This window comes from Saccostrea echinata, unplaced genomic scaffold, assembly GCF_033153115.1.
Source record: "Saccostrea echinata isolate AGI-Se365-2 ecotype Australia unplaced genomic scaffold, CSIRO_AGI_Sech_v1 ptg000016l, whole genome shotgun sequence".
Classification (NCBI taxonomy): domain Eukaryota; kingdom Metazoa; phylum Mollusca; class Bivalvia; order Ostreida; family Ostreidae; genus Saccostrea; species Saccostrea echinata.
The window spans coordinates 16,298,367-16,442,545 of NW_026889765.1; the positions used below are offsets into that span (position 1 = coordinate 16,298,367).

The 144,179-nt window shown below is 32.7% G+C and overlaps 4 protein-coding genes and 1 long non-coding RNA gene across 5 annotated transcripts; 1 reads left to right on the plus strand and 4 right to left on the minus strand.

Annotated features, from left to right (window-relative positions):
* Positions 1-36,317: 36,317 nt before the first annotated feature.
* On the minus strand, positions 36,318-94,105 carry LOC133188513 (PAN2-PAN3 deadenylation complex catalytic subunit PAN2-like). Its single transcript, XM_061323980.1, has 29 exons — positions 94,029-94,105; positions 91,878-92,129; positions 91,348-91,485; positions 87,192-87,361; positions 82,728-82,848; positions 82,488-82,565; positions 82,137-82,255; positions 81,428-81,572; positions 80,913-81,054; positions 80,199-80,275; positions 77,947-78,074; positions 77,339-77,508; positions 76,793-76,953; positions 76,428-76,556; positions 76,071-76,220; positions 72,604-72,986; positions 71,216-71,355; positions 68,383-68,495; positions 68,114-68,212; positions 67,778-67,923; positions 65,491-65,605; positions 58,662-58,862; positions 57,499-57,589; positions 55,210-55,364; positions 53,734-53,819; positions 42,184-42,241; positions 40,659-40,838; positions 40,298-40,391; positions 36,318-36,850 (listed from the first exon to the last, which is right to left on the minus strand). Exons 2-29 carry the CDS (start codon positions 92,106-92,108, stop codon positions 36,624-36,626), a joined length of 4,047 nt encoding a protein of 1,348 aa, XP_061179964.1. The 5' UTR covers positions 92,109-92,129; positions 94,029-94,105; the 3' UTR covers positions 36,318-36,623.
* Positions 94,106-104,094: 9,989 nt separating this feature from the next.
* Positions 104,095-107,620, minus strand: LOC133188185 (uncharacterized). The gene is made up of 3 exons (XM_061323564.1): positions 107,578-107,620; positions 105,271-105,441; positions 104,095-104,377 (listed from the first exon to the last, which is right to left on the minus strand). Exons 1-3 carry the CDS (start codon positions 107,618-107,620, stop codon positions 104,115-104,117), a joined length of 477 nt encoding a protein of 158 aa, XP_061179548.1. The 3' UTR covers positions 104,095-104,114.
* Positions 107,621-110,606: 2,986 nt separating this feature from the next.
* Positions 110,607-114,972, plus strand: LOC133188515 (uncharacterized). Its single transcript, XR_009721299.1, has 4 exons — positions 110,607-110,665; positions 114,077-114,145; positions 114,358-114,463; positions 114,646-114,972. It is a non-coding gene; the product is annotated as an uncharacterized LOC133188515 (long non-coding RNA).
* An 11,415-nt stretch (positions 114,973-126,387) lies between these two features.
* Positions 126,388-129,317, minus strand: LOC133188514 (uncharacterized). Its single transcript, XM_061323982.1, has 3 exons — positions 129,275-129,317; positions 127,649-127,819; positions 126,388-126,729 (listed from the first exon to the last, which is right to left on the minus strand). The coding sequence occupies exons 1-3, from the start codon at positions 129,315-129,317 to the stop codon at positions 126,422-126,424; spliced, it is 522 nt and encodes a 173-aa protein (XP_061179966.1). The 3' UTR covers positions 126,388-126,421.
* A 5,489-nt stretch (positions 129,318-134,806) lies between these two features.
* LOC133188525 (dromaiocalcin-2-like) lies at positions 134,807-135,999 on the minus strand (the record flags this gene model as incomplete). The annotated part of the gene is made up of 2 exons (XM_061323994.1): positions 134,807-135,089; positions 135,825-135,999. Coding segments are annotated over 2 exons (420 nt in total), but the record flags the coding sequence as incomplete, so codon positions are not given.
* Between the last annotated feature and the right edge of the window lie 8,180 nt (positions 136,000-144,179).

The window sequence follows — 144,179 nt, forward strand, 5'->3', positions numbered from 1 at the left end:
CGCCTTCGCAACTTCGCATTTTCGACATCGCAACTTCGCACTTTACTACTTTGGAGCTCTTTATCGTTATGAGTTAATTTTAGTGGGCTCTTGGATGTTATTGGTACGCATGCGCTAGATTAGTGTGACGGCGCCAAAATGGATGATAAGCAATGGTTGAAATTCATTGTACAATGACGTTTTTACTAATGAATATACACTTGCTATTTTATGAAACGAGAAATAGTGTAATTGATCACCGGGCACTCTAATTTTATATACAATGGTAGATTATATAATGTAATGATGGTAAATGATTGTTGTAACTGGTGCAAAATTATAGAGACATATGTACTCGTAGTGGTGGTGTGCATTACAGTCTCAACTAAAGGACAAGGAACATAATTAAGATTTTATTATGATCCATAAACTGTAAAAAGTTTGATTTTGATATATCCTGGTGTAAAATAAATTTGCATATATGCAGTAGATATACTTCGATCTACATTGTAAGCATACGATAGAGAACTCCACATAAAAGGCAAAGGCGAAAATGCGAAGGTGCAAGGGCGAAAATGCAAAGGTGCTAGGGCGAAAATGCAAAGGTGCTAGGGCGAAAATGCAAAGTTGCAAAGGAGCGATACTACTGTAGTACTCCTTCGCCTTCGTACTTTCGCCCTCGCAACTTCGCGCTTCGCCGTCGCATCTTCGACTTTCGCTCCTTCGCCTTCGCAACTTCGCACTCTCGCATCATCTTCGCCCTAAAGGCGAGAGTGCGAAGGTGCGAGTGGCCCCAACGGAACACCATATGGATGGCCATATGTAGATTAGACTTGTCAATGTAAATACAATACAAAACAAGATATAAGAACAACAGGTGTTAATTATGTTTTGAGTAAGAAACAATCTGCTTCCTTTTTGACGTTAAACTCTATTTCGCCTATTACAAATAAATTAAAAGATGGAAATGAAATATAATTATAATTGATATTTCTAGATAGAAATAAAAATGAAATTTGCAAAAAATCATCAAAATATCTGGTCTGTAAAAAAATAAATTATGTTTTTAATCTCATGATGCTTTGTACATGTACTTTATGTTTATCATAATTTTATTATGGTTATAAAAGTACACAATTAATGCAAAGATCGTCCGGTAAAATCGTAGACAACACTTATATTTTGATCAATGATGCGCTGAAAAAATTTAGCAAATGCTCATCATATCTGAGTATATCTTATTATTTTTTTTAAATAGATATTTATTTTTTAAATCTTGGTTAAATAAGAATTAGATTTGAATGGGCGTATAGTATGGTCCTACGGCATACGACAGAAAAAAGGCTGAATGATCGAGTATACTTTCGAAATATAAGTATTTAATTGATAAAGTTGATATAAAAATAACCATTTATTAAGCCACTAAATATTACATTTTAATCGTAAAAAAATCACTCAAATGTACATAATTTTTTTAGTAGTTTTCCGAGCATTTGGGGAAAAAAGTGGTAAGTACAAGGCACAAAACACGGCGCTGACGAACTATAAAATTCTTTATTTTCAAAAGTGTCTGGTCAACCTAGCTGTCAAAATTCGGTGTCTCGTTCGTTTAAATAATTAACATACAAACAAAGTAATTTTGTTGAGGTCACATCGACAATAACAATTTTGAAGAATTAAAACTGAAAAACTATGGTACATCTTAACATTAAAAAATGCGTGTTTTTCAAATTAAAGTTTTCTTGAAAAAACCTATCATTTAATTTTCAGAAAAAAAACTTTCTTTGTGTAACTGGTTGTCAAAATAATCTTGAAAAATTTTTGTAATTTTTCTTTAAACGGCACGTTTTGAATTTAAAGCGGAAAATCTGCATCCCCTCTCTCCGTAAGTTACATTTCTCACAGCGTCTTTCAGACTTGGGACAAAAACAATACAATAAATATACAAATACACACATAAATGCTAAGCTTCAAAATATTTTTTACTTTAAAAATGTAATTTACATTATATTTATCACAATCTTAAAACTTTACATTTGCTTTAAATGAAGATGAATAAGGAATTTTTGAAATATTAAGCCCCTCCCCCTTCTTTCTTCTTTGCAACCCAGGTCATTTAATTCGAGCTTGAAAAAAAAACAAACATCGGTTATGTCTGCATATATGATTGATACATGTATATTGAATCCCTGAAGTACTAAGTCGTTCATTAATTTATGCAGAATAAATATTGACTACTAATTTGTTTTGTTTTTATATTATATTATTGTATTTTTATATTAAGTAAAACTATTTTTCTAAGGATTTTATGTCCACGTGTGCGGATTGTACGAGAATTCAGTTTTAACACCTCAGTCCTCTATATGAATTCTACTTACACTGAATTTAATTTTTTGAAGTGAATCAAAAGTGGTGTGTATATACCCCCCCCCCCCCCGTGATGTAAATAGAGGATATCTATATTGTGTGATTTGATATTTGCTTTATCCAACGAGCTGAATGGTGTATATTCGCGAGGCTTGCCGAGCGAATAAACACCATTTCAACGAGTTGGATAAAGCAAATATCAAATCACACAATGATAGATGTTCTATTTATCTCATATGATTTTCGTTTTTGAGATAATCCCTGTGAAACTATGAATTATTTCAACCCAAATTGATGACGCGAAATTTGATGATGTCGCACTGTTGACGTTGACATGCCGAAAGAAAGTTATTTGTAGATCATGACTGTATACAGATTATTATACCTTATTATAATTATTCTATAAAACGCGTTATCTGATTGGTTCTAGATTTTCACGTGACAGGGCCATAAAACATCATATTTCCCTGTCGTTGTCATGCTTTTCATCATATTCAACCTCTTCGGAGACCTAGTGAATTTTCCCGCAATAGTTATCGTTCGTTGATAGGAAAAAAAATGAGGGTAGTTGACGTCACAAATCTGTAAACTGAAAAGTGAAATTAAGAGCGGTGCCGAATTTAAAGTTTATGTTTATTTTTAAAGCTTTTGCTTGTTTTGGTATTACAAACAATTATTGCATGAATGTTCGGGAAACATGAAGATTTATTCAGCCAAGAAATATCATATTCCCCTCGGGCGAAGCCCTCGGGGAATATGATTTTTCTTGGCTGAATAAATCTTCATATTTCCCTCACGATCATGCAATAAATGTATAATATGAAATCTTGGAATCTTTCAAAAACATGAGTGAAAATCTGTTGGAGATTTATTTCACACAAACTTTTTACTGGACAGTGTTGTACATAAGGACCAAAGAATCATGATTCGTCCTATGAAATCATTCTGTGCACGGCAGTGCTAGGCTATTTGCAGATCCATGGTAAGTTATATAGCTAGTATATTGTTGAAAGCATGGCCGTAGGAACCGGGGGGGGGGGGGGGGCACGGGGGGCCGTGCCCCCCCCCCCCAATAATTTTGCCGATATATAGATTACTATAGAAAACATAGATAATATATGCTTGTTCCCCCTCAATAAAAACGTCTGATGAGCTTCTTTTTTTCTGGTCAAGAAATTTTGGTAGTTGATAGTGCCCCCTCAACTGAAAATGTATGGCTGTACCCCCCCCCCCCCCCCCCCAACTGAAATTGCTTCCTACGGGCCTGGAAAGTAGCTAGACTTTCCTGCATGGTCAAAGGAATATTCCAACTACAACTTAACTGCTAGGTCTAACGTGTGTGTGAAGGGAGTTTGGGGGGGGGGGGTAGGTTAGCATCCTTCATTTCATACCCAGTGCATTGATAAATTTTGACATTTTACCGAAGTGTATTTTTTTCTTGTTTTTAACGAACATTTTTGCCCATTAACATTTTTTTGATAACACAGAACTTTCACAATAAGAAGTTTCGATAAATTTACATCTTGAAGCAAGGCCGGGGGATTGTGTCGAAACCGGAAGTCCTATTGATAAAGCACCAATTCGTGGATAAAAGCATAGGTTTATCTAATGGGTAGTATCCACCACCCGTTTGAGATAAATAGAGGATATCTATATTGTGTGTTTTGATATTTGCTTTATCCAACGAGTTGAATGGTGTGTATTCGTGAGGTTTGCCAAATCGATGACGTGTAAATTGATGACGTCGCGATCGTACTGTTGACGTTGACATACCGAAAAAAAGTTATTCGTAGATCATGACTGTACAGAGTATGAAATCTTGGGATCTTTTAAAAACATATGTGACAATCTGTTGGAGATTTATTTCATACAAACTTTTGACTTGAAGATACCGTGTTGTACATACAGACCAAGGAATCATCATGATTCGTCCTCTGAAATCTGTGTACGGCAGTGCTAGGCTACTTGGTAAGTTATATAGTTAGTATAATGTAAAAAAGCATTGTTGAAAGTAGCTAAACTTTCCTGTATGGTCAAAAGAATATTCCAACTGCAACTTAGCTGCTAGGTCTAACGTCATCTCTCTCTCTCTCTATCTCTGTGTGTGTGTGTGTTATATCATAAGAATTCTTGTATAATTTTCTTTATCAATAGATATTTAAATTGCATTTTTCACAAAAATTAATTATCATAGATGAAGGGCAAAGGTAAATAACTTATCTTAGTAGACTATAAATTAATAGAGGACCAACCAATAGCAGAACACTTGACCAAGTGGTCAAGAAATGCAAAAATCTGGTAAAAATATCCTTGCTTTTTATAACTATGTACTCTGATGCGCAGAAGTTTAAAGAAAGCATGCATTTTCAGATTTCAATACAGCCAAACCCTAACACCAGAACACAGACTAAAATGCCATAAAATTCAAAATTTTGGAAGAGCACATCTGCTAATCAAAACTATGTACCAAGTTTATCTTCCCAATATACAGGGGGAGAGATGCAGATTTTTAAAGAACTTATCCTTTTTATTTATATGATCATAGGAGTCCCGCACTAACTCCAGAACTCCTTTAGAGTACGTTGAATTGTGAAATTCCTGGGGCCAGGAATTTCACAATTTAAAAAAAAAAGACGGCTCAATGCTTTTTGCAAGGATGCTAACAGTTTGAATTCTTGATATTGAGGAGTCGAGAAAAGATTTTTAAAAATAGTCCTAATCATTTATTTTGATGGTTTAAGTGCCTCCCCTAAAGCCTCGAGGAGGGACACAATTCACAATTTTTGTACTTTTGCACGTTTTGATGCTAAAATTGGTTCAGTGGACCAAGATATGAAGCAAATAATGTTCAAAAGTTTACAAATGACACACGACGCACGAGGATAGAAAAAAACAAAAACAAACAGATAACAATAGGTCTCCTTAGTGACTCAGGTGACCTAATATATTAAAGAACTCGAGGATGTTGAAGTAACTTTCTCGTGCTGGCTTTTTACTTTTAATCACAGGCGCTTGAGTTTTTAACCTTTCTTTCCATAAATAAAAAAAAACACCCCATACTATAATAATAACAAGGTTCGTCACGGTCGACATCTTGAATTTTTCAGTTCAGCTACTTCGCCTCGATTTTTAGTCTACAATGTGTTTAAAATTAACGGATACAACCGTTTCCCTCAAGTACTTACTTTAACTATGCCTCCACTTTTGGGCAATTCAACTCAAATCACATTAAATCCTCTCTAATTCTTAAAATGTCGCTTCAAACTCAGTCTACTGCTACCGATTCCGTGAAACTTAGAAAAGGGAGGCCGGAAGTTGATGTTAGAACGTCACATTCCGGGAAAGCCCTTTTCTGATTGGTGGATATCTTGAGAGTTATATTAATATTAAGAGCTGTTTAAAAATGAAGCTTGAGCAGTTCTAGACTACTTGTACGTATTTTATAAATAACTTAGTAATATATATTGATACATCTATAGTGCCCAACTGTTTGCAAATAAATATATATTTAGCCTAAACTGTGTACTTTTTCAAATGCTATTTAAGAAACACTGAAATATCTAGGCTGAATAGTATACACTGTATTTTACTTACAGAGGCGTAGTTACACACCTGAAAGTAAAGGGGGGCTTAAATCCAAATACAAATTCAATTATATTGTCAAAACATAAAAGCGTTTACAATTTAATTCTGAAATTTGGGGGGGGGGGGGGGTCTGACAGATTTTGAAAATAAATTTAATTGTCCTTCACTGACATGGAAATAAAGCTGGGAAAAAATTGCCAGCCCAGTCCCCCCCCCCTCCGGAATCAATTGGTCCTCCCTTAAAAATAAATGAATGGCAATATAATCTGTGACGCCACCCGTAGGTCTTAGGTGAAGCCTTGATTGGGGCGGGGGGGGGGGGGGGGAGGGGGAGCTCCTGGCTTGTTCAAATATTTCAATCACATTCTTGCAGGGAATAGCATGGTATTTGGCTTTCCTTATGAAAGACAAGACAGTAATACTGTTTTTAACACGAAGTTTAACTTTCTCGGAAACTTATTGTAAATGTACTTGAGGCATGCATGCAGAATCTTTTACCGCTACATTTGTATCGTCTGCTCTCTGTTATAATATGTATTAATAATGTTCAGCAACAAGTATTTTTAATGTTGGTAGCAAAAATAATTTTAAAATCATATACTACAGTGGCGGATCCAGGAATCTTGAAAAGGGGGGGGGGGGGAGGACCAGTTTGGGGTCAGGGTAGGGGCTCACAGTCACACACAAAAAAATTGCTTTATTAAATCTTATGTATATTTTGGACACAAAGTGAGGGGGCGGGTCCCCTGCCCCCCCCCCCCCTCTAAATCCGCCAGTATACTATTTGATCAAGCCATTTGACGGTAATTAAACTTAATTTCTCAAAGGTCTTATAGAATTATTAATGTGTTATAGAACACTTACTATAGATTAATGATTTATTTGGATTTGGCAATGATTCAATAAAAGATTTCAAATAGACGTAATAATATAAAATTTGATTCGAAATAAAGACAATTAATAATTTGAAACAAAATTATTTGCCGGATGATGCTAATATTTTTTTTTTCTCAACAATCCCCCCCCCCTCTCTCTCTCTCAGACCTAGATTTTTTTTAAAACGATGTGTAGTAACGCACTTGCGTACTTGCAAAGACAGCTTCGCGCCTGTAGAAAGAGGGGGCATAGAGGTTCAGTGATCTGGGCCAGCTCACCACTGTGATGAAAAATAAAACATACACATATCTATCCTTCTTTTTTTATAATTTTCATCGCTTCCAAACACTGAAAATAGTACCATTATAGGGAAAAAATATTTATGCCAGAATGCAAGGGGTCTGGTTTACACGAGAAATTAGTAACCAGGGGCCCGTTTTACAAAAGAACTTACGACTTAGACAAAAAACTTCAGATGATTGTAAAATTTTGCAAACTTAATGATTCTGTTTAAAATTGCTAGCGTAAAAATATCTTTCTAGATAACTTTTAAAAAGATTAAAACCATTTTCTTTTTAACATAATTTAGAAAGTTATAAGCAGACTGAGTTAAATTTTTTTCTTAGTCGTAAGTTCTTTTGTAAAACGGACCCCAGAATTCCAGGACCAAGCATAATTTTTATTTCTTCATGATTTTTTCTTCAACAAAATAAAAGAAAAAAATATTTCACATATTATTTCTGATGATTATGGAAAGCATCGGCCTGCTCAGCATTCAACATGTCGAAAAAGTTTGTTACTGTCTTTGCATGATTTTTCCCGCGAAACGTCATATTTCTTTTAACCAATGAAATTTAAGTAGAGGGAATTCTCATTTACATAACAACATCAACTTCCGGCCTCCCTTTTCTAAGTTTTACGGAATCGGTAGCAGTAGACTGAGTTTGAAGCGACATTTTAAGAATTAGGTAGGATTTAATGTGATTTGAGTTGAATTGCCCAAAAGTGGAGGCATAGTTAAAGTAAGTACTTGAGGGAAACGGTTGTATCCGTTAATTTTAAACACATTGTAGACTAAAAATCGAGGCGAAGTAGCTGAACTGAAAAATTCAAGATGGCGACCGTGACGAACCTTGTTATTATTATAGTATGGGGGATTTTTTATTTATGGAAAGAAAGGTTAAAAACGTCAAGCGCCTGTGCTTTTAATGACCTTTTTAAAACTAAAGTAAGCTAAATGCTTTACTTGTGCACTTATCCAAATGTTACTTGATGTTGGTATAACACGATTAGTTGCAGCATTTGTATGTTTAATTGTATCGCGTTAATGGCATGACATACTTGTGTAGGCGAAAACAGATTACAATAGAACTCCAAACGGAAGTTTATACTAAGAGACCTTGAAATGAAAACACATCAAGTTATCTTTCCTGGATTTCATAAACAACTTCCTATTGGCTATTTATTTTCCCCCAAAAGATGTATATATAAACATCAAAAAGTGAAAGTGAAAGTAGACGAACTGCATGACCACACAAGTGTTATAGTGTAATAGGGTGATATTTTCAATATATTTATGATTAATAGATGATACTAAAGGTATATTGTGTGTCTTGTTGTTTTATGATTATTTCACTTGATCATCATCTACATCATCATCATTTTGTATATATTTAGTAGAAACACAATTGGATACACATTTCCTGTATTGCCCTATTCTCCCTTGGTTCTTTTATTGTGCTATTCATTGATCATTAGTTGACTTCTTCAATTAATGACTTTTTGGTATTTAATATGGAACGCCGGGACTGTCTTATATGAGGATTAAACATTATATGTGGTACTATTTTAATTATATGAAGTAGTTTTTACAGTATATCGTGTGCAACTTCCATTATATACAGTACTTCTTTCATTATATGATGTAGATGTGTCATTATATTATGTACATCTATCATTATATGAGGTGTTTTTATCATTATATGAAGTACTTTTAACATTATATGCGGTAGATCTAACATTATATGCAGTGAACACAACGCTATATTATGTACTTCTCACATTATATACAGTATATTCATCATTATATGTAGTATTTCTGTTATTATGATGATGCTGATCGTTAAATATTATGTCCGGTCCTGTTAGCATTCCGTGCGGTAGATTTTGCATTTCGTTATGATGTAGACACAGTATTATATGCGGTGCTTTCTTCTTTATGTGTATGATCTTTCGGAAGCTACCATTCGGAACCCCCCTTGTTAGATTTAGAAAGTTCTACCTGTTTTTGTTCTTGGATATGAAAATTCTGAATGATTTTGGGTTATCTATAATTATTGGTAATCAACCACACGTCAACCAAAGCATCGCGGAATAATCACATACCACACAATATTTATCCCTATATTAAAGGAATTTCGAAGTCATATCAATACTTCAGTAGTTTACAACGAGAGAGAGAGAGAGAGAGAGAGAGAGAGAGAGAGAGAGAGAGATGCACTTATTACAATGTATTACTGAAATAATTTTATTGTTCCATAGTATTAATTGTTAAACTATGGCGTATAAAAAAATTGCTGAAATTGTCTTTAGTTAAATACTATGTGTATGTTATGCAACGTATCAGGAAAAGATAAACGATTTTCAGAAAATGTATTGAGTCGTGGGTTGTATTTCAAGATTTTACTTCTAAAAAGATATGTGGTAAAATTACCCAGTAATACAACGTATATATATATATATATATATATATATATATATATATATATATATATATATATATATATATATATATATATATATATATATATATATATATATATATATAGCCCCCTCTACCAAATAAAATGAGAGATAAAAGGGTAATTTACATTGTGAAAAATTAGCACATCCCACCCCTAAAAAACAAACAAATAAGTAAATACATGTAGTGTTTTCTATAAGCCGTTGTTAAAGCCCTGCGTACTCGAAGGCGTAGGAATGCAGTTAGTTTATTCAGGGGCGTCGGCAAAGGGGCAGCGATCGCCGCCCCGATAATTTTGAAAAAAAAACCACACACACACACCAAAAAAGAAAAAAAGAAAGAAATGAAAAATGAAAGAAAAATAAATGAGAAAAACAAAATTACAACACTTGTATTGGCAATATCTGTGGTCAATGGAGCGGCGAAGTGTGAAAACTATTGTTTACACAGACGCAAATTGGGATGTACGTGTATAATTATATACCTTTACCTGGCGTTTGTAAACAATAAGCATGGTATCCATCGCTCTACGTGCAAGTTTGCTACAAATTCTTCATCAGGCCCACAGCTAGAAACGTTTTTGGAAATTCTATTTTTTTTTTCGGGAGAGGGGGGGGGGGGGAGGGGACTCTCTAAGTTGCCGGATTTTTTTTTTCTTTTCAATTCTTTTGGAATTTACCCGATTTCGACCTGACAGGAAAGTGTGTATGAAAGGAGGGGGGGGGGGGGGGACAGCAGCGTCTAAGTTAATGAATTTCTACATATCGAAACTTTATTTAAAAAAAAACCATTCTCAGAAAAAGTGGAGAAATTGGCAAAAAAAAAATTAGAGCACCCCTTCCTGAAACCCCCAACCCCCCCCCCTCCCCCCGCGTATAACAGGCCTGTTCATTGTTTAATGAATTGGTCTATCGATGTTTGGAAATCTTTGATGAATCGAAGTTGTTTTAAATAGTATTTGTTACCCAGTATTTTAGTAAATTGCTTTAATTTTAATAGCTTACAACTTCAGATGTTTTTTTTTTTTGTCACACACATTTCTGCATTTCAAAAATGGGGGGACTACGAAGGATTACTCACCCTGTTCATTTTAAATTTCATAACTATGCATTCTTTCGGCGAGTAACAATAAATATTATACAACAATAGCAAATTATATGTATTTTAATCTTTACCTCATAAACCCTTCAAAGTTCTTTCTATGCCGTTTCGGAAAAAAAAAACACTAGCTCCTAGCTAATTAAAAATATTCCGGTTTTTTTTATCTATAGTGCATATAACTTAATTCACATAAAACATTTTTTTTGTTGCATGTTTAACTGTTCTTTATTAATCAGAAAATGAAAATATCAAGATTTTGGCTGAAGTCTTATTTAAGTTGGTTAGGACCCCTCCCCCTTTTTGATCCAGTTCGCCTCCCCAATGTCAAATTCTTGCCGACACCCCTGTTTTTTTATTATCTTTTTTGACATTGATTGTCCTATAAATATGAATCTTATTGAAAGTCATATTGTTCACAAAAAAGATAGAAAATGCCTCAATTTTTTTTCCACTCCCAAAATATTTTTATCACCACCCCCCCCCCTCTCTCTCTCTACTTCATACCATGAAATAGAATGGATTTTATTTTACTCTATTACCCTATACTTCATATCTTTAAAAAAAACATTTTAACCTGTTCACGGAGCATTAATTGTTATATACGCATGCTTTTATTGTACTGAATTCAACAGGAAAAGTCGGAGTTCTCAAGGTACCGATTTTTAACAGAGAGTTCCGAAAGGTAGCTTCCGAAAGATCATACACATAAAGAAGAAAGCAGCGCATATAATACTGTGTCTACATCATAACGAAATGCAAAATCTACCGCACGGAATGCTAACAGGACCGGACATAATATTTAACGATCAGCATCATCATAATAACAGAAATACTACATATAATGATGAATATACTGTATATAATGTGAGAAGTACATAATATAGCGTTGTGTTCACTGCATATAATGTTAGATCTACCGCATATAATGTTAAAAGTACTTCATATAATGATAAAAACACCTCATATAATGATAGATGTACATAATATAATGACACATCCACATCATATAATGAAAGAAGTACTGTATATAATGGAAGTTGCACACGATATACTGTAAAAACTACTTCATATAATTAAAATAGTACCACATATAATGAAGAGAACACTGCATATAATGTTTAATTCTCATATAAGACAGTCCCGGCGTTCCATAATTTAATGCCTATGGCTATTTTACCTATGTGGTCATTTTCAGACATGTGATACATGTCATGTGGTTTGAAGAACAACAAGACACACAATATACCTTTAGTATCATCTATTAATCATAAATATATTGAAAATATCACCCTATTACAATAGCATATAAAACATTCTAATGATATTCATCTTAGATACTGTGAAATCACTTATTTTGTGAGGTTTTAATTTTCCTTGTTTTGGACGTTTGATTGATTGTTTCTTGTTTTACGTCCCATTCGAGAAGTTTTCACTCATAGAGAGACGTCACCATATACCAGGTGAAGGGCTTCAAATTTTGACCTTTACTCGGCACTCAGGGCCATTGAGCAGTGAGGGATCTTTATAGTGCCAACGTCTGCCATGACACGGGGCCTCGGCTTTTAAGGTCTCATCCGAAGGACCCGCAACTCTCACTTCAAAGTGCCGAGCTCATAGCGAAGGAACAGTTGCTACCCATTTTTTTATCGACTTATATCAGTCGGGGCCAAGATTCGAACTCAGGACCTCCCGATCACGGAGCGAGCGCTTTACCGACTGAGCTACCGTGAACGGTTTGGACGTTTGATTGATTGATTAATTGTATGTTGTTTAACGTCCCTCTCGAGAATTTTTCACTCATATGGAGACGCCACCACTTGCCGGTGGAGAGCTGCAAATTTTGTCCTATACTCGGCACTTACGGCCATTGAGCAGTGAGGGATCTTTTTCGTGCCAGCACCTACTGCGACACGGGACCTCGGTTTATACGGTCTCATCCGAAAGACCTGTCTCCACGTCCCACAGTGGGATTCGAACCCGCGACGTAATGATCAACTCCTTACTTCGCGACTCTAGAGCAGACGCTCTAACCATGCGCCATGCGGGCGATGTTTGGGCGTTTGAAAAGACCCATGAAATGTAAATAATTCTGAATTACATAAGAAGTCAGCACTTTTTCAACCACGAAATCTGATAGCCACAAAACAGTGTTTTTCTCTAAAACCAAGAATTGACCTAACGAAAATGTATGATTTTACAGTACTATATTTGCAGTGCTATTTCATAATCGTAATGGAAAAATATCTCTTTTAGGCAAGTCTTGGGCTTATATACTTAGATTCCTAGAATTGCTATAGTTAATTCTAAATAAAGAAACTTAACTTTTTGTGCACATTTTTTTCAACTTCCAATTCTAACATTGTGAGAAATTCAACACGTTAGCCCTTTACCAAATATATGATTTTATCTTTGTCATAATCCTGTTCTTTCTAAAGGTTGTAATCAAATGAAAATTTGCACAAGGAAACGTGTGCAATTATTTATTTAAAAATGACACATTCTGAGTAATCGTCCATTACCTTTTCATGTTGTTTGCGCAGCGTACATTTACCGCACTCACCATTCATTTCTTAGTTCTTGTCCTCTGTATTTCAATGGTTGCTCTCTGCTTGTTTTGCACCTACTATTCCCCCTCATCATCCGCTCATTTTTTAATCTCCAGTTTCTCATCATCCATTCACCAATGATAATTATAAGACATGTTATTTAATAAAGTGATGAAGAAAAATTAAATAGAAGCAAGGAAGTATTCATTTATGTGACATTTATGGACTAATTAAAATCTCCACATTTTAAATGAATTTACTTTAAGGAGGAATTTTTAAAAAAAAAAAACACTAAATTTTTTATGAATTTTTGTGTGGTCCTTCTGTTGACAACAATAATCACTGAGAAAGATCTCAATTATGTAACATATACTTCTTAATTTAATAGTTAAAAAATATTTCTCTTCATGGATGAAATTGGAAAGCATTACTCATCAACAATTAATAAGGTTTCTGCAAGGATTTCTGAATATCGAGTATTCTACTATTATCACCTAGTATGTCTAACCGTGTGTCTGTCCATCGATCTGTCTTTCTCTCCGTCCAAAAATTTCCTTTTTCCTCATACTGGTAAATAAATTTCACTAGACAGAAAGACTTGATTTGAATCATAAGTTGATTCTGTATAGCATCTTTTTGTGAGCTAGGGTGACGAGGGTTGATTGCAAACTATATACATATAAGAATGAATTGGGGTAGACAGATAACATCTGAGAATGTTCCTATTGTGAACCTTAAAGAAAAGGATAGTCACATAAATGGGTTCCTTCGGGATTTATTACATTGCCTGCATAAAATCCAGAACATACTCTTAATTTGTCGTATTCAGATTTATTGACACAAGCTATGTTTCGTTTATTGGAAGGCTGGAGGCACCTGGTGGCATTTTATGAAAGATATACTTCATTTTAGTTCAAATATTTACGTTATTTGTTGTTTAAAATATATATTTCCAACAACCATGACAAGTTTAAACTGCTATCTCCTGCATATTGCATTAAGATTCAATGGAGTGGAATTTATGGAGTAAAAAGGGGACGAAAAGGTGAAAAAATAAGGCTGGTCAAAATGGGGACCCCAAATAACACGATGACAACCCACATTCTTCGACAATTGTTGTGCGTCAAAATGTGAAAATTCCATAAGTTAAATGACAAATAAAACTAGGACAAATAAAACTAGGATTAATTAAACGCCGATTTTATTTATTGATAATAGAGATTTTAAAGCACGCTTGGTTGTTGGGGACTTTAGTTTATTCGATGAAGAATCTCGTCCTCTTTTAAGGGAAGAAAAAAATTGTTTATATAAATTACGTCAAAGTTACATGTATTAAAGCAGTTATTGAATAGAAAAAGGACAACTGATTTGTATTCGCATGGTTTATGCATACCCAAGAGAAACAATTAGTTACCAGCTAGAAAAGACAGTTCTATTCGAAGTCTTGCGAAAACAGCATCCCAGTCCAACATACTTCTGAAATAGACGTAGAATTGCGTAATTAACACTTAGAAAAGTTTTTTTCATTCCTCTTTCTGTAAACCGGTATATAACATTTAATTTTCTCTATCTACTTATCATTATCACATTTGCATCCCCTTAACCCACGCTTAGATGCATTTCCCTTTAGTGATTGGTAAATGACTGGTCAGCTTTCTAATTGTTTCTTCATATACTTATCACATCCTCACTGCATGCTTTAATTGAATCGATTAATAGCAGGTCAGTTTTCTAGTTCAGAAAGTGTAACAAGGTAAACTGTCATTACCTTCTTTTCTTATAACATTTTTTTAAGTGACAGCTGTATCATAGATGATATTTTTATTATGTTTTCCGAGGAAACAATCCTGTTATTGAAATGACGAAGATGGTGGACAGGCGGATATCAAGTGGGTGCATCTTTTGGTCGGATAATCCCTTTAACAGTTCTCAAGGGAGTCTTAAGGTCATTATAAATCAGTATGAAGGATGAAAACAAATCTTCATATACACATGTATTTCATAAGAATTAATTTATATAATATCATTTTAGATGCAAATTCTTTAAAAATAAATGACTGATTAAAACATTATTGACATAATCTACAGCTTTCATACAAGTGAAAATGACAATGGTTTTGTATTTCATTACTTTTTATTGTTTGGTTGTTAATTTTTATTTAAAAAAAATAATTGCAATTTCCCGAATTCGATGCATGCGTATCTTTGCTAAACATTAATCAGTAGAAAAAGCATGTGTGTGAAAGAGAACAAAAAATTGTGAATTTTATGATTTCTGTCTTTCTGGGGCCTGAGGGGTGGGGCTGAAAACCATCAAAACCTATGCAATCTTCATCCTTACTCCTGTCATTAAGCAGTCAAACTGTTGGCATGATTGTAATAAGCATTGACCTCTCTACCAAAATTCAAAATTCATGGCGCCAGGGTCAAATTTTCAGGAGTAAGAGTGGGGCTATATTGATCATATATATATAGTTCAAATACATAAATGTTCAAAATTCTTCTATACTCACGTATATTCATCTTAAATGCATGGTTAAAGTGCGAAAATGATTCTTTTCCAAACTATTGATGTTTTTTGTTCCCCAGGTGAAGGATTCTTCTGTTAGGGCGGGCTCCAATCATTATAAAGTGAAAATTCATGAATTCTTTGAAAATCTTCTCTTCCCATATACATGTAGCAGACAAATTAATTGCAACTTTATGACATGCAAGGGCAGCACTTCCAAGACTTGTGAAATTCATGACGCTTGGATCAACCGTTCCGTTGTTAGGGGCTCTTTTGGTCATAAAACACACTCAACTCAAAATGTAATAACAACGCAAAATGTATTTAACGGAGATTTTTACCTTTTGCGTTATTTCATTTCGCTTCGAGATCAAAGCAACATGTAGAAACACACTTTTTTGGATTAATACATTTTGCGTCGAACTTAACGCAGAATGTAATATGGCATAGTGATGATCGCCTATTATCTCTACATATAAATGCCTTTATCATAGAAAGTGGAATTGCAGTTTTTTACAATCAATGACAAAAATGTGGCAAGTCATAAGAAAAATAATGTAAATATAAGAGATGAATTTTATTTTTGAAAATTCATGAGGTACATGAACTACAGTGCTTCACGCCTGCATATTTATCATGAAGAGCTAACGCGATTCGATTCTATTCGATTAATTACTATTCCTTATGGAAGAAAGACAATTCCTGTTCCAAAACCATGTCATTCATATTCGAAAACATGATTCCTATTCGATAATTTTGTCATAATTATTCGATAATTATGTGATTCATACTCAACAAACCTGTTTTTACTATATGAAAACAAATCATTCCCATTCGAAAATATACGATTCCTGTTCGAAAGTATTGTTATTCTTATTCGAGAATTTTATCATTCCTATGCGATGTTTTCTTATTCAATAATTGCATTCTGGGTTATTATTTTTCAATAGGAATAGCATGTTTATCGAATATAAATCATTTTTAAAAAAAATGATTAAAAAGGACAAAATTATGGAATAGGAATGACAAAATTATCGAATTGGAATCACATGTATTCTAATATGAATAACAAGTTATCGAATAGGAATTATAAAATATCGATTAGAAAAGACATTTTTTCGCATAAGAATAATATCTTATCGCATAGGATTCCAATTTTATCGAATAGGAATGATACGTTTTAGAATAAGAATAGCTAAGTTTTTGAATAGGAATAACAAAAAAATGTATTTAAGAAATAATGTATCAATTTTAAACATCTATCGGGATATAAATACGGGTTGGTCACGAGATCAAATTCCATAAAGCCCGAAGGGCTTTATGGTAAATTTGATCTCGTACCAACCCGTATTTATATCCCGATAGATGTTTAAAAATGATACATTATTACTTATATTTACATTTATGACTTATTCATATTTTATATTTTCCTGATTACAAGTTGTAACGTGTGAAATGTTTTATTTTTCAAACTCAACGGCACGTATTTGATCCATTGATTGCGCGTCAACCCTTTATGACGTCACTGAGAAATTACGTCGAACATTTATGACGCGAGGAACCCGTGTTTATACGGATATAGATACGCGTTGCTTTTAATAGTGTTATATAAAAGAAAACATTTGCAAATGTAAATATAATATTGTAACGTTTCACACGCCATACAAAGAAATCGATTGGTACCTTGTTAGCAAAAACAACTATATTTACAAAAACAGCTCCGTATTCCTATATTCATTGGACATATATGCAAAATTACGCACTTTAGAAAAAAAAATCAATTCAACAATTATGGTAGTTGTTTCACATTCCTCTTCCTACATTTTTTCATTTCATATTTTTATTTTTTATCAACTTATCACAACTTCATTCCTTTAACCCACGCTAAGATTCAAATCCCGTTGGAGGTTTAATTAACGACTGGCCAGATTTCTAGATGTTCAGTTACTTATAAGCATATGTAAAGCATTATAAAATGTAAAAATAATAAGATCGAATAAAGGAAACACAGTCATTTCAACCATTTAACACCAAGGTAGGGATTAAATAGAGGTAATTAGACCTGATTTACAAAAATATAGATTTACGTCATTCACAGCTGAGTATTTATCGAAATATAAAGTGTAAAATAGAGAATGGATTTTACATATAAGGACTTGAAAAGACCTTAATCATATCAAAGGTTTTGAGAAATTGGAGATTTCAGGAATAAGCTTTTTAAATGTTTTAAGGGGGAATTAGAACTGAGCATTGAAAACTTTATTCTTGATCAAGATACATTCATTAAGTACAAAGGATAATAAAATTATACACGGCTAACATCTAGTAAAACTGCATATTTGTTTATTTTTCTGTCCTGTAATGCAAGACTCGGGACATACAGTTTTTGGTCTGTCCGTGTGCCCATCAGTCAGTCTGTCTGTTTGTCTGTCCGCAAGAACATCAACCTTGGCAGTTGCCCATAACTTTTGAATGGTTGGTGCTAAGCTTTCATATTTTACAGGTGTATTCCTTGTGACTAGACCTTTATTTGGCTACCAACATGTTTGACATGCATTTGCTTTTTGTCGAACTTTTAACCTTTGCCATAACTTCTGAACGGTTGATGCTAGGGTTTTATATCTCTCATGTGTATTCCATGTAGCAAGAGCTTTCTTTGAGTACCAATATATTTGACTTAACTTCCTTCACCGTAGAGTAAGATCTACGTTTGAAAACTTTAAAATTGTCCATATTTTCTGAATGGTTGGTACTAGCAAATGAAAAGGCATTTCATAAAATCTTCAATTTGAAAAATAAATGACAATTTATTAATGACGATTATGATGTCAAAATGAACACTCAAACTGGAAGGCAATGTCATGTAGTAAAAGTGCGCTAAAACATTTGAAAATATTGCGGATTTGGAGAGGCTAAATATTCAAAATCTAAATATTCTTTTAAGACATGAGAAATGTTTACATGTAACCCAAGTTGATGTCTTTCGAAGGTGTTTGGACCGTCAGACCTCATGAAAAGTGCACGAAAATCGGTGTATCAATAGTTTATCAGATTAAGCAGATTTTGATTGGATTCTTGGTAATTTTCTTGGAGACAGTTTGCACAATTCTGATATTCATCTCGAGCTCATACTCGAGGTCGCAACTGCACAGAATTTCTTGGTAAAGGAAGGTGTCTATGTGGAAAATGTAAATATCTTTCAAAAGGTCAAGAAATTTACCAATTCCACTGAAGGCATTGGTGACGATGGTGGACCAAAACAAAGGTATTCACTAATAGAACAAGGAGAAAAGGCGTGTTGGCGCTAAAATACTGTATATATAGTCAGCAAATGCCTTTTGATAAAAGAAAAAATCGTCTTGAAAATTATTTGATGAAAGCATATTTCAATGTTTTAGTGGGTTAGAGAAAAGTTTTGACGCCTTCGAAGACAAAAAGAAATACTGTTTTGAACATAGCTAAAGTAACTGTTGAAGCTGTTTTAGAGCGCTGTATTGTTGTGATAGGTGAAGATCTAGATTTGCTTTATTGTTGATAAACCTGTCAGCTTATACCGTTTTGTTCGCGCCAATGTCGTTGTTTTGACCTCAGAAAATATATCTTTAAGAATTTTTGGAGTGTTTCAGAGAAAAACAAAGCATTTGTAACACCTTAAAATACCTCTTGTGTAAGATATGTCCTTCTAACTCTTTGGAGTTGGTAAGAGTGATAAGTTGAAAAAATAGAGATTTTTCAACCCCTGCATGCTCACAGCTTGACTCATATATAGACTAGAAAAGAAGCAAAGTGTTTTTCTTTATGGCGAATTAAAAACCCTGGATATTATATCATTATTGTTAAATTACCAGCAAGGCGAACTAGAAGTATATTATTTGAGTATATCAAAACTCTGATATCGACATGGGTTGCAGCTGGAATCCGTTGTTTCCTTGTCTTTCTTTGAGAAATTTAATAGGTAGAAAATGTAACCATTTAAAAACCCAACTGCCAGCTGCTTCATAGAAAATTGACACGGTGACGCAAAAAACGGGAAAATTGACAAAAATAGAATTTTTGCATGGCCAATGCAGATTTGGTCAATTTTAAAATTGTAATTTTTCAGAGAATTACAGGTTTCAGAACCTTGAAATTCTACTTTTAAGTAAAAAATAAACTTTGTTTGGCCCACGACAAAAATTGTTCCAGTCAACCTCCTTATTGACATGGACTGTCGGGAGACCACGGATTTTGATACAATTATGGAGAAAGCTAAAGAGAACTTATAGTTCTTTTGGTTCATTTCAATGTTTTTAGCGTATGCTATAAATATAAGTCGCGTGACCTTGACATGTTGCCCAGATACAACCTTTATTTTTCCAGCACTCTTTGTATGCTTCATAGTCCAATTAAATTTATAAAAGATTCCTTATTCTTATATGTTTGACAAAACTTTCGATTTTTTGATACAGATATTATAAAGATAAAAATTATTTTGACTTATGATGTCTCTTCAAGGAAATTGCATCTCTAGGAAATACATTTGCCACAGACACGTAGTTCACTTTTATTTTTGTCATATCGCTCTTTATCTTGACAATTTTAGAGAATATATAATTATTAGCTAGTTAAAGCCAATTGTCTTATCAGATGGGTCAAGACCCTTAATTAGTTTTACTGGACAATTACAACAGAAATTACGTTTTGTTGTAATCATTTTTTTTTTATTTTATTTTTATTAATTATTTATATTTTCACCTTTTTACAACAAACATGAGTTGATAAAAAAATTCACATTTATCCTAAGACTAAACTCAAATTAAATAAATATATACTGTATATAAGGGATGTGAACGAGTACCCGGTTAACCGGGTACTCGATCGAACGTTCGAGTATCGAAAACTAAAATCGGTATTCGGTTACTCGGATGTATATTTTTTCATATTTCAAAGTGCATATATTATAAAAAACTTATCAAAAATGTCATTTTAAACAGTATTGTCCCTGTCTACACAGTAATTAGCAGCGTAATTAACCTACACCAGTACCCGTAATAGCCTTTGGCTGTGTACATTGTATATACAGTAATTATCGTGACCAATCACTGGACACCGTACAGAACTTTTCTCACCTCTTTTCATTCACTCATTCATTCATCTTTTATTTCCTCTATGAAGAGATACAGAATTAAGCTAATTAACACATTAATTTATGTACAACTCAAATAATATTTTCAAGTAACTTATAAGCAGAAAGTAAAAGATTGTTTACAATAATGTCACATTTGTTCTGCACGAGTTATATGTGCGAGAGCTCTGCTCATAGCCATTGGTATTGTGCACATGCACGAACTAACAGTTTTGAGTTCAGAATCTTGAAGTCTCTTTCCTGAGATAAAGGGGTAAAGGGTTTGAGGTTCGCGCCCCAGGACAACCAGAAAAAGATCCGTCTCATAGAGACCACAGAGTTCAGCTCCAAGGCCGATATCAAAGGAATTTACAATAGTGTTCCACCATTCATTGTGACAGTCAGAGAGAGAGAGAGCACCGCAGGACAAAGTTACATGACAGAAAAAGTCGTCGTATGTAGAATTGCACAGAAGACACGTCGAGAGACATAGATATTTTGTTGAAACAATTAGTTTGCAAGTAGGATATCTTTTTCATATTCACGGTTGTGACGTCACAATGGCTTTTGCGTAAATTGGATCAAGTCAAATATTGTAAATTTAAATATATAAACAGTGTAAGACAGGAAATAGTGATGTGTAAAATATCTGATAAAAAGAATTTCCTATGGTTTGTGGATAGATTTTTTTTTTCAATGAGTTGTGTGTTTTAATCCCCGAGCCTTGGCGAGGGGATAAAAACACACAAGGAAAAATCATATCCAACTATAAACCATTTGAGATTCTACATATTTACAGACAATACAAATGTCAATAGCGTGCATCAGTCTGTGTCTGGCTATTTACCTATTGTTTTGTAACATTGAACAGAATTGCTGCGTTCTTTTAATCAAGATACAGACTTAGGATAAGGTAACACGTGTTTTAGGTCCATCATCCCTCTGATCCTTCATGTTAGATATTTCCTTTAAGGGCAAGATATCAAAGGAAGTTTAAATTTTACTTAAATAGATGCGTACAATGTCCATTCTAACGGTTCTGAGTCATCGATGTTCACAAAGATGTATGTTAACGGTGGGTCATTTGCAATTCATTTAACCAAAGTTACTACAGTTTGTTTTCAAGTCGAAGTATAAAAGGTCGATTATTTTCTTCAGTGTGGATTAAGCAATTACTCTAAGTTGCTCCTAGAACCTGCATACCATAGAGATGCCTTTGGAATGAATTTCCAGTTAACTCCCATTTTATGAGCTTTTCTTTTATGGCTTTAGATACAAACCGTTCACGTTGTTGAAGTTGATTCGCTGTTAAATAGAAAATTAAAGCATTATCCACATAGATTTGTGAGCCAAAAATCCATGCCTAAATTAATTTAGGCACGGATTTTCGGCTCACAAATCAACAACAACAAAAAAATAAATTAAAAAAATTAAAAATAATAATAATAATAATAAAACAACTGCAATAAAAATCACTTAATATCTCTAGATGAATTGTTCTTGTACTAGCGCATGTAAATAGATAAATATAGGCTTTGGATACTTTCCCGCTCCGTTTCTTGACGAAGAAAGCCCTGTGAAGTCTACTCCAGTAGAGGAAAATGGAGTTGATTCCTCCGCACTAACACTGCATGGGCAAAGGCAAAGGCAATGACTATAACGATAATGTGTTTTTTTTTTCATCTACTCTTCTGCAAATCATGAATTTCATCGTAACAGAACTTTCAGCAGCCTGACTGATTGTTGGTCTATACAAAATTCTGTCGGATGAATAATGCTATGGCATTCGTACCAGAATGGTCATCGTGTTCGATGAAGCGGGTAACAGCATCGTTTATTGACAGTAAGGGTTTTTCATCTTGTTGTCTATTTCGGCATAGCAAACCATACCTCTACAGTAAATACATAAAAATATACGAAATTTCTTGATGAGAGGGTTTGGCTCTGACGTTTTTATACATCCCTATTGTGTCGTCATGTGTGGGAAAGTATATTCCTTGTGAATACAGTACATAATTCGCGAATTTCGAATATTCAATTTGACAGGAAGTTTATCATCCCAGTTTCCTGCTAGACAACTAATGTAATATGATGTTATACGATACACAATAACAAAAAATGAAATAATTTGCGATTCCAAACTGCATAAGAGCAATGAACTACATCAAAACTTACCACTTCATTCTTTTTTGTCGCTAGTTAAACCCTACACAGCAAGATATGAACGAGTCGCTGATCGCAATGCACTTGTCGACATGACGTCATCATGGTAAAATTTGACGCATTTTATGTGCAGTGAGAAGCGGATCAAGTAATTTTTTCACAGTGAAAGATGCATTTTATTATTAAACAGAATATTATTTGCAAATCTTACGTAGTCCACTAATACAAATCTGAAACCTTTGTTTAGTGCCATTATTTAAAAACTATCGAGAGAAATCCATGTATTAAATTAATTCTACCTTGTTTTTGTCTACAGGGTATGCATGTTTCGAGCCAAGATGCCACATTAAATCGCCTTTTTGCAAGGGTATACACGTAATAGATCTTGACCATTTTTTGAATATACATAACGGACACATTCCTTAACTTGAAAAGTGCTGCTGCTTTCCTGAAATCGAGAGCATAACTTAATAAATACATAAAATACTTGGTATAGAAAAATAACATATTTCGACTAAAGCCAAATAACTTGGAATTTAAACTAATAAAATGCAAATTCTATTTAAAGCAGCAATACTTTCAATAAACTACAAAGTATGTAGAAACAGTTTATTACTTAAATTTTTAATTTTAACTAGGGTATGATCTTGCGATATTGAAATTTGTTTGTGACCTATTACAGTACACAATACATGCATTTATCACGTGACTGTCAAATAATGTGACCAAACCTAATTCAGTACAGAGCGGGGTATGCAATGTTACTTCAAATAATTTTAAAAACGTGATAATATAGTACCTTTACAAAAATAAATTCAGTTTAAAAAGTTATGTATTTATGCACGTGAATATTCCGTTGATTTCTTAGTCAAGTACGCCTTAACAATGCTGCGTACTTATTTCATCTTGTAGAGTTGCCCCATTCATATTTTTGTTTCCAAAGTAACTGTTATAATTTCTTGGATTTTAACGGTAATGGACTCAAAATAGTAAATGGATCGAATATTGGTGATGGGTATTTTTATATCGATATCTTTGTGAGGGTATCGAGCGTTGCCAATTCGCAAAAGAAAGTTTGTCGTCCATCCCTTGCGTTTGATCTAGACACCTCGAGTTTTGAGATGAAATTCCCCATAATTTCTTAAACTAATAACGTCATTTTTTGGGCAATATAACTACCATGAGTGTTAATCTCATATTTTTCTTGGGCTATTCAAATCGTCTGAAAATCGTCGACCCAAATTGTTTGTCACTGTTGCTCTTTTGCTTTCAGTTTTTCTTCGAATTTATGCAAAATTCCGTGGATCCCGGTACCAGTTGTTATAGAAGTGGGCTATTAAGTGACCTGTCATAAGCTATTGTATTGTAACGTTCTATAAAGCATTATGATGTCACAGTAACGTTAATGAGACAGGCTTCTGACAAATAAGTAAATGTTACGGGGATCTCAACAATATCGGTTAAAGTACGCAGTTTGTAAATTCTATGTTTGTTATGACCTTGTTAGGAAATGCAAGCTTCATTGGGTCGTATTTTGACTTTTTTCATACCAGTTGTATATTTTTTTTTTGTTTTTTATACTTAACTTGACTACAGATTATGCTATAGATTTACCCGATGAATAATGAGCACTTGGTGACACACTTTTTTCTTAAATAAAATAATAGACATAATTTCGCCGTTAGATGATACTTAATTCAAATAGATAGACTGTAAATCAGCCTCCCTCTAAAATCAGATTGATGGTAATTGTGTAGACTGTAATACAGTAAATAGAAAAGTCAAAACTTTAAAAAGAAAGTAGACAAAAAGGCTGAAATTAATTTAAAAATTACAAATCTCAAAATTCCTATATTTATATGGTCTTAACTTCTTATAAGTAAAACAAATTTATATGGTCTTAACTCCTTATAAGTGAAACAAATGAACTATGATTGTATTAGTTATTTACATAATTAAAAAAATCGCAAAAATGTCAGAAAGTCTGACACAATCACACATACGTTTGTGTATTTTCTTTGTAAAAAGAATATTAATCTTTAAGTCGATGAAATTATACAACGCTCCTGTAATCAAGTGAGCAAACGGAAAAAAAATTTAGATAATATGGTCATATTTGTGTAAAAACACGTTCATTTCTACGCCACTTTCATTTACAAGTCACTAAAATGTTATTTAATCGATCTTTTATTCGTACATATTAACAGAAATTTTTACATAATATTAAATAATTGTTCAATAAAAAAAGGTTTTCTTGTACAAAACAGCGTAAAACCCTATATTAGTTTCAGATTAAGACATTTCAAACGTGATTTTTGTCTTTAAAAAAAAACTTTAATGTCACTAACCTGTAAATATCGAAGTCATTTTTAATTTGTTTTTGAGCAAGAAGAGACATTACCACGTACTTGAACTTTATTTGTTTATTAAGATTTTCGTTAATTTACATTGAAATTACTTGATGACTTCTTCAACAGAAAATCTAATGCAAATAACAGGAATTCCCTCATAATTGTCAGGCCCGTAGGAAGCAATTTCAGTTTGGGGGGACACAGTCATACATTTTCTGTTGAGGGGGCACAAGCATATAGTATCTATGTTTTCTATAGTAATGTATATTTCGGCATTTTTTTTTTTTGGGGGGGAGGGAGGCACGGCCCCCCGTGCCCCCCCCCCGGTTCCTACGGCCATGATTTTCATCCTTGTGGTTGATTTTCATTTAATTCTGCTTTTAAAAAACTGATTTTTTTTAAATCTGTGCATGTTGAAAATAGAAAAATGCTAAAAAGTAAAGCATCTGCATAAGTACTTCCCGTGGATGTCATTTTCTATGGTGTCACTCCCATTTCTTCATAATAGTCTTGACCTTCACGGTAGCTCTGTCGGTAGAGCTCTCGCTCCGTGATCGGAAGGTCGTGTGTTCGAATCACGGATGCGACTGACCTAAATCGATTTAAAGAATAGGTACCAACTGTTCCTTTGCCAAGCGCTCGGCATTTGGAAGTGAAAGTTGCGGGTCCTTCGGATGAGACCTTAAAAACCGAGGTCCCAGGTCACGGTAGGCGTTGACACGATAAAGAACCCTCACTGCTCAATGGTCCTGAGTGTCGAGTATAGGTCTTAATTTGAAGCCCTTCACATGTAAATGGTGACGTCTCTATATGAGTGAAAATTTCTCGAATGGGACGTAAAACAACATACGATCAATGAGTCGTAATAATCTTATGCTTAAATGAAGACAGAAATACTAGTAATTTGAACCTGATCAGTTTTTTTCTTACATCTTTATGTCATACAGACATACAGACCTTTCATTATACGATTAAGTAAGCATTGATCGCAATTGAAAGCGTCTCCAAAATAACAATAACTGATATCATATGATAGTTTGAATTTCTTCTGCTTCTTTTTTTTTTAAAATCTGTGGATCATCATGGAAATCATGATTTAAAATTATGCAGAGCTAGAATAATGGCAGATATTGTCTTAGGAGGGCAGAAGAAGTTGACTTGTCATATATTATGTACGTAGAAAGGAAGCGGCGTTTTAGTTTTCTTTATAGCTATTATTTGATGGCTACATATGGTTAAAATCCAAGAATGTTTACATTGCCTTTGCTTTAAATGGTTACAAAAATGAATAGGAAAAAAGGGGAAATGACGATGCAAAGGAGTTTTAAAAAGATTGTTAATTATAAAGTCAGTAGATTGATTTAAGTGACCTCTTGCAATCTGTGCATGACCGTCTTCGACTGATATGCGCGATGCGTTAACATTTTCAACTTTTTATGCCCCCGTATCGAAGATTTGGGGGTATATAGTTTTTGCCCTGTCCGTCTGTCTGTCTGTCTGTTTATCTGATTGTCTGCAAAAACTTTAACATTGCTCATAACTTTTGATTGGTTACAGCCATGGCTTTCATATTTCACATGTGTATTCCTTGTGACAAGACCTTTCTTTGGGTACCATCAAAATTGACATTTTGACCTTGATCTTGGAGTTTGACTAGATTTGCAAAATTTTACCCAACTTTAATCTTGGCCATAACTTTTGAACAGTTGGTGCTAGGGCTTCCATACTTCACATGTGTAATCCTTGTGACAAGACCTTCCTCTGGAGACCAACAACTCTTGACCTTGACCTAGGAGTCTGATCTACTTTTGAAAAACTTTAACCCTTGCCAAAACTTTTGAACGGTTGATGTTAGGGCTTTCATACTTCACATATGTAATCCTTGTGACAAGACTTTTCTTTGGATACCAACAACTTTGATCCTTTGACCCTGACCTTAGATTTTGACCTACTTTTGAAAAACTTTAAGCTTGGCCGTAACTTTTAAACAGTTGGTGCCAAGGCTTTCATTTTTCACATGTGTAATCCTTGTGACAAGACCTTCCTTTAGATACAAACAATTATAGCCCATTGACCTTGACCTTGAAGTTTGACCTACTTTTGGAAAACTTTAACCTTGGCCATTATTTTGAACAGTTGATGGTAGGGCTTTCATTCTTCACATGTGTAATCCTTGTGACAAGACCTTCCTTTAGATACCAACAATTATAGCCCTTTTAACTTGACTTTGGAGTTTAACCTACTTTTGGAAAACTTTAACCTTGGACATATCTTTTGAACAGTTTGTGTTAGGGCTTTCATATTTCACATGTGTATTTCTTGTGAGAAGGCTTTTCCTTGGGCTCCATTAATTTTGACCTTGACCTTGATGTTTGACTTACGTTTGAAAAACCTTTAACATTTTTCATATCTTTTCAATGGTTGCTGCTATGGCTTTCATATTTCACACGTATATTCTTTGGGGCAAGACCTTACTTTTGGTACCAACATATTTGATTTGCATTTGAGGAAGTGTAACTTTCGCTATGAGTTGCCATTCGGGGGCATCAGTGTTTCACAAACACATCTTGTTATTACTTGTTTCCTAGAGTGGCTAAGCCATTTGTGATATATATTGTGACTATATAGACTAGGAAAAAAGCATTTATGAACCACTTCGTTCTTATTCCTCCTACTCTAAAGGGGTAGTCTAAAACTTTCAGATTCATTATCCAAAGACATTAGAGGTCAAACAGTTGACATGATTATATTAAACTTTTAACCTCAAAATTGTAAAATTTATAGTCCTCAGGTCCATGGCTCAGGCCAAAGAGAGAGAGAGAGAGACAGACAGACAGACAAATCTTCATATATTGAAAATGAGGATTAAAACTTTTAGAATCTTCTCATGTATCAATCGACATCAGATAGGTACTACACCCTTTTTCAAAATTGTAAAATTCTTAACCTTTGGGTCTATAGTTCAGGCTATACAGTGGATCTTAATTTATGAAATGTTGAAAAAGTTCATTTAAAAAATCTTAAATTTTTCTTATCGACATTTAATAGGAAACTTGTGTGCAAGATAAAATGAGTGCCTAACCCCTATTACAATTTTAATTTTATGACTTTTGGGTCCATGGTTAAATTGTGAAAATCTTACAACAGATTAAATGTTTTTGTTTTGCGTTCTTTTCGAAAATATTGAACTCAAAAATGTACTACAAGAAATGCCCATCCACTATCCCCCTGTCATTATAAACATGTGTGTGCTTATCAATTGGGAGGGAGGGAGGGGGTCTTTCTATGCTTGCAAATAAATTTTAATTTTAACGGATTAAATCAGTATCCATTTGTTTTAGCTTTAAAACCAACATCCCATTTTTTTTTACCAACAGTCATTTTTCAAATGCTTATGCAGGACATATGTTCGTCTTTAATTCATACACATGATAAATACTTAAAGATTCTTCGGAATCCCTGCATATATCCTAAAAATTGTTACATAAAAAGTTTAAATCTAAAATCCATAAACTTATCTATAACTGAGACAAAGATAAATTTAAACTTTAGATTTAAACTCTTAATGTAACAAAGAGATGAATAATTATCAAAATCTTTAATTCACACCGATATGTAGTTTTAATCCAGCCAAAAAAAAAAACAAAACAAAAAAACAAAAAAACAAAAAAAAAACAAACAAACAAACAAACAAACAAACAACAAAAAACAATCACCCAGAATGCAAAGATTTTTAGTTTATAGTTTCACACTATGTCAGATATTTAAGAAAAAACTCCTATCCTCTCTAATCGGATGGAAAATTTGGTTAGATATACCCTGTGACTTCATTGGTGGTATTAGTTCATGCTTTTTGTTCAGTTTTACTAAAAATTTTGACCAATTTCTTTCATCCTAAAGTAAATACAAATTCAAGTACTTATATATATGAAATTCATTCCGCAAATATGTATTTCAATGACATACATTTATTTTTTGAATTTTAAACATTGAAGTAGAAATAATTAAAAACAAAAGATCAGGCTAATAAGCCAAAAGAAGGATTTCACTTCGTAGAAAGTATCAGGACGAACATCCCCAAAAGCCCTACTTTTATAAACCACAACTTAAGACTGTGTTCTTACGCAACTTATTTGCGAGAGCTAGTTCCAAATTCGTTCCAAAACAGAAGGCAATACAATTTAAACTAAAAAGAAAAATAAACAAACAAAAACTAAACTTCACTAAAAAACAAAAAGATAAATCTAATTAAAAAAAAAAAGTCGACTGCGGGTTTTCCTACAAAATTTCCCAACATTCATCTTCAAGCTTATCACGTATGTAATCAAACAGTGTGAAAATTAGTTGCTATCAGTCGCTCAATTTAATCATGATAAAATAACAATTCATTATTTGGATAAAAGTATGCAGTATTATATAAATGTTCATTGTCAATCTAATCAAAACATGATAGACGTCTTTTAATGAATTAATTTACAAAGAAGTTATGACTTTTGTAATTGAATTCAATAAATAATCTGTTTTTCGCAGAAACATTTTTTCTCCTCACCACCGAAAACACATGTTTTTTGTGATCTTTGTGAAAAGAGAATGGCATCAAACTGGACTTCTAGTAAACCAAAACAATGTTACGTTTTTCTTCATTTGATCCTTGTTCCCTGAAATTCTCTTGTAATTTAGGATAAGTTTGGGTTCGATCTCGTTCCCAGTGCCTCCTTAATCCTGATACATTCTTCTTCCTGAATAATACAGGGCCTTGTGGGCACGATCGCACTTGGTAATTTTAAAAAAGGACGCAGGCGCAGTGGAGAGTCCTCTATTTACAATTAAAAAAAACTGGATAAAACAGTACTGTGTCCTAATGTTTACAAATTTTTCCCAGCCCTGACTTGAATAAGTCTAGGGATTGGGCTTATGTGATACTAATGGTAAAGTATTCCACAGACGGATCCCACATTGAATATAGGTACATGTAGTTACTGACTATTCCTTCGCCCAGCGGCCGGTGTAAAGACGAATTATGACTTTTGTAGAATAATGACTGGAGTTCAATTTCCGAAATCGAAAAATGACTCCTGGTCATTATTCAACGTCGAAAAATGACCTTTTCGCTAGAAGAAGTGGCACCACCCGTAAAATCTACATACCCTACTTTAAGAGAAATGACACATGTAGAATATTATGACCCCTTTAAAAGCTTGCAGATTTTGTAAGATATAAACTTATATTTTTCATTTTGGTTAAAAAGATTAAGAATTATAAATCAAAAGGCCCGTAGACCAAAATGCTCACCTGAGGTATACGTAAAATGAGGATACAGGGATATGTTGGTTTCATTAAATCTTTCGAATAAAATGATCTGTCTTTTGTGCATGATATTGTGAAAAATGTGTTCCCTTAGAGAGAGAGAGAGAGAGAGAGAGAGAGAGGATTGTGTGATGTTTTAGATTCCACTAAAAAGAAAGAACAATCATTCATTAATTATCCATTGTATATGGCAAACAAAACTGGACATGCAAGAAATTTTAACCTTAACTGAACGTAAATCTTCCATGAAACCCCAGAAACCGCAAAGAAACGGATTCAATAAAAAAAAAAATCTTAATCGTGCAGATATCCATATTTCGTCCCCAACGTGCAATCAATCCATGTGCTTTATACGTACATGTAACATTTTTGATTTTCTGGATGCTCTCTTTTATCAGGGGAATGATAAATCTTGTATAAAGAAGAAAAATCAGATCTGTTATTACAAACATGCAATTTGCTCAGCTGTCCAAGCAAATATCCTGTTCATTCCGATTAAAAACAATATATAATCTTCTAATTCTTCTAATTGTATATAATTTGTTCAAAGGAAGAACTTATTTGTGTACACGATATCTTGTTCGTCCGAACGAAGAACAAACTTGTCAGAACTAAAACCTTATTTGTCGGAAGATATTTCAAATTCGTTAGAACAATTATATATTTTTTCTGGGCTTCAACGGCACCATACTACTGAATTATATTCCATATTTATATAAAAAAAAAATTATGGTCTTCATAGTTTTTTTGCAAAGTTGAAAAAGCTATTAAGATTCTAAAATTTAAAAAAATGTATAATTTTACAAAATAAGAAAAATTAAATGCTTATAAGTTCATTATAATAACTCAAGAACTTTCAAATTGCTGACTTTGATTAATTGAGACTGTTGAAAGCAGCAACTTGTATGAAAACGTCAGTCAATATTCAACTTAACGATACATTATATTTGCTTAGAAGGTCATTGTATCGATCGGCTACAGAATTTACGAAGTTGACTTCAGACGAAATTGTTTCCTTGTATCATCTTCTTATTTGTCAATAGCTTGCCTCATTTTAGAAACTGTTTCCATGCTTGTTGAATTGAATTTCCTGCCCGTTTCAAGCCTTTTTCTAGGTAAACTGATGTTTGTTTCTCTGGTGTTTTGTGTGTTAAGTACTTCTTCAAAGTGTTTGTTCCATCAATGTAGTTGTTCCTCTAGCCTTATCAATATTTTTTTTCTATTCTTTGATGGGTTAAGCTTTAATAGATCTTCTTTTGCTCAGGGTTTACCGAAATTTAACCTTTGCCATACCTTTTGAACGGGTGATGCAAGAGCTTTCGTACTTCAAATGTGTAATCCTTGTGACAAGACCTTCCTTTGGATACCAACAACTTTGACCCTTTGACCTTGACCCAGGAGTTTGACCTAGTTTTGAAAAACTTTAACATTGGCCATAAGTTTTGAACGGTTGGTGCTAGGGCTTTCATCCTTTACAAATATAATCCTTGTGACAAGACCTTCCTTTGGATACCAACATCTTTGACTTTGAAGTTTGACCTACTTTTGGAAAACTTTAACCTTGGACATAACTTTTGAAAAGTTGGTGCTAGGGCCTTCATATTTAACATGTCTAGTCCTTTTGACAAGATCTTGCTTTGGATACCAACAATTGTAGTCCATTGACCTTGACTTTTGAGTTTGACCTTCTTTGAAAAACTTTAACCTTGACAATAACTTTTGAACGATTGGTGCTACGGTTTTCATATTTCACAAGTGTATTCCTTGTGAGAAGGCCCTTCCTTGGGCACCATTAATTTTGATCATTTGACCTTGATCTTGATGTTTGACTTACTTTTGAAAAACTTTAACCTTTTCCATATCTATTCAATGGTTGCTGCTAGGGCTTTCATTTTTCAAAGGTATATTCCTCGAGACACGACATTACTTTGGGTACCAACATATTTGATTTGCATTTGAGAAGGTTTAATCTTTGCTATAAGTTGCCATACGGGAGCATTGGTGTTTCACAAACATATCTTGTTTTTTTTATTGTACTTTATGTGTTCTGATTTCACAATTCAGTTTCGCTGGTTTGATTTTCAATTTTTCCAAAAAAGGAGACGGTGGTTTAAGTTTGCTTTCTTTTCAATTTACTCTTTTATAGCTGAGGTCCGTGCTTTTTTCATCTCTGCTGTATACATGTATATATTCATATGTGGGAAAATGAAGCTTCCTATTGTAAATGCATGCATTTATTTCTCAAAATTCAGCCAGATCTCCATCTGAATTCATGTTCCATGATTTAAAATCACAAAAGTTTTCAAAGGTGAGTAATATCAAAATGTATGACTTTTCCATCACTTAATTCAACCATTTTTCGCGATTGATTAAAAACTAGGCTTTTTGATTTCATAAAACTGCTTCTTCAATAAAAATGGAACTCGAAAATTTTCATATCTCGTGATTAGTCATTTACAAAATTACTTTGTAAAAAGAAAAATAACTGATTCTACACACAAGTTCTCTGAGTTTGATATTAAAAAGTTGGTGGAGTTCCTCATTGAACAAGACTATGTAGTCTTAGAAGACCAAGTCTTCCGATCTGTTGAAATTTCGATGGACACTAACTGCGCTCCTTTATTAGCGGATCTGTTTTATATCCCGATGAAGCAGAATTTATACTAAATCATCTATGTAGTCTTTGGAGACGAGGTCTTCCACCAAACTTTGGAATTAGGAAGGGCACTAGTTCTGCTACTTTAATAGCTAGCATGTTTTCCTATGAAGAATATATTCAAAACCTATCACATGAGAAAAAAAATAATTGCAGTGACCTTCAACTCGGCATTCAGATATATTGACCACGTTCTTTCAATAAACAACAGCTTCTTCCAATCATCACATGTTGACTCAGTATATCCCAGTGAACTCGAAATAAAAGGCACCCAAAGTCTGCTACATCTGTTTCATATCTGGGTGAACAATTTTGAACCGAGGTAGGTACCGATAAATACGTTGATGTTACAGGGATATTAAAAATGTATATATATATATATATATATATATATATATATATATATATATATATATATATATATATATATATATCCTAGTGCTGATTTCGGTGATAGGACAATATGGCATATGACTATTTACGAGTCGTGTTCAGCTTTAGATCAACATTATTCAACCATTTTTTAAAATAATTTGTGGTAAAACGACAATCAACTAACTATGACTGTTCATATAGAAACGTTCCAGAAACAATAATGTTTCAACTTTCATATGCAACTAAAATTCAGCATCGATTCAACATTGAAGAACCACGTGGATTTAACTTTGCAATGCCTCCTGGGTGCATAGTATAATACGGAATACTATGTGAATAAAAATTTACACGGGCAATGTACACAACAGTTTCACGATTTTCATGATCACAACTCAAAGATTGAAATAACACATTTGGCAATTAAAACACTTAATCTTCTTTTTAAGAATAAAATGTCAATGTACACAGTAACAATTCAGTATACATAACAATCGAGTATTGTCCTTACTTCATAATACGTATGCACTCAATACCATATTAACATTACGAGTATGCTAGTATAAAAGTTCAGTCAAATATAGAAATTTCAGCTTCCCATCATCTTCTTCTCTAATCTAAGTAGTAATATTACAAAATCACCTATATAGGGTCTTTGTCTCCCAATTGATTCGAAAAGCAAAAGCATGCTCCAAGCATAATTCACTGTATTTTGTTTTTTACATCCGATTTTCACTCATACATTTAGACACGTCCCCATAAACTGGTGAAAAGGGCCTTCAAATTTAGATGTATACTCAGCACTCTGGGCCATTGCACATTGAGGTTTTTTTTTTTTTTTTATCATGCCAACACCTACTCTACCCTCAGTTTTTAAGGTTTTATCTGAAAGACCATGACTTTTACTTCTGATGCCTGGTACTTGGCAAAGAAAAAGTTATTTCCTGTGTTTATGTCTTATATTTAATGTGATGCGGCAAATGAAAATTCTTCGAGTATAATCAATTTTCAAACCGAAGCATTGCCTGCGAGGTGCAGTGGTTAGAGCGTTCGCTCTAGCATCGCGGAGCAAGGAGTTGATCCATACTTCGAGTGTTCAAATCCCACTGTGGGATGTGGAGACCGGTCCTTCGGATGAGACCATATAAACTTGAGGTCCCGTGTCGCAGTTGGTGCTGGCACGAAACATATCCCTCACTGCTCAATGGCCCTGAAGGCCGAGTACAGGTCAAAATTTACAGCTCTCCACCGGCAAATGGTGGCATCTCCATATGATAGAAAAATTCTCGAGAGGGATGTTAAACAACAATCCAACAGACCAATGCAAGCTACTAACAAATAAGTTTATAAAACAAGGATTTCAACAACTGTTTAATTCAGCTTTTACAAATTCTATGGTCGTTATTATGACCTTGTTTGCAAAATTTAAAAAAAACTTATCACTGGGGCATACGTGTATTTTGTCTCGCACGTTCATACTTTTTAGTTAGATCATTGCTTTTATACTAAATTTGACTATGGAGTACTCCGTAAACGTAATCAAACCATGCACAGGCACTTGTTTCTGTAATAAATTTTTGACCCAAAGTATAATAATAACACAAGGTATCCAACTCCGTATTACACAGAGTACCCCCTCCCTCAGAATTGCACTCATTTACAATTTCAGAGGATATGCACTGGCAAACTGTTTATACCTATGTCTTCTACGATAATTTATCTACGCAACCATATACGGCATGCCTGTCTTTATTTTCTTTTATCCCCGTAAACAGGGTCAAAACTCTGCTCGATGAGTGGAAAAGTTGAACTCAACCATGAAATGGTATGTGCTAATCCCGAGCAGAGATTCTGATTGGCTAAAAATCTGTTTTTAAAATTACATCAGAAAAATATCGTAGTGCTTTAATGGAAAATGAGAGGTAAACAAATTTTATTTATTCACTGCAATATTTAAACACTGGAATTGAATTTTTAAACTCACTCATTTTTTTTAAATTTTGCTCTCTGCCCGGGATTAGCACATACCATTTCATGGTCAAGTTCGACTTTTCCACTCGGCGCGCAGAGTTTTGACACTGTTTACGGGGATAAAAGAAAATAAAGACACGCATGCCATATATGGTTGTGTAGATAAATTATCTTAGAAGGCAAGGTATAAACAGTTTGCCAGTGCATGATCTCTGAATTGTAAATGAGTGCGATTCTGAGGGTGGGGGTACTCCATGTAATACGGAGTTGGATACCTTGTGTTATTATTATACTATGGGTCAAAAATTTATTACAGAAACAAGTGCCTGTGGATCATTCATAGGCTTCACAGCAGGTGTGACCAGTGGACAGGGAATTCTTATTCCTCCTATAAACCTGATTCCACCTTTGCTTTTCTGCAGGTCCGTTTTTTTTTTTTGGCCCCATTCATGATTTGTCTACTGCATTTCTGAGATTGATCACTGTTCAGTATCTTCACCTTTTACATTATTAAGGTTTGGAGTTTCTTCAAACATCTTTGTCTATTTCCTTAATTCAAATGAACAGGTTATGTTGTGCCCATAGAAAGAGTCTGTTAATGGCCTAAATTTTAATGTTATTCCCTCATTCTTCCATCATCTTTTCTGAAACAAGACCAATATTAAGTCTATTTATTTATATGTACCCCATCTTTATTTATTTTACAATTTATTACACATTAGACAATTCAAAATATATATATATCAAAACTAATTGGAGTAAAAGTATTATATTTTTCTAACAACATATTCCTAAACTTGGCACACAAGAACAACCAAGTTTTAAAATCTTTAAAAGAGAACCAAAATCTCAGGTTAATTCAGTAAAAACAGAAAATCAAATACACTCTACAAGGAAACATTCATGTACATGAGTAACACGTTATATTTAACTTAAAATCTTAATTGTGAGATTTACTCAGTGTGAACTCGACCATGACAGACAACTGATTATCTATTGGTTGTTGTTTCCTGGGAATTGGAGCATGTCTAGGGGATTTTCTGTGTCCTCCACATCTGGGATCTTCCATTGGTCTCTTCGGCCGATGTCGTACATTTCCTTGATAACTGCCCTTATTTTGTCGCTGCCCTCACTGGCTACTTCTTGGTATTTGTCATACAGCTGTAGGGCTGTGTTTGCATCTTCTACAGAGTCATGGGTAGATGATTGTATTGTCGTTTCTATAAAAAGCCAAAAAACACAAATACTTGTCATTTCAGTACGCAATTTTTTTTGGGGGGGGAGGGATAAAAAAACAAAAACTAATAACTGTAATTCGTTTAATTTAGGTAAGTACACAAGACAAACAAGAGGCTCAGGGGCCACATTGCTCACCTGAGCACTTTGGCTAGGAAAAAGGATACAGATAAGAACTGCTTGATCAGAGATCCTCTAACAGAAATGATTGAGACAGCTAGCCTCCCTACACTGAACTCATTAATTAATCTTTAACTGGATGCATGTCTACTCATTAGTCCCAATGGATGAATGGATCTATACATACTATCTGCTTTGTAGCGCAATAAAAATGCATATTTATGTCATTCTGAAATTAAATTTTAAAACAAAGATTTTTTTTTAAATTTGTTACAAAGATTTATAAAATGAAACAAAAAGATTTTTTTTAAAATTTGTTACAAAGATTTATAAAAAGAAACAAAAAACTTGTGCAATCTTGATGCAACATTTTTAATAAGGTTCCTGCATTACTCTTAGATTTGTAGGGACTATCTACCATAATTAGAACATTTTTTTTTAAATACTTGATTTTTTTTTAGATCTAGTATCAGACTGGTTTTAAGCTGCAATTCATACGGACAACGGGCATGCTGATTCCAATATCACCCCCCCCCTTTCTCCCGAGTATAATTAGTTTTAATTATATTTTATTATAATTATATTAGTTATATTATTTAAATTAAAATTTATTATACAATATCAAATAAATTTTAATTACTTTTCACCAAATTCATTTTAAAAGTTAGGCTAGCCAACTATTTTATCCAACACGGCTGATTCTTTTTGCCCAGTTTCCAAGAGATATAGATAACACCTGCTTGATCAGAGATGCTCTACCAGTTGGCTCCTCACACTAAACTCATTAATTTCTCTTTAATTTGACATGCAATTTTCTGTTATCAAATTCTTCTTGACCAGTGCTTGATAATTACACCCATGGGAGAGGTGGAATTTTTCCTTGTAACATTACATTTGTTATAGATTGCTGTAAAGTATAAAATGAAAAATATAAGTATTTTCTTGATTTAACATTTTTTTAAATAAGGATACTGCAACACTCTTGCATTTTTTGGGATTGTGTAATCTAATAGTAAAAAGACAGGTTTTTAAAAAAAAAATTTCACTTAATTAAAGGTAACAGTGACCTTGAAATAGGTCACGACACACCTTCTACCTAAGATGCATAAATTGGCCAAGTTTGATGATTCTAAGTCTAATAGTTTTCTAGTTATGAGCCGGACAGGATTTTTCCATATTTGGCCATAACATCTTAATTAAAGGTCAGAGCGACCTACTTTCAATGTGTGACACACCTTCTACCCAAGAAGTATCAGCTGACAAAATTTGATAATCCTAGGCCTAATAGTATTAAAGTTATGAGCCGGACACGAAAAAAGCTAACAGACGAACGGACATGAACGCCATAACATAATATGTCCCCTCTAAAGACGGGTGTATAAAAACAACATATGTATCCTATTTCTATTCAGAGTTTAATAAGTACTAAATAAAGTCAGTAATATATATAAATAAACAGAACAATTTTTTTCAGTAAATTTGTTTAATGACAAAGTATTCTAATTCTTTATTTTCTCTCAGTAAAATTGAAAATAAGAGTTAAATTTCTGCAAGATGCTTCATTAAAAAAAATTAATACATGTATGTAAGTAGGAACATTACTGATATTAATCACACCTTCTATTATTTATTTTCTTGGAATTACTTTGTCTAATTTCACTTGGACTTATAAAATTGTTAATAAATAAGTTTATAGAACTTCTGTACTGTTTGTGTATTTCTGATTATAGTAGAACCCCATCACTCTGGCCATTTCCTGTTATTAGCCTGACCTTAAATTCAATCATGGCTGAAAAAATTGTCAACAATAAACGTTGAAGTAAAGTGAAAAAGGTTTTTACATTTTAAACATTCAGGATAACTTTTAAAATGTCTGCAAATGTCTTTTTGGTAATAAAATTTGAAGTTTACACACAAATTAACCCTTTAAATTTTTGTCAGCGATGTCGGCGACTTTCATTTCATAATCAATTAGTAGCATCAAAGAGCTCCAAACAATCGACTGTCAGCGACAATCGTTTCATCACTACTGAAGATGCTTTCATATAAATATGACCAATTATGGGTTTGCTGTTCTTGAGAAGATTTTTAAAGATTTTCCCTATGTAAAACTTTGATCGCCTATTGTGGCCCCACCATACCCCCAGGGGTCATGATTTGAACAAATTTGAATCTACACTACCTGAGGATGCTTTCATATAAATATAACCAATCATGGCTTTGCTGTTCTTGAGAAGATTTTAAAAGATTTTTCCTATGTATTCCTATATAAAACTTTGATCGCCCATTGTGGCCCCACCCTACCCCTAGGGGTCAGGATTTGAACAGACTTGAATCTACACTACCTATTGATGTTTCCCTATAAATATGACCAATTATGGGTTTGCTGTTCTTGAGAAGATTTTTAAAGATTTTCCCTATGAATTCCTATGTAAAACTTTTATCGCCCACTGTGGCCCCACCCTAACCCACTGGGTCATGATTTGAACAAATTTAAATCTACACTACCTGAGGATGCTTTCATATAAATATGATCAATCATGGCTTTGCTGTTCTTAAGAAGAAGATTTTTAAAGATTTTTCTTATGTATTCCTATGTAAAATTTTTATCACCCAATGTGGCCCCACCCTACCCGTAGAGGTTATGATTTGAACAAATCTGAATTTACACAACCTCACAATGATTCCACATAAGTTTCATGTTTTCAAGCACAGTTTTTCTTGAGAAGAAGATTTTAAATGATGCCATTAATTTTTCACAAAATCATAATTATCTCCCCTTGGAAGAAGGTGTGGCCCTTCATTTGAACAAACTTGAATCCTCTTTACCCAAGGATACCTTGTGGCAATTAAGTTTGGTTGAAATTGGCTCAGTGGTTCTTGAGAAGAAGATGAAAATGTGAAAAGTTAACAACAACAACAACGCCGAACAGACAACGGACAAATTTTGATCAGAAAAGCTCACTTGAGCCTTCGGCACAGGTGAGCTAAAAATATGATTAATAAAGTAAAGTACAGTGAAGCCTCCGTGTTCCAGACACAATAATCAGGGGACAATTTTACAAATTAAAGAAATTAGTAATACGACTAAGACCAAAAACTTTCATTGATTGTAAAATTTTGCAAAAATAATGATTTTGCTAGAATAAAAATATCTTACTACATTCCATTTAAACAATAATAAAACCATTTTTATTTCATGTAAATTAGACAGTTATAAGCAGAATTAAATTTTGGTCTTAGTCGTAAGTTCTTTAGTAAAACGGGCCACAGGTTACTCCACGGTCTGGATATGTACTAAGATTACTTACTGAGAAAATACCATGCTAGATATTTCAATGAGATCATTCTTTGTCTTGGTATATAAAAAAGTTGCACAGTATCCACAATCTGGTCCTTAGGAACCTGTTAAAATCAGATATTACAGTCTACAATTAATTCAACTTAAGGTTCAAAGCTAATGACATAATGACAAGAACAATCTTTAGTTAGGAAAATTAGCACTTTGACATTCAAAGTAGATTAAAGGTTATAATCAAGATGAAAATTTGTGAGACTTCAATAAAAAATGAACTTTCCTTGGCAGTTGGAAAAAATAGCACTTTAAAATTTAGTTGCTAATAAGTTGACCTCCTTAAGATAAATAAAGTACAGCGCTCATGGAAAACTTACAGTGATGTTGATAACTCTGAAATCCTTCTTCAGACCATGTCCCACAAACACTACTTTCATGTCTACCAGATAGCGAAGTTTAACGTAGGTGGATTTAAGTGTGGTCAGATGTTTACTGGACAGCTCTGGATTCAGGTCACCTGGACTTATCCCAGACCACTGAGTCAAATAGTCTACCACCTGAAAAAGATGATTTCTTCCAATTACATTTTTAGCTTATGATAAATGTTGTGATAGTTCAGCAGAGTTTCTTTACAGGGAATCTGGATGTGTGTACCTAACAAACATAGGTAATGAAAGATTACAAAGCTCATCTTGACGAATGTTATCAGTATAAGTAATGCAAATCTCACATCATATTTTCTTTATAGTTACTGTGCATCCTGAAAACAACATTCATGCAAGTTCTGTGTAAGTAGGTCTTATAGTTCATTGAGAATTAACCTGTTCCAAAAATTATAACCTGTTCACTAATCAAGAAAATGCCTTTCATTTCCTACATCTGAAGCAAGTCTGGAATTGTCCATCCTTAGATGCATCATCCATGAAAGTCAAATCATAACAGGCCATATAATTATAGAGCTACTCCAAAAAACATTGCCATGGTCACTCATTTGGTAAATGTAGGTAGATCCAGCATCAGAAGCAAGTGTGGTAGTGTCCATCCCTAGATGCATCATCCATGCAGGTTTGGTCCAGGTAGGGTTTATAGTTACTTGGGAATGGACCTGCTCCAAACACTTTAACCTGGCCCCAAGACCATAAACTGAGAACAGACTTAAGTCAAAATTTCGAATCAATATAACTTTTGAAATAATCTTCAGAACAAAACAAAATTTTCATCATATGTTTAAATTAAAATATTATACAAACCTGCAAATTTTTAAGCACATATGTTAAATAAAATTCAAGATATTCAAAATCAAAATTTTCAAAATTTTGACTTAAGTCTGTTCTCAGTTTATGGTCTCAAGGGCAGGTCACTCATCTGGAAAATGTATGTCAGATCCAGCATCTGAAGCATGTCTGGTAGTGTCCATCCCTAGATGCATCATCCATGCAAGTTTGGTCCAGATATGTCTTACAGTTACTTGGGAATGGACCTGCTCCAAAAACTTTAACCTGGTCACTCATCTGGAAAATGCATGTCAGATCCAGCATCCAAAGCAAGTTTGGTAGTATCAATTCCTAGTACTATCACATAGCTCAATCAGTTGGTAGAGTTTTCACTCTGTGATCTCAGGTTCATGCCCTGGCTGCAAACCTTAGTCAATAAAAATAATTGGTACATATGTAGCATACGTTCCTTCACCAAACGTTTGGTACTTGTAAATTTAAGTTGCAGGTCTCTCAGATGAGACCTTGAACTGAGGCACCGTGACTGAGTTGTTTGCATGTCAAAGACCCCTCTGTTACCACACATTTTGTAAAATTACGCACATTGAAATTTTTTTTTTAATTGTGTTAAATTTGGGCCGAAGTTAATTCACTTTGGAAATTTTTTTTTTTTCAAAGTTCTCAATACCTGTTCTTGGGTTGATATGTAGTCATCAATGAATGGTATTCCCTTTTTCTCCCCTTTACTAAAGAATTAAAAAGAAAAAAATCATTACAAATCATCATCACCAAGTGTAATTTAGATACATGAGTTGAATTACAGACAGCAATACTTCTTATTAAAATGCTAAAAGAGATTAAATTGAATGTCTGACAATAAACTAAATTCATAGTTTTCAAGAAGATCCCCCCCCCCCCCTTTCAATTTTCATCCCGTAATGAACATAAACATGACTGTATAATTAATTGAAATTTCATCATCACTGATGCATACTAAATATTTATTAACCTGTTCCATGTAAATGTATATAATATATAACATATTTCTTTTGCTTATGCATGGAAAGTACCAATAACATTAATTCTCACGTACAATATGCACGTTTTGTGTAATTACCAAATTGAAAAAAAAAAATTGGCCTCATTATCCCCCTCTCCTTATTTGAATTTTTTATAAAATTATTTATCAGACAATCTTTTGATCTCACCCTTTAGCATTGAAAGTATATATTCATCTATAAACTAGCAATGTTAGCATTTTCTAAGAGACAAACATATAGTTTTTTTGGTTAACCAAAAATGTGACAAGGACCTATAGTTTATATCGAAAGTAAATTTAAAAAAAAAAAAGAACAGCTATGTTAAGTGTACAAATATTAAATTAAAAGTCTGGTTAATTAAAGGTCATATTTATCACAACAAATATAAGGTGCAAACGTGTTTTAAGCTGGGTTTGTTTTCTTTTGTTTTTGTTTTTAAAACTTTGAAGATTTGCTCATGGTTTTCATGTATTCTGAAAAAAATGTTGTTGAGCAGTAGTTCTGACTATAAAGAGATAAAGTGAGGGGAAGAGGATTAATCCTAATCAATGATTGGTTTCCTTTAATTAATCATCAATTATATGGGGAAAAATAAATTCAAAGAGAAACAACTGAGAGTAGAATAAAATGAGATTAAACATTTTCTGCGTAGAAATATTTTTTTCAGCTCTTTTACTTTGTCTTTGAAGAGTATATATTAGATCTCCCATGTTTTGTGGTTGGATATGATTTTTTATCCAAGGAGTTGTGTGTTTTATCCCCGAGCCTTGGAGTGGGGCACACAACAAGTTGGATAAAAACAAGAGGCCCAGGGGCCACATCGCTCACCTGAGCACTGTGGCTAGGAAAAGAGGAAAAATCTGCTTAGTATTGAAAAGCTAAAATGCATAAGTGGCCCCAACCTACCCCTAAAAGGGAGTGGGGGGGGGGGGGGTATGATATGAACAAAATTAAATCTACACTAACTAAGGATGCTTACATGATTTTTTGACAAACTGTGACTTTTTTCTCTACAAGTTTGAACTTTCATTGTGGCCCCACCCTACCCATGGAGGTCATGATTTGAACAAACTTGAATCTACACCACCTGAGGATGCTTCCATATAAATATGACCAATCATAGCTTTGCTGTTCTTGAGAAGAAGATTTTTCCTATAAATTATTACGTAAAACTTTGATCGTCCATTGTGGCCCCACCCTACCCCCGGGGGTCATGATTTGAACAAATTTGAGTCTACACTACCTGACAATAATTCCACATGAGTTTCGTCTTTCCTGGCCCATTGGTTCTTGAGAAGAAGATTTTTCAATAATGCCATTAATTTTTTGCTATTTCGTAATTATCTCCCCTTGGAGGGGGGCGTGGCCCTTCATTTGAACAAACTTGAATTCCCTTCACCCATGGATATTTTGTGCCAAGTTTGATTGAATTTGGCCTAGTAGTTCTGGAGAAGAAGATGAAAATGTGAAAAGTTTACGACAACGCCAACGACGACAGACAACGGACAAATTTCGATCAGAAAAGCTCACTTGAGCCTTCGGCTCAGGTGAGCTAAAAAATCATATCCAACCATAAACCTTGGTAGATTTTTCTTATCACATGTTTTACACATAATTAATTCCTGTTTTACACTGTTTTAGGTATGTAAATCTATAATATTTGACTTATCAAATTCACGCAAAAACCACCGTGACATCACAATATGAAAATGATATCCTAAGAGCTATATCCACTGTATAAAGGATAATGTGATAAAAATAAGTAACTTATAGTAACCAAGACAAGAGGCCCAAGGGCGTTAATGGTCACCTGAATATAATACAACCTTGTTAACAATTCACGATACGATAGGATACACGCAATATACGACAGGATACACGCATGATAGGATAAACGCAAAACAAGATAAATGCAAAACACAATAGACCTGATAAATGATCTTCATGATAGGATAAAAACAAAACCTGATAGGATTGTTTAAAAATGCGAAACGTTTTTTGGACAAGACGAAAAGATTCCTTTTTGATATACATATTTAAGGAATGTTTTTAAGTTTTGTGTGTGTTATTGGTTTGTAAATCACACACACTTGTCACGTAGGCATATTTCATGAAGCACGCTAGCTTCACCGTGTAAATCTCTACGCGTGAGTATACACAAAAATGACTTTCAAATCAATTTCATAGTTGGCTTAGTAGAAAAACACAGCAAATGTAAATATTGCAGTATGATAATTTTAATTACAGACCCTGAAACGTGCTACTACCCCAAAAAAGCGTGTGACTTTCGTGCGCTTTTCGTTTCGTGCAAACCGTGTAGCGTTACGTGTAAACCGTGTAGCTTTTCGTGTAAACCATGCAGCGTTTCGTGTAAGCTCCAAAGCGTTTCGTGCAAACCGTGTAGCGAGCGTGCGAGAAGCGTGTGAGAAACGTGCGACTTTCGTGTAAGAACCGTGTGAGAAACGTGCGACTTTCGTGCAAGAATCGTGTGAGAAACGTGTAGGATTCATTCGGAACTCATTTTATTTTAAATATGGCTATTGATGGATCAACATGTCATTCTGTGTTGTTTGTAACTAATATTATTCGAATATATTATACCGGTGGTATTTTAAGAGAGAAAAAATTAGGAAACAACAAAATAAAATTACTCGGTAATGTACATGTATTACATATTTGTTTGATTTTTATTCTTTTTTTATTTAAATAAAGAAGGAAAGAGAATATGTTCAAAGTAATTAATTATACGCACATCAATTTTAAGGTATTCAATACATTTTTTTTTTTAAAGGGAGCAATACTGAACATCGTTTTAAAAAAATCATCAATAATCCGGTCTCGTCCTTTTCATTCATTTATTTGAATCTCTTCACCATTTTACAGTTGTGGTATATAGATATTACAAAAACATATGGGTGATTAATGCAAAATAGTAGATAGATAAGGCAGGCGTGAAATATAAAATACTAAGTTTATTGCGTTGCTATAAATGTTAAGTACGGGAATTCTAGGCTGGGGAGCACAATTATTTTTTTTTCTTTATAAACGAAAATAATTTTCTTCTATTAAAGATTGTGATACAAATAATTTTTAAACGATGAGTCACTTATAGTCCTTTTATGCATAAAATTGGTTGATTAATAATTGTCTTATAAATGAATCATAATTCACATGCATCGGCAAATTTCCGGGGAAGGGGGGGGGGTGTTCAAATGTAAACACAAACTTTGAGTTTTTGTTATTAAACATGTTTTTATAGATGATTTTCTTTTTAAAGAAAATACTGTTTTTTTTTTCGGGGTGCGCTTGATGCACCCCTTAAAAATGTATAGGAATCTTCTTTACACTTCCGACACTCTTCTTACGACTGTGATCAAGGTCATTTACAACAGCGACCACGGGCTCCGCGTGCCGGGAACTGAAAACTTGTTCTGCTACATGTACATGTATTATCTTTTGTCAATCATGGCTAAGATGACACCCGACAATTACGATTGATTTTTAATTCGTGAAATTTAATAGTTGTATTAGTATTTAAAGGGTAAAAATAAATACTCGTGGATTTTATTTCTTAAATTTATCGATTCTCTGTAAACAGTGAATTGATTTGCCAGTGTATTCGTGAATAATAAAATATAAAGAAAAAAATCCGGAGTAATTATATATTAGTTATTTTATTAATCACGCAGTTCTAGAGCATATTTTTTAGTTTTTAGGACACTGGACATGTATTCATGTATATTCAATGTATTGTTAAGAGCCGCGACTATTGATTACATTTTTTTTTTTGGCTAGACGGGATTTGAAATCAAGGATTTTACAAGGTGGTGGGTATATTGTTTTTATTTGATAAACACAATGCCTCAAAATGGAGAACTAAAGCATTACAATACCTATTCCCCCGGCTTCTCTACCATATTAAATTTTAATGATAAGTCAAAGTTTGATTCTGTAATGAAGCGATATATTTACCACTCTAATTGAATTGCAGTTAATGAATTACATGTATCTGGTCCCGCTGGAGATATGGATATCCTTTTTTTCTTAGAACGGGCATTTGTTTCTGTAATAATTTTTTCCCAGTGGTATACTTACTGAAACAAGTGCCAGTTATATAGTTATATTTAGCCATGAACAGAAGTAAGATCTCGGTAATCTAACCCCCCCCCCCCCCCTGCACAATGTTCTTATTTGATTTAGTATACATATTACCTTTGCAAATTATAAACAGGATCTAATTCAATCACATGAAAGTATTTATTTACTAAATCAAAAAAATGAATAAATCAATCAATAATTAAAAAAAAAAAAAAGGAAAGGAAAGAAAATCAATCCGATTACAGAAATCATACACAATTTAATCATTTTTTTTCTTCAAATCAATAACTGGATTTATTTGTCAGTAATAAAACGATTTGTTATCAAACTATAATTGTAAAAACATTGAATGCTGTAAATATTATGAATTACAAATATAATTATTTTTTTCAGTGCGTACATGTAATTTAGAGTCTAGTGAAAAAGTTTTGTACAAAGACGATGATACATGTAGGCATTTCACCGTACCTGTCACATTCTCAGTGAAAACTATATTATTAATTAAAAACAACTTAACATTGTGTATATTTATCTGTTAATATCGACTGGTGTAGCGAGGTCTAATCCTAACTTAATCTGAATGATTGCAATTCTTAAATAATCTTTGATTAATCCGTAATTTACTTAATTTAAATAAAGTCCGAGAGATCCCGAATAGAAAATCCAGATCGAGGCCAAAACGTGCGAGAATCGTGTACAAAGCGTGTGAGAAACGTGTACAAAGCATTTCGTGCAGGCTTTCGTGTAAACCGTGCAGCCTTTTGTGCAAAGCGTTTCGTGTAAACCGTGTAGCGTTTCGTGCAAACCGTGTAGCGTTTCGTGTAAACCGTGCAGCGTTTCGTGCAAACCGTGTAGCGAGCGTGTACCGTTCGTGCAGCGAGCGTGTAGGGTAGTAGCACGTTTCAGGGTCTGTACTTACAAAGCCACAAATCTAAATGATAAAATATATAAATATATATATAATTATGATCAAATATTTGAGGTAATTCTGCTTTGTAAAAATTGTAAAAGAAAGTTTTTTCTTTTTTGGTCAATAAAATGTCAAAATTCCCTCAAAGCGTTAAATTTGAATTTTGAGTAGTTTAATTATGGAGATTTTATCATCTAATGGTGGCTCAAATATTCCGTATACAAGCGAAGTTTTACATCTATGTGCAATAAATTCATGACATGCTATAAATATATTCATTACTAGTATTTTAACAAATAAAACCTTATAAAATCCATAACAAACATTGATTATTTATATGGAAGAACTCCATGTAATTAAAACATAGATAATCAGAGATTACAGAGCTCACCTCAACGAATGTTGTCTTTAAGTAATGCAAAGTCCAACACTAAACTAATAATCTAGTAGTGTGCATCTCTAGATGCAACATTTATGCAATTTTGGTCTGATATGGCTTGCTGCTTGGGAATGGACTTATCTAAAAACTTAAAAATTAGTCACTGATCCAGAAAATGTAAGTCAAATCCAGCATCTGAAGCAAGTTTGAGAGTGTTCATCCCTTGAAACATCATCCATGCAAGTTTGGATCAGATAGGCTTTATAGTTACTTGGAAATGAGATCTGCTCCAAAAACTTTAACCTGGTCACTCATCTGGAAAATGTAGGTCAGATCCAGCATCTGATGCAAGTCCAGTAGTGTGCATCCTTAGATGTATCATCCATGCAAGTTTGGTCAATATAGGGCCTATAGTTACTTGGAAATGAGACCTGCTCCAAAAACTTTAACCTGCACCAAAAACTTTAACCTGCTCCAAAAACATTAATCTGGTCATTCTTCAGCTGAAATTGCAGCGTCTGAAACCTTGACTGATACAATGAAACACACTAGAAGCATCCTCCATGCAACTCTTATTGATATAGGGCATAGAAGTACTTGAAAAGAAAACTGCTCCAAAAACTTCAACCTGGGACGCCGACGCCAACACCGACGCCGAGGGTATTACATAAGCTCTCCTAACTTGGTTGGGGTGAGCTAAAAATGAAATATTTGGATTCAATATCTTGTGTTAGAAGTCTGCAATGTATCCAGAATCGTTTTTTAATAATTCAAATCTCACAACAACAAAAAAAGATAATAATCATGGATTAGGGGAAAAATTTTTTAAAAAATTATTGTTTTAAGGTAGTCCAATTCTCAGGTTCTGAAAATCAGCTTTTAAGTAATTGAAAATGCTCACAAAAATGTCTTTGATTTCACATAGTAACGTGAATTTACCCATGGAATTTCTTCAAAGTTCATCATTATAGTTAATCATATTATATAGGGAAAATTATCAAATCTCAAATATATTTTCAGGAAATGCGAATAAAAACACCATCTATGCATTTTCTAATTGAAAATTGATCAACAAACATAATTTAGGATAGAAAAATATAGGTATCCAGGCATTTAGAGAAAATAGCATCTTTTATATGCTTATACAGTATTTTGTTTCTTCTTTTTACTTCAATTTTCATATAAAACATAGTGTAAAAACTTGTGCTATCATTGCTAGACATCACATATCACATCTAATTTCATATCATGCTAATAAGCAGTGGTATCTAATGCTAGACTAAAGGAAATTCTATTTCTTTAAAAATGAATTAATTTTTTTTCTTTTATGGGGTACAAATGTCAACTTTTTACAAGACCGTTTCTAAGACTTCAAAGAACCTTGAATCATATTAATATGCATAAAATGAAAATTGTTGCATGAAAAGATCTCAATTTCAATCTTCATTTTGAGACTTTTTAAATAAATCAATAAATTTAAGAGTTATCCTTCCTGGCTGAGGATCAGATATCCTTAAGGTTACATGTAACGCTGTCTCCTGAGTTTTTACAAATTTGCTTCAATTTATATTTAAAATAAATTAATTTAATTTCTATTGCGTTTTAAACACGTGACCTGCTGAAATTGCTGGTTGCGTTGAGATTGTGAACTGGACTGTGATTAAATAATTAAATAATTTCTCCTATATATAAATATGTATGTTACATATGTCCTGTACACATAGACACATTCCAAGTACATACATTTTATATGTATATATGAAGAAGGAGACCAGCTGAAAGAAATTGAATTTAATAAAATTAATAAACATCACTAGATATTTCATCATCTAATATCCAAAAATGGAATTGCATTTGCATCCTTTTGTATTTATTCTCTCATACTTCAGATGTTATAGGCCTGTAAGATTAAGAAGGGAGCACGAAGTCGTATACTTGAAATGTTACAGTGTACCAACATGTGTATTATACAGTAGAAATAAATTGCTTATATAATATTGCCTATCAACAATAATAATGTCTTAATTAGCCTCTTTTATTTTCTTTTCAAAACACTTCTTTTTAGACCCCCCCCCCCCCCCCCCAAGAAATGAAATTGTTTTCTAAGCTTGCCTGTTTTATAAACATTTTCAATGACTGAATTTGTATCTACTAATTAATAATAGCTACGTGTATGCCTATAGCTAACAATGTATGTGAATATATTTATCCAGTACTGAAACTTTGTATTAAATAAATAACATTGAATAATTACATACACATGTTTACAAAAAATTAGAACACACAAAAAAATAAATAAATAAATTTCCACAATATGACAAGTGGATTATTGGACTGAATAATCGTAAATTATTGTTATAAACTTTGTATTAATTGTTACAAAACTTATCTTAAATACTAGGACTCCATTGGCAAAATTAGACAAAACTTTGCAAATTATGAAAGTCTTAATCCCACTTGAGGCACAGTGAGCGGGGGGGGGGGGGGGGGGGGGGGGGGGGGGGGGGTTGATAACAACTCAAGAAAAAAAAGATCCGATTCAAAAAGCAAATATAAATAAATAAAATACAAATATGTAAATAATTCTTAAATAAAGTCAAGTATTAAATGCAATCGATAAGCACTAATAAAAGTAATGAATTTCAAGGTATTTTACTTGTCTTGTGCATCACGGTAGAACCGGGCAATTTCTTTTAAATTTTAAGTACAATGCATCTTTTAGGCGCCTTTAATAAAGAAAAAAAATCGTGCAAGGCAAAGTTCATATTTTTCTCTGCTAAGAATTATTTACCACATTCTTCAATTAATAGAACTATCGAACAATTGTTTTTTTTGTACTTCACAGAAAACCCGAAGATCCGGAAGTACAGTACCACAAGCGCATTTTTTTTTAACAAGAGGCCCATGGGCCACAACACTCACCTGAGTCAATATGGCCCTGCTGTTCTTCGTCAGCAGATTTCTTCTCCTATATATTCATATGTAAAGCTTTGATCACCTGTTTTAGACATACCCTACCCCCAGGTGCCATGTTTTGAATGAAAATGAATCTAATCCTTCTGAGGATGCTTCTACATTCATATAACTAATCATGGTTTTGCTGTTCTTAAAAAAAGAACTTTAAAGATGTCTGCCACCCTACCCTGTATGTATATGTATCAATATATTTACATGTATTAAATCATATTAAACTGATATTAACTCTTTCCCCCTCACAAGCGCCTCTCGACGCCTAGCCAGGATTTCCGCACAAGCGTCTCTCGACGCCCATCCATGATTTCCGCACTAGCGTCTCTCGACGCCTATACAGAATTTCCGCACAAGCGCCTTTCGACATCTTGTTATTTTAAGACTATGTGAAAACGAGACTATGACGTCGGCAACTTTGGGGCAGGTATCAAATTGAAGCGTTATTATTGGCCTACAAAAATAAAGTATGTGCACTGTCATCAATTCACGTGTACCTATAAATAAAGATGGTTTTTACCTTGTATGGTAGGAAAAACAAAAGTTGTTAATTCAAAATGGCGGATTACGAACAATGTACGGTGAGATTGTTTCTATTCACGTGACGATTTAGATAAACTTTATGGGCTTTAGGATGCTGAATCGAATACATATATTCATAAAGAATTCATTTGTGCAGAAAAAATTAATTTGGAACATTATAATTGGCCAGAAAACCTTCGACATTTCATGGCGTGCGAGTTGAAAGTCACATGGCCAGTATTCAAGAGCCGATTTTTGTGTAAAAACAACTGCAACAAAAGATTTCTTGGGTGATATGTTTTCTCCAAACATTATTATAGACTATGTGCATCACAAAAATAAAAGTGCACGGCGAATAAATGCACAGAAGAGAAAGGAAGACCGTGTCTGGTACAAAATCACTGAAGCAGAAAAGAAGGCTTACTTGGCCAAAAAAAGAAATTAAAAAGATTATCCGTTTGTGTAAACTTCGCAGTGTGCATCTATGCAAAATGTGGATCTTTTCACATAACAAAATAGACATTGAAACCTTTTTATTGACTGTAAAATGATTAAATTCTAAATATTTTGTCATGAAAAATGTGTGTATATACGCTGACTCTTGACATTTACCAAACTTTTTCTTAGTTTAAAAATAAAGGATTGGCTTTAAATTATCATCATTGTAAAGATGAGATTGTGCTGAAAATAAAAATACTTGGTTTTATATACTTTTACCCAATAATTTGAGAGTAATAAGAATAAATATAAAGCACTGTGATTTTTTTCTTTATTTCTGAAAATGCCTGAGTAAATGGGGTTATCACTGATGCCAGACTGCTGTGGAGATAAGGCTGCAGCAGTGGCTTGCTACGGGAGTATACAGTAACGCCTTATCTTCAAAGCTCTGAGGGGGAAAGAGTTAAAAAGGCGAAAAATGATTTTTAAAAAGAAACTGTTTTTTCTTCAAAGATTATCTAAATGATAAAAATGTGCTTCAAAGAAAAAAAATCTCATAAATTGTCCATTCTATAACTTACAATCCCTGTCTTTCCTGTTACAAACTTATATTTAGAAATCCTTTATTTATATAAAGATTTTTTTCTTTTTATTATTGAAAAAAGAACAAATGAATATTAATATGAAAATAATAATAAATCTGACAAATTAATAAAAGACCACATTTTTTCTGATTTTAAGAAAATTTGTCCATACTGTTACAATATGTTATGTCTTTCCTGTTACAAAACAACATTTTATGTTTTAACATACATATCTGAACCAACAAATTCTCACTCAGGGTGTATTCCTTTTACATACTACTTTATTAAAAACTGTATGAAAATTAATTGCTAGATTAATGATAAGATAGGTCTCAAATCTTCATTTTATGTAATGTTAGTCTTTCCTGTTACAAAAATTGTCTTTACTGTTACAAATTTACATGTAACAGGATGGACAATAACAGGATAGACAATTACACTATATTTGGTTCTTTATTTTCCTTATTGATTACCATACAAGCTGATGATGCAGTAGTTTTGAAACAAAATTTTAAAGTTATTTTGTAAGAAAAGTTACAATTTCTTACTTCCAATGTTAATGCTTATTTTCAATGTAACAGTGAGGACGTATTTTTTTTCTACTGAGTAAATCATACTTATATTTTGGAAATTTTCTTCAAACCCATCAAATTTGAATGAATGGCATCAACAACTTGGCTTCATGTAAATGAAACTGAGGCTGATAATAAATATGGAACCCAGAAAGGTTCAGTCTAAATATTTCTATTTTCTGTTTTTTCATTAGCATAACAGGAGAGACAAAAACTCGTGGGACACACATTTTAGTCTTGATATTTAATAAGACAAGCATATTAATTTTACAAAATTTTTAGTGTTTGTATGGCATATGTCAAGAATAGTTTTAGGCACACAAGGAAAAAAATGAGAAAAAAATTATCTGGATTTGGCTATAAAACACTTGTAAATTCAATGCAAAGGAGTGTAGGACATCGCAAAATATGCTTATATATGCACATTTCTATATGCATTTTTTCTCTAAATATATCATACAGCAGCAATATTAGTATTCTGCCAACTACAGAATAATGTATTCAAAATAGTAAAGTAAAAAATTATATAATTTTTACTTCCTATACTTTTTTATTGCCTTGTGACCAAAATTTTGGCGGTTTTTGATAATGACTCTTACAGATAGAGAAAAAAAAATCTTATTCTTTACCTTGATCCATGTTAAAAATGTTGCCCTGAGAATCAAACATTTTATCCAACACATTTAAAAAAAATGACTGCAGTTGACTGATCTGGCTTTTAATCTTACCCTCTGAGACACGTCATCCTTGCACATGTGAGATGAGAAGGTTTAATCATGGAGCGGGTTCCATCACTACGTAATTCTGACTCTTCCTAAAGAAACATAAACAAAAAGGTCTTTTTAGCAAAAGAACAAAATAAAGCAATAAAGAACGAAGAGCATGGCAGTAGAGAAATAAAAATCTTAGTTTAAAAGCTGGACCATAAAAGTCATAAATGCATGCCATATAGATTTCTTATTTTACACATATTGAGTACCTAGTATTACAAAAAAGAAAGGTAGACGTCAAATTGTGAGAACATGAAATCGTGAGTGAACTGTTGATCATTAGTATTTATTTCAGCATCATTAAATTAAAAACATGTAATTTTCTTTCAAGAGTAGTACTTCTCTTGAAAAAAATAGTTTACTTTGGAATAAAATTTGCTCCTAAAACTTTAACTGAAATGCTGACGCTACAGCTGTCAATAGGGTGTGATAAGGATAAACTGAAATATTACCATTATTGATGATTAGATTCCTTAACTCTGTGTTTCCTTGCAAACATAAAAGCAGTTTTATGTTTTATCTACATATTAAATTATTGTTAAACGCTTCAGAGACAAAGATTTCCTTTGTGTCCATTTTGTTTATACTCGACCAAATTAGGAGACGGCAGTCTCATATTAAGTGATCACAAGCTACCGATCTGTCAGTGTCGCCACAACAAGAAACAACATTCCCACAATGAGTAAAAAAACACCCATCACACCTAGGAAGTTCTAGAATTCTATCATACATGTAAAACTTTTCGTCAAATGAAAGTATTGCTAATTTTTTTTTATTCCATCAGAGTTGGTACAGCTGGATCAGCATCAAAATTTCAAAGAGCACTTTTCCAGCACTTTCAAGACCCCTTTTCAAGCACTTTTTAAGCATTTTGGACAATATAGTCAAGCATCTAAAACAACTGATATATGACATATTAATTGGATTTTGTTGTATTTCTAAACTTCTCACACATTTTTTTTCAACATCTTCAAACCAATAATGCTTTAAATGTATTATCACATTTTCTTTCCCTATGTTATTCTTCATTCTGTTCTTTTTCAACATTTTCTAATCAATAATGCATTAAGGTGAATCAACACATTTTTTTTGCTCTTCTTTTTTTTTAATTCTTCATTATACATGGATAGCAGCTATAGCTCACAATCAGAATTTAAGCACCATAAAAAAAATTTCAAGCACTTTTCATGCAAATTTCAGCACTTTTCCACTACTTTTTCCTGTTTAAGCATTTTCAAGCACTTTTCAATGACTGAGTCGAAATTCAAACACTTTTAATAGTCTGTACGAACCCTGTCCATTAATTTTAAATTTTCTCAATCACTTTGATGCCTGATAAACTTTAAAAGTGTTATCTAGGCAATGCTTATTTCTTTAAGTCCTAGATCCATACGAAAAATTAATCAAACTAGAGGAATAACAAAACGTAAATACCTGATTAAGTGAGACAAATTCAGCATCCAGGGCTACCACATCTCCTTTCTGTGGGAGTTCATCCTCAGAAAGGGGTTCAAAGGTCACCTTCCTGTTGGCTGGATTGACCAATCCAAAGTCTTCTCGCAGAACATCCATGGTGATAGGATTTGTCACTATAAAATTCATTAATACAATCAAATATTTTGCATTGTGTTGGGTCTATTTATTGTGAACTGTGCAGTTATACAATTAAAGTAAAATATAAGGCTTTAAACTATTCAAACAGATTTGTTTCCTTCCTAATTTAGCTACTGTCCTGACATGCAAGATGTCTTTCTGGAAATCCTTATCCTCCCTAAATCCTTTCTAGTCAACAACATAATGAGAATAGAAGAGTTTCTCAGCAGCACTGATTATGAAGATTTAATTCTCGAATTCACTGTAAAACTTGTCTTATCCTGATGTTGTGTATTCTGAAATCTTGATTATTATGATGTAAACTTTGAACCTCTTTCAGTAAATTCTGTTTTTCAAATGTTGTCTATCTGGATTGTTGTCTAGTCTGATTTAGTTAATCTTGAACAAGAAATAATTAGGTCTATCCACCTTTAAGTGGAAAGATCTCTTGAATTGCTTGTGTTTATTTTTATTTTTTTCTGCCAGGAATTTTGAAATCGAAAGACTTACTGACAACCCAATGCATGTGATTAATGACCTATTAACTGCCCTATGCACAATAAACCTTATTAAACTCTGAGGAAACTGCAAACCACAGAGAGATGTAAAACTCTCACCAATGTCTTCAAGTACTTAAGGAGACTCTTCAGTCTATTCCTTGCTAAAGGATTCATCGACCCCTTTTTTGAGTTGTTGACCCTGAGAGATTTTGATGTTTATAAATAATTTTTCATTAGAGGCTTACATAAGAAATATCTTGAACAGTTTCTTTGAAAATAAGCTACACATAAATTTGAGAAAAGTGAGGTCAAGGTCTGAAAAAAGTCAAGGTCAAAATTGTTGATGCAATTGAATAGCTCTCACCAATATGTAAAAGCATATGAAGTTTGATAAAAGTATCTTATAGAGTTTCTTTGAAGTTCAGATAAACACAAATTTGAATTCAAGGTAAAAGGAAGGTCAAGGTCAAAAATGTTGATCCAATTGAATAGTTCTCACTATGTGTGTTTATGTGTAAGCATATAATGATAAAAATATCTTGAATAGTGCCTTTGAAATTGAGCTGAACACTATTTTGAGAAAAGTGAGGTCAATGTCGCAAGAAAGGTAAAGGTAAAAAAATTTTGATGAAAATGAATAGTTCTCATCAATATGAACCAGTATATATGGTTTCATAAAAATATCTTGAATAGTTTCTTTTGAAACACTCATTTTAGAAAAATGAAATCAAGGTCAAGGGGAAGGCACAGGTAAAAAAAATTTGATGAAGTTGAATAGCTCTCATCAGTATGTATCAGCATATAAAGTTTGATAAAAAATATCTTAAATCATTTCTTTGAAAGTGAGCTAAACCCAAAATGAGCCAGAAGGACAGATGGAAAGACAGGACGGAAGATGGACATGACAAAAACTATATGCCCCGTCCATATTCATAGTCGGACATAAAGATTTCAACGTATAATAATAGAGGCATGGCACCAACTGCATTAGAGTCTTCCACTTTTTACCTTGAAATTTATGTTAAGGTTTCAGGTCATTCAAAATATGAGAAATTTTGCTCTTTTTATTATATCTCTTCTGTCTTTCAACATATATTTTCTATCATTGCATCTTTAATATCTCCCTTTAAAATCAGCTTAAAGTTTCCCTTTTCAATCCATAAACCTGACCCCTTTCAAATTTATCCCCCAAAAACCTTGTTATCGCTCCTCCTCTGTTCAGTGTGAAAGGATCTGACGGACCCTTGTTAGAGTTATTGCCTCTTCATTTCTTTGTGCTTCTTTTTAAACCTTAAAACTCTAAGACTAAAGTCATACAAACATGGGATCAACTGCTATGTGATCCTTGACCTTTTATCTTGAATATTAGGTCAAGGTCAAATGTCACTTTAATTTTTTTAAATTTTTTTTTCAAACTTTTACGCCATTTCTGGTTTCTTTTGAATGAAATTTATCTCTAGAAAGTTAAATATGAAAAAATAATCTGACATAAAAGGTGGGAAGATCTCTAATTGTTCTGTGATCAATAAGTTACTTTTTGTCAACTACTTGATATGTGTAATTATCATGAACCCACTCATAATTTTCACATCTTGCTTAACATTCATCAGCTTTATTTATAGCTGCAAACCTGTGAGGTCATGAAATTTGGTTAGCTGTCTTCTCTTGAAGTAAATCGTACAAGGAACCTTCCAGTCCATATTGACAGCACATGCTTCATGCTACAAGTATGAAGGATAAGATTTGGATTGATACTGTACCTGTATCCATTTGAATGCCAATTTATTTGAATTATTTTACAAGTTATTTTACTAGTGTCAATACATTTTCTCAATGAAATGTAAATTTGTATTGAAATGCAGAAAACAATTAATATTCAGTAATTAAAGTACAGTGGCCCCATGCCACATCTCTCACCTGAGCACATTGGCTAGGAAAAAGCACAAATCAGTTCAGTATTGAAGTTTAAATGGGGGGGGGGGGTTGAATTATAAACTTCCTCAAGATACTTCCATATCAATATAACAAAATTTAATGACTTTACTGTTCTTGAACAAAAGATATAAAAAAATTTTCTTACATATTCCTTTGTAAAGTTTGATCCCCCATTGTGGCCCCTGACTTCCCAAGGGGGTCATGATTTGTACAAACTGGAATCTACACTACCTGAGAATACTTCCATATCAATATGACTAAACCTGGCTTTTCTGTTTTTTCTGTTCCTATGCAAAACTTTGATCCCCCATTGTGGCCCAACCCTACCCTCAGGGGGTCATGATTTGAACAAACTTGAATTTACACTACCTGAGGATGCTTTCATATCACAATGACTATTCATGGCTTTGCTATTCTTGAGAAGAAAATTTTTTTAAAAGTCATCATTTGAAAAAACTTGAATCTACACTATGTAAAGAAGGTTTCACATAAGTTTCAACTTTTTTGGCCCAGTGGTTCTTGAGAAGAAAATTATTGAAACATGCCACCAAATTTTCAATATTTCTGAATTATCTCCCTTTGAATGAGGGCGTGGCCCTTCACTTGAACAAACTTGAATCCCCTTCACCCAAAGATGCTTTCAATGTGGCAAGTTTGTTTGAAATTGGTCCAGTGGTTCTGGAGAAGAAGATGAAATTGTGAAAAGTTTACAACGACGACGAAGACAACAATGACAACGACAAAGGTAAAGATGTGGACATAAAAAACCCTATTTAATAAGCCCATTTTCTTTTTGTATTACGGGGCATAAAAATAATATTTAAAACCAGGGATGTGGTCAAACTTGCTGTGACTGACCTTTTCTATGGGTAAGATGGAGAAGTCATTGAACAAGTACCACTGTGTGCAAGTCACATTCTCCTTTCTTTGGTGGTACGTTTCTCCAACGTTGATACAGGTCACTAGGTTGCCAGCAGTCTTCTCATCTCTAATGTGGTAAATAACAGCCAGGATCTCATAATACCTCCTCGTCAGGGGAGCATCTCGTGGGACTGGTTGCTGAAATTAAACAAGTTAAAAAATGTAACAGTCTTCAATGAACGTGCAGTCATACCTCTTTGTAATGCCATATTACTTTGTGATTTTGAAAATGTTGCCACATACATGTAACAAGTGAATGTTTGAAGGCAGATCAAATTTTCACACCAGACATGATACATCTACATGTTGTTCAGGATAGGATACAAACAAATAGGATAGGATACAAAGAAAGATTGATTGTATATTGTTTTACGTCCCACTCGAGAATTTTTCACTCATATAGAGACGTCACCATATACCGGTGAAGGGCTTCAAATTTTGACCTTTACACGGCACTCAGGGCCATTGAGCAGTGAGGGATCTTTATCGTGCCAACACCTGCCATGACACGGGGCCTCGGTTTTTAAGGTCTCATCTGAAGGACCCGCAACTTTCACTTCAAAGTACCGAGCGCATGGCGAAGGAACAGTTGCTACCTATTTTTTATCGACTTAAGTCTGTCACGGCCGAGATTCGAACTCACGACCTCCCGATCACGGAGCGAGTGCTCTACCGACTGAGCTACCGTGAACGGTGGATAAAAAGAAAGAACAAAATAGGATACAACAAAGGAAAAGATAGCATACAAAGAAAGAACAAAATAGGACACAACAAAGGACAAGATAGCATGCATAGAAAGAACAAAACAGGATACAACCAAGGACAAGATAGCATACAAAGAAAGAACAAAATACAGTGAAAAATTCTTTGAGGACAGACAGACAGCTAGACAGACAGACACACACACAGATAGACACACAGGGGTAAAACAGTATTCCCCCCTCTCTTTTGGAGCAGGGGTATAAATAGGATACAGCAAAGAACAAGATAAAATACAAAGAACAAGTGAGGATACAAACCAACAAAAAAACATAGGATACAAAACAAAACAACAATAATAAATATCTACATTGTATCTATATAGGGCTGACCTGCATTTTCACTTATTCAAGAATCTGTCTCCAAGATATGTGTGTAAACTTATAGGGTTTGGAAGTGGCATTTTATTTGAACAATTTAAACTTGGAAAATACATTCATATCATAATCATTATATTTATTTATTATAGTGAACTTAATAGTGATAAGTAAACCAGGATGGACATTAATGTACTAAATACAATGACTGGATAAAGTAGAGAGACTTTAATTATGTGACCTTTAAGTATATTGATACAGCAGACTGGATTTTGACTTTAGTACGAGGGGTAATCAAAAAGTTCGTGAACTATCTCTATATTTAAAACATAGGTAATCAAAGATTACTAAGCTCACCTTGACGGATGTTATCTTTACAAGTAAGGCAAATCTCACATCTTATTTTTTTCCTAGTTAGTGTACATCCCAAGATCAATATCCATCAATATCAGATTAAGAATCCAAAGCAAGTCTGGAAGTGTCCATTCCTAGATACATCATCATACATGCTAATTTGGTTAAAATATGGCTAAATTTCACTCATGTGGAAAATCTAGTTCAGATCCTGAATCCGAAGCAGGTTGGTAAGTGTACATCCCTAGATGCACCACTGGTAGGACTTATAGTTCCTTGGGATTGGACCTGCTCCAAAAACTTTAACCTGGTCACTCATCTGGAAAATCTAGGTCAGATACAGCATCAGAAGCAAGTGTGGTAGTGTCCATCCCTAGATGCATCATCCATGCATGTTTGGTCCAGGTAGGGCTTATAGTAAGGCACCTGCTCCAAAAACTTTAACCTGGTCACATCTTGAAAATCTAGGTCAGATCCAGCATCTGAAGCATGTGTAGTAGTGTCCATCCCTAGATGCATCATCCATGAAAGTTTGGTCCAGGTAGGGCTTATAGTTCCTTGGGAATGGACCTGCTCCAAACACTTTAACCTGGTCACTCATCTGAAAAATCTAGGTCAGATCCAGCATCCGAAGCAAGTATGGTAGTGTCCATCCCTAGATGCATCATCCATGCAAGTTTGGTCCAGGTAGGGCTTATAGTTCCTTAGGAATGGACCTGTTCCAAAGACTTTATCCTGGTCACTCATCTGGAAAATCTAGGTCAGATCCAGCATCCTAAAGAAGTATGGTAATGTCCATCCCTAGAGGCATCATCCATGCAAGTTTGGTATGGCTAGGGCTTATAGTTCCTTAGGAATGGACCTGCTCCAAAAACTTTAACCTGGTCACTCATCTGGAAAATCTAGGTGAGATCCAGCATCCAAAGCATGTGTAGTAGTGTCCATCCCTAGATGCATCATCCATGCAAGTTTGGTCCAGCTAGGGCTTATAGTTCCTTGGGAATCGACCTGCTTCCAAAAACTTTAACCTGGTCATCTGGAAAATCTAGGTCAGATCCAGCATCCAAAGCAAGTGTGGTGGTGTCCATCCCTAGATGCATCATCCATGCAAGTTTGGTCCAGGTAGATCTTATAGTTACTTGAGAATGGACTTGCTCCTAAAATTTTAACTGGGACGCTGACACTAACGCCAACACCAGAGGTATAGCATAAGCTCATCTCGACTTCATCGAGGTGAGCTAAAAACCACAATTCAGACCAAATGAAATTTGATACACATATAGTCATACATGTTTCTATAAATAGCAGATGTTATTTAATGTTTTGCTCCATGTTTGTGATGTCACAATGTGAAAATGACATCAATAGGTAGGTTACTTGTGACAAAAAATGATTGACTCAGTCATACTTGAGCAACGAACGGCTGTAAAGTTTGTATCTTGGAAATTCCTTTGCAGTAGCATATACTAATTTGTACAAAGTTTATAAAGCCAAAAGACTTGCGATGAGTTTAATCATTAATTTGATTGATTGTTTTAGTGAAGGAAGGAAGATGGTTAAAAATAATGTTTTTTCTGTTGCCCAGTGAGGGCAAGTTGAGGAAGAGATGTGTCCTTAGTTAGGCAATTTGTTATGAAAGACCACCAAGTTTTAGTTAGAAAAATAGTTGAATATCTTAACAATAACATAATTATTAAATCCCTAAAATATTGTTTACTTTAGACTTTAAACATATCAGATATGATAAAAAGAAGGCACCTTTACTTTATCTACACTGGATAAAACGACTCTCCCAAGACAGAGGACTTGGGTTGTGATGGTCACCATGCTCATTCTGGGAAAGGATATCCTTACTGACCCTTTCTATTGCTGAGATAATTCCATTTCTGACAAATGTGCTGTTCTTGTTATAAAAAATAACTTGCTTGGTTAGAAATGTAAGACTTGCCATGGAAAATTCTTTCAGCTTCTGTGAACTGAATGCTTCAGAGCATGTCACGTTACCACCTGTATCATGTGATTCATGCATGGGCAGGACGGTGATAGATGTGTGTTTAAATCGGAGAGGACTACTTTAAAAAATAGTGAGCACTGAAACCTAATTTCATTTCTTTTATGGAAGTAATTCAATTAGTTTTTGATCACCCCTCTTACACTGAACTATAATTTTGTAAATTGTTTTGTTATGGAATTCATCAGAATAGACCAATCAAACCCATCGACACAAAGTAATAACATTTAAAAGGAATTGCAAATTAACAACTACAGTCAAACCTTGTTATCTTGAACTCAAAGGAACCGAGAAAATAGTTTGATTCCTGTGGACAATATTAACTGAAAGAAAATTCCATTAACGTAGGTCGCGGGTTTGCTGATGTCATTAAAACTGGGTACGCAATTTATATGGTTTGGGCGACTTTCTTGTGCACATTTGATTATGACGTCACGAAAAAGAAATTTCAGTCCATCATTATCTAGCTATAACTTTTGTTGGCATTGGTATTTTATTATTATATTATTTAAGGCACAACTTATCACAAATAATGGAGGCTTTTTACAATTTGAATAGTCGATGCAATATTTAGATATAACTTTTATGGAAATGGTAGTTTAGTATAATATACTTTATGAAGTTATCAAATATAATGAAGGCTTATTACGATTCGAATCCAACGCTGGAAGTATTAGAAAGCGTTTCATTATGGCTTGTTGGAAAGGTCGATACATTTAAAAACAGCTTAAAGAGACAAAAGGGTTACATATTGATAACATATAGTACATATTAGAATTCAAACATAAAAAAGGTGACTCGACCCCAGATTTAAAAAGAAAAAATGGAAAGGGGGGGGGGGGGGCTGTGTAGGTAACAGTTTACAATGCTGTTATCTACAGATTTTATTCGCTACTTTGCTTTCCATGTCCAACCAGTCGAATTAATGTTATATACATTGAAAGTCTTTTGAAACAAAAAAAAATCTGACTGTTGATTACGTCAGATAAAATTAATTTTTAGATTCTCATCCCATTTACCACTCTAAAAATGTCTCGTTCGTTTGTTTTTTTTTTCTGTTCTTATAAGTATAATCATAAAATCAAGTTCAGATGTTTTTGAGTTATCCCCTGTCTGTATGTAAAAATAAATAAAAACATTTTTTTGTAAATATATACTGAAAACACAATGTATTTAGCCGGGACGATATTTGGCAGAAATTCTTTCATTAAGAAGTTTTCGGAGCTATGAGCGCATTGCTGAATGTGCTGAATAAAAAAACATTTCATATGTATCCTTGAAAAAGAGGATAACCGTTTTCCGCCAGCACGCTGAAAAAATACACAGCCAAATGTAGGATACTTATCTTCGAAAAGAAAAGAAAACAAAATAAAACAAAAAGAAAAGAAACGGTAAGAAAACAACACATAAAGAAAATACATTGAAAGAAAGAAACTAAAGGACTGATTGTCGTTTACGTCCCTTGAGATGATTTTCAATAATATGAGAAACATGTCTAATAATCATTTCATTGCTGTTGAATTATTATGATATGACTCGTGGGTCATATGAAAGCAGATAGACGTGAATTAAAAATATTTTAATTTGTTTTTCTGCTCTGTATATCGGATCAATATTCACGACGTCAAGCATGACGTTGCGATATTTTATGACGTAGCTCTTAAAAATGCTAAATTTTGCGATATAAAAGCAATTATCTACATTTAAATTACGAGAAAACAAACCCAAAGACATATTAATTTTTTCACATAGATTTATTTCAAATCAATTCTATTTTAAGATACCAAAGGGGGAACAATTTCGTCTGCACCATTTAAAAGTTAATGATATTTTTTGAAAAAAAATCTTGCCTGAAAACGAGCCGAAATTGATGTTTTTCCTATATAATTCAATACAATAACGTCGAAAATGTTACTACAACAATGGCATCTTCGGGATTTAATTACATAAAAACGATGCACACAAATTTAATTTATAAAATTTTCATAGAATGTAAAGCAAAGGTTAAGGAATCATATAACTAATTTTCATGGTATGTTTTCGGACACTTTTAAAAGGCCTACAAACCCGCGACCTACGTTAAAAATTGGTGTCTTCTGCAAGTTTTTAAGAAAATACGGAAAAATGCACAAGTTTATGACGTCACAATTAGAATTTAGAAAGCTATGTGAGAAAAATGATTTGTATGATCTTTCTGCATGAAATTTCAAAGACTCAAAAAGCATGAGTTTTAATTTTTTACATCACTTTGAATTTTAAGAAAAACACAGGGCAAACTTTTTATTGAAACCGTTCCTTGTTCTTAAATGCCATCAGTTCGCATGCTAAACATCAAGTTGCAAAAAAGATTTAAATATACAGTGTATTTTCAATATATATTATAAATTAGCATTTAAGTTGTTGTTTTTCTTTCTCTGAAACACAAAGAGTATTTAATGCCTGCTGTATAAAAAGAATACCATCATGCACACTTCTATTTTAAGACACATGTATCGTCAAATATCTGAGATGATACAATATGGTATGTGACATTCAAAAAAACTTTTGAAATAATTACAAACAATTGAGAAGTAAAAAAAATACATGTAAGTATTAACCTTCCTATCAAAAGCTTCTGGACAGTAGTTAATAAAAGAAATCCGATCACCTTACATTTAATCACGTTAACTGAAACAAGTCAATTATAAAACAATCAAATGGACATATATTGGAACTTGGAAACTCTGGTAAACTTTGATTGGTCATTCAGAATTAATCCATTTAGCAGCCATTTTCAAAATTAAAAACGCCTTAATAATAGAAAATATTTTTAATTTCCAATCAAAAACCTTGAGTAACTAAATAAAAAATAAAATCCCAATCATCTTAAATGACAGAAATTCATTCAAGAAAAACAACATAGAGATATATGTGTCAATTGGTAAATTGGCACTTAGATCATGTAGATATTCTGGAAAATATTGGCCATGCATTCAGAGGCCATTTAGTAGCCACTTTTGGAAATCTGAAAGCTATACTGGTAATGAGCTATTAGTTTTGTAACTGCAAATTTAAAATTTTTGAAAATAGACCTTTCAATATTTTAGAGAGCTTGAACAACAGCCAACAAGTGGTACTATGAGTGAGCTCCCAATATTTAACAGACACGGTGTTTCCTTTCACCCCCTCCCCCTACATCCCACCCCCATTGTTTGCAGAGGTATAGAGGTATAACAAAACTGAATGATGAAAATGTGCTGATCCTATGGATTTTCCAATTGTAACTGTTATAAACATGAATTTGAATTCAAGTACAAGGGCTAGGCTTATAGATGTACATGCTTACATCATCTGGGTATTCCTCTACAATGAGTGTTCCATCTGGATGGAGATCCATCATTAAACCTAATGGAATCCACTGACAGTCAATGTCCTCATCATAGTTGTGTGCGGCAGGGTCACTAAGAAATAGTAAAAGAATAGACCTATGAGTCATAGTTGCTTACCCAAGTCACATTTCTCTTCATCCTTCAGCGCGACTCTGAAGGTCATGACATTGGCAATTTGAATCTAAACAACTTTAAAAATGTTTGCATGTTATTTATGTAACTAATTGTAAAGGAATACTTTACAAAATATTTTTATGAATGGTTAAAATGGCTTTAAGCTTATTGCATAAACAGTGTAAATTTTCCCATGAACAAATAAAATGAAAAAGAGCAGGTCAAGGTTAGATTAATATATGTAGCTGTTTGGGGATTAGTTTTTCTAAAAAATACATCCCCTCCATATTACCATAATGTTCATGAATACATATTTTTAACTATTGATTTTTTTTTTTTTTTTTTTGGTCAAAAAAAAGAAGAAAAAAAAACAAACTTCCTTAACCCCCAGCATATACTTAACTACATTTATAGCATTCCTTTGCAACATTTTATGATGGCTCCAACTTTGCTTCATGGGCCATGATTTAAATAAAATTGAATCTCTGTCAACAATATGTAATTGCTTTCAACATGGGAAGGCTTGTAACTGTAAACATGGCTCTGGTGTCCTTGAGAAAAGGATTTTCATAGCTCCAAGAACCATGGTTTGAACAATCTTTTTCATACCCTTTATGAGGTGTGACCTCAAATTATTCTGACCATTTGTGACACTTCTCTTTCTCAAAATATTTTTTTTTAGCTATGCATTACTAAAATCTAAATCTTTCACTCTTGCCCAGAGGGTCACATCTTTTCCTTCGGTTTTCCATTGGTTTTTCTTTTCTGGCCCTGTGATTTTGAGAATTTATTTTTTTGTATTGATTATCCCCTTCAAGGGGGTATGAGGGGCATTTGAAAAGTTCTGAGAACTGTCTGAAAAAATATTAACCATTTAGCGGAAATTATTGAGTTTGATATTATTGGAAAGATCAGAAAATCATACACTTACTGTGACTTCACTTTGTAATTTTTATGACATAATTACTCCGAAAATGACGTCAGAATCCCGTGTTTTTATCATACTGACCATAAAAATGATGTAACAAGAGACACAATTTCAGCAAATTAAAATTTTAAAGTCAACTTTTGCTCGTTACTCGGATGCACGCTAACGGACACAAATGCCAGTTGGGAGAATGTTTACATAGACTACAGTCTATCATTTGGTGTTTTATTTAGGAGATCTTATAGTTCTGAGGTGGTTTAAGCATATGTCAAACATAGCATGTTATTATCGAATCTCGCTCCAAATATTGCGTAGAAAAGACTTAGCTGTGAGAAAATCACAAAGTTTACAATCACAGGAGAATAGTGGACGGTGTTACAGAATTTGCTGGCATTATTTCTACAGGTGTTTAAACCAACTTTGTGGGAACGACTAAAGCTCAAGAGAAGTTTAGGGTGCCCCATTTCTCTCTCGTAAAAACCAAAATGGCACCGGCATAGTTGTAACCCCTCCGTAACTCAATATATTCACAATTTTAACCTATGGAAAATAAATAATGTAACTTAGATTCATTTTTTTGAGTCGAAAGTCAAAAGCAGTAGTGAGTTTTGGAGCGCCGAAGTTGAAATAATATGAAAAAAATATGCACAGAAACAAGTCCAGGGAAAGACTTTTGTACGTTTTATTCCTAAATGGTAAGAGTCCTGTCACTCAAGATACATTTGTGGAAAACTGCATTAAAACACAAATAGACTTACTGTTATAATGTTACTGTTATAATGACAAATTTATTATATACCCCTTTACAACTAGCAATATATAATAAAAGAAAACTTTTTTGATCAATTACATAACTTTTATTCATTAAACAAACCATTTTGTCAAGGAACTTTCTGATGTGAGAGAATAAAAACGTCATTTATCTGTGTACTACTGCATCAGTTTCAGAGAGGGGTGATATGGATTCAGAAAACCACAGTGTGGTGATCCGGAACGTCGGATCAGACAGTCACGTGATTGCATAAATTCAACAGTAAAATTGAGTGACAAACAGTTGGGTATATAATAAAAATTTTTATCAGGAAAGCTCATTTCAGCTTTCTACTCAGGTGAGCTACATAAAAAAAACTTAGCTTTCCCCCAAGCCAGTACTTGTTGAGAATAAGAGAGTGCGGAAAAAAATATTTATAACATTTTCTTACAGCATGTCTCTCTCATGTCTGAATTTACATCCACCTCTCCGGCAGGCGTTGCCATAGCGGCACATGACAGGGTTACCTCCTGGGGCATTCATAAAGTTTGTTTGAGACGATGATTCATTAAACTCTTCCTTACGCTGTTTTAAAATCTATGATAAAGAAAAAAATCTAGTGACTTCTTGAACCAAGTTACTTTACAAAATATTTTCACAGTTATGAATACAGCCATGTAAAATTAAAATTCATCGTATTCAAAATAGCAATATTCAAGATAATGAAATTCAACTGTACAGTAATTAATTACAAAACTTACGAAAAAGACTCGCATGAAATATTTACCATGTGCTGCATTTTCCAGAACTCGTAATCTCGAGCATTCTCTATATGACAATTGACTGCCACCACATCAGGTATGTTCTGCATGGTTTTGATCTGGGTCTGTCAAAACAGTATCAGTACAGTATTTAAATAAACCCATAACTGGTATTTCTAACATTTGTAAATTGCTTATTTTTAGGTGATATCCTACCAACCTTATCTCATTATGCTTTATTCATCAAAAAATTTCAAACATGAGAGGGACTGAGAGGCACTTTGCACAATCTTACATGTGGTTGATATCGGTCGCACACATTACACCAGGTCTGCATGTTTTGTTCTGCCGTCAGTGTATTTTTGAGAACATCACAGAAAGGAACTTCAAAGGGGGGTCTATTGTTGCCTGAAAACAAGTACATGTAAATATGATAGACATATCATTAAACTAGAAATATGTCCAAAGGACATGAATGCCTCGTCGAGGGTATATTAGTAATGTAACATGAAAATTTGCATTAGTGTACAAAATTTGATGAGAATATTTTGAATACTTTCTTTAAAATTGAAATCTAAAAAGTTGGATATAGATGATAAATTCTCACCAAATTATGTATAAGTGCATAAGCTTACATAAATGTATCTTAAATGGTTTCTTTAAAACTAAGCAAAATGCAAACTTAAGAAAAGTGAGGCCAAGGTCACAGGAAAGTTCAAGGTCAAACATTTTTGATGCAGTTGTATAGTTCTCACAAATACGCATCAGCATGTTAAGTTTGATAAAAATATTTTGAATGGTTTATGTAAAACTGAGCTAAACACTAATAAATAATGAAGTTAGGTCAAACAAAAGGTCAAAGTCAAAAAATGTTGATGCAGTTGAAAAGCTTACATCAGTATGTATTAGCATATGAAGTTTGATAAAAATATTATGAATGGTTTCTTAAAAACCGAGTTAAACACAAATTGATAAAATTGAGGTCAAGGTCAAATGAAAGGTCATGGTCAAAATCTTGATGCAGTTGAATGGCTTACATCAGTATGTATCAGCATATGAAGTTTGATATAATTTAAGAAAAGTGAGGTCAAGGTCAAATGAAAGGTCAAGGTCAAAAAATGTTGATGCAGTTGAATAGCTCTCATTAGTATGTATCAGCATATGAAGTTTGATAAAAATATCATGAATGGTTTCTTTAAAACTGAGCTAAACACTAATTTAAGAAAAGTGAGGTAAAGGTCAAAGGAAAGGTAAAAAAAATGTTCATGCAGTTGAATAGCTCTCATCAGTATGTTTCAACATATGAAGTTTGATAACACTATCTTGAATGGTTTTTTTAAAACTGAGCTGAACACTAATTTAGGAAAAGTGAGGTCAAGGTCAAAGGAAAGGTCAAGGTAAAAAAATGTAGATGCAGTTGCATAGCTCTCATCAATATCTATCAGCATATGAAGTTTGATGAAAATATCTTGGACAGTTTCTATGAAACTGAGCTTTGAACTGAGCTAAACGCAAAGTGCGACGGAAAGACAGATGGAAGGATGGAAGGACAGAAGATGGACATGACAAACACTATATGCCCTGGCCATATTCATGGCGGGGCATAAAAACTAATAAAATAATTAATGATTATCATATATATACTAAGGCATGAAATATCATATATACTTTGACATGAAGGTCTAAGTTATAATTTGAACTTATTATTTGGCTGTGTATTATATTTCGGGCCTTTCGAGGAAGGCAGCTTCTGCTAAATCAGGTACATCCCTAAATGTCTTGTGTACCAGATACATATTTTCAAATAAAGCACATTCAGAAAGCGCTAAATCAGATCTATGCTTATATGAGGAAAAATCAATTTCCGCTAAATATCATACACGTGAAATAAAATACATTTACAGTACACGTATCTCTGAAACAATTATTTTAACAAAGATAAACACACATGTATGAAGGCCGTTCAAAACTTACGCGGACTCTGCTATCATTTACTCTTACAGACGTCATATAGAATTGAAATTTCACAGGAACATATTTCTTAAAGATTCCAATAAATTCTTGGTAAATTTTTATGGTTTTATTTAATATCTCATAAAATTTTTGCTGTTTTGATACTGCTGATGGTGATGTACGGAGCACGGCAAGAATTTTGAAAAACAAACATGCAGTATCAAAAAATTTATTCATTTATTTTCCATATTTCACGATATTATTCAACAATTTTCTCTAAAACTTCTTTTTATTCTTGTATTATTAAGTATTTAGATTTTAAATCAACTGCAAAAGTGACGTCTTGTGTATTGACGGAGCAATGCACTTTTATCAAATCATGAATCATGCTTGGAAAACGCCAACAGAGACCCAAAATAAGCCTGATGAAACATGTAGTAAACCAGCAGAATTTCCGACACATCTCTACAAAATGTAAAAAAGAATTTTAGACTGTTAGACCTTAGTCAAAAGGCAATCCAGGAGGGGTGGAAGAAGTTCATCGACAAAACACTGATCTGGGCTGTAAAGACTGTGATTGAGATCGACTGACGTCAAACTTTACTTCAGAAATATCTGATGTTTTGGGGTTTAACACAAACTATAATACACAATACTAGTTTTATAGTTTTTAAGCTGGATCAGAAATGGTATATGGATGTTTATTCTGAGTGGATAAGGTAACCCAATCTATACAGTATCAAATACTAAGGTAAAATACTGAGAAAATGAAAGCTCCCATTTTTTAAAATGCCCGTTACATTGAATGTTTTACTGTGCCGTGACTTCATGATATGTCCCGTTAAATCACCTGAAATTGATACCAATTTACAATATTTTGATATGAAATTTTAATGAGCATATATGTAAAGATTCTTTTATATTATTTGTGACTTTTTGCTTGATTATGTCGTCAAATATATTTTCTGAGCAACAAGTCCGTGTAATTTTTGAACGGCCCTCATATATATATACATACATACATATATATATATATATATATATATATATATATATATATATATATATATATATATATATATATATATACAACTTCAATCAAAGCAATCCAAACAATCCCCCCCCCCCCCCCCCCCCCCCGGGAACTCCGTGTGATATTTCTGACAATAATTTACCTGGTGGGTTACAGTCGGGGTAGCTGAGGTTTATGATGTTGGTATCGGACTGCCTTTGGGTCTCCTGTCCACAACGACACCTCAGAGTTGTGACAATCTTGAATCCCAAGATTTCAGATATTGCTGACTTTTCCTCAACTCTAATATAAGAAAGCAGAATTATTTTATAATGTTCAAATTTATTTTCAAGTAAACAGAACTAATATGCGGGTTGTCCATTAAGTTCTTTTTAGACAAATGCTATAATTTTCTTAATAATAACCACATTACCAAACGTGTGCGATAATATTTTAATATAGACCATGATTTCGTAAAGGTATAAAAATTTGAACAATATACACTATTGTACAAACATTACAGATGTAAACACTCTGTATATGCAAGCTGCATGGCCCATTCTGATGTAAAGCTAGTTTCATGATGTCAAAAATATGGATTTGGAATTTTAATCACATGTTCATGCATGGACACATGCTATTTTTTTCCTGTACTATGCCTACTGCCAATTGTGTGCAATAATATTTATATATAGACCATAATTGAGTAAAAATGAATCTACATTATTATAGGAAAATAATCTGTAGCATTGTTCTATTTTAGAAGATATTCAACAGTAATTTTTATACATGTATTTTTCTATGTAATAATTTAGTCCCTTCTGAAAATCTGTCTATGAAAATGGACCATATTTTAAACAAACTTGAATCTAAACTACACAATAACATTTGCACATAAATATTTCAATTAGAAGTCCTGTAGTTCTATAGAAAAAATATTTAAATTTTTTAACTTTCAGATCTTATATTTTACATATTCTAGTTCAGAGAACATATATTAAATAAACTTGTACATGTATACACATGTATTTGGAATAAGGATGCTTTTAAAAGTTCTCAAGTAGAAAATATTTAATAATTTTTTAGCCTTGGAATATTTTATTTCATTTATTCTAGTCTGCAGAACCATAGGAAAATAAACTTGTACATGTACACATACATACGGAATAGGGATGCCTTTGCACATTTTAGTTTTGTAGTTCTTTTTAAGCTTTTTCCCTATATGTTTAAATGTCCAACTTTGAAGTCCCATCTTGGCCCCTGAAGTCATGGTTTGTTACTTGAATTCCATTATATAGAAGCTTAAACATGTTTTGTCATCCTTACCTATGTGCTTCAAGGAAAGAATTTCAAATGACCTTATCCCCTTTTCACTATTTCTTAATCATCTATCTATGAAAAGGGCCACGACCATTCCTTTGAATACATTTACTTTTTGGCATATTTGGTGATATTAACCAACTGGATCTTGGGTTTAATGAAAATAACTTGTGAAAACAGGTGGAAAATGCCAAGAGAGATAACTCGTTTTACATATCATCTAAACCTCACTTTTCAGCTGGAGGAACATCTGTTCCTCCTTCCTCGAGCTTGTCCCCCTCTTTACCCTCATCCTCAGCGGTCTCTGACCCCTTGTCCCCCTCGTTCTCTTTCTCCGTTTTTTCCTCCTCAGGATGCTCTTTCCCCTTCTTTTTCCCCTTCTTCTTTTTTTTTTTCTTGGACTTGGGGGGTGTGGTTTCCACAGATTTTTCCTCAGGCTTGGAGGCCTCTTCCTCTGTTTTTAGGCTAACCTCTGATACTTCCTCTGTTTTTAGACTAACCTCTGATAGTTGTTCAGACAGGTTTTCATCTGATTTAGCCAAACTTTCAGAAGACTTGTTTAAATTCTCCTCGGATTTAGCTTCTTTTACAGGCTGGCTCTTGTTACAGAGTTCCTACAAAAAACAAAGCAGCAAATACAAAATGAATGTACAAATGTACATACATTACACCATTTAAATAGTAAATGCAGATGTTTGAATGAAACTAAAAAAATAAGTATATTTTCCATTTAATACAGTAATGCCTACTTAATCTGGATTGCTGAGTAGTTTGTAAATAGGATCTCCATTTTACATAAAAAAAACATAAATGAAGTGATCATGTATATCAAGCTTCCAAAGCTTTGTTTTCTCTTTATAAAGGAGACTGGTCTGCATAAGACATCCAATAAGAAAAGCTACAGTCCCTGAAACGTTCTACTTTCCCACTTGAACAGTGAGCGAACGCTGAACGAACGGTGAACGAACGCTGAATGAACGCAGAGCGAACGGTGAGTGAACGATGTGTGAACGCTGAACACAACTTGGTGAACGATGTGTGAACGCTGAACGGTGAGTGAACGCTGAACGCGAACTGAGCGCAAACGCGAACGCAAAGTGAACGGTGAACGAACGGTGAACGCAAGCTGAACGATATATTCGGAATGCCTCTGATCTTTTCCTTGCATTGAAACTATTTTATTGTATTATAATGTCAGGTGCCAAATAAATAAATAAATAAGTAAACCAATAAATGAATGAATAAATAAGTCAATAAAATAAATTCTCCAAAATTGTCCTAAGAAAGACGATGCATGCACATTAAGTTTTTAATCACACGATTTTTATCGCATTAAAACATTGCAATTGTTGCCGAACGCTGAAGTATAAAAGATATTTTTTAGTTGGAAAATAACAATATTTATTCTTATTTGATAACAAATCAGAGAAAACTTCTGACTTATAGAATGAATTAAAGCGGTTGTAACATCCATTCATATATCTCCGTGTCAAGGCGATTTCGTGTAAAGTAATGAAAAAAAAATTAATTACAAAGGTCAGTGGACGTTTTGCATTTATACGCTCGTATTTTAAATTTTTAATACAATAATATATTATGTGTCATTTCTATTTTTCATGATTATTTATTGAGCAGACTTCTACATGTATATGTAGATGGCCGTGGTTATACTCGGACAAGATAATACAAAGATACATATTCATATTATTTGTTATAAATTCAATTTACAGAAATTGATATTTAAGTAATATGCTGTTATAGTTTTTATTAAACAGACGAGAGAGAGAGAGAGAGAGAGAGAGAGAGAGAGAGAGAGAGAGAGAGAGACATACTATCCAGAGAGAGAGAGAGAGAGAGAGAGAAATTTTCCGTTTTAGCCCCCCCCCCCTCCTTTCAGGCTTCACTAAATGTTTGTACCTATATCAAACAAAAACTCTGATTTTTTTTTCTAAATATATCAGACAGTGAAAGTAACTTTTTTTTTTATCAACAAATCATATCCATTTGTTTGACAGTCATACTCGTTTTTATGTTCCTGCTTCAAGTTCACACGAAGTCCACGTGCTTGTCCTGTCAATCAAAATCATTCGACACTGTGCAGGTGTTAAAGTTTCGTCACATCGAAGACGAAGTGCGAGTATTTCCAACAAGTTATAACATTTATTTTTATCATTTCTAGATTTGATTCCAACATTTCAATAATAAATGAATAAAATACATTGGGCATTAACACTTGAATTTGAAACATACTCTCTGCCAATTTCAGATACCACCGCCGACACGTGTACATTTTGAACTACTACTGATTTGTGACTTTTTTTTTAGATGCATGTTTGTTTTGAGACTGAAATTTGTGTTCTAAAAAAGACCTTAACTTTTTGTTTTAAAGTGTTTATTAAAATATTCTGGAAATACAGTACTTCAACTAAGTAATCAATCGGGGGGGGGGGGGGGGGGGGGGGTATTAATCATATCGAATGGCAAACATATAAAGTTACGGTGAAGAGAGAATTTTTTTCTCTATAACTACAGACTTTACATATTATTGTAGAGAAAATTCTGTAGTGCAGTACATTTTAAATAAATATTTCCTTTAACCACACTATCAATTTATTTCGCTCCAAAGATAATAAATTAACAGGATATCCACAGTATTATGTATAACTCTCAGAACTAGTTCTATTATATTTTCTGTATTAATTGAAAAAAAAAACGTGTTAGAAATAAATATTTTCGTAATTTTGCTGCGTAATTATTTGACTTGGATAATTATATCACCATTAACGATTTGTCGTCTTTAAAAAAACAACAAAATGTTGCAGTGCTTGAAGTATTTGCACATTGCCCTTAGTTAAATTTAATATTTCTGCATCCTTCTACATAGGTACAGAATGTGCTTATAACAACATTTATTTTCCAGAGTAATTTAATAAATAACCTAACAGCTAAGTTAGAATAATAAAAATATATATCGTAGATATTTTCCCCCATGAAATAATGATTCTTCAAACACGATATGTTAGTTATTAAATTAAAAAACCTGTAACTCCTTTCCTACAAAAAGATAAGTCCTTTCACTTCGGAGTTCCGAATGACAATGAAAACTGAACGATAGGTGAACGCTGAACGCAAGGTGAACGCAAAGTGAACGGAACGAAGAGCGAACGCTGAACGCTTTGTGAACGGTGAACGCGAGCGCACGGTGAACGGTGAACGCAAAACTGTGAACGCGAGCGCACGGTGAACGCACGCTGAACGAACGGTGAACGCACGCTGAACGAACGGTGAGCGAACGGAAAAATGGGAAAGTAGAACGTTTCAGGGACTGTACCAGATGTTGACAACTGGATTAAAAAAAAACCCTGTATTGACTTTAAAAATCCATGTTGACATTTTGTAAGATACATGTATCTCCAGACCTCCCCTGTAGCTCTTGTAAACAGCTCTTAGCTAATATCGTCTAACGGGAATATTTAGTAATCATCAAATTTAGGCATTATTAGTGATGGTGTTGGTACTGCTAAAAATAGCTGTCGCTACATATACTTTCCACGTAAATAAATATTATTATCCCTTAATTACACTGAAAATAAATGTCAATTTTTAGGATACATGTACATGTAATTGCTAAATTTGCTGTTCACTAAAATAACCTGTTGCATGGAGGTGTGATAACAAGGTATATAAATATCACTTACTGCATGAACTTGTTGATACAGAAATCTTTGCCAGCTCTGAATCAGACGAGACAAGTTAATTCTCGGGTCATTCTCCTCGTTCTCTGCTAATACGAGGCTCAAGGCAGAGGCTTCAGGAATAGTACGGAAGGCTCTCAGAAAGTTACTGGCCTATGTTAGACGAAAATTCAAAGTGATCACTCTTTTGTATCACTCAAAGGGTACTTAGAGTACTTCATTATGATTGTAAATGAACTCAAATGAACTTTACCAAATGAATTTTGTTAGAGAAAAAATATGGTAAATAATGAATGGTCTAAATTAGATAAATTTCCTAAACCTCCTCAGATCAGTAATGTCTTGTCGTGTGTTGTGTACCTGACATGTCTGTCCTTTCTGGTTGTCCAGCATGTGAAATAAGAAACCCAGCTCACAGGCCAAACAGAATTCCCGCTCACACAAGTGGCTCAGAAGGGCACAGCGAAGGGGCTCAATAAAGTAGAGCACCTGATAAAGGGAGATAATCCATGATATAGGCATGCAGTGAGCTATCTACATGACAAGTTAATTTACTTTTGACTAAAACAGGATGTTTGGTAGATTAACAATTGTTCTTTTTTAAGTATTAAAATACCAAATAAGATATTTACTGATTTTTCATGAAAATTTCAATAAAATTCATTGGTAAACATCTCAACATCTTACGTGTATATACATGAATATTGCATATACATGTACATTACCTGAAGCATGCAGTTACAATAAGCATTAGGTATGTCGGTCTCCAAACCAGCAAAATGTGTCTTGTTATAGTGTCTGAAATCAAAGTCCTCTAGTCCCAGCTTGGAGTACTTGAGATCCACTTTTCTGAATCGCTTAGGTACTTTGATAAAAGGGTCATCCACTGGTAAAAATTAAATATCTAGTTTAAGTTTAGTACAGACTATATACATGTATATCTATGTCAAAACAAGAAAGAGATGAACATATATGTAACTATGCTTTCTTCTGTGAAAAGTCAACACAGATTTAAACCTCCATAGCACTGTCACAATTTTTCAATTTTTTCAACTTATTTCAGTTTTCAAAATATCAACATTGAAACTTAAACAAACAATAAGATAAGGACTGTCCATTCACTTTGACAAACATGTTCCATACACTAAAGTTCAACTTTATGTTAAGGTTCAAAAATTTTTTTCAGTAGATACTACTGAAATAATTTTGAGTTTCAACAATTGTACATGTGGGTATAGTTATCAAATGAAGACGATGAAATGGATGCATACTTCTACCAATTGGAGATTCAGGTACAGCACCTTTTCCTTTCTTTGATTTTTCATTAACCTGTACATAAGGGATCTGATTCCGTTTCTCTTTCCCTGGATTTTGGGCATACCCTACATTGTGCTGCATCTTCATGGACCGTAATATATCTGCATCAAGGGGCTTGGGTTTCCTTTAAAGATAACAGTACTGGCAAAATCAAAGTACCCTGTCCAAAAAACAGAAAATTTAAGACTGACGGACAAATCAGAATTTATGATGGGATTAGGTGTACAAAAAGTGCTTGAAGTGAGAGAATGTGAATCTTAAATGTCATCTCATTTTAGCAAAATCCTGATATTTTTTCTAGACCTTATCCAAATCAGGTGATAATGGAGTCTGACACTTTCTTTAAATAGACATTCTTTTTACGTAAAACCCTGGCTTCAACATTTAAATCTGCCAGTGGACAAAAACATGCAAAAAATCCCATGAGATGATTAACAATTTATTTCAAATTACTGGTATATCATACAAAGACGTGTAAAATATAACGGAACTCGAGATAATTAATCACTATGCCTGTGCTTCACTTTAAGTTCATTTGAGTTACGTAAATAGTATAATTTACCTATACGTTCTCTGAGACAGATAGTCTGGCCAATCAGAGAGCAGGGTTCCATTGGTGGGGTACATCATTGGGATGATGGAGTATGGTGTGTATTCATCTGTGATATGAATAGGCTGAATTGGGTCAATCTAGAATACAAGCAAAAACCAAAACAGAATTTAAATAATTTTTCCAAACAATGTTTCACATATGCATGTTGACAAAATAAGTTGCATGTTGACATAAATAAGTTGCACGTTGACATAAATAAGTTGCATGTTGACATAAACAAGTTGCATATTGACATAAATAAGTCGCATATTGATATAAATAGTCACATGTCAACATAATTCTGTTACATCTTGCCTGTATTATGTCATTTAATGGAGTTAGTAAGTTTACCAACATTATATACTAAAAGGAAAAAGAAACGCATATTTTACTTTTTGGTACTCTATTTACATGAAAAGAAGATGCGAGTTAATTATTGTTTTTAGCTGTTCTATTGAGCGTCGGCTAGAGGTTCATGAATGGAAAATCATTCAACCATGAAAAGAGCGTGTTTGGAATAAAGCATGAAATTTTGGCAACAATTTTTGGCCAAAGGTAGGTACACATGTTACAATTTGTAATCATTGTTGATCATTTTTGAATATTTGATATTTATGTGCAAAAGTTCCGCACTTTATTTGTGTTGACATCAACTTGCTACAATGCCTCGCTTGAACAAACGTCAGTGGGGTGAAGCAACAGGGTTACTCTTACGAGGGGAAGATCAAATTTCTGTTGCTAAATGATTTAACATTGCACAGTCAACAATATCTCGTCATAGACGTCGGATGCTGACAACAGGAAGTCTAAGCGATCACCCTAGAACTGGACATTCAAGGGTAATGACTGGGCGCCAAGACAGAGAAATTCATCTACTTCATCTAAGAAATTGTTTGCAAATGACTGTAGAAACTACTGCTCATTTCTGATGACGTAACAATGCATGAATAAATGCAAAAACGGTATGAAATGGGCTGAGGGAGGCAGGTCTTAGAGCGCGGAGGCTGTACAAAGGTTTGCCATTGACGCGCAACCGTAGGGATGTTCGAATGGACTGGTTACATAGACATCATCCCAACAGATTTCCCTTGCAACGCTGGAGAAATGTGCTATTCTCTGGGGGGCACTTATCAACTACCAAAAGTTCCTTGACAAACAATAAAAAATAAGGGTCATCAGACGTTATTATTGAGGGGGCACAGCATATTGTAGCTATGTTTTCTATAGTATTCTATGTATTGGCAAAATTATTTGGTCATATTTTCAAGCATGGTCATTTTTGAGAAGAAGATTTTTAAATGATGCAATTAATTTTTCACGAATTCATATTTATCTCCCCTTGGAAGAAGGCATGGCCCTTCATTTGAACAAACTTGAATTCCCTTTACCCAAGAATACTTTGTAGCAAGTTTGGTTGAAATTGGCCTAAGGGTTCTTGAGAAGGAGATGATGTTACATTTGAAAAGCTATCAGCAGTATATATCAGCATATGAAGTTTGATTACACTATCTTGAATAGCTTCTTTAAAACTGAAATAAACCCTAATTCAAGAAAAGCGAGTCCATGGTCAAAGAAAAGGTCAAGGTCAAAAAATGTTGATACAGTTGAATAGCTTACTTCTGTATGTATAAACATATGAATCTTGACAATATTATCTAGAATGGTTTAATAAAACTGAGTTAAACCCTAATTTAAGAAAAGTGAGGTCAAGGTCAAAGGAAATGTCAAGGTAGTGAGGTCAAGGTCAAAAGAAAGGGGAAAAAAATATTGATGCTAGTGATGGGATATAGGTATTTTCATAATCAATCATTGGTTGGAATCCCTTACTGCTTCCGATGCGATTTCACTGATTATACTAGGATGTCATAAATTTGTATATAAAAGGCAGATTATTACAAGTATTTCATATTATTTCTTTAACATGAATACGCAAAATATATGATACACAGTGCGGTCTCGTTATTACGATGTTCATTTTGTCATGGGAAAATATCGTAATACCGAGGGCTACGTAATATCGGTTCCCAATAAAATCCATTTAAACATCGTTTTGAAAGCTTGTTATTTTTGTGGGAGCTGTATTTTTGCCATTTTGTTCCCTTCTTCTGTTCCAATTCTTAATTAAAACGCTAACACATATATAATTTATTAACAACTTATCTTGAATGGCTTACAGGACTGGGGTTGGTTTACAATGCAATAATGTGAACAATTTAACTTACAGGATCAGGGAACTCCGTCTGCTCTGGATACTGGTTGTAGCAAGGGTGCTCCCCAAGGGCAAACAGATGCAAATAGCCTAAAAATAGATTTTACAGCTAGGAAGTCACAGTAAAATCATATAATATACTTACCATAAGAAGCATTTATATTTCACTACAAGGGCAAACAGATGCAAATAGCCTAAAAATAGATTTTACAGCTAGGAAGTCACAGTAAAATCATATAATATACTTACCATAAGAAGCATTTATATTTCACTACATTACATCTGTCATTTGGTACTGACTTTCACTATGACATGAGAATCAAACTACATGTATATCTAAATTATAACCGACCATAAACACACGATGACATTAGTTATTGTGCAATATTTTTTCAAGTGATTAATTATCAGTATTTTAGGGGGTAGGGTGGGGATACTCTCACACACAATGATGCATTTATGTACATGTTTGTACTGAAATTTAAAAGAAAAAATATTTTCCCATAATCACATCTCACATTCCATGAAATCATGAAAAAAATTCAGAAAGTTTGGGGGGTGGGGTGGGGATTTAATAAAAGACATATAGAGCACCTCTGATTTTGCTCTTACCTCCCAAGTTACTTCTCAATTTCCTTAAAATCATAATTACCTTCAGTGGAGGTTTTGTTGGGGGGGATAAAACGACAAAATTCTCTGCATAGAACACCTCTGACTTTGCTCTTACCTCCCGAGTCTCCGAAAGCAAGAGCCTGACAGCTGTTTGAGATGTCAAAGCTGAGCAGTGGACTACCATGGGTGTTGATAGGGTAGACATTCATTGAAGACGGCGTCATTGCTGTTGTTTCTATGATCTGAAACTGGCCTGCCTACAAGAACCAGGTAAACAGTTCACGAGATTAGCACACCCAACTACTGCAGTTTACACAAGAAAATGCAGATATACCACTGACAATAACATAGCAGGAAAACTTGTGGAGAGATAATTGCACAATTCTAAATCATAAATATCTATCCTTAGAATTAATTATTTTCATTCACTGCAAAATACCATTTTAGTTCTACTTTCAGGTATCAACAGAAATATATTGATTCAAGCAAATTCTAATGTTCGTTTAACTTATATGTATTAATAGAAAAATGTGGCTAAGATATCTGATTTCTCAGACATTTCCTGTAACTATTACTTCATCAAAATGTTTGCTTATGCAAAACTGAAAGTTCAGAATCTGTCCAGCTTACCTGTGAAGTGATGACCATTTTGTTGGTGTAAGTGGACACAAATCGTAGGAACATTGGATCAATGATGACCTGTATAGGGGCCATAGCTCTCATAACTCTCAGATCATACACCATCAGAAATCTGTCCGCCGTCAAATTACTATGTCTGTAAATATAGGGCATGGCATATACTCTAACATTAATCATTGTTATAAGGTGAAATCATTTTAATTTTTGAGCACTGATGTCATCGACAACCATAGTTTACTGGTTCGTGGAGACAAAATTTTTTGGGTGTCACTTGTATAGAGAATGAACCAATGTGATGACAAAGTTATTTTTCATAGGATTGTAAGTTCATGGGTAAGGGTGACCCGACACATCCACAAACAATGGTCCTCAAGTAACGGTGAAGATTCCATGGTGCCTTATAAGTATCTACTTGCATGATTTTTTCTGAGATAACATTGAAGCATTACCAGATGAAAGCATGGTATAAATGTAGACAATGCTGTATGTGTACTTAGAAAAGCGGGTTTCATATTTTTAATTCATGAATACCTTTAATAAATCATTCTTGAATACAATACATGGAGCAGACATGTATATTACTAATTCAAGAACATGCACTCAATATCCAATGGTTGTCCTAAATCTTGAATATGTCAATTTATGTACATGTATGGTATGTATTTACTGTGCAAGTACTAAGAAAAATTTGAAAATGTACCTTGTTGAAAAACCACATGTGACCAGAAGATTGCCCTGTATGTCAAAGTCTGACAGTGTACCGGTGTGGGCGTCCAGAACGTGCTCGGCCTTCATGGTGGAGTGGTCAAATAAGGTTACCTAAGAGGAAAAAAAAATCATTTTCTATAGCACCTTTTTTTATCAATCAAATCAGATTTATTTAAGTGGAAATAATACATAGCGATTGGTACATTAAAATCTTAAGTCTTCACACAAAATTTTACTCATTGTCAAAACTTAAGAGAGGTTTGCATATAACCTGAAGCAGTCTCATTCCCCAAATTATGAACCCCTGCATCCCCCCTTCCCTAACATGATGTTTCCCCGATACCTTTCCTGCAGTATCACCAGCACAGATGTATTTGTTGGTGCCTCTTAATATAGCACAACCAGGCTCAGGGATATCCACCTGTTAACAAATATAATTTTTTTCTAATTTACAAAAATAAAATCAAAAGCCTGAAAGGCTTCAATGGAGTCGAACAAGAAAAACAATTTCAATAGATATCTTTTTGAATTTGAAGATATCAATAAGTAAAATGTATTATATTGCTATGAGTATGTCCTTCACCTCTCGAATGACCTCCTTGTGTTCCACCTCTATCTCTATGACCTTTGTCTGATGACCCCCAATGATCACTGTGGATGGTCCTGTCATCATCATACACTGCATGTTGTGCATCGTAGGACCTCTACAAATTCATATGTACAACAACTAGAAAATATACATGTAACTGTATGTTGTGCATCATAGGACCTCTCCAAATTCATATGTAAAATAACTAGGAAATATACATGTAACTGTATGTAGGACCTCTACAAATTCATATGTACAACAACTAGGAAATATACATGTAACTGTATGTAGGACCTCTACAAATTCATATGTACAACAACTAGGAAATATACATGTAACTGTATGTAGGACCTCTACAAATTCATATGTACAACAACTAGGAAATATACATGTAACTGTATGAAATACTTTGATTCATTACATATAGATATAAAATTGAACAATATAAGTTTACAACAGTTAAAACACAGTACGTTGTATCTTTAACTCAGCCAGACTATAACAAAGAATTTAAACATATCCAAGTCTTTAAGATAGAGAATGAAAACGTAAAGATGACGAACAGAGGCCCACATGTATCTAACATATTCTGTACAAAATACAAATCCAGAACAAGGCAAACACACAGACTACTGTAAAAACCAGAAGTGGGATCAGGTGCCTAGGAGGAGTAAGCATCCCCTGTCTCCCAGTCACACCAACCATGAGCCCTCTGTATTCATCAGGTAAATGGAATAATCCATATTAAAAATTAGTGTAAAAACAATGGCTAATTAATTGGTATGAAACTTAAAAATCCAACTTATTTGGTATGTTTGGGGCTATGAACATCAGAGTCCATAATACACCAAAAGTGTACAGTGTCAGTGATTTATCAGCCTATCTTGGGAAACGCCATTTTTGGGGAATTGGGAAAAAATTATCGGCTATTTGATGAAATTGGGAAAAATTTTAAATGTTGCTTAAATCATGTATTCAGGTGTAATTCATTTAACATTTCAGCATGAACTCTAATTTGGGCAATCAAACAGACAATTAAATATGATCCAACTTCATCATACAAGATCAGTTATGAATAATAGACTAACAAAAGTAAAATTGACTTCAATGAGTATAAAGTATTTACCTATACAACTGTGTGTATGAGATTCCAATTTAGGTCATTATAGAATCTGTTTCTGGAGTTTATAAGCTTATACTATACACATTTTCTCAAAGTCCTCTTTTAATATATATTACAGACTCTGAAACGTGCTACTACCCCAAAAAAGCGTGTGACTTTCGTGCGCTTTTCGTTTCGTGCAAACCGTGTAGCGTTTCGTGTAAACCGTGCAGTGTTTCGTGCAAACCGTGTAGCGTTTCGTGTAAACCGTGCAGCATTTCATGTAAGCTCCAAAGCGTTTCATGCAAACCGTGTAGCGAGCGTGCGAGAAGCGTGCGAGAAACGTGCGACTTTCGTGTAAGAACCGTGTGAGAAACGTGCGATTTTCATGCAAGAATCATGTGAGAAACGTGTAGGATTCATTCGGAAGTCCTCTTATTTTGAATATGACTATTGTTGGATCAACATGTCATTCTGTGTTGTTTATAGCTAATATTATTCGGATATATCATACCAGTGGTATTTTAAGAGTAAAAAAATATACGGAAACAACAAAATAAAATTATTCGGTAATGTTTTACATATTTGTTTGATTTTCTTTCTTTCTTTATCTATATAAAGATGGACAAAAAATGTGTTAAAAGTAATTAATTATATGCACATCAATTTAAAGGTAATTGATTCAATACATTTTTTAAAGGGAGCAATACTTAATATATTTTTTTAAAAGAAAATTCATTAGGAATCCGGTCTTGTCCTTTTCATTCAGTTATTTGAATACCTTCACCATTGTACATGGGATATAGAGATTACGAGAACATATCGGTGATTCATACAAAATAATAGATACATGTAGATACATGTATGGCAGGCATGAAAAATAAAATGCAAAATTTAGTGTGTTGCTATAAATGTGAAGTATAAGATTTCTAGGCCGGGGAGCACAGTTAATTGATTTTCTTTATGAACGAACATATTTTTCTTATATTACAAGATTGTGATACAAATAATTTTGAAATTGATGAGTCATTTATTGTCTTTTTATGCATAAAATCGGTTGATTAATAAAAGTCTTGTAAATGAATTATAATTCACATACATCAGCAAATACAAGGTTAAATATTTCAGGGGGGGAGGGGGGGTGATCAAATGAAAGCAAAAACTGAGTTTTTGTTGTAAACAAGTGTTTTATTGATATTTTTCTTTTGTAAGAAAATTATTGCTTTTTTCGAAGGGGTGCACCCAATTCACCCTTAAAAAAATATATTGGATTCTTCTTTACACTTTCAACAATCTACTTACGACTGCGATCAAGGTCATTTACGACAGCGATCACGGACTCCGCGTGCCGGGATTGAAAACTTGTTCTGCTATTATCTCTTGTCAATCATATCTAAGATGACACCCGACAATAACGATCGATTAATTAAACGGTAATACCCGTTGATTTTATTTCTTAAATTTATCCGATTGTCTGTAAACAGTGAATTAATTTGCCAGTGAGATCCTGAATAAAATAATATAAAGAAATAAATCCTATATAATTATATATTAATTGTTTTTATTAGTCATGCAGTTCTAGGACATAGGACATGTATACATATATATTGAATGTATTGTTAAGAGCCGCGACTATTGATTACATAATTATTGATTTTTTTTTCTAGACGGGGTTTGAAATCAAGGATTTTAAAAGGCGGTTTGACATTGTATATTGATATTTAATAAACACAATACCCGAAGAGAGAACGAAAGAATTACAATACATATCCCCCGGCTTCTCTACCATATAAGATTTTAATGATAAATTAAAGTTTACCTCTGTAATGAAAATATATATTTACCATTCTGAATGAAGTGCATATTAATGAATTACATGTATTGGGTCCCGCTGAAGACATGAATATCTTTTTTTTTCTTAGAACGGGCACTTGTTTCTATAATAATTTTTTTCCCGATTGTTTACTTACTAAACCAAGTGCCCGTAAGATCTCAGTAATCTAACCCCCCCCCCCCTTTCCTGCACAATGTTCCGGTTTGAAGCAGTATACACATTACATTTGAAAATTTTAAACAGAGCCTAATTTAATCAAATGAAATTATTTTCTTTACTAAATAAAAAAAAAAAAAAAAATGTATAAATCAATCAATAATAAAAAAGGAAAAGAAAATCAATCCGTTAACAGAAATCATATGCAATTTAATCAATATTTTTTTTCAAATATAACTGTGAAACTGAGTTTATTTGTCAGTAATGGAACGTCTTTTTAGTATCAAACTATAATTGTAAAAACATTAAATGCTGTAACAAATATAATTATTTTTTTTTCAGTGCATAATTTAGAGTCTAGTGAAAAAAAGTTTGACGATGATGAGCATTTCATCGGGCGGGTCACATACTCATTGACAACTATTAATTAATTACAACTGAACATTGAGTATTTTATCTGTTAATATAGTTCTGGTGTAGCGAGTTTTAATCATAACTTAATCTGAATGATTGTAATTCTTAACTACTCGTTGATTAATCCGTAATAACTGAAATAAAGTCCAAGAGATTCCGAATAGAAAATCCAGATCGAGGCCAAAGCGTGCGAGAATCGTGTACAAAGCGTGTGAGAAACGTGTAGAAAGCGTTTCCTGCAGGCTTTCGTGTAAACCGTGCAGCTTTCGTGCAAAGCGTTTCGTGTAAACCGTGTAGCGTTTCGTGCAAACCGTGTAGCGTTTCGTGTAAACCGTGCAGCATTTCGTGCAAACCGTGTAGCGAGTATGTACTGTTCGTGCAGCGTGCGTATGGGGTAGTAGCACGTTTCAGGGTCTGTAAAACATTGAAAATATATTTTTCTATCTGAAATAATGCCTACAGTCCTTACCATTCACGAGTAGATCAATTGAATAGGTGGAAATAACTTAATAAATCTATACAATGACACAATATCACCATTTTTAGAAAAACAGAGGATTTTGGGATTAAAAGTTGGCGATGTTTTTACAGTGTTTTTAGACATGTTTTATGACTGTAGCTTTAATTTGCTAAATGAGTTAAATAGATGAAAATTACAGACAATCTGACAATTTTAGTCTGTGTTTTTCCAAGATAATTAAATATAAAAGCATTGTTCACCAATTGGGAAAAAATACTACCAAATTGGGAAAAACTGAACTCATTTTCAATTGGGAATGGGGCCGAAATCCCTGAGTGTACATCTAAACTTAATACACAGCCAAATCACATGCATGATTTTGTCCCCCTTATTATATCATTATTGACAATTTTATACTCATCTGCAAACACAGCCTAAAATATTTAATGGATGACTCTCCATCTACATAATTCCTACCTGTTTGTAGCCTACCTGTAAGTGAATAAGGGGACCCCCCTCCTATTGTTACAAGCTAGACTGCTCTGAGTAAGAGAGAGAACTCCTCTGGCCAGAGGTACAATCTGTCTAACATCTTCATTCACATGAACTTGGAAGGACGTGTACTTCTGTAATTCTAATCCAAAGTATGAAGTCACATGTCCCTGTATGATAAAACACATAAAAAAATATTGTCATACATTGTACACAGTATACTGATTTAATTTTTTCTTTAAAAATTGAAATATAAGTTATGATGTACAAGTGAATTCAAAAGCATACATTTACATGACACAGAATATAAATAGCTCTAAGCAGCAAAGGTATCTTTTGTAAAAATACCTATGCACACACTTTTGGTTTTTTTTTTGGAATTAAAAAAAACATTAATGTCAGTATTATATTGAGCTTTACATAGAGTTTTAAGGTTTTAAAATGTTTGATATAAGATATTATTCTAATACAATATAATTTCTGTAATCCGGATTCTGAGAACCCCAGAATTTTGTCCATTCCAGCCTTTAACTTTAGTCCCATGCATTTCTTTAACAAATTTTGTACAAATATTCTCTATATTCTGGACACTGTCTATTCTGTTCCAGATAGTTTTCAACTGGCCTGAATTAAGCAAGAGTTATTTCCTGTTGGCCGCCATATTGGAGGTCCAACTAGCGAATTTCCTCTTTAAGCAACCAATTTTAAACTTGTACGGCAGATGTATATGGGCAAAAATCTTTAAAATACTAAAATTATGAATTAAAGGAAGCTTGTGTTAACATAAATTTGTAAGAAAAATTGTGTTATCTTCACATAGTTGCCCAGTAAGACAAGTTTAAATTGGTTGAATAATGAAGGGATTCTGGCTTGTACACCTCCAATATGGCGCCCAATGGGAAATAACTCTTGCTAAAATCGTGTCAATCGAAAACTATATTGGAGCAGCCATATTGGTCCCAATTACTCATATCTAATGGAGGTACATCTTTTGGGGTACCATGGGGTATCAAATGGTATACTTGGGGTTTCCTTGGGATTATGGTACCTAACGGTAATCATTTGATCTCATCTGGCCACAAAATTAGCTGATTCACTTTATTTCAATTAACACCTGGCATGGTAGATGTACGTGCTGGCGTGTGTTTACAAAAGTGACAGGATATGAAGTAACACCCATTGGTGATTCAACACATTTAATTAAACATATGTTTAATTAAACATCTACTTAATTAAAAATTACTTAGGCGTTAAACTAGCTTTTAACTCATAATATCACACAATATAGCATAAAATCTATAACAATGTATTGTTTACAAATAAAACATAAATAGGGATCAACCATGACCATCCTTCAAAATGGCAAAAAAAGAAAGACGTGGATGTTTATCAAAACATTTTCAATGTTACTTCAATTATTATCAAATCCTTAATGTGCTTTTGTAAAATGTGCTATTTGACTTTGCAAAACCCCCACTTCATAGTTTTTAAATGATATAAACACGTGTCTGAAAATTTAACTTCATCTCATGTTGAGTTTGAAGTCTCAAACTTCGTGAATTAAAAAGAAAAAAAAATAACAGGTCATGTGTTATCTCTTAATTAGTGTCTGGTCAGGAACTGAAAGAATATGGAATGAATTATTCAATTAATAATATCTAACCCAACATATGCATCGTACATGTGAATAAAACAAAGGAAATTAGAAAACTGACTAGTCAGCAAGCCCCCCCCCGGGGTAGAAATATAAGTGTGGAGCTTACAGAATAGAATGAGAATTTTACTTGATTAGAAAAATTTTAAAATATATGAAGAAGAATATGCATCAACAACTGTATTTATAAAATTTAAAAATAACTGCTAAATATCCAACAACCTGTAAATAGTATACCTGTATTTACACAAGGCAGTAAAAAACACCATATCTATAATAACTCAAATAAAAGTATATTTAAACAAAAAATAAAGCATGTCTTTTATAAAATGCCAGCCCTTCGGTGAGTGCAAATATCTCCCAGGCTTGACCTTAACTTCAAAACAAACATCAGTTGCAGAGAAAGGTGGCATTTTATCTTAAAGTCATATAATATGGCATATTTTTTATAAGTTCAGACTAACTAAAATTAAAAAGATCTTTCTATTTGTTTTATTACTTTATATAAAGATAGGACTTTCCTGTAAATTACACAATTTAAATCTATCACGATTCAGAGATGTTAGAAATTTAAAACAATAACCGATTTATTTACCCACTTCGCATTTAATTACAGACACAGTCTAAAATCAATTTAACTATGGAAACATCAGATTATTCAAGTTCAAAATCGGTGAAAATTTTAACAAGGCCAAGTCTAATTGTTTCTATCCTAGATATTTTGATAAATCTTCTTGAATGAATTTTTACTATTAATTTAATTATTTTAAGATTAAAAAAAAAAAATCAAATGTTTACCATCCTGATTTCTAAGGGGGCCATCTCAAAAGTTGTCAAATTTTACTATTGGACCCTATGGGAATTTGTTGGAAAAGCGCCAAATTATCACATTTTTCCCATATTTTTTGTATTTCTGCCCTAGGGATTTCCTTTTCAGTCAGATACATAAAAGTTATTGTAAAAAGTCACCAAACTGTGAAATTTCAAAAAAGTTAACCATCTGGTTTGGTCTAGGGTTTTTTTTTTTCCAATGCCCAATACCTCTAAATTTGCCATATTGCGGTATATATTTTATATATATTGGCGTACATGAATTATTTTTGTAAAAAGAATAACAATGTTTAGATAACTGGTATGTTTCTTTTGATGTTCTGTCAACAGTTCTTAATAAAATGTCCACTGACGTCTTGAAAACTCAAGCGAGTTATGCGTCATTCTTCAGCGTCATGCATTGCTTACAGAACTGGAAAACAGTGACGTCGTGAAAGCCATTTCAGCGTTTATTCCTATTTATTGTCTTAAAAGCACATTTTAAGACTCATAAACGTTACAGATAATGTAATATAATGTTAATTTTGTATCAAAATTACAATACTTAGGATAGGTGTTATGTTGCCCCTACAACTGCATGAAACTAAAAAGCTGCGCAAAGTCATGCGCACTTGAATTAGACTTGGCCTCGTTAATTTGAACGTAAATAACATATATCATGTTTATCTACACTCAATCTTGTATTTTTATTTTTTAGCTCAGATATGGCATGTATAGCTTTAAAGTGACAAATAAAGATAAGCCTTTAAAATATTCTGCACTAGGCAAGATAATTAATCCCAGGGGAATAATTGTACTGCTCTCTCATCCTTTTCTTCCAAGTTTACAAAAGATCTTTTTCAGTAATGATAGAATGAGGTTATTATCTGACTACCTGTTAAAATTAATAGTGTTCGTGAATTTACATTTAAGGCAGTAAAAAAAAAGAAAGAAAAAAAAACAAATTTAAAAAAAAAAAATAATAAAAAAAGATATCATTATGTATATCTTAAATTTGTTTTTAGAATTCAATAAAATCATAACTCATTGTGTATTTTAGCAAAATAAAGTATGAACATTATTTAAATCCACATTTCAAAGGATGTAAACATCATTCAGAATTGACCTTAACTTCAAAACAAACTTCACTTGCACACAGAAATGTCAATTAATCTCAATTTGATAGAAACAGATAATGCTTTGGATTTTCTTCAAGAGGAAAGTTAATTAATCCCACGGGATTAGTTGTAGCTTTCATAGTTTACAATAGGAAGATTCTCAGCAGTTATCTCTCTTTGCCCTGGTATAAGTTAAGGAATCTACGTAACCTCCCCAGCTCCAAATTGGATGACATAGAGATTCAAACTTAGCATCAAAATATGTCCTACTGCCTATTCAACCAACATAACAAATTTGAACTTAATTGGTCAACTAAACAAAATGTTATTAGAAAAAACAGAAAACTTGTGGACAGAAGAATGACAGACGAACATCTGGACAGACCGACTGACAAAGTGATTACTATAGGACACCCACAAATCCTTGCGGGGCCCTAATAAACATTTTCCTGCATTCCACAATCATGACTTATCAGGCCAACTTTCATGGAACCAACTGTTGACAGTTATGGACAAAGTTTACTGTACTTCTACAATAAAACACAGAAAATTGTTCTAGTCCATTTATACTCACCCCCTGATTTCCCATCCAGAGTAACTCCTGAGTATCATAGCAGAGAGTGGACACACCAAACCTATCTCCACCATCTACCAGGATATTATTCATCTCCATGAAATCTTGGTTTGGATCCCCTCCACCTGAATATACATCCTAGGGCAAAATAAAAAAAAAAAACAGAGATAACTTCTCTTAACAGAAGAGTTATTTCCCTTCGCAGAGTTTTTGAAAGTTTCTGAATTAGTTTTCATCAAATGTAAGTGCTTTAATTGTCACAAATTAAACTCAATATTGTATACTAAATTTCTATACCTTATACAGGTGTACAATTACAGTAGAAGGGATAATTTCTTTAGTTGTCCAATTTTTAAAGAAATTTGCAGTTCTGCTATTCAATTAGAATTGCGAGATATTCCAGTTCTATACAGTGTATTGCAGTTTGATTCAAAACAAAAAGAGCATTTAAAAGAAGCCTTTCTGAGGACAAAATAACAAAAAATTTCAAACAAATCCAATAATTTGTTTTGGCTGAATTACGAAATTACCTGGTTCGTATAATGTCCTTGCATCATCATGCCATCATTTCTCCCAAGGTCAGGCCCACTATGTCCTCCTCCATGAGCCATGTGCTGTGGTAAGTGTGGGGGTGGGGGCATGCCCTGGGGTATGTGTCCTGGGTGTCCTGGGTTGGGTGGCATGGGCGGAGGGCCTGCATTAGGGGGTAGGTGTGAGGGAGAGGGGAATTGGGGATGCAGGGGCATTCTGTTGAAGTTCATTTTCTCCTTTTATCAGTTCATCTACAACATAATTTTTTCTCATGCAGACACTCAACTCTATCAATTTCTTACAGTTTTAAAGATAAAACACAACTGATATTTTTGAACTGCCTTATTCAGGTCTGGAACAATCACTAGATTTAGCTAAATAGCTTGAATTACCCTCATAGCTTTATTTACCTACCTGAAGTGCTTTATTTCGCTACTAAATCATACTTTTTTCTAAAATTAGCATTTTTTTCAGGATGTAGGGCTGTGTACATGTATTGAGCAAAAAAAATTGATGCAATACAGCATTTTATTACTAGAAATATTAGTAACCATATACTTGCACTTTTTTTGTTTATTTAAAAAAAAAAGGGAACTTAAGAAATGTTGCACTGAAATAGCTATATAAAGCTACTTCAAGTAAATTTAAAGCTACTGTAGGTTATTTAAGCTTCATAGCTAAAACTAGTGTTTATACCAGACCTGTTTAGTTTTGTTTGAAATCTACCTAACCACAGGTAGGGCTGTCTTATATGGTTCCAAAATTTTTCTGGTCAAGTCGGTTCTGTAAATTTTCGGTTAGGTTTCGGGTTTTTAGGTTCGGTTATTTACATCTATTTTAAACCTTAATTTCATGGATTTTACTTGTCAATGAAATATCTTTATTTGTTACGTTAAATTCACATTGAAAACAAGTCTTCAACCATATTAACATCTAGACATCGGTGTTTAGGACTACTTGACCTACTATTAGCCACAACCTGACCATTCCTGCTCATTTTGATAATTATCTAATCCTTTCGTGGCAAGTGTTTTGTCATGGTCAGGAATGAAGTAGATTTCAGTTGTGATGTTTATTTATCACCGTTATTGTCATCATTCTTTTGATTTTGATGCCAAGGTTTGTATTAAACAGATTCTAAATATATTAACCAGACTTGAACAAGTTGGGCACAGTTCCTTTTTCGGGGAAGTATTACTATAAAACGGGATTATTCCTCCTTTCAGTAATAAAAAACATTACTGTATACGGGAATTTTCACTCATTTACCCTCTATTCTCGTGTTTGCTTTGAATAAAAGATTAAGAGCAAGAATATTTTCACATCCTCTAAATATTTATATTCTATTAAGTGTATATGTATGTTCAAAACTACAATATTTATTGCTGCAAAATGCTGAAAAAGAGTGATGAAATATTTCTACGATATAAATTTCTTACGGAAGCTTATCTGTGTTATAATTGTGAGATTGAATATTCACACTGGTTTGAAGAATACTCATGATGTCGTACGATTAAATCTCATCTTACTCCTGTCTGCAGCACTAAAGGACTGAATTTTTTGTCAGCGAGGTTGGTGTAATAAAGTTTAAACACATCACATCGTATTTTTCATGCACTTTTTATTTAATAAACGGATTTGATGCATAATTTTAAAAATACAATGAAAATTCCCGTATACAGTAATGTTTTTTATTACTGAAAAGAGGAATAATCCCGTTTTATAGTAATACTTCCTCAAAAAGGAACTGTGCCCAACCTGTTGAACCGAAATCCAGAAAAATGGAACCGAAACCGAATTGAACAACTTGGACTGCAGTTTTGGGTTATTTCGGGTAACTTGTGTATTTTTATATGTGTAGTAGAGAACAGAGCAGGTAAGATCTCCCGTGATTCCAACCTTCTCTTGACTAAATGGTTTTTTTTTTTTGTTTTGTTTTCTTAAAGGTACAGAAAATTTTACTTGAACAAGTACTTATATAAAATCCAAGCAGAACCTTTGAGTTTGATTTAATTTCGTATTATATTCCACTGCTTTTTGTCTCCCTCCTAAACCAAGTTTTTGTGTCTCCCTCCTTTTTCACGTAATTTTAGAAACCCATATCACCACAACGTTTTGTTGTATAATGCATAAACCTTTCCAGTTCTTACCTTTATACAAATAGAACTGCTACAAAAAGGAAGAAATAGGACTCTGGTTTTAGTGTCTCCTAAAAATTCTCTTGCTTTCTCCCTCGCAAACCAAATTTTCCGACGAATATTTCTTTACCTCCTCACCCTGAAGACTTCGTGCAAAGGGAGAGCACCCATTTAGGATGTTTAGTATATGAAATAGTTAACTAACAATTTATTTGTTTTCCGTTTTTTCTCCATTTACCAGTTAATGGTGTTAACCATTTACAATCATTATAAATTTTGAAATTCATCTTTCATTTGATGGGATCGTATAAAATTTATATCACTGGCTTCGCTGATGAGTTATAATACTAAAGTACTGAGAGTACTGAAGGGAGTTGATGCATCTTTACTTCATAATTTGTAAATAGTACACATACTTCATATTTTCTGACAAGAAAGTAGAAAAATGTTTGCTGTATACAATTCACAAGGATTGTTAAAAATTGTGCCCTGTCCTAATCTGTAATAAAAACAATTTCAAACGAAATGTCCATTTAAGAGCATACAAAGTATAACCCGGCAGACACTATCGTTTTAACATTCAAGCAATTAAATTCTTTATGACTGCATCCCATTTTTTCTTCAATCATTTCCTTAAAATTATCTCCTCATTGTTGAGAAAAGATATATTGTGCACTCTATCAGTTTACTTGAAAATTTTTGAATCCCTCTGAAAGACTGCACTTGTTACACGTTTCACAAAATTCATTCAAGAACTATTTTTCATACCAACTTAAAAGACATCTCGTTTAATTGTACAAATTTGTACAAAAAAGAGGGAAGCCATTACGTCAGTTCAGCTATGGGACGGGGGACAACTAGACTTAGTAATTATAACACTCCATTAAGGGTCCCTCTAAGGAGTAGGCTGCATTTCATTTCCGGAATTTTTTAAAATTTTCAATTTTTCATTTCCGACATTTTATAGTTTTCATTTCCGACATTTTCAAGTTTTCATCTCCGACATTTTTCAGGTGGTACTTTTCGGCAATGAAAGCAAGATTGGAGACTTCACTTATATGAAAATTTTAAAGAATAAATCATGAATAAATCTTTGAAATCCAAATAAAGAGTTTTGTCCAGCTATCATTGAAGCGAAAATAATAAAAGATTTTTCTTTCCCTGAGCACTTATAAGTGTTGTAAACTTTCGCTCATCTCCTTTTCAAATGCTCAGTTTAAGTTTGAAATCAGATATGTTAGGATGGAAATTATAACGCATATTTTGAAAATGTGGTTTGAAATAAAGTCTTTTAAAATTCCATTTCCACCTACTTGGTTAACATTTTGGCAGAGAGGTACCCTGCAAAAATTCTGGAAATGAACATAATAAAATAATAATAATAAATGTCGGATATGAGAATAAAAACTGTCGGAAATGAAATTTAAAAAAAAATGTCGGAAATGATATGCAAAAGTCCGGAAGGGGTACAGGTAGATTTACTTGTGCTTACGTGGATAAGTATTTGATAAATTAATCAGATAAATACATTAAATTTCATTCAACTTTATTTAATTGATAAAAAAAGTAATTACAATAAATAAATAGACAAATAAACAAATAAATGAATATTTAAAAAATAGGAATACTGACAATACATTTTTTTTTTATCTACACATTGTATTTTTGTACATGTACTTAAAAAATATCAATATTTTCAAGTTGTTAAATAGTATTGATGGGGAATTTGTAATATTATTTTTCATGAAAGTGTTTTTCTTTAATACACTTAAATTCAAGTTCAAGCAATGTTAATGGAAAAATGATCAAATCAAGTCAAGAATAGTTTATGATAATAAGGTTACTGGGGTTTTTTTTAATGTAAAAATGGAGCCAGACAAGGAGAAAATCTGTCATCTTTTCATTTTCAATTTATTTAAATGACTTATAGAACTTTTTTCAATACACTATGCCAACTGGTTTACCATCTATATCTGATATGTTTGAACAACATTTGAAGGAATTTAAAATATTTTAAATTACATGTATTTGCACTCTAATATGCCAATAACTGTTATTATCGACCGCAGCAGCGGCCGATCTCCTTGTGGTTGTGTTACATAGTAGAATATGCCCATGGGGAAATGAGACTCTCTTTTTTTTTTCATTGCTTCCATATTGATAACATGCATAAAAGTTATGAATAAAAGTTTTTAAAAATTGCTTAATTCTAAGTCTAAATGGTTGTTATTATTGTTTCATTTTTTTTTTTTTTCATTTCTCGTGAGATATCTATTAATTTAATGATTTTACAAAACGTTGTTTCATAAACTGCTCCCTAACCTGGGCGTGCGTAAGATGTGAAAACAAAAGGTATTGAGTTTCCGAGTATGAATTACAGTGCCTGAAATAATTAATGAATTGGAATAAGAACTGAATTTTGTTTTGAATATACACTGCAGTTGCAAGTGAGATTTTTTCTGCACTTCACATACATATCTATTACAACACTGATTATCACTGGTACATGTATCAGCAAGTATTAAAGATTATACGTCCCTTTTGTCAACTTTCAGACATTCAAAATCATTGTAGATATTTGTTGCATTTGTCCTTGAATCAAATAATTTGCTGCTATTACATTCCTTTCCTTTATCTCAGTCCGATTTTCATATCAATGAATTTATTTCCTCGGATAAGTATTTAACAACTGATCACTGAATTTAAAATCAAAGTGTAAAAAATGTGCACAGAAAAGTAAAACAAGGTTAAGAAATGTATCATACACTTTTTCTACTTGGATTTTTTTCTTTGGACTCCTTTTTGTGAAAAATACTTCAAAATGAAAAATATATTTTTGTGGCCGATTTTATGCTTTGCATCAATTTAACTTGTTAATACTGTATTGATAGCTGAATCTGCTCAACATTGACTAGCCAAAATTCTTGAATTCTTTCAACTAAAATATAAAACAGTTAGGAAAAGGTAAAAGGTAAAAATAAAACAGTTAGGAAAAGGTAAAAAAAAAAATTGTGGGAATAGGTGGAATACTTGTGTAAACAAATAGTTAACCTTGTAAACATATAATTATTATATAAGAATTAATTAAATCCTGTTGGGATTGAGGCCAGGTTAATTCGTTTTTTTTTTTAATATTATTGTAAATCTGATCTGAGGCTAAAATGATATTGTTAGTTTTAAGCAAATTAAAGGAAAAAAATCTTAAGTCCGCTTATTTTAAATTCACTCTTAAGGGTTAACATGTTCAAAAAAGAAGATATTTATGTGCATTTAATCATATTTGCTTTGTAAATCTATTTATTTTATTTTCTAAAATCCAGATATTTAAATGCATTAAATCTTTTTTTTCTTAAATCCATTTATTTTAAGAAATAAAATTTCTTGAAGCTATTTATTTTCTGTCTTAAGGTGTACGAAATACAGGCGAATCTATGGTGGGATGTAACTAACCTAATTGCTATAAAAACAAATTAACTTCGTATCAAAATATCTATTACATGTATATTGTTATTTGCAAGTGAGAATAGGTGGAATTAAGATTTTTAAAAGTGGGAATAGGTAGAAGACACCAAGAAAAACATGTTTATCGCAAAAGCAATTACAATTTAAAAAACATTACTGTATTCAGAGAAATAATGAATTCAGAAAAACAAACCTTTTTAAGAAAACTGTATACATTTATTAGAAATATTACTAAAATGTGCTCCTCGAATTAACTAGTGAATACATGTATATATATCTTTAATTGTACTATTTGTCTACCTCCATACTCACGCATGCTATAAAACACGTTTTTTCCATTTGTCACCATTGTTTATGTATACATGTATCTCTGTACGATGTGAAGAGATTAATAAATTAATTTCAGGTAGTTTATTCATACAAGTAAGTCAATCTGTATCCCTTAGAAGACCCCCTTAATTGGGTGTGATAAGTAGACGTTGCTTTTAGTTAGTAGCCTTTCGGGGAATATAATCCGGGAGGGGGGCACACCCAAACATTTTAGGCTTAATTAAGAGGGATCTACCAAAACAAACAAAAAAAGATCCTTGATAAACAAGGATTAGAAAGAAAACAACAACAACAACACGATATTACATGTACATGTATATGCATACAGTACATGGCACGGCAGATACATGCAGAATCTTATATTATTTCTACATACTAATTGGCGTAACTACCTGACTACCATGTATGCTTGTACGCTCGAGCTCGAAACTATGCAAGTTGAAAATGATGAAAGGTAAACCACTGTAAACACTGTATATAGTTGAATTAATCCGATACGTTTAATCTAGAACTGTTCATGCCAACACTGTATAGACTGTACAAAAAAGTGTGTAACTCTTGCATGTCCTGTGTGAGAGAAATAGGGCTTTCATATATCGTATGTACAGTGTACATTGAACGCGTACACGGATGTGTGCGTAAAATACATGTGTAACCTTCGTTTGCAAATCTACACAACATGAACTACCCCAGCCACTCCCCCAATATCCAAAGCAGAAATCTGTAAAAACCTAGAGTTCTTTCCTAAAAGCATGAAAACTTTAGTATTTCTTGCATGAGTGGGTGGCTTGAGATATGGGGTTGTGATTGAGCAGCTTTACTTTACTTTCTATCTCCAAAATCTGGCTATCAGTTTCTTATAGCCACACACTCCTCCTATCCTCTAATCTATCAACACTTATTGATAATTAGACGGAAATCTTATTTCATCAAAATGCTCATTGATGAACTATAGCGCCTCGCTATAATATTTACCACCTGCTGCCCCTCTATCTATATGGCTCGGCGAATTACAATGCAAAACTGCTAAACGCTTCTGTAATTATCTACGGGGAGTTAAAGCTCGCTGTAAAAATGCTACGGCCACAGAGGGAAAGTTTGTCCTAAACCTATCAAGGCACAACTTATCCAAACATGAACTCTCCCTATTGAGCAAAGGCCTAAAATTCATTCCGACGCCAAAAAGCAACAATGCTAAAAGCCTACTTCTCAAAGATTTTGAAGAATTTGCCAGAAAACTCAGATGCAAATTTCACTTTGACACGGGAGACAACATTGCAATTCACCCCTTTAAAACAAAATCTGGTGTTAAACCGCCTTTTACATGCAACGAACTCGAGGAATATATAGAAAAAACAAAACTGGAATTTTCCTCAATGGAAATTGTCAAAAAGAGACCGAACATCCTAAATTCCGAAAGTGAAGCTATCTTATCTCTTAAAAATAACAATGACATTGTTATTAAAAAAAGCAGAGAGAAGCAACACAATTGTCATCATGAACAGGGATCAGTATGTCTTAGAAGCACAACGCCAACTGCAATCTGAACACTTTATGCAAGTATCTGAACCCAACATGCCCAAACTGCATGAAAACATTCAAAATAAACTTTCCGAAATGCACACAAATGGGTCAGTGGGCATAGACACTTACAAGTTTCTTAATGACAAAAAACCTTCACTTAAATGTGGGCATTTATACCTTTTCTAAAAACCCACAAACTACCTAAAAACGTTTACAACGCTCTGATTAATGGTCAGTTTAGCTTTAAGAAATTAAAGGCATTATTAATTACTTATGATGTGACTAGCATGTGCACAAATATGGAATTCAACGAACTTCTCTCTTCAGTTAACGAGGCTTACACACAGGCCAATAAAACGGAATTAGATATTCCATATCCTAACCCTAAGGATCTAACGTTCTTACCGAAATGCGTCTTGGAAAACAAGTAATTACTTCGAATTTGATGGAAAATATTACAAACAAATTATAGGAGCGAGTATGGGTGCAATCCCAAGTCCAGAAATCTTTGACATCAGAATGCATCAAATCACACAATTGCACAATTCGATCATGACATCAAAATTATCTTCCATTATTGAAAAACTATTATGAAAACTTATTTCTTGCCTGAGTGGGTGGCGTTGGAGTGGGGTTGGGATTGAGCTGCTTTCCTTCACTTTCTAGGCTTCAGTGTGAAAATAAATGGCCAAACGATTTGAATGAAAAACGCCAGTCAACACCTGACTTAACAATCCATTGTTTTTGCTAACAGGTCATTGTATCGACCATACAATTTGCGTAATGTTGATATTATACGGGACTGTTGACATCCTTGTACCATCAACTTATTTGTCAAAACTTGCCTCAAAATTGTTCTTACGAATAGCATGCTCTTTTTATCGAATCAATTAGGAGACCATCGTCTCAAGCCACGGTCCGGAGAAAGAACTCTCTCCTAGGAGAATGGGAGAGAATCGTACATTTTGGCCGTGGTTTGCGACGATTTTAGGAGACATACTACATTAAACTCCATATGCAGTCGATAATGTTATATTGCAAATTAAATAACTTAATTTAGGGAAGTTGACGATAGGAAAGTCATCAATTTTGTTGTTAGGTTGCCATTAAAGCCCTTTTCTAATATAGCAAAAATTAATAATATCCTAATATGAAATAGATATGCGAAACTCTGTGAAATCTTTTATATCGAGTTTAAAGGGAAATATCGAATCAACGTAGGAATGAAAATGAATATTGTTAATTTTCAAAACGTCGTCGATACATCTAAATGTTGAATTGAATACTATAGCAAGAAACTTATTTTTATGTGGTTTTTGAATACATTCTGCCTCATATGAATATATGAAAATATATAGATCTGCTAATAACGGGGCGCAATTTGTACCCAATGACAAGGGGGAAAATTTACGGGTTCCATTTTTTATTGAAAAAGCAGCTGTTTATGACATCAAAAACGCTGGACTTTAATTTATCGTCGGGAATGGTTGTAAATAATGTTGAAAAGTCGTACATTTTGATGCTATTGATTTTGGTGATTTCAAATTTCTAAAAACTCCTTGGAAATTTTAATAATCTGCATCTGATAAACACTACCTCTCGAATATATTGTTGTACAGTACTAATGAAGTTTCGCCTTAATTGCTGTTAATATTTTGTTGAGGAGTAAAGACAAGAGACCCATGGACCACAACGCTCACCTTAGTCAATGTGGCCCCTTTATTCTTCGTTAACAGATTTTTTTTAAATTATAGAATGCTATGTAAACTTTGGTCCCTGTTTTGGCCTAAACCTACCCCCAGGTGTCATGAACAAACTTGAATCTACACTATCTGAGGATGCTTCCATACTCATATGACTAATCTTGGCTTTGCGCATGCCCTTCTTGTGAAGAATATTTTTTGTAAAGATTTGACCCCACCCTACCTCTGGGGGTCACAATTTTAACAAACTTGAATCTACACTACCTAAAGATACATCCCTATCAATATAACTAATCATGGCTTTGCTGTACTTAAGAAAAAGATTTTTAAATATTTTAGCCTATATTTTTATGTCAAACTGTGGTCCCCCATTGTAAACGTGGCTCCAACTTACTCCTGGGGGGGGGGGGGGGGTATGAACAAATTTGAATCTGAACTGCCTGGGGATGGAAATTTTCGAAATTACGTGCATGCACGGGCTCTTTAAACTGACTGGCTTATACATACTAATTTTGCTTAGTGCGTTGTTATTTATTATTTATAAATGTTATACCCAAAGTACTTTGGAAAATAAGTTGTAAAAGTCTGTAATGCAAAGATTTTGTCTAAAGAAGATGGGCGAACAAGGCGAATGAACTGCCTATTGTGCGAAAACATGAAGCTAGGTGAAAAATTAAATTTCAACTATAACAAAATCTTCTTCGATATTTCATCTAACATTAAGGTATATTTATGTAAAATCTCCAAAATTTGCAAAAATCTCACAAAGATTGAAAATATTTGCCTATATTTGCCTATAGCATACACGCACTAAAAAGGGCAAAAAAGGACAATATTCTCATACCATAACACAACTTTTCGATATGAGTGGGTTTTTGCTTCATTTTTTTGAACATTTATCCTTAAAGTTTGCTTAAAAACGTACATTTTTCGGTTAACAAAAATATAACTGAAAAATACACTTTTATGACACAACATTCGTATCTTTCCGAGAAATACTTGGTCCAATTTTTCAAGGGTCATATCACAAACATGATTTAAATGCCGCTGTTCATCAAGAGTTGTTGTAGCATAGTGGTTACCGCGTTGGTCTCAAAGGAAAATGATACTCGGAGTTTTTATTGCAGAGTTTGAACCCCGAGAGTACCACGTTACTTTTTAAATGACAGAAAAAAAAATTAGCAGAAAAAATTTACCTCAGAAAAGTTTTGTTCATCGTAATTTCATAAATTTCAATAACGAGAACTTTACTTTTAATGCTAAATTCACAAATTGAATATAATTTTTATATATCTGATGCTATAGGCAATCTGCACGCCTTGTTCCCCCATCTCCTTCAATGAAGCTTATAGGGTATGGGGCACCAAAAGGGCGGGGGTAGGGGTCAGGGAAAATCTGTAATAGTCTTCGTTACAATAACAACTAGATTGCCATTCTGGAACTCCTCTTAAATAAATAGAATCATTCTAGTAGTATTTAAAAAAAATGTGACATTGGATTGAGTCAAAAAATGCGAACTGTAAAAAAAGATGGGTATTATTTAAGAGTCAAAATCAGCAAGCATAGAGCATTTAGTTAAAAAATGTGGAAAGTGGCATAAAAATAAATTTGGTCAAAACTCATATAAAAAATTTTCAGAACAAAGGATATGATAGAAAAAGCAAGAAAGTTTTTTTTTTTTGTGCTGTTGCTATGGAAACCAGTAACCTAGGTCTGGGTATCGGCTGGGAATTTCGTATTGCGATATATTGCGATATTTGGAACTGTATGGCGATATCAGATAAATATCTCTTTCCTTATTCTATTTACTCCCATTTATAAGCAGAGTGTATAAAACTTTAATAAATACGTTGTTACAAAAAAGTTCTACATGATTTCAATACAGTTTGGCAACGAAATGCAACCATACAACAATTAAAAACCCTTAACGTTTGGTACTGTTTGGCACAATTGAAAACGTTTCTGACATCTTAAATTTCACATTTTATTTTATAAATCTATAGCCCAAGCATTTTGCCGGTATATTGGTACTGGAAAAACGTATCGCAGTACGATATTTTTTGTTAACGAATCGCAAAATACCGGAATATCGATATTATTGCACAGCCCTAGAAACCAGCATAACACTAGAATTTATGGTGAAATAATTACATTTTTATTGTTTATCATTAAAAGAGCTTTTTAAATAATTTTTTAATTCATATAAATATACTCTATTTTATTCCCTGTTTATTATTGAAATTCTCTTCACATTTTGATAAATATACTAGTTTTTCGAGGTTAATTTTGCTTCAAAAAACCAGCAAATTTGAAGTACTTCATAAAAAAGATCTACAATAACTGTATCTCACTTCCATTCTCAATGACCGTGTAGTGAGAATTCCATCGGCATCGAAAGCAAGTTTTTGGATTTCCCTAGATTTCTTCACTTAAGGGCAGTTATGTTAGTTTGAATTTTTATAGTTGTAAATTGTGCTATATATATATATATATATATATATATATATATATATATATATATATATCTCTCCAGGTTTAAAGCATTTGAGTTTGAAGAAATGAATAACCCCCTCCCTTTCTTTTACTTGGGGTGTTAATAGAAAGAAATGAAAACGTAATTCAGTGTTTTGACAAACTTAAAAACCTAGAACCAGTTGACCTTTATATTGCAAGTTTTTAAATTAAAAGAATATCTTAAATCAATATGATCTCAATTTAGTGTTGTGTACTGTTTGTAGAGTGAAATTCAGCTTTTTGAAGCCAAACTCAGAAAGAAATAGAAACAGAATTGGATGATGTAAGAAAAGTCCTTCCTATCTTTTCTGTAAATATTCAAATCTAATTACGATGTCGCGTAATCACAGGTATAATATATTTTCAATACTGACATAAAGACATAAAGGGCGGATTAGATTTATTCGAATGAATTTAAAGAAACATTTTTTTAAAAATTACGATATGAGAATCAAGATATGAAACAGTTTTTAAAAAATGATGACGATTAAGAGTTCGAAATTACTTGTATTTATTTCCATGGTAACATGTTCATGCATTTACATGAAACTGGATGTAGCAGGTCCTAGACAGGTCCCCAAACCAAACGACATTGTTTTTCACAAATGTACCCCATCCTCGGTGACGGACGGGGAGCCACGTATCCCCACTGAAAATCATTCTTGAAAATAACAGCATAGTTAATGACGGTCGACTGTGGGGGGCCCCGGGTAAGAAAAGCAGAATTGGATCGAGGAAAGTTGGTATACGTCATCAAAGAATTATCTGCCCATCTCCATCTGCCGTTTGTAGATTTGCCGCCAATAAACCAACCATCACCGTAATTACCTGTTTCGAATAAATACATGGGAGGAATTATTTTAAAAACTTCTTCATAATTTCTTTTGTTTACTTTGAAAATGCTAGGAGATGCAGCGTTTTAAAGTATATAATATTAGGATATGACATTTGATTCTGAAGAAGGGGGAAGGACAAATTGATTCATGTCAAATTATCATTATTAATTTTTTTTTTTTTTTTTTTTTTTTTTTTTGCTTTTACAGGACATTTTACTCACTGAAAAAAGTTCGACAAGCAAAGAAGTGAGAAAAAAAATGATAGAGGAAATGGTATTCCCAAACTCGAAAACTCTGTTTAGAGTCGTGTTTGTGGGTAGGAAAGAGTGTCCAGATCAGAGAGTTTCTTTTAGGATAGATTAATATATTATTTATGAACTTTTCGAGGACCATGATTGTATTTCCGAAATCTGTCCCCAAGAATCAAATGGTTGTCCAAAACAAAGCACAAGAATACAAAATAATTGAAGAAGAAATATAGATACACGATAAAAGTTTACATACATTCTCTGAACTTAAACTCTCAGTATTTAGGCACATAGAATCGAGTAGGTGTCCCCATTACTTTTTACCAAATGTAAAGTTTTAGCTTGCATGAAAATATTCATTGAAAGGCCACTCCTCACCCCACCCCACTTTTTATTTAGAAGTAAAGTAAAATCCTGCGATGTTGATATATCAGAGTTTTAAAGATGGACCCCTCCATCAAAGAAAAATTTAGACAATCTCCCCTTCATTATTATTATTATTATTATTATTATTATTTGCTTGTTAAATATTTTTTTTCTGGTAAGTTGTCAATTATTTTTCCACCTCTTTCAAAAGCGATACTATATATGCTTGCATTATATCGTTAATTAAATCCTATTTGATAAAGTTTCTTACTACACTCCTCCCTCAGAAATGTTTTGACAATATTATCCTCCCTTCTGTTATTAATTTTCACCAAGTCCCAGCCTCGACCGAGTCTCCGGCATGCAGCACGTGCTTCCTCCCACGAACGCACGCGACTGCTATAATCAAAGATACGAAAACGACTATCCCCACTGGATGTGTCTGTAAATAAACAAACAACAATTTTAAAAGCGTATGACATTGTTTTAACGGTCAGATAATGCAATTTAACTTTTTCTTTTACTGACACAAGTTTTACATTAATATGGTATATGTACATTGTAAATTTAAGCTACTACTGTATTTTGTTTCCGAACATTACATTAATATTTGTGCATCTGCCAGATTTATCATGGTTAATTGTATAACATTATTTATTTATAACAACATTTATTCATTTTCAAGTGTTGACGAAATCTTAAGATATAGTGAAAAACTGTGAAATGTAAAGGTATATTTTATGAAATGCTACATGTACATGATATTACATTAGAATGGTGTAAATTCTAAAGCTAGAATTCAAAACCGTAACATATTTTTCGTATTTTAGCTCAATAACTACACTTCGATAGAGTCTAGGGAAGCTTATATAATTTCTTTACCCCTCGGTTACAAGGATGTCTTGGTGGATTTAGAGTGTATACAAGCTTATCTTTTAAAAAGATAGGTGAGCTAGCGCTGTAGCTATCAAAAACCACAGAATTAGATATCTGAATTATTGGATTTATTTGCTGAATCGATTAAGGGGACGATCATTTGATTCTAAGGAGGGGGGGGGGTCTGGCAAAATCTTTCGAGTCAGATTATTTATTTTCATGCCAGTCAAGGACAGATTATTTATTTTCAAAATGATCAAGGACAGATTATTTATTTTCTTCTTAATCGAAAAAGTTTGACCAAAAACAAAAACAAAACAAAAACAAAAACAAAAATTTCAAAGAGGGACGGGGGGGGGGGGGTGTTAAATAGTTATAGTCATTGACAGATTATTTATTTTCTTGCCGTTCGTGGAAAGACAGTTATTTATTTTCAACTTTTTTGAGGACAGATTATTTATTTCCAAAATCTTCCCCCAGCCCCTTCAGAATCAAATGGTCGTCCCTAATTATTAATAGGAAGACACAGTGGTACACTGGAGGTAGTGTTGGGGGGATATGTCTTAATATCAGAATGGTGAATGTATCAGCTATTCAGTGCTTAATACAGAATATTCATCAGACTATTTACAAAAAAGGCTATTGTTGGATTAAATTCGGGATACCCAAAGTCATAAAACATTACAATAATGAACTTCAAAGCTTTGTTTTGAGTGGGTTTTCACATTGGCAATGGCATGAACTATTAACTGTGCTTTAAGCATTCTGTAGTTTACTGTAATTTCAATTTTGAAGTGATCATGAAAAATAAGAGATAAGTAGAACCAATGAACACCTAGTTTAAAAACAGTCCAGTATGGTACTGTTTTGTAGCAATCGCATCCTTTCGGGCCTTTCCGGCAAGCTCGGAAAACATATCCGAGGTTGTTATTCCGAGCTTGCCGGAAAGATCCAGGAAGATAGTTAAAAATAGCCAGTTTTTTTTAATTATAATTTTAGAAATTATAATTGATCTGTACAATTTTGGCATTTACTGTTACCTTTTGAACGTTTATTTAAGATTAGACAACAAAACGCGAAACTTCAGATCATATGTATTTTCAGATTAAAAAACGAAATTGACAATTTATCTACAAGTAGTATTCCCAGAATGCCCTACCATGAAGTCGAGCATACATCTCGAGTTATTGCTAGCTCGAGAGCGCCAGCAATAACAATCGGATCATTACTCGGGCTTTTCCGTCAAAAAAGGAAAATGAGAAATTAAAGAATTATAATTATATCAGTGCTACTGCATTGTATCAATCGCTTCTCGTGTCTTTCCGACATACTCTGAAAGATTTCCTGGGTTTGTTTCTGAGCTTGCCGGAATTATCTAGGAAGGTAGTATACATGGTTAGCTTTAAGGAAAGCTAGGTTTTACCAGTTGAATGATCTCTACAATCTTGGCATTATATGACCCAAATTTTCTTGTACTTTTAATCATAGGTTATACAATAAATTAAGAAATTCAGAATTCGGACCATATCAATTTTTTTTTATGATAAAACGAAATTATCATCGTACAGTCTATCTTCAGTAGTTTTCCCAGAATGCCCGACCGTGAAGTCGAGCATGCGTATTCCAGAAATATAGACTAACGTAGTTGCTAGCGCTCGAGAGCGCTAGCAATTACATAAATTAAGCTCCTTATGAGACTTACCGATCACAAACACAGTCAACAAAACAATAAGGAATGCTTTCATCTGTCAATGAAAAAAGAAGCTATTTTAAATTTCGTTACAAACAAAACGTAATGCTTTTAAAATTATAGGGTATTATAATGCAAAATATAACATTATTTAATTTGAACTATTTTGAATACAAGTGGATTTAACCCTCGAATTTTTTTCTTTTAAAAATATTTTGTCTTAGGAAACAGTTTTGTATGGGATTTGGAGATTAATAAATTAAATGCATACAGTGAAAATAAGTTCAATTTGAATAATCCAAAGTTTATTATTCAACATTTAAAAAGAAGATAAATACACACATAAAATTATCTTTAAAAAACAACAACTGAGTTTTCATCAAATTACATTCAATTTGTTATTGTATTTTAGCGTATTGATGTTGTAACTGAATATAGGTTATTATCCTCTATATCCGTAATGTATTTATATTAAATAATAATAAAAATCAAGATAATTTGCTATCATTTCCTTTCAAAAGCAGTTATTTCTTAGTTGAAAAAGTGGTGATTTTTTGCGATGCATCAAATTAGTACATGTAATTGCCACCTGTTTTAGAAAAAAAATATATAAATATATTTACTTACCTTGTCTATAATTCTAGATTTGTAGACAAATATAATTGCAATAGCAATATTATCGAGTTTATGTAGGTTCTATGTTGACAAAAAGCCATATGCGCACGTGATCCAAAATCTCGACAATGACAAAATTTGCATGTCAAAAAGCATAACGTACAATCCTCTCTTGACCAGGTATGCAGAATTTGTACTTTTACCAACTGCGACTTGGAACTAGAATGTGGAAATTTCACTCAAAATCCCCGGATAATTTTCAGTAATATACATACAAATTAAAGGTAATTTCTAATGTTTTTCATTCGTGGTATCTCATCATGACTTTGTACATACTGGAATATAAATGTGTAAGCTATAGTTATATTTTAAGGCAAACAGCCAAAATAATAAATGTCAATAAAAAAAGGTCATACTCCTGTTTTGACTTCATATATTTGCATAATTTACTTATTATGCTTCCTTCTACTATAAAGTTATGGACAAAAATAATTTAATATTAATGCAGTAAATATTTTGATAGCCCAGTTACCCATTAAATTGCTTATTTCTTTCCATAATCCTCTCATCACTAGAACACCTTATCTTATCCTCCTTCAATGAATAAAAAGTCTGTAAAACAGTTTGTCGTGTGTTGCCACCTTTGTGACGTTTAATAATTTGTCTGAAATTCTCAAAAGTATTATTAACAATGGCATAATTTAGTTATTATGCTACCTTCTACTATAAAGTTATGAACAAAAATAATTATATGCATTACTTTTTAACTTTTAATATAGAGAGTACATGCATATTTGCGCTTTAGGCTTATCATGAACCTCAATTCTTTGAAATATGCTTCAATCACTTTAAAGCATCTAATGCTTGAGAAAGGAGGTAAAACTAACCATTTCCACATATCAGGACAAAATTTCCAATCAGTGAGTTCTTCTCATTTTTAAAAAAGTATATCTTTGCAATTTGATTAAAAATATAACAGGACCTATTGGTCATTAATTGAACATATCTGTTTGGAAAAAAGAAAATTGCCCATCTTTCATGAAAGTAAATGATGATGGATATTCGGAGTTCATGGCTTAAACTGTGTGGTGGTTAAATGTTTCACTAACGAATTTGCAATCCGGATTTAATCACCACAAAACCGCATTTAAACAATGATAAATTCTTTCGTCATCTTTACAGCAGAACACTTTAAATACCCTTGCATTAAAAAAAATGTTATTGTGCAATTTTGTTATATATTTTTGATGGAAAATTTTCCATTCCCTGCACACACACAAATTAAAAACACAGAAAATATAGTAAATATATATATATATATATATATATATATATATATATATATATATATATATATATATATATATATATATATATATATATATATATATATATATATATATATAATAGATACTTGTATATACAGAAATGCTAATCAGTTCACGGCAAGACATTTCGACCGGTTCACCGGTGAATCGTATCAAAATACACATTTTCCTGGCATATTTGATAAGTAAACTCTAAATTCATATGTTTACACACAAGAAAACTAAAAAAAAAAAAAAACAAAAAACAAAACAAAACCAAAAAACTAAATAAAAACTAAATAATATTCTATATATGCTTAATCAGTACACTTTAGATTTAAGTAAGGCTCCGCGTAAAAATCATGCAGGTAGCACAGAAAAGGCGCTACATCGATAATCTGCAAATTCATTAAAACTGAGTTTAATATATTCATTTGGGTCTAGAATGAATGATAACGAATGGATTTGTTATAATTCTTCTTTTTTCATATAGCTAGGGATAGGGTACTCCAGGGGTAATTTTGTATGGATAGTGTGTAAATAGTGCATATTTCAGAAAATAATTTCTTCTAAACCCAAGAAGATGTATAAAATCTAAACACATAATTACAGTGAAAATAGAAAGTGTAAATTAAATTTACTCTAATATTTTTGTGCAAACAAAGGATTGAAAAGATACAGGGTGTTAAAAATCTGGAATTTGTGAAGATTCTTCGTATGAGTTATCTCCCTTAGGAAATTTATATAGGTGGCGGTAGTAAAAAAAATGGCGGCCTCCATGAAAAGCTGTACTCTGCAAAGTTATTTTGATGCATCATGTGGTGTTCATTGCAAATATCTGTGTGAATTGATTAAAAATGATTGAAAGGAATTTACAAGAACAGATTGGACATGGAGCTCGTGTAAATTAAGAGGAAAAAAAATCTGTGAAACGAAAAAGTGTAGCTTGGGAATATTACTGTCATCGTGTTGATAAGGGTATCAGCAATTTTCCTTATTACTGACATCAGTATGGTCTATGTCGGAAGTTTAGCTTCTAAGTTAATCCACCAGAATCCAAGAGTAAGCCCTCAGAGAGGAGTTGCAGTCCGACTGTGTCAGCATACTCAACTTGGAGATGGAAGATAATGTACCGGCGCCACCGGTACATTTGGACAGCTGTTTGAACAGCTTGATAGGTAGGATTTAATTTAAATTTACTTCTTATGTATGGTTATTGATATTTTATACAGTAAAGTATGTATTTGGAAAATTGTTGGGGATGGCCAGTTCCTACATATATCAATATCATGTCCATTTTGAAAAAAATGACATCTTACACATATATATGTTTGAATAATGTTACTGTGTCTTGGGACAGGCCCTGACCACAGTTAGAATGCCATCCATATTCTCGCAATGTAGCAGAAAATGGTGGAAACACTCTGAAATGATTTTGGAGGAAATAAATGAAATTGCAATGAAAAATAAGCGTCAAGTTAATAATAACAAAGTTAACCTTTTTTTGTCACAGGGATACCTTTCACCCCCAGAAATTAATCCATATAATGTAAGAGTTCAACACTTTTTGTCAAGGTTTTTTTATACGATTCAAATTTACATGCCATGTTGATAGTCAGAAATCTCTGAATTATTCAGAGTAAATGCATTTACCAGAGTTAGTTATGACACGATAGCTCAGTGTTTTGTATTAGCCAACTATTCTGTATCTAAAATACAGCACAGTCTAAAAATAAATCTGATTCAATTTATCAAAAGCAAGTACAAATAATAAATGCTGAGTTTTATCTTATTATAAAATTTGGAGAAATATATCCCTAGCAATGTATATCAAAATATCAATATCAATATCAAAAAATGTATATTAAAATATCAAAATTTCTCAATTTTTAAAAAATTATTCCACACAGAATCTACATGTTATTTCGATCCAAACAAAAAGGAAAATTCGCAGTTATGGAAAGCATCCTATGTTTAATAAATTTCTGAAAACCTGTTTGCTTTCCCTGCTTTTTTGGGGTCCCCTCCAAAATAGTTAAGCCAATGGGTTCACGGGTGCAGCATACATTATGTGAACTTCGCACAGTCACCCCCCCCCCATTTTCCACTCTTCTCGTGCAAACTCATTCAAGTCCATTTTGAGCATTTTTTTTTAACATTTCATCTTAAATTCTTATCGCTGACGACTGCTGCACATCTCTTTCTCTTAATTCGTTTTTAAATTTAATGTCGCATTTCAATAAGAAAATAAAAATTTGTGACATCAAAGTTCATTGAAGAACTGTTTGTATCGCCTGCATGTGTATCTAGTTAAACTGAGATTTTAAGACCCCTGAAATAAATAAGGATCAGTCTCCATCTACGGCAAGGTTAAATTGTCCACCTTATCAATTAAGACAACGTCTCCCCCGTTTTCAAAACTAATCTGACTAAATCTTACATTGTCCATGGAAATATATATCTACTGCGGAGGCATACTCCCCATCAAGGCCTCATCTACAGAGAGAACAAACAAACACTGGCAGTAGTTTGAATGCTGCACAGCTATAAAGTGGGCGGTGCTTTTTCTTGATTGATCATGTCACAAATCATTTAGAGAACTCGACAGGTTCTGTATCGTAGATACAAATCTGGGGGCGGAGACTAGTGCTATGCACTCGTCCACCCCCAAATTTGTATCTACGATACAGAACCCGTCTCATTCTCTAAATAATACTTATTGCCCGGTTTGTTTTGCTACATAACATTGCTAATACATATTCTTTCATTAAACCGGGTCTGTAGGAGAATATCATCTTAACAATAGAACATTTTATCATCATATAAGTATGGAACATTGTCTGTGCTCTCATCATTAATCAATACATGTCCCATACAACAACCATTATTTAACGTGGCCAAATTTAAGGGATTCAGTGGGAAGGCCTGGGCCATTAGCTTAAAAAATTCTTTGTTTGCAGTTGCCAACCTATAATTTTTAGAGTGGATACGTAGGTTTTTTTTTTTAAAAAAATAAGTTATTTTTCAGACTTTTATTAGATAACAAATTATAGAGATATTCATACTTCAAGGCTTACTTAACATAAATAAGCTTCACTTGATAAAAACAAAAATAAAAAATAGAACATTTTCAATATCCTGAAAAACTGAAACTTAACAAAAAATAATAATACAAAATGGCTGAAAAAAAAAAGTTTGGGTCGGGTGCATTTTCAGTGCATGGGTAGGCAACTGCAAACAAATTAATTTTTATTTTAGGCCCCAGGTTTATGGTAATTCAAATTTGAAAATGAACATGTAAATTTTACTAATTAAAAGAAGTATAGCTTTATGTGATAGGTTTTGATTTTTTAGCTCACCGGAGCCAAAGGCTCCAGTAAGCTTTTCTGATCACACTTTGTCAATTGTCTGTTGTTGTTCCAGGTGTCATTGTCATCTTTGTTTAAAACTTTTCACATTTTCATCTTCTTCCAGAATGGCAAATTTCAACCATATTTGCCACAAAGCATCCTTGGATGAAGGAGATTCAGTGTTGTTCAAATGAAGAGCCTTGCCCTCTTTCAAGGGGAGATAATTAAAAATTAGTTAAAATTTAATGAATCTTTCAAAAATCTTCCTCTCAAGAACCACTGGAACAGAAAAGATGAAACTTATGTGAAAGCTTTATTACATAATGTAGTGGGAAGTTTGCTCGGATCATGACCCCAAGGGATATGGATTGGCCGCAATAAGCAATCAAAGTTACATGTAGAAATATATATGTAAAAAACTTTATCAATCTTTTTCTCATGAAAAACTGGGCCAAAAGGGTTGAAACTTTTGTGAAAAGTAGCGGTAGCATGGGGCTTTAAAAATGTAGATACTAGGTAACATTTACAATCTTTAGAAATCTTCTTCTCAAGAACTAGACATACTGGTAGTATAGGGCCACAATGGGGGATCAAAGTTTCACACTAGATAGTGATAATTCTTCTTTTTAAGAACAGCAAAGCCATGATTAGTCGTACAGATACATGTATATATTGAAGAATCCTCAAGTAGTGTAGATTCAAATCTGTTGAAATCATGAACCCCTGGGATAGGGTAGGACCGCAATGGGGATCAAAGTTTTACATATGAATGTATATTAGAAAAATCTGCCAATGGGCCTCTTGTTTGCTCTACCCATGTCAACATGGCACTAGTCAGAAATGATAACTAAATAACAAAATCAAGTATGGACAGAAAAAAAAATCAACCAAGATATAAAAACCACCAAAAAGCTTGATTTATTTAATAAATATATAATTTTTCAGACAAGGCTGTTTATGCACATTTTTTAACATTACTGATGGTATAATTTGTAAAAGATATATCACTGAAAATTCTATTAGTCTTGTCAAGCTATTGCTGACTTACATTTTTACTGGCCCAACATTTTTAATCAGGCTAGTGTATTTGGAAAACAGTGTACTGTGCTTTGGAATCACCAGGTAAATTTAATTTAGGGTTGTTAAATAGGTATATTTAGTTGTCTTTATACCTAATCTCTCTCTGTATGTCATATTGCATATAAATCTAGATGAAAAATATTCCTTGTTGTTTTTCAGAATGATCAAGAACTTGTTTGACTGAAGAGATAGAATGAAAAGGGAAGACCCAAAAGTGTTTTATAACAGGTACTGTGAGAGTACCGGGTATTTCATTTTGTAGTTTTAATTTAATCAGTAGCAAGATTATAGAATTCATAACTGGTTACAGTTTAAATTGTAATATGGTTAAAACCTGAGACATAAATGATAGAAAATATGGTAAAGATATTTTACATATTTCATAAGTTAGTAATTTGAATTATATACTTTTGAAATGAAACCCTATATCATTTTCACAGAATGCGCAAGATGGTTTGCATCATGGTTATGAAGGAAAAGCTGACAGTATTTTTGAGACAGCAAGAAAAACATCATTGCACACCACCAACTAATAAGACTCCAAAGGTGGGGGACCACATGCCATGCACATGCAACCATTTGAGATTTTACATGAAATTACTGCATTACATAAACTTGAGATTCCATGTAATTTATAAATTTAAAAAAACCCTTTAATACCTTTAAATCAATGTAGAACAATGAGTTTTAATTTGGTAAATGATAATTATATGTAACTATTATTTTAGGAATAACAAAGATTAGAGTTCAAAGAATGCTGGTACTTGGATAAAGATAATCAGGCATGGACTTTCATCTCCCATGGATCTTCAGCACCTTTAGGTTACAGTTTTATATTTCACTAGAAGAGACTCATAAATAAACAAAGGACAGTCAGTTACTACAAAAGAGAAGCATCGGAGATTACTGATATTTTGTTCAGCATTATTTCATCTTAAAAGATGTAAACTATTAAAATTTTGTTTACATCTATCAATTAATGATTTTGATACATGTACCAGTAATTAATAATTTTGATGTGGGATAAACTGGTAAAATTGAATGGAAAAGAAGCAGATGACTTTGTAATGATGTGTAAAAAAACATCATTCATTTAATTAATACATGTAATTGCATGCAGTTAAAATTCGATCAAAATTCTTGTGGTGTATATTGAAAGGTGTAACCAAGAGGGAAACATAAAATGATTTTCATATTATCATTAAAATAAAAGTCAAGTTGTATATTATACAATTATTTCTGTTTTTGAGGTCATTACAATGGTTTGGCTTGCCTAAATGTATGCATTCACCGATCCTAAAGAAGGAAGTAAATATTGTCCCTCGATGGTTGTTGGATCAATATATTAACACCCCCCCTAAAATAAATAAATAAATGCAATTTCAATTTTTGTATAATACCCTATGTATCATACCCATAGGGTATGGTGTGTGCGAAACAAGCGTGACCTTTTGATTTGCATTGGCTGTTGGACTTTAAAAAAAACTTATAGGCTGAAAAAAACCCTCAAAAATGGGATATGATACTGTTTTTGTAAATATGGATTATCTCCCTTTTCAGCTTAAAATTAGAACATTTTACTGGTCATGAAAATATTTTGATTAAATGAAAAGTAAAATTGTGTTGTATTTCAAATTAGAAAATTGAGAAAAATTTTTTGAAATGTCAATTTATTCTTACATGCATACCTGGTATATATTCATGATATGTGTATAGGGCATAGTTATTGTACTGTGACAAAAAAAGGGAAATTGCCATTTTTTATATGAAACTCATCAATCGTTTTGGGAAAATAATAATCATTTGCGCAAAAATGTTTTTATTATTTTATTTGCTATAGGGTATGGTGTCTATGAAATTAGCATGACCTTTTGGTTTGGCTGTTGGGTTTTTTAATTTTTTGATAGCTGAAAATCCTCAAAAAATTGATATTTTGCTGTTTTTGTCAATATGGATTATCTCCCTTTTCAGCTTAAAATTGGAACATCTTACAGGTCATGAAAATATTTAGATTAATTAAGATAAGTAAATAATTGTGTTGTATTTGAGTTTGGAAATGTAAAGAAATTGTGTTGAAATGTCAATTTCCTTTTACATGCATACATATATGGCATATATTGGACTGTGACAAAAAAAGGGAAATTGCCATTTTTTGAATGAAACTCGTCAATCATTTTGGAAAATAATAATCATTTGCACAAAAATGTTTTAATTATTTTATTTTCTATAGGGTATGGTGTCTATGAAACTAGCATGGCCTTTTGGTTTGGCTGTAGGGTTTTTTAATTTTTTGATAGCTGAAAATCCTCAAAAAATTGATATTTTGCTGTTTTTTTCAATATGGATTATCTCCCCTTTTCAGCTTAAAATTAGAACATTTTACTGGACATGGAAATATTTTGATTAATTATGAAAAGTTACTATTTGAGCTGTATTTGAATGAGAAATAAACAAAAATGTGATTTATTGTCTGATTTTCTTTTAATTTCATATGAAATATTGATATTTTTGCCTATTTTTAGAGGAAATTTCAGCCATATTTTACCGAAAACAGTTTAACTGTTGCCATGGCAACCAGACACAGAATTGATAAAAAATCATTTTATTTTTTGTAGTATCTTAGCATACCCTACCAACATGCAAAGTTTGAAAAAATTCTGAAACCCCCCATGTATATCACCCCCTGCATGATTTTTACACGGAGCCATACTTAAAAGGGATACAAATTAAGAAAACCATGAAACATTCTAGAGATATCAAAGATATCGAAAATTTTTAAATTTTCAGACCAGATGTTACACAAGCTTTTTCTTTATTGTCTCCATCTACAGAAACTGTCTAAACTTCTATTTACAATGTTTGTTTTAAAAATATAATTTAACAGATAGCTGCAAAGGATAGACGGGGTAAGATACATATTATAATCATTTCACGGTACTCAACGATGATTTAATTAATATACATGTATATAAACAGGCTGTGCAACAGCAATTAACGCTTCACAAACTGACGGACCCCAAATCAGCTGAAATATAAATATGTGAAAACGTCAAAACCATATCGTATCATCGTTCAGGTTTTTTTTTATCACACAAGTCTGTTTTCAAAATTCGCAAATATTTTTAATTATTTAGATTAATGCATTCATAGAATTAACATATAAACGTAAACACTTTGTTTATAAATTCGGAAAATCCTCCTGTAAATTAAAAGTAAAAGGTCAGTTGATGAAAAACTTTTTAAAAGTGCTTAACATTTTATGCTATGTAGGAATTCCTGCATTATTTAATTATTTATTATTAATTGGCCAACGTAGAAAAATTAAGAAGTGCGTGTTTATTTTAAGCTTCAAACAACAAGAATAGTCTTAATGAAATTTCTTCCAATTAAAAAAAAATATTGAGATTGATCTTTTCTGTATTATATTGTATTACAAAACGTATCAATGAAAAATAGTCTATGTTTTAGCTCACCTGAGCTGAAAGCTCAAGTGAACTTTTCTGATCACATTTTGTCTATAGTCCGTCTGTCCATCCTTGGGTAAAGGGGGTTCAAGTTTGTTCAAATGAAGGGCCACACCCTCGTTCAAGGGGAGATAATTAAGAATAAGAGAAAAATTAAAAACATCTTTTAAAAATCTTCTCAAGAACCACAGGGCCAGGATAAAATATTGAAAAAAAGACTATTCGTGAGACCACCGGCACTCCCCCCCCCCCCCTTTTCTCGACTCTAGTACCATCACGTGTGGTACTATGATGCAGACACAACAAATCTGACGTCATTTTTCAAAAGGAGGCTCTGCTCTGATTTCATAAGAAACGGTTTCCGTAATAAATATTTTTTTCTAAAGTCGGTTTATAATCGCAACATTTCATAATACATATATTAACTTTTACCTCGGAAATAAATATATAGCCGGTGTAAAAACGAATAATGACCTTGTAGAAAAATGACCGGGGCAATTTTTCGACGTTGAAAAATGACCTCCCAGCCGTAGAAAAATGTAGATTTTTTTGTAGAAAAAGAATCCTAGAGGTCAATTTTCTATATGTGCAGCCTATAAAAAAAACAAATGGCCCCCTTTGAATAATGACCCTCCTCCGCACAGAGTGATACATAGTTTAAAAGAGTTGATTGATGGCAAGGTTTGGTTCTCAACGTATAATTTTCTTTCATTTTTCTGATGAACACGGGAAGAACTCGCATATAAAATGTTATATTACAGCATGACATGTGTTTAGATCTATTATACCTTTTTGGATATTTTACTAGAGAAAACACTAATGGCAAAGTAATAATAATAAAAAAAAACTATGATACACATGACTCCAACTTTCTATCGTCAACATCCCTTATTTATGTAGCAATATACAGTCAAACTTGTCATAGCGGTCACCTTTATCCAGCGGTCACCTGTCCTATGCGGTCATTTTATTTCCTCCCAATGAATTTTCCTATATAATGTAACTCTATTAAGCGGTCACCTGGGTAACGCGGTCAGCCGTCATCAAATTTCATGTAAAATCGCCGTTTTACCTCGTATATAGCGGCCATTTTGTCTGATCACGTGACCAGATCTCAAGTCAGGTGACTGCCAATTTTTGTCACTAATGTAAATTATTGGTCTTGTGCAGCGAGATCATGGGGAAAAAATTGGCCTTATTAAAACCATTTAAAATATTGGATAATTTATTTATTTTTTTTAACAAAACTAAACAAGGGTGCTAGTGACCGAAAAGGTTATCAGGAAACGGACTTACGAGAATCTTAATCTTATTGAATTGGAATCTGGTTTAAAAATTCTGAGTGATACACAAGGCATCCTTATTTATCTATTAATGAATACAATAATTAGGTGTTTCCTAATTATTAGTTCACGTTTGGTATACCCAACTCCGATAGGTGTAATTGCGTAAACGCATGACAGGCCGTTTTTTACACATAGGAAACGTATTATTTGTAGAAACCCTAGTTAACTGTTTTGTATACCGAATGTGTCCTGATTATCTCGTGATTTTCAACTAGGTAAGACGACCGTTAGGATTAGTCACGCTTCATTGCTCACAACACCTGTGAATTTGATATCAATTTGTATTATGCACTGCTTTGATAAACTGAGAATATAATGACTTGTCTGTTTATTACGCTACTATTTATGCATTATTAAACATACAATTATAAGGACTAACTAAACTTGTTTTTTAGAGGCAGTTCAGATAAAAAAAAAAAAATATATTTTATTCTTGCCACAACATGATAATGTAATCTTATAATAAAAGAAAGTTTTGTTGTTGTTTGGAGGGAGGATGATGCAATGTCCTATTAGACTCTATATATTTTTTGTTGGAGTCATCAAATTTATCTTGAACTTAATCTTGAGACTATTTAAATTTAGAAAAAAAAATCTAACTTAGACCATTGATGTCCAAAACACATCTCTCTTTAATATTCTATGATGTAGTATTTTAAGACACAGAACTTACATAAATTAGAAAAGAATTTTTCTTGAAAAAGATTAACCTCTTTACAAAGGTCACCTCTCTATAAAGGTCACTTTTAATGGTTCCCGCAGGTGACTGCTTAATACAGGTTTGACTGTACCATTATCGCCTGCATATGGCGTTTATGCCTTCCAAACGATTCGATATGCGAGAACATGTTTTATTTACAAACAATTCATAAAACGAGTTAAGCTATTGACAGATAAGTTGTAAGACAAATACAAGGATATCAACAATCTCGTTTTGTGAATATTTCGCAAATTTTATGGTCGATACAATGACCTTGTAAGCATATACAATCTATCGTTAAGTCGAATGTTGACTGACGTTTTTCATTCAAATTGTAAGGCCATTATTTTCACACCGAATTATCTACGAATTTTTCCGTTTTCCCGATCATGCCAAGGAACAACAACGGATGTGACCTGTCCACAGGGGATACTTAACCCTCCATGGCACCTGATCCCAACTCTGAAGTTTTTTACGGTCTGTGTTTGCTTTTCAATAGACTTTGAGCTTCATCACTGGTAGTTATCTTCATATTTTAGCTATATACTGAGTTTTCAGCACAAAATAAAAATCGCGCAATAGGTACGTCTCCTAACACACTCTGTGCTCTGTATACGATCATCTTTTAAACAGGCATGATACTGACAAAGACAGTCTCAAACAAAGTAAGCATTTCAAAAATACCTGGGTCATTAAAATGACTTTGTAAGCATATACATTTATTTTCATTTTTTTAAAAAAAAATTGTAAGGTTATACACTTGGTAATTTTAAAATCTTAATAACTAACAAATTTACATATATCAATGAAGGCCACAGCTTTTATAAATACGGAATATAATACAATAGAATGTTCAATTGAAGCCCAGAAAAAATATATATAAATGTTTGGACAAAAATGTTCTGACACATGAGGTAATAGTTCTGACAAGTTTGTTCTTCGATCGGACGAGCAAGTTATTTTGGTGGACAAATAAGTTCTTTCTTCGAACAAATTAAATACACTTATGAAACACGCCGGGTATATGTTATTTTATTATTGGTATAATATATAATAATGGTGAAGGCCTAAAATATGATATTAACAAGTAATAAAATCTAACATCAAAAGCAAAAGCTATTGTCATTTTGAATATAGTATGCTTATAAAAAGATCAATGAATTACGTAGTTTGCAATACAAATGCAGAAATACAAGTATACAATGAAATAATATAAATACATTTCATAATACTCAGGCATTTGTATAAATTTATATAAATTGTTATTATGCCAAAATTATATAATATATAACAATATGCATCATCTTTATCATGGATAAAACATACCCTAAGTAAGGGAGAAATCAAAGATCCATGTGTGGTCTGTCACATCATTGTTGTTAACCTAATATGATAATATAACAGACCTTAAATGCATATTCTGTATCATTGATCAATATATTTTAAACTCTCAAACTAAATGTAACAATAGCATACCTTGAATTATAAAAACTAGTTCACCGGTTTAACAAGACTGCAATATTATTTACTATTTCATGATATATGATATGATAATTATTGAACAGAATTAATAAATTTGATTATTAGATTCTTTCGTAAACAATGAATCACATATGTAAACCTAAACAACTCATTTAAGAATTCCAAAATAAACACTTAATATATATTACACATAAATTTTACAGGATACTCAATTGATAAATACTTACATACTTTGATAACTTCTGAGGCGATAAACTGCAATTTATTTTAACTTTTACGGACTTCAATTTCACAAATCTTCCGAATCTCAATATGACGTGTCTTGTTATGAACAACCGACAATTCAGACAAAGGAATAAAAATTATTTTTTTAAAGAAACACTATTATTTTTATATTATTCTTATTTTTAGATGTATGTTTTAAATAAAGAACTTACAGAAACCCAAAAAATAATTTTAACATAAATTAGTACTGAAATAAGAATATTTTGATATTACGTTATTTAAATAATTTACGATACATTGGTCGTATTACTCCATGGTCCAGTGGATAGGCAGCTCGCTTCGAAATCTAAAGTAACACGGTTCAAAACCAATCAAGGGAACAATTATTTTACCAAAAATTATTTTGTCAAATGTATAATTTTAGAATATAAAATACATTATAACAATTTCACCATATCACACTTAGAAGAAAGCAGATGAAATTGTTTTGAAATTTTCAGACGAACCGGGTAATTGCATGGACAACTTAGCGATTTATATGAATTTTTTTTTCGAACAGATTTGATGTTTCTTTCTTTTTTTTTAATTTTCTTACCTTGTCATTGATCATTTGCAATTTTTTTTTGTTAAAATCATTCTGATTGTACACACAAGTACCCTGACGTTGATGATAAAAAGATGCTTGAGTTTCTGATTGACAATATCTTTATATTGTTTGGAGATCAGGTCTTCAAACAATCTTTTGGGATTCCCATGAGTAAAATTAGCAGACATATTTTTGTATTCATATAAAGCAATATTTATTCAAAAACTTATACATGAGAAGAAAAAGACACTTGCTGTGATCTTCAACTCGACATCTAGATATATCGACGACGTATTATCAGTTAATAATAGTTAATTCCATTCATACTTCGACTCGATATATCCAAGTGAACTTGAAATAAAAGATATCACAGAGTCTGACACATCTGTTTCATATTTGGATATTCTACTAGAAAAAGACGTTAATGGTAATCTAACAACAAAACTTTATGATAAATGATGGCTTTAATTTTTCTTTTGTCAACTGTGTAGCAATATACCCTCATCACCCGCAAATGGGGTTTATGTCTCCCAGTTAACTGGATACGCAAGAGTATGCTCTACGTACGAACAATTTCTAAAACGAGGTAAGCTATTGACAAACAAGTTAATGACACTAGAATATCAACAGTCTTGTTTGAAGTCATCATTTTGCAAGTTCAGTGGTCGATACAGTGACCTTGTCAGCAAGTTCAATCACTAAGTCGAATGATGAAACTGACGTTTTTCATACCAATTGTTAGACCTTTATTTACACACTGTATTCTGTACGGATTTTTTGGTTTGCCAGATCATGACAAGGAGCACACAGCGTAGGGGATGCTTACTCCTCCATAGCACCTGATCCCATCTCTGATATTTTGGAGGGCCGTGTTTGCACTGCTCCCGATCTGTATTGTTTAAATGAACTTTTTAGCTTGAATACTGTTCGTTATCTCCATATTTCACAAAACAAGATTTATTATTCCTCTGATAAAGGAGAGCATGCAGAAAATGAAAGGTGGTACATGTATAGAATACATGGATTGACTGAACTTTGGGGACGAGATATGATATATCTGCGTGAACATGTTTTATTCTATTGACGCCATTCCTTTGCAGTTTCTGGGGTTTCAAGGAAGTTTTACTTGCAGTGTAGGTAAAGTTGCTTGTATCTCCACTTTTGTTTGCTATATACAATGGAAAGTTAATTAATGATTTTTCTCTCGGTTTAATTGAAAACGTACCAAAAGTATCTAAAACATCATATAAATCTTTCTATTCAAATTGTAAGAAACTTTTGCTATATGTCCAAAAATTTGTATGTACACTGTTAATAAAATCATAGACCTAAGAATGCACTCAAATGCAACTTGATCATAGATTTTAAACAATTCTCTCTCTTTCTCTCTGTGAAAAAATACCTCTAAATCCTCTTAAAAACAATGATACATTTGTCAAATCAAAATGGAAGCTTTTCCACATAGTAGATTGAAGTCGATTAATGTCGTCAATTTATTATAAAAGATATGTCATTTTATTCGAAAGATTTATTGAAACCAACATTTTATCCCTGTATCTTTATTTTACGTATACCTCAGGTGAACATGTTTTATGTCCACTTGGCTTTTGATTTTTAATAAAATAGAAAAATACATATATTTCCCGATTAAAATTTAAAGGGGGTCATTATTCGGGGGGGGGGGGGGGGCATTTTTTTTCTTCAAGCACGGTATGCAGATTTCAAGGGTGATGCCACTTTTTCTACAGGCAAAAGGGTCATTATTCTACGAGGGTTATTATTCGTCTTTACACCGGCAGTTACGTGTCATTTAAACCAATGAAAGTTCAATCCGAGGGAAAATGAAGATAAATATTATCAGACATATTTAAAAGTGTGGCATAATATAGGAAGAAGCAGCATGTGTCCAGTAACACGTGATAAAGTTCAAAATCCATATTACTGAAGTTTATATATATATATATATATATATATATATATATATATATATATATATATATATATATATATATATATATATATATATATATATATATATATATATATATATATATATATATAAAACACTTGAAACACTTTTTGGAATATTTCAACCGTGTTACCGGCCTTCAACAGTCGTGTGTATTTATATGCATAGCAACTTTTTAAATTTTTGTCTCTTCCAAATTCCGATAAAATGAGAAAATGCCTAGGATTTGTGCAGCAGTTTTATTAATCTATAGAATATTCTTCTTATCATTATACAATTTTTATGTAAAAATAAATAGGGTAATCCCTTGCGCCGAAGCTGTTTTGTTGATGTATTTTATTACTTCCAGTAGGAAAGATCAGTGACGTCATAATATTACGTCATAATGTGTACTAGCTATAACATAGCGTGGGTATTAATATGCGTAAGAAAATAAACCAACACTTTCTCTGAATAATAAATATACCTTTTATTAGCTTATTTGCATAAAAACGCCAAATGAATACCTAGCCTTAACTCACATGCGGATATCATGGTTCACTTAACAAGCTAAGTTTGTATCTTGTTATCATAAATCATATACATGTAGTAGAACAATTCCTCTTTTTTCTCGGTCAATACGATGATATTCACCTCGCCCGTCGGGTTGATGAATATTGACATCTCAGATGGACAAAAAATCTTACATTTTCACGAATATGCTTAGAATGTGTAAGAATTGTCCTTATTGATTTCTTGAATTTTAATTATTATGTGTTGGAAGTTAGATATGACGCTTGGACTTCATTACATACTTTCACGAATTGTTGATTCAACAGAGCCCCACCCTAACATCAGAACCCCTAACCCAGGGGCCAAGATATTCACAATTTTGGAAGAGGTGCCCTTGCTCATAATAACTATATACTTGTTCTATCTGATAATTACCTAGGAGCAGACAAGATTGATTGATTGATTGATTGTATGTTGTTTTTACGTCCCGTTCGAGAATTTTTCACTCATAGAAAGACGTCACCATATAACGGTGAAGGGCTTCAAATTTAGACCTTTACTCGGCACTCATCATGCACCTATTTTAGCTGCTTTACATACAGGGAGAGAGAAGATTTTAAAAGAGCAGTGAGGGATCTTTATCGTGCAAACGCCTGCCGTGACCCGGGGCCTCGGTTTTTAAGGTCTCATCTAAGGGACCCGCAACTTTCACTTCAAAGTGCCGAGCGCCGGCGGTGGAATAGTTCCTACCTTTTTTTATCGACTTAGATCAGTCGCGGCCGTGATTCGAATTCACTGCGAGATTCCAATCACGGAGCGAACGCTCTACCGACTGAGCTACCATGACGGCTGAGCAGAGAAGATTTTCAAAGAAATAATGCACTTTCACTATATAATCAATAGAACCCCCTTCCTGCAGAACCCCTCACCCTGGGGCCACAAATTTCACAATTTTGGAAGAGGTGCCCTTGATCATCGTAATCATGCACCTATTTTAGCTGCTTTACATACAGGGAGAGAGAAGAAGATTTTAAAAGAATTTATGCATTTTCACTATATGATCAACAGAGCCCCACCCTAACTCTAGAATCCCTGACCTTGGGTCTTGAATTTTCACAATTTTGGTAGAGGGCTGAGTGCTTATTACAACCATGCCAACAGTTTGACTGCTTGATGTCCAATAGTAAAGAATTAAGAAGATTTTTAAAGATAGCGCTTATTTTGATGGTTTTAGCCCCATCCCTCTCCCTCAGACCCAAGGGGGCAGAGCCCATGTAATTCAAAAATTATGTTCCCTTTCACCCATAATTCAATATGTTAAAATTGGCTGAAATTGGTTCAGTGGTTTTAGGGAAGAAGCTGAAAATGTTCAAATGTTAACACACGACGGACGACGACGGTCGAAAACAGATAGCAATAGGTCAACTGAGTGACTCAGGTGACCTAAAAGGCCCGAAAAATATGGAGATTCATGGCATTTATAGGTTCAAAAATGCATTTTGTGATTGGCAGTAAATGACAATCTGTATCAAAAATGAACGCAATCGACTAAAATCTCTCGTACGTTTTCATTATTTTCTTTAATATTCCCTCATTTCATTATTTATTTCACTCAATAAATAAATATTCTAACCTTAAAATGAAAATGATTACATAAACCAATTTAGTCAAATGGGATGATACTCTCTTTCCAAATACTAGAATTCAAGGTACATGTATCTATCTTCTGGGATCTGAAATAACTAACATTAATTACGTTTACATGTATTGTTCAGTTGTAAAAATTAAAAAGGAAAGTTATATCAATAAACATTAATTGTGTTTCATATATGAAGCCATTGTTTGCAGCAAGTAATCTTTTGTCTTAAATATATAGAATCTGCTGTTTGTACCATGTTTTGGATTGGTTTTTTTCTTTTTTCTTTTTTCTTTTTTTTTGGTTTTCGAGAAAGTAAAGTTTAGTGATATTGGAGTGAGTCGGAAAATGAAAATATATGAATGAATGGATAAATTGTATTCCTACCCATCTTCTACGCAAATAATGATAAAAATAATAATAATAACCAAAGGACTTAGGAAGAGCCCTCGTAATATTTTGTCTCTTCATCAAATGAGTTTAAGATAAAATTGAATAAAAATTTTAGAATACGATGTGAATAATATGTGGAAAAAAGGTACAAGAGTAAAAAAAATTCAACAACGAAGATTTCAAGTTTAAATTGCATGTATTTATTTCATAGTTATTTATTACGAACCATTCCCACCCCAAGATTGGCAATTCCCAAAAGCGGCGAACGACATTGTCTTTCACAGATGTACCCCATTCTCGGTGACGGACGGGGAGCCACATATCCCCACTGAAAATCACTTTTGAAAATAACAGCATAGTTAACGACGGTCGACTGTGGAACGCCCCGAAGAAGACCAGCAGAACTGATTCTAGGCAGAGGTCGAGGAAAATTATTATATATCATCCTCGAGTTATCTGCCCATCTCCATCTGCCGTTTGTAGATTTTCCGCCAATAAACCAACCATCACCATAATTACCTGTTTAAAAAATATATTCACAATTGAAACTTATTGATAAAATTTTCTTTCATTTCATTACCTACATGTATTTAATGCAATTAATTTGAGCTATTTTTACAAAACAGTTATTTAAGGTCTCTTTGCAAATTTACATTTCAAAAATCATCACTTTAGATATTAACAAAAAGAGAAAAAAAAATTTCACGAACATTATGAATTTTTAGTTTCTTTGAAAATACCACGATACGCATAAATTTGAAACATAGCCTCAAGGAAACATGGACTCAGTGTATGAAAAGGTCAATAGTAGATATAGGCGGTGGGATAAGGAGAGCCACACCCCTACTTTTCTTAGCCTGCAGCCGAGAAGAATACTTTGTCCTCAAAAAACTGCGCAGGGTGATTATTGTTTCGCCGCCTACCTCCAGGTTAATTTTCAAAAGCTTTCATTTTCCGATTATTTCTTTAATTCATTACAAATTTAATTGAATCACCATGATATTTTAATTACGTATTAAATTAACTTTATACTCTGTATTTTTGGCAGAGCTCGCGATTTTCACCATAGAAATTAATGGAGAACGGCAAATATTTTTAAAACGTTCCCCGTGAAACAAAAGTTCCTTTTTACAGGTATTACAATTTGCTATTTACCAATTAAATTCACATCTAACCTATTGTAATTTTATGGGAGAGGGTGAGTTGGGTAACGTTTTTACAATAAAATACATTGAAAATGATCATTTTATGACCGATAAAACCTTTTTCTAACATATTTTATTATGTAATAAAACACAAATGGATTTGGCTGCAGGTAGTGCCTATATAAGCCCTCTCCTCTACGACCAATTTCAAATGATGAACAATTGCAAACTTTACTACATTCATCAGACATATTTGTCTCATTCGATTCCATAAATCAAATAAAGACTCTTACTACACTCCTCCCTCAGAAATGTTTTGACAATATTATCCTCCCTTCTGTTATTGATTTTCACCAAGTCCCAGCCTCGACCGAGTCTCCGGCATGCAGCACGTGCTTGCTCCCAAGAACGCACGCGACTGCTATAATCAAAGATACGAAATCGACTAGCCCCAATGGTAGTGTCTACAAAAAAAAAAGAAAGGTTAGAGCATAAAACTAATTGAAACATGTCTAGTTTAACTCGTGCATTTAAACTATTGCAAAATACGTAGTCGAATGCTTGCTTGTAACTTTGCATATATAATACACTTTGGTACGTTTAACCAAATTAAGATAAAGAGTAACAGTAATTTAAACTTTAACTTTATTATCTTTTGATGTTGACAAGATGAAATGATTTGTAAAAATGGTTTGAGAAATGATTGTCAGTTTAATGTTAGAATTATGCATTTAGAGATGAACATTATAAGACTTGCTTAAGACTTAAGATTTTTTATCTGATCTATAACTTTTGGGGCTGGTACATCCTAAAATAATTCTATTCTGGTTGTAATGTTCTATTTGATTGGATAAAAAATAGTTTATATAAAATAATATATATTGCCTACGTCAAAATATATGAATCAATTATCTTTTGCATATATTTAAACTTTGTAAATCTCATTTCCATTATTTTAAAAAAAATATATATTGTCTTATTTTCTTCACTTAATTGTAGAAATGAGGAAGCTTCTCTTAGGACCCCCTTTTAGTCCTGTGAATATCTGAAAAATCAAAACTGCTCAGTTTTAGTTGATAATGCAGTAAATAAATGCATTATGACGTCGTGAATTGAGTCATTTTTCCTATATCCTAAAAATAACTTCAAAAATAGGCAATAATTCGATCTGTTCTGTCAACATTTCAAATAAAGCAATACCTCTGATCCAAAATGTGCAATTATGAAGGTCAGTGTTTGCTCTGCTCCTGATGTGTATTGTTTGAATGAACTATGAGCTTGACTACTGTTCGTTCTCTCCACATTTCATATAAAATTATTGAAAAAATTATAAAGCATGCTTTAGTTTTTGGATCGAGGGGTGTGTTCATATTTTCATTCTTTGCTGAAGGAACTCAAATATAAATTTTTCTGAAAAATCTAAAAACATTGCAATTTCAAAAAGCCTGTTTTTCAATTTTTGAAATGGGAAATAGGGTTTTAGTCAGTTGATTGCTATTTGAACAGGGCCGTTATATGCATAAAATGAAATTAGTTCTTTAATTATATGGAATTTGTTACCCAAATTATATAAATATAACTTGAGTTTGAACAGTTTGACCACCCTTTGCGGTTTCGAAAGCTTAAATTGCCTCAACCCGGGATATGCTCCTTGTTCAAGTCATTAGTTAAGTTATTGATATCCCTACCCCCACCGAACTTACAGGGTTTATTGGCATGTTGCAATTTTAAAAATAAACGTTGTCTAATTGGACCACACTTACATGGATAATGAAATCTAACCGTCTTATTCTAAGATATTCTAAGACATCACGAAAGCTTTGTAAATGAATAAAGAAACATTAACCATCCTACGAGGTATTTTATTTATGTGATTTCTTAATATGTTTTAGATTTTTTTTATCGATTTTGAAACTTACCGATTACAAACAAAGTCAGCAAAACTACGAGGAAAGCTTTCATCTGTCAATTAAAAAGAAAAATAGGCATTTTAAATTTCAGAAGGCAATGCTCTGAAAAATTTCGGGTAATATACTTGTATTCCGAGATAGAATTTTACTAAAGTGGGACTACGAGGGGTGATCAAAAAGTTCGCGAACTATCTCTATATTTACAAAACCACAACTCAGATCAGAATGAAATTGGCACACAAATAGTGAAAACATTCTATAAATAGAAGATGTTACGTAATGTTTTGGTTCATGTTTATGACGTCACAATGTGAAAATGACGTCAATATGTAATTTACTTGTGGCGAAAAATGGGTGACTCGATCTTATTCGAGCAAGGAACGGCTGTAAAGTTTAACGTAAATCTTGGAAATTCCTTTGCAGTGGGATATAATAATTTGTAAATGGTTTATGAAGACAAGGGACTTGCAAGGAATTCAATCATAAATTGGATTGATTGTTTAAGTGAAGAAAGGGGGATGGTTGAAAATGGTGTTTGTTCTTGTGCTCAGTGAAAGTATGCAGGGAAAGAGATATGTCTTTAGTTGAGCAATTTGTTACGAAGGATCACCAAGTTACAGTTAGAAAAATAGTTGAATATCTTAACAATAAAATAATAATTAAATCCCTAAAATATCATTTACTTAAGATTTTAAACATATTAGATATGATAAAGAAAACGTGCCCATACTTAATTAACATTTATAAAAACGACGCATCCAAGACAGAGGAGTCGGGTTATGATGGTCACAATGCTCACCCTAGTAAAAGATATCCTTATCCACCCAACCTTTTGTCAAGATTTGGCCATTTGTGACAAATGGACTATTTTGTTATAAAAAATAACCTGCGTGGTAATAAATATAATACTTAGAAAAAATCTGTTGTGAACAGAACGGTAGAGAGCATGTCACGTGATCGCCTTGACAACTTGTTTCGCGCATGGACAGAATGATGGCAGATGCATTAAAATTGGAAGGGACTTCTTTAAAAAATGATACACACATAAATCTAATTTTATTTCTTTTATAAATGTAATTCAATTAGTTCGCAAACTTTCTGATCACCCCTCGTACTTCTGGATAAAACGAAATACAATGCAATTGAGTATCCGTAAAAAATTTAGAGCAATTAAACGAAAAATAATTATACTGAATTGAAACTTTTTTAAAAATATCACCTTCTTTAACCTTTGTTATTTTTTCCAAATATATGAAAAGGATTTAGAAATAAAAATTTAGATTTATGAAGATCATCAACTTAAATAAAATAAAAAGATTAATATAATTATACATAATTTGAAGTGCCTCCAGATATTTAAATCATCACTTAAAATGTAAAATATGTCATTTGAACATTAATAAACAATAAATTCAGATTTCTTGTGGTTTTATTTAAGCGTATTATTAATTCTTTTAAAAGAAAGATTAAATACATAAATGTATTGAGTATAGATACGATACTCTATACCCTTAATGCATGAAAAAATTATACAAAATTATCAATTATATTTTTGCTACTAATGTTAAATAAAAAATGTAATTCAAATTGACTTAATCACGTATGCTTACATATTGGAATTTTTTGCAAAGAGAAAAAATAACACCCTTATCATTTCCCTTTCGAGAACAGTACTACAATCTCTCAGTTGTAAAAGTGAAAATACATGTAATTATTATTTTCATGCAAAAAAACAAATGGCAGATGTTAAAAGAAGAGACATATACAACTTACTTTGTTTTATCTCTGAGTAATTGTATACAAGCATTTCAATTTCTTCCTCGAGTTTATATAGGACCTTTGTTGACAACAATCCCATATGCCCACGTGATCGAAAATCCTGACCATGACAAAATTTGGATTTCAAAAAGCCTAACAATCATTTGTTGACCAATTATGTAAAATTTGTACTTTTACCAACTGCGACTTAGAAATAAAGATAAAAACTGGAAATTTTATTCAAAATCCCTGGATAACTTGTAACCTGTAAATTAAAGATATTGCTAATGCTTTTCATTCATTGAATCTTATCATGACTTAGCACATACTAGAATGAATGTGTTATATGTATGTACATGTAACTTTACACAGCGAAAAGGATAATGTCAAATAAAAAAAGTTCCCATTCCTGTTTTGACTATAAATATTTGTCTAATTGAGTTATTAGGCTACTTTCTTGTAGAAACATGTACTTATGGACAAAAATAATGTATTTATGCGTTAAAGACTTTTCATGAACCGTAAAGTATTTTAGATATACCTCAATCTCTTTAAAGCTTCAACCACTTAACTACGTGTCTAATATCCAATGCATTTCTATAATCCATTTGACATTTTTTTCAATGAAATATGTTCATTTCGTTCAATAAAAATAATTTGGGAAAAAAATTCATTATAAATACGTAAACCATATATCTTCCCACTTTATTTATATTTTCTTTGCATGTTAAGGGAGGGATGAATCTATTTTCAAATTTGCATATTTCTTTTATCATTTACAATTATACATTCACATAATTTGCATTAAAACGAAAAGAAATTCTTTATTTTTTCGGAAAGTCCTCCCGTAAATAAGGAATGAAAGGTCAAATGATAAAAAAAAACTTTAAAAGCGTTATATTCTATGTTATGTAGGAATTCTCTCTATTGTTTAATTATTTATTTTCGAACAATTAAGTGGTTCCTATTTATTTTTTTAATTGAAAACGACAAAAACAGATTTTATTAATTTTTTTTGCAAGTCTTGTAAATGATAATAAAAAAAAATACTGATATTGACCCTTTCCTTTTCATATAATATATTGTATATCAATAATTTTAATAAGAATATTGCTAGATTGAATTGATGCAGTCATTGATGCAGAATTCACTCGAAATTAATTTTGTTCAAAATGTGTTCAAAACTTCTAATAAGTTTGTCACGTATCTCAGGAATTAGAGCATACACGCTACACAGACAGAGGTAAACAAAGTTTTCATTAATATTCATTATCAAAAGACATATTAGAAAATAGGTCATGTCGTTGGGTCGCCCTGAAATGAATGTTTTTTAATACAGAATGGAGATTTATTCATCAGGAGCAATGACAAAGAATTGCTAGGACAGTTATTTATCAAGGAATATGGAAAAATAAGCCATGAAAAAAAAATAAAAAATGGGAATTTGAGAAGCTCTTTAGGGATTGATACTTTATAATTATTTCATCTTCAAGTGGACTATATGGATACATATAATAAACGTAAATATGAATTCATCCTCTAGTGCTCATAAAGCTTCCTACTATTTTGATTTAGGTAGGGTCATACATTAATCTTATACGATGAAAAAGGATGAAGATAACGAATAATAATCGATTTCATAAAAAACAAAAACTACAAACAATACAAATATGTGAACAATAGATAAACACGGACCTCTGGAAATTCAGAATTTGGGATCAAGTGCCTAGGAGGAGTGAGCATCCCTTGTTGACCGATCTTACCAGCTGTGACTCCTATATATTGATCAAGTAGACGGAACATTCCATGGTAAAATTTAGTAGAAAAACAACGGCCTAACAATTTTTATGAAACAAGTCAACCAAAAAACCAGCCAGTGATAGATTATATTTGCTAATTAGGTCATTATTACTAACATAGAATTTACGGAATGCTGACTTAAAATGAGGTTGTTGAAATTCCTGCAACATCAACTTATGTGTGAGTAGCCTGCCTCGGTTTAAAAATTGATTGTACTCAGAGCATTCTCTTGAGTATCGAATGAACTGGGAGACAAAAACACCATACGCAGGTGATAGCGGAATATTACTACATAAATAAGGAAAGTTGACGATTGAGAAGATAATGAGATAGGTTGCCTCCTTCGAAATTGTGAAATTCATGGCCCCTGTGTCAGGGGTTCTAGTGTTAGGCCGGGGCTCTATTGATTATATAGTGAAAATGCATCAATTCATTGAAAATCTTCTTCTTTGCTCATGGGTGATAATAAAACAAACTAGTAAGTGCACAGTGTATGATAAGCAAGGAACACTCTACAAAATTGTGAAATTCATGGCCCCAGGGTCGGCAGTTCTTGTGAAAAGGGGGGCTCTATTACTTATATAGTGAAATTCATAATTTCTTTGAAAATATTTTTTTGTTACTGGTTATAAAGCAAAAAAATAAATAAATAAATGTTTAGTTATGATAAGCAAGAGTGCTTCTTCCAGAGTTATGAGTTTCATGGCCCCTGGCCCAGATGTCCTGATGTAATGGTGGAACTCATTTGATAATAAAGTGAAAATGCATTACTTCTATTAAATAATCCTGTCTGCTCCTTGGTGTTGAGCAGATAAACAAAGTGCATAGTTATGATGTGATGAACAAGGGTGCTTGTTTTAAAGCTTGTGGTCCCAGGGTCATGGGTTCTGATGTTTCATGTTGGGGGGGGGGGGCTTTATTGATAGTATAGTGAAAATTTGTTAATTCTTTGAAAACCTTCAACTAAGTGCATAACTCTCATGACGTGGGTACTACCAAATTTGTGAATTTCCTGACCCTGGGTCATGGGTTTTGGTGTTAGGGTAGACCTGTATTGAAGCTGTAGTGAAAATGCATTATTTCTTTGGAAATCTTCTCTGCTCCTGGGCATATCGGAGGCAAATAGAGTAAGAGTTTTAATAAGCAAGGGTATTTTTACCAGATTTTTGAACGTCTTGACCATTTGGTCAAATGTTCTGATGCTGGCCAGGACTCTTCTAATTTGTATTCTACTGAAATAATTTATTTAGCTTTACATTTACGTTTGCTAATTAATTACTGTAAATAATGTATTTGAAAGGTTAATTGTATAAGAGAATAAAAGAATTTTTATTGTATATTACAAAAAGTACTTTCTTGTTTTAATGATCAGGTAAATAATAGATGAATAAAGCGAGACAAAGATAACTTATCTTATTAAATGTTCTTCAAAGTTCAAGGAAGGCTCTTCTTAGAGGTTATGATGTGGGGTTAAAAATAGTACAGAAACACTAATAGTTTGTTGATAGTCTGCATGGTGGTGATCAATGGGGGAAGATTAAAACTTACTTTATGAGTTGTTATTGAATACTAGACTAACTAATTTGTTGATCCTGATCATCCTATTTCTCTTGATTTTGGGCAACAAAGCTTCTTCTATCAATTTGTTTTATTCTGTTTGGATCCTCTTAATTGTTGTATTATACTCAGGTGACCGTAAAGGTCCTTGGGCCTCTTGATTTTTATTCCGAAAGAAAAGATTAGTGACATTTGATTTAGTCAGAAAGTGCAAACTTTATGTACGGTAGGATAGTATTTTAGTCCTCTCCATCTCCTGGGCAAATTATAAACTTACAAATGTAATAATGAAAAAAGATGCCACTTTTATTCTAAACATTCAAGAATATAAATGAGATATATGTATGAAGATTTGCACAAAATAAAAAAAAAAAAACAATAACGATTTAAAGTTTGAAATTATATGCATTTTATATGCATGGTTATTGAATAAAACTAACATCCCCAACAATATCGGCAATTGCTCAACGACATTGTTTTTCACAAATGTATCCCATTCTTGGTGGCGGACGGGGAGCCACGTATCCCCACAGAAAATCACTTTTGAAAATAACAGCATAATTAACCACGGTTGACTGTGGGCGGCCCAAACCAAAAGCAGGAGAACTGGGTCGAGGAAAATTGTTATAGATCATCCTAGAGTTATCTGCCCACCTCCATCTGCCATTTGTAGATTTTCCGCCAATAAACCAACCATCGCCGTAATTACCTGTTTCAAAAGAAATATATTCAAGATTGAAATTTATTGATGACATTTTCTTTGGTTTCTTCGCCGAAATATGGCTGAAATATTGCCGACTCGGCGTTAAACAATAACAATCAATCAATCAATCTTTGGTTTCATGAAGTATTTAATGTAATTTATTTGTACTAGTTTTTAACAAAAAGTTGATTTTAGTTTTTTCCCTCCAAATTTTTATTTAAAAATTAATCACTGTGGATGGTGCCAAGAAAGCAAAATTTATGGAATATGATGAATCATTTGTTACTTTGAAAACATTAGGAGATGTATCATTTTGAAGCATAGTCAAAGTAACTGAAACACAAACAGATACAGGGTATAAAAAGATCAATAGTACGCAGTGGGAGAAGGAGAGCCCCTCCCCCACCACACCCTACCTTTCCTTAGACTGCAGCTGAGAAGAGTCCTTTGCCGTTAAAAGACTGCGAACTTAAGTACATATATTGTTCCTACGCCCAACGCCAGGTCAATTTTCAAAAGTTTTCATATTCCAATAATTCTTTTAAAGCACATAAATATTTTTTTAGCAATAAAATTCGCTTTTGTATTTTCACGGGGGTCGGGTTATGTTTACAGACCAAAATACATCGAAAATAATCATTTCATAACCATGCAATAACAAATGTAGAACAACTACAGAAGTTTTCTGAATCAGACAATTTTTTTTCATTCGGTTCCATAAACCAAAATAAAGTTTCTTACTACACTCCTCCCTCAGAAATGTTTTGACAATATTATCCTCCCTTCTATTATTAATTTTCACCAAGTCCCAGCCTCGACCGAGTCTGCGGCATGCAGCACGTGCTTGCTCCCACGAACGCACGCGGCTGCTATAATCAAAGATACGAAAACGACTATCCCCACTGGATGTGTCTACAAACAAACAAAAAATTAAAAGGTTATAATAACAGCATAATGTAATTGAAACATATCAAGTTTATCTCTTGCATTTGAACTATTGCAAAATAAGTAGTCGAATGCTTGCTTATAACTCCACATGTATATATACATGTACATTTGTACGTTTAACCAAATGAAGATTAAGAGTAAAAGTAAATTATTATTATTTTTTTTTTTTTTTGTATTTCTTAATGTTGACAAGATGTTATGATTTGGAAAAATGTGTGGAATTATTGTCATTTTAATGTTAAAATTATGCATTTAGAGTTGCATATTAGTAGACTTGCTTATGTTTTTTTTTTATCTGATCTATAACGTTTGGAGCTGGTACATCCCACAAAAATTTATTCTGGTTGTAATGCACTATTTGATTGAATACAAAATAGTTTATATTAAATAATATATGTTGCCTACGTCAAAATATATTAATCAATCCTCTTTTCCTTATATTTAAATTTTGTAAATCTCAGTTCCATTTTTAAAAAGTATATATTGTATCATTTTCTTCACTTAATGGTAGAAATGAGGAAACTTCTCTTAAGACCCTATTTTAGCCCTGTGAATATCGAGAATATCTGAAAAATCAAAACTGCTCAGTTTTAGCTGATAATGCATTAAGTAATTTTTGGATCCTTGATGAAAACATTTCTACTGAAAATTACCATTTTTTTTTTACGCTAGTCAATGTATTATGACATCGAGAATATAGATATTTTTTCCTATATCCTAAAAATAACTTCAAAATAGGCAATAATTTGATCTGCTTCGTCAACGTTTCAAATAGAGCAATACCTCTGATCCAAAATGTGCAATTATGGCACTTGATCCTGCCTCTGATGTGTTCGGATGTCCGTGTTTACTCTGTTCCCGATTTGTATTGTTTAAATGGACTATGAGCTTGAAAACTGTTCGTTATCTCCATATTTCATATATTGAAAAAAAAAATTGTTACTAAAAATGATAAAGCATGCTTTATTTTTTTGGATCGAGGGGTGTGCTCAAAAATGCTCATGTGCTCTTTGCTGAAGGAACTCAAATATACTTTTTTTCTGAAAAATTCCAAAACTTGCAATTTCAAAAAGCCTGTTTTCCCAATGTTTGAAATGGGAAACAGGATGTTAATCAGTTTAACTGGTATTTGAACAGGGCCATTTTATACATTAAATGAACTTAGTTCTTTAATTATAAGGAATTATATAAATATAACTTGGGTTGGAACGTTTTACCACCCTTTGTGATTTCGAAAGCTCAAATGCCTCAACCCATCATATGCTCATATAGCTTGAGTAACTTACTCATTATTTTAGTTATTGTTACCCCTGCCCAGACCGAACTTTCATGACTAATGATCTAGATATTCAGACTATCAGGGTTTATTCGCATATTGCATTACAAAGCAATTTTAAAAATAAACGATCAAAAGTATTTGAAACAGGCGAATCCAATTCCCAAGTAATTATAACCTCTATATTATGCAGTTTAATAGGACCACACTTGCATCGATGATGACATCTATCCGACTTACCTTAAAATGCTGCATATTACGATAGTTTTATAAATGAATAAAGAAAGGCATAAAATGTTGAACTGAATTTCATGAACGTTTATTTAGTATAAATCTTTTCTTTATGCATAGAAAGTTCAGCATTCTACGAGGTAATTTTTGTGATTACCTGATACGTTTTATAACTTCGTGATCGATTTTAAGTGTATCTTTCATTTGTATAATCAATTCTTTGACAAACTTACCGATTATAAACACTGTCAGAAAAATAACAAGGAAAGCCTTCATCTGTAAATTAAAAAAATGAATTTCAAAATTAAGGCAATGCTCTGAAAAATTAAGGGTCATACACTAGTAATGCGAAATATAATTATACAATTGTAATTTTAAAATTGTAATAAAGTGGAACTATTTCTTAGAAAAAAAGTAATTCAATTGATGACCCTAATGTTTTTAGGGCAATTAAACGAAAAATAATTTTTAGTATACTGAATAGGAACTTTTTTTTCAAATACCATCATTTTTAACCTTCGCTATTTTTTCAGAATATATTTTATCTTAAGAAGGAATCTTTAAAAGAATTTAGAGATTAAAATTTTGCTTTATGATATATATATATATATATATATATATATATATATATATATATATATATATATATATATATATATATATATATATATATATATATATATATATATATATATATATATATATATATATATATATATATATATATATATATATATGTCATTTGAACATTAATAAACAATGAATTCAGGTTCATTGTGGTTTGGCGTATTACTATTTTTTTTAAAGAAAGATTATATCAAATACTGAGTATAGATACATGTACTATATATCCCCAATCCACAAAAATATTAATACTATATCAAGATAATTCTAATTATCATTGTAAAATAATAATTGTAATTTAAATTGACTTAATCACATATAAATACATTTGGATTATTTTGAAAAGAAAACATAACATCCTTATCAATTCAGCTGTTTAAAGAAAACACATATATACCTTACTTTGTTTTATCTCTGAGTTGTAGACAAACATTTCAGTATCTACCTTGAGTTTATATAGTACCTATGTTGACAATAACCCCATAGGCGCACGTGATCAAAATCCCGACAATGCCAAAATTTGCATGTCAAAAAAATTAGAATCATTTGTTGACCAGATATCTAGAATTTGTACTTTTTCCAACTGCGACTTAAAACTGGAAATTTAAAGTGGAAATTTCATTCAAAATCCCCGGATAACTTTCAATAACATACATGTAAATTAAAAATGTTGCTAATGCTTTTCATTCATCGTACACGTATATCATCATGACTTTACAGACACTAGAATAAATGTGTTATGCACATTTTAATGCACACAGCTAAAATGATAATGTCAAACAAAAAAACTCACATTCCTATTTGACATTAAATATCTGCATGATTTAATCATTATGTTACGGACAATATTAACAATATGCATCACTTTTCAACTTCTTACGTTGAGGATACATGTATTTTTTTTTAGCTCAGAACTAATCATGAAACAGTATTTAAAAATATTACTAAATCTTTTTAAAGCTTCTTATAGCTAATAAAGGATATACATTGACCATTTCTACATATTAGGCACAATTTTCTATATCTAGCTATTTTTAAATGAATCTCTTTACAATATGATTTAAAATATAGATCCTTTAAAGAACATGTACAGGACCCAATAGTCATTAATTGAGCAATTCTATTTGAAAAAAAGAAACAAAAAAACTAATTTTTCGTAAAAGTAATTTATGAGGGCTAATTGAAGTTCATGGATTACATTGTTTGTTGGTTAATGTATCGGTTTCACTAACGAATTTTCCAGATTTTCATCAGGATTTAATCAAAACAAATTTCGTCATCCTTACAGAAGTGCTATTTCGTTATTTACTGGAAATTTTGCATTAAATACAAAGTTGCACACGCAACACAAACATACACACAATATATGTCTAATTCATTTGACTTTTTGTCAATATTTTGTCAATTCATTCACATTTACATTTACTACATGTACGTAATTTACATATAAAAGAAAACAAATTGTTTATAATTTCGGAAAGTCTTCCTGTAGATAAGAAATAAAAGGTCAATTGATAAAATGCATTGATTATTTATATTCTGAAGGAATTTCACCTATTTTTTAATTATTAATTGTCCAACCTTGAAAAATTAAGTGCTGTATATATATTTTTTTACTGTGAACGACAAAAATAATCTTAATGAATTTATTTTTGCAATAATTATAAAAAAAAAATTAGCTAGATTGACCCTTTTGTTTCATTTTATATATTGTGTCAATGAGAAATAGAGAGAAAATATGTATATATGTGTGTCACTGTGTGTTCACAGTCAACTAAATATATTTTACAGTAATTTTATTAAGACTATTGTTGGATTGAATTGATGCACTCCGTAAAGAATTTATTTGAACTTAATTTTGGTCAATATGTGCTCAGTATCTTAAATTTTTCGATAAGTTTGTCGTGTACCTCGAGAACTAGAGCATACACGGTACATAGACAGAAGTAAACATGGTAAACAAAGTTTTCATTAAAGACGTATTAGAAAATAGGTCATGTCGTAGGGTTGCCCTAAAATTAATGTTTTTCTTTTTACAGAATGTAGATTTATTTAAAAGGAACAAGGACAAAGAATTGCTAGAGCAATCATTTATTAATGATTTTGAAAAAAAATTAAACCTTCTAAAAATGAATTTAAAAAATGGGAATTTGAACAACTCTTTAGGGATTGACAGTTTAATCTTCAAGTGGATAATATGGATACATAAATAAACATATATATGAAATTATCATCTAGTGCTCAAAAAGCTTGTTAAGAGTTTAAATTAGGTAGGGTCTTAAGTGGGAATAAGGCGAAGTGATACCAGTGGCAAACTCCTGCTTAGGAACGTCTTAAGCACAATAAATACGGAAAATAACGCAAATGTTAAAAAACCATGAAATAAACTAACAAAGCGAAGTCTTAGCTAAATAAGGGGATTTAAGTAAGTCAATATAGTTCACTTTTTTTCTAATCTCTCTAGTGTTTCAATACATTTATTGTACATATTTATCAATGAAATATTTACATATAAATACGAGTCCCTTATCGATTATAAGTTAAGTTAGATAAGGTAATTAATTACTTCTGTAAAAATTCTTCTTAATACTTGTATATGAATAAAAAGATTTTGATTATGGCGCAGACACAAAAAGTAAGGTTTGTGATATATTGTCGCCCGGTACATATTGTCCTCCTGTATATATTGCTGTCGGCAATATACGCCTATTCTCATTGCACATATTGTTGTCCATTGGTACAAATTGTCGCTGGCTGAAAAATACACATCAAAAATACACGATCAGTATGTACTGGTCCCAGCTGACAAAGCAGGTAACAACATTGTCTTTGTTTGTAAGGCTCATTATTCTAATTGTATTTTAGAAGAACTGGGATTTAATTCTACAAGTGGCAATCCAACTTACACCCATAGCTCCCTTTCTAAGGAGGAAATTCTTCAAAATCAAATGTCAGTTTTGAATATTTTTAATATTCCCAACAACCAACATGATTTTGAATTACCATATTTATACTGGATTCCGAACTTCGTAAATATCCTTACAAACAGAGATACATAGCGGGTTAAAGTAATTGTTCTACCAAGCCTCTTTCTTTTCTTTTTACTAAAATATTAACAGCAGTGAAGGAGAAACTTCTGGAGCACTGTGCAACAATATATTCGAAAAGTGGTGTAAATCAGATGTGGATACTTAAAAATTCCAAGGAAAGTTTAGAAAATTTAAAATCACAAAAAATTACTAAAACCAGTAATATTAAAACTTATGACTTTTCAACTCTTTATACAACCATTCCTCAGGACAAATTTAAGTTCAGGCTTTTTGACGTCATTGACAGCTGCTTTTTCAATAAAACTGGAACTCGTAAGTTTACTTAAATTGTCACTGGTCATTTGCAAAAGTATTTGTTAAGAACATTCTGAAGTACACACAAGTACTCTGAAGTTGATCTCAAAAATATGCTGGGGTTTCTGATTGACAACCCAGCATTCATATAACATTGAAAAAAAGACTGCGTCAACGATGATTATATAAGTCAAAGTTTAGTTTATGTAAGATTTTGAAAAATTGAGTTCAACGTTGAAATCTTAACGTTGATTCAATGTTGAAAATCAATGTTGATTAGATATGGAAAAAAGATTAATCCAATGTTGTTTTTTTTTGGGGGGGGGGGGGGTGTCATTGCTTATTTAAAGTTTTAATTGTTTTATCAACTAAGATGCCTTCATAATTATATAAAGGAAAACATATATAAATAGAATCTATATTTTAAACATTTCATTAACTTCTATCAATAGATCAGTTTATACAATGAATTGCACAAAAATATATTTTATAAATTAATCATGGTACAAAACTAATCTCAGTGAGATTCGTAGGGACTAAAGTCTTTATCACTACAAAACGTTTCGTTTAAATCCAATAAAATATAAAGTTGTTGATTTTTCATAAAATGTTGTAAAATTCATAGGTATATCCTATTCGTTTAAACCTCCGATGCTGAAGAGTTCCAGCAATAGTCTGCTTCAAATACTTCGAACTATGGTTTATTTCTATAGGAAATAGCAGAAGTACGAAGTATTTGAAGCAGACTATTGCTGGAACTCTTCAGCATCGGAGGTTTAAACGAATAGGATATACCTATGAAAAATCAACAACTTTATATTTTATTGGATTTAGACCTTTTAAAGGTAAGAAACGAAAGTTTTGTAGTGATAGAGACTTAAAAGGATGTCCAAAGGAAAAAGTTGAAGCAGGCAGCTAATTGATTTCAGCCCGTATTGATTGATACAAGTGGTCGAAGTTGGATCAAGAAAACCCGAATCAGTTGGTGTTACACTGTTCTGAGATTTGTTGGGACACCAGACCAAAATCTTTAGTCCCTACGAATCTCGCTGAGATTAGGTACAAAACCTGAACATTTTACAAAAGTTTTGTATTCTCACATGTGGTCAAGGAATAGTTCAATACATGAAAACATTCCAAAATAAGATCTAATTCTCAAATGCACCAGATGTGCACTTCGACAAATTATGTCTCTTCAATGATGCTCATGCCGAAATGTTGGAAATCCAAAATCCGATATTTTTTTAAAAATTGCATTTTTAACTACAGCTTAGTGTAAGAGTCCTAGGTCTTGGAGTCCTGAGGGTAGTGTTGATCTTTGTGGGTGGTGTTGGACTCCTGGGGTGCTGTTGATCTCCTGATTAGTGTTCTTTCCTGGATTATGCTGGTTTTCTGAGTGGACAGAGTGATGCAGCTTTTTAATTGATTACCCCTACAATGTACAATTTGATGTAAAAAATATTTGTATAATGAAATATGTTAAATTTGCCTTCAATCTTATAATCTTTTTATTCCAAAATTATCTTTCAGAGAAAATTGTTCACAAAAACAAAATAAAATGAAGTAAATTGTAAGTGCATCAAGAAACTAAAAAAATGTGAAAAGTTTGTGTTCCATCAAAGCAAAAGTCTTACACATGAATTTCACAACAAAAACTTGTGCAGCAGTTTTTTATTTCATAAAAAAATATTTACAAGTAAAACTCAAATCCAAGACATGAAAAAAATATTAGAGGGGGAAATTACTCTAAAACCTATGATTTACTCACCAAATAAAAAAAAACAAGGGAAATGGACATAGTGGAAAGCAGACGAGAATTCCTGAATCCCCCCCCCAACCTTGAAAAGCTATACAAAGACAGACCCATAAGAATCTGAAAATAAAATTCAGGATTCCTTAAGACCTTACAGACGTGAGAATGGGATGTAAACGGGACTTGGTGTGCAGTGAAAACTGTCCAAAAGCATGAGTGGAAATGGTAGACTTCCCCTTTCAACATGATCAAGTGGTCAACCCCCCCCTTTTTTTTTTACAGAATCCTTGATCCATTTTTGCTATATATCCTAACACTTAACATACCCAAGATGTAATACTCTCAAACTATGAAGATCAATCAACTAAACTATACAATGGAATAGTCTTTAATGTGGTCTTCATGCATTCTTTAAAAAATATTGGACTGAAATTGGCGTCTGTTGGAATTAATAAACATCCATAATCACGATCAATTAAGATAGATAAGAAATCGAGTTATCATTTTTAAAACCTTAAAACAGCTGTATATATAAAATCTTTAAAATTCTCAAAACCAGTCACTGTTATCTTGTCTTTTGAATATTTTCCGGGTTACTGCGCATGCTCTTAATTCGTAACTTGGCGAATTCGTGCTGAATTTTATATTAATCACTGAATTTGTAAAATTCATATATTTACCATCCTTGTTAGTTATAATAGTTATAAATGATATACAGTAGTGCAACTTTGTCAAGTCCAACCTCGTTATGGTCCGACAATGTCATAGTCCGACACTTTTATAGTTCGAATTATCTATCAGCGAAAAGATAGGATTCCCGCTCGGCGATGATCCGACGTTGAATCAATGGTGGCAATTCAACTCAATTTGAATTCAATGTTGAATCAACGTTACAATTTCAACGTTGAAAAGTCAACGTT

What these genes read in the sequence shown, in the direction of transcription:
- LOC133188513 (XM_061323980.1), bottom strand. Translation starts at nt 92,108, where the DNA reads ATGAACTTCAACAGAATGCCCCTGCATCCCCAATTCCCCTCTCCCTCA. An exon ending in TCTGGATGGGAAATCAGGGG is followed by an intron (nt 87,362 to 91,347) that starts GTGAGTATAAAT and finishes TTTATCATACAG; the next exon opens with GGACATGTGACTTCATACTT. An exon ending in ACATGTGGTTTTTCAACAAG is followed by an intron (nt 81,573 to 82,136) that starts GTACATTTTCAA and finishes CTATATTTACAG; the next exon opens with ACATAGTAATTTGACGGCGG.
- LOC133188185 (XM_061323564.1), bottom strand. Translation starts at nt 107,620, where the DNA reads ATGAAAGCATTCCTTATTGTTTTGTTGACTGTGTTTGTGATCG. An exon ending in GTTGACTGTGTTTGTGATCG is followed by an intron (nt 105,442 to 107,577) that starts GTAAGTCTCATA and finishes GTTTATTTACAG; the next exon opens with ACACATCCAGTGGGGATAGT. An exon ending in ATTTCTGAGGGAGGAGTGTA is followed by an intron (nt 104,378 to 105,270) that starts GTAAGAAACTTT and finishes TATTCGAAACAG; the next exon opens with GTAATTACGGTGATGGTTGG.
- LOC133188514 (XM_061323982.1), bottom strand. Translation starts at nt 129,317, where the DNA reads ATGAAAGCTTTCCTCGTAGTTTTGCTGACTTTGTTTGTAATCG. An exon ending in GCTGACTTTGTTTGTAATCG is followed by an intron (nt 127,820 to 129,274) that starts GTAAGTTTCAAA and finishes TTTTTTTTGTAG; the next exon opens with ACACTACCATTGGGGCTAGT. An exon ending in ATTTCTGAGGGAGGAGTGTA is followed by an intron (nt 126,730 to 127,648) that starts GTAAGAGTCTTT and finishes TTTTTTAAACAG; the next exon opens with GTAATTATGGTGATGGTTGG.